Genomic DNA, 111,258 nt, shown 5'->3' with positions numbered 1-111,258 from the left:
CAGATCTAACACGTTGATATTTGAACAAAATATTTTTGCCAGTAGATGGCACAAATCGCTTACAATTGAATCATGCTATGCCTTTCATCAGTACTGGCAATATGAATCTTTATAAGAAAGTTGTGCAAGTGTTACAATTTAAATTCTACGCTTGTCATTGTCAATGGTATAAGACACGATACGGTATTTAAGAAAAGGGACCTGTACAATTACCGGAACAATTCCGTAAATAATACCCTCTAGTTTATACCAGCAGGGGGTCATACTGTTCAAATGTATTAGTTTAAACTAACACTTACATATAATAGTGACATCATCGTGCATGACGCCAAATGTAAATATAGATTGGGTTTTTAGTACAAAAATGTGTGACATCATTGCATGACGTCATATAATTATGTAAATATAGATTGGGTTTTTATTATAAAAATGTTTCGTTCATATTTGTATTCTTGAGATCACCTACGACTATGGAGGGTGAAGGGAATCAAAACAGACCATGTCGGTTTTTCAAAACTATCACTTAAGTATCATCGTGAACGTAAGTCAATTGTATCTGCATCCCCCGATAATGTCCCTAATGGGCCTAATCACGCTGATAATGTAGTTCAAGAAAGCTCGGTTAGCAACCTATGTGGCGCTGTTACACCCCTGATACTACACCCCCGGGTAGTAGCGTCAATATTGGTAATAATAATTCTGAATCCAAAGCGAAAAAGTGCCGGGGAAAACGTAAAACAATAAACCAAAAACCTTGTGAATTTAAGCCAAGAGGGGGGACAGCAGGTCACGAGTAGGTACGATAGCGAAGATGAATTTACTTCTCCCGCTAAAAAAACTCGAAGAGGTAGGAATGTATCGCGATCTAGTAGTAGTAGTATAGTAGTAGTAGTAGTAGTAGTAGAAGACTTCGAACTTTTCTGACCGTTACGAGAAAAAAAGACGAAAAATAAACAAAAGCTCGCTAAAGGCAAACGTGCACGTAGCGAAAGTCGAAAGACACAAAAAGCGTTTAGGGAAAAAAATTAAAAGACAAATGGACGATGAAATAAACCAATACCTGGCTGACCTTGACGACAAAATTGACTTACCGAGTATAGGGGTAGTATAGACTACCCAAGATGGGTTATGACTCAGTATAATTTAGCATTTAGATATATTCCTGATCCTGAAAAGCTAGAGCACATCAGAAGCTTTTCAGAAATACTTGACATAACAACAGAACTCTTCATCAGGGGTTTGGAGCGTTCGATTGACGAGGCTGGGGTGACGGACAATGACCGCATTGGGATAATTCTCCGAAACCCTACCTTAGACCGTATAACTAGCATACGATTTATGAGACTAAATGACCTGGACATCGAACGGGATATACTTTCCACATTTGAACAGGTGATCCAATCCAATGAGACGTTGGTGTTTGTAGATACACTTGAAATCGACATTGTCGTGGCCAGACCTCTGCGTCAAATAGATGGACGTTATTTACGGCGCACAATGATGTCTCTCTCACGTTGGCTAAAAAAAGGATCCATCGTGACCATTGAAAATAAGGATGACAACATATGTTTTGCCAGAGCGTTAGCGGTGACAAAGGGGTTTGCCGACTATAAAAACGGCAAGATTGATTTCAAATTGTATGATAATATGAGACACGCTAACCGTGAACAGTATTGGCAGGCAAGAAAGTTACATCTTGATACCAAAGTGAGTATGGAAAATGGTTGTGGGGGAAAAAGAATGGAAAATATTCCAAAAATTCCTTACCAAAGAACACCCTGGTCAATATGGTATAAATATATGGTCCCTGGCCTCACCCATAAAAATGCATTTATTCGGGGGATATGCTAGCACAAAATCAACTTCACGTGTTACACTATGATGACCATTATGCGGCCATTAATTCCATAACGGGTTTCTTATGTAGACCATATTACTGCTCAAAATGCAGGGTGGCGAAAGCAGACATCAATGCTTTAATATTTGCGTTCGATGTCGTAAAGGTTCTTGCACACCCGTAGGTTTATCTAGCTTCATTGAATGTAAGAAATGTAACAGGGAGTTCCATTCTTTAGAATGTTACAACAACCACATGAGCCATAGCAAAAAGAATAAGAAGAGATTACCAACGATGTGTAAAAACTACAAAAGATGTTTGGAATGCGGTAAAAGCGCTTATTCTGATACCCCTGACGGAGTTGGTCTCACCAAACATGAATGTGGTGGTATTAATTGCTTCAGTTGCCATGGTATCTTTTCTAAGGATCTGTTTGTAAAGACAATCCCGATCGCAGGAGCTTTTGACCTGACAATGACGAAGGTCCACAAACAGACGTAAATGACGATGTCCTAAAGGATGCCGTTTTGGGATTTGATGAGATTTAGTCGAGAAAAGTGAAAAAGAAACATGAAGTTTCTGGTTCTTTTTTTTACTTTGAAAGCATGTTCGTAAACAATGAACACGTACCCAACCTGTGCGTAGCTCTGTGGTGATGCGAGCAATGTCTCAAAGCCTAGCTAAAGAGTAGCTAGGGATGAGTCCTATGTCGTGATTGACCATAAAGTGGCTGATGAAAAAAACCCCAAGATATCAAGTATCCAAAAGATAAATGCCGATGTTCCTTGAAAAGATAAAAAATAAATGCCGATGTTCAAAAACACGTCAAAAGGTATTTTCCGGTGCAAACACCAAAACGGATTTCTGCGAGTGGCTTTTTTCGGATCATCACCAAGACACTATTGTCATCAGTCACAATGGAAAAGAGCTGAAAAGCGTATGACAATATTTTCTGTCTAGAGTACCTCTTAAAAAAGGAGATTTTACCCGAGGTGATCTTTACAGGAAGTAAGGTCATGTCAATCGCTCTTCCATCTATGAGGTTCAAAATCATAGACTCCATAAACTTTCTCACTATGCCTCTTGCCTAATATCCTACCACTTTTGGTCTGGTAGAAAGAACTTTGTAAAGGATATTTCCCATACTTTTTCAACACCCCTACCTCGTTTGGAGTTGTACAACTATTGGACCAGTTAGGTGACCGTGTCCTTTACTTTGACAGTGTTATCTTCCGGACGAACGATGACCTTGAAAGTCAAGATCCTCCTCTGGGAGACTATCTTGGGGATCTGACTCTGACGATTACATTTCTGAATTTATTAGTTGTGGAAGCAAACATTATGCGTATAAATTAAAAAATAGCGGAATCACTAGCTGTAAAGTAAGGGGGTTTACGTTGAATTGGAAAGCGTCACAACAAATCAATTTTGATTCTATGAAGGCTTTGGTTATGGGAGAGGGTCCTCAGGAAATTGTTGTTCGCGAAGAAAGTCGAATAACCCGCGATATGAACACGCTTACCATTCATAATAAACCCATGGACAAAACGTACAGGAAAGTTTTTAATAAACGAAACATGGGAGAAGGGTTTAAAACACACCCTCATGGATACATAAAGCCTTCCGATTAGGCTTGGCTTCTCAGTCATAATCTAGCCTTCAACGGTGACGTATCGCTCATTCAAATCATGTCCATCTACCGAGAACCTCAGAGGCAATTTACGCCTCTTGAAATGGAAATTCAGAGCAGAGCATCGGGTCCCAAATTTTGGCGTTCTAGGGGATGTCAAGTTCTCTTCGCTATCGTACAATTAGCGTTTTTGACCAGTATTATACTTTTGGGGAAATTTTTAGCATTAGGAAGGGAAAAGGAAGTTGCAAACATCACATCATCCACAGTGATTCATGATTCATCCTTGATAAACAATACAGAGCAAATTGATTTTGACGTTAAGTTTAGCTTTACCCCCATGTGGCAGTTCTGAGGTCATCCTCCGATGGTATTTATCCCACCATACGTGGAATTCCCCTAAACTTAAATCAATAGCAAAATTTAGTATTCTATGCAGATACAATTTTGAATTACGTAAACGTGGTACAAGCGTCTATAAATGGTAAATAATTGCCTCTTCCCTTTCATAACTTGATACACTTTCGATCGTCATGGGCTTGAGACTCCAAGCACCCTTCACTTGCATCGTTGCTGCTTCTACCGGTAGTGGAAAGACTGCATTTGTGAAAAGATTACTTGAAAATGCGGCCACCATGATCAATCCACCACCGACTACCATTGTATGGTGCTACGCTCAGTACCAGAAAGCCTACACTAAACTGAGTCAAAGTAAGCTAAAGTATGCCTCATATTCGATTCATGGAAGGATTATCGGAAGATTTGAACTCTATGTTCGATCCTGATCAAAACAACCTGTTGGTCATCGATGATTCAATGTCAACACAAAGACGTGGTATTCTTCAAGGTGCCGACCCAACAACCCCACCCTAATTACGGCTACCTGCGAGTGTGCTCTCAACATGGTTAAAGGTAATATTACATCCCGCCCTACCATGCAGGACAAACAACAAATTGTTGTTTGCTTTGTGCCGTTCTTGCGCTGAACACAACATGAGAAACGTCAAGGAAGATGAAGAACTAGACTTGATAGACCATTGTCCGCATCAAAACGAGGAGAGGGAATGGATAACCACCTACGCAACCTATGAGTTGGAAAAAGCTGTCGAAAAGGGCTACAAAATCCAGAAGATCCATCAAGTGTGGAATTTTGAGGAAAGATCGCAGAACCTTTTCAAGAAGTACGTATCAAGCTTTCTGCGCTACAAGCAGGACTAAGCCGGCGGATACCCAAAAGAATGCGACACTCCAGCCAAGAAGGAGGCCTACATCGCAGAATACGAAGCACATCAGCCTACGATCTGAAAAGATTCAAGTCAATCCGGGCCAAAATCGTGCTGAATAGTTTTTACGGAAAGTGGGGTCAAAGGTCAAACTTACCCGTTAGATACTACGTAAATTCTATCGGTAGATTCTGATACTACCCTCAAATACCCTGAGTCTGACCGACACAAGTTGTCCACGACTGTAGAGTTATTTCCGATGATTGTATGGAAATATACTGGAATATACTACTCCAAACCCAACGAGTTTGTCCTTCCGGCCAAACACAACAACGTAATCATAGCGGCGTGGACAACTGCCCTAGCACGTTTGGAATTATACCGACTCTTGTGACCGTGTTTTGTACTTTGGCACAGACGGTGTCATCTATTGGACGAACGATGACCTCAAAAGCCAAGATCTTCCTTTTGGAAATTATCTAGTTGACTTGACGAACGAGATTGACGGCGACGATTACATTTCTGAATTTATAAGTTGCGGTACGACTAAAAATTAAACAACAGCGGGATCACTAGCTGTAGGCCTAAAGTGCGCGGGTTTACTGGGCAGCGTCCCACAAAATAAATTTTGATTCAATGAAGTCGTTAGTAATGGGAGAGGGTCCTCAGCAAATTGTTATTCACGATGACAGTCGAATTACCCGTGTCATGAATACGCTCACTATCCACAACAAACCCATGGTTAAATGTACCGAAAGGTTTTTAATAAACGCATCATGGATACATAAAGCCTACCGATTAGGCTTGGCTTCTCAGTCGTAATCTAGCCTTCAACGGTGATGTATCGCTCATTCAAACCATGTCCATATACCGAGACCCTCAGAGGCAATTTACGCCTCTTGAAATGGAAATTCAGAGCAAATGGTCCTAAATTTTGGCGTTCTAGGGGATGTCAAATTCTCTTCGCTATCGTACAATTAGCATTTTTGACCTGTATTGTACTTTTGGGAACATTTTTAGCATTAGGAAGGGAAAAGGAAGTTGCAAACGTCACAACATCAACACTGAGTTATGATTCATCCTTGATGAACAATACAGAGCAAATTAATTTTGACGTTAAGTTTAGCTTTAACCCCAAAAACTCGTCCTGTTTGGAAAAACACGTTGTGCCTTTGGGTAATGAGCTGTACGTTAGCGTGTGTAAGCCCGAAAATAAAATTATGATCGATATCAGATACTTTCTGAGGTCATCCTCCGATGGTATTTATCCCCCATACGTGGAATTCCCCTAAACTTAAATCAATGGCAAAATTTAGTATTCTATCATGTCTATGCAGATACAATTTTGAATTACGTAAACGTGGTACAAGCGTCTATAAATGGTGAATAATTGCCTCTTCCCTCTCATAACTTGATACACTTTTGATGGTCATGGGCTTGAGACTCCAAGCACCCTTTACTTGCATCGTTGCTGCTTCTACCGGTAGTGGAAAGACTGTATTTTGTGAAAAGATTACTTGGAAATGCTACCACCATGATCAATCCACCACCGACTACCATTGTAAGGTGCTACGCTCAGTACCAGAGAACCTACACTGAACTGAGTCAAAGTATGCCTCATATTCAATTCATAGAAGGATTATCGGAAGATTTGAACTCTATGTTCGATCCTAATCAAAACAACCTGTTGGTCATCGATGATTTAATGTCGGAGGCTGGTGACGACGTGCGAGTGGCTACCCTTTCTACCAAAGGATCGCATCACATGAATTTGTCCGTCATCTTTATATCTCAGAACTTGTTTCATCAGGGAAAAGCAGATGAGAATCATGAGCCTGAATTCTCAATGCTTTGTGCTATTTCGTAATCCTCGAGATAGATCGCAGATTCTTCATCTTGCAAAACAAAATGTTTCCTAATAACCCGAAATATCTTCAGGAAAGCTACGTGGATACTACCAGCGAACCGTACTCTTATCTCTTGACCGATCTGAAGCCTCAAACGCCCGATGACTACAGACTAAGGGCCAATATTTTCCCTGGAGAAACACCCATCGTTTACTTTCCGGAGAAGGGGAAAAGACATAAAAATAGCGGTCTTTTATGAACAAACCTTCACTTTGCATCATTTTGCAGACGGTGAAACACAGTAGCGATTATTTCCTGGTTTTGTGCAAATGTAACTTTAAACAAAGACGTGGTATTCTTCAAGGTGCCGACCCACCAACCCCACCCTAATTACAGCTATCTGCAAGTGTGCTCTCAACATGATTGGTAATATAAACTTTACACCGCAGCAAAAACGTCGTCTCTCATCGCATAAAACATTGTACGGTCTTTAGCGGTTAGCGGACAGAACAAAGAGTTTGAAGACTAAGAAGAAGATTATTATTCGGAAAGGAGATTTTGTACCCTTACTTCTTGGCGCGATTGTTCCTACTATCGCTAGTCTCCTGTTCAAGTGAACACAGGGCCGGATTTACCATAGGGCCAGATGGGCCCTGGCCCAGGGCCCCCACATTTTGGGGGCCCCAAAAATTGCCATGTGTAGTGTACATCTTCCATTTTAGAGGAAAAACGTCATATTTTGGGCCAAAATAGGGTACAAAAATTGCCAAATTTTGCGAGCTTCGCGCGCACTGATCTGTTATATAGCAAAATTCAGCTTCAATTTGGGCTAAAATTTAATTTTTTTTTGCGCGAACTTGCCCACTTGAGTGCACATGTCTTCCTCACGGTGCGTTTGGGGGCCTCCAAATTTTGGCCTGGCCCAGGGCCCCCAAAAGGGTAAATCCGGCCCTGAGTGAACATTACTAACAGCGTCAGTGCAACGTCTCGGATGGAACACGCGAGTAACACGTTGTCATTCCAGCGGAGGTCTTAGTAAAGCTCAAAGGGACTGCTCAGAATACCAACACGCAGACTGTGGTAAACACTGTTCATAATTTAGACGGCGAATTGTCGACGCTCATGCAACGGAAGGGTGTGGACGACTATGTATCAGGAAGCATTGGCGAAATACAAACAAAAACGCGAGCCTTTCAAAATTGACATTGTCGAAAATACTCAACCAACTGCGAGACCACTAGGAGAACCTAACTTCCAGCAAGCAGAAGAAGTAGCTGTTCCACTACCGGAAGAAATCTACGATGCCGGGGACATTGCGAATGATGGTGTTTCCAAAACTTCCAAAAAAAGTTATGAAAATGAGAAACTGTAATTATTCCACCTTAATGAAGCATGTAAACAATAATTTATTTACCAAGGGGACATGGTTGTGTTTTGGTAGTAGGGTTGCAGGTGGTGGGTGTGTATCTGTAAGTCGTATCATTATGTATAATATGCATATGATACATTGTATATATTAGAGAAAAAACACAAGAAATAGAAATGAATCAAATAATCATATCTCTGTACATATCACATCTCTGTACATAATTATATTTTATTAAATTGCATTTATAACAAGCTTTTCGTAGTTTGCAGTGTTGTTAATAATTCTCTACATCTAATAATGGGTAAAATATCCCTACACATGCCATAAATGATAAATACAGTATCGTCTGCAAGTTGCGCTAAACGGTCCTGTAATCACACCTTCCATCTTTTACAGCCCCGATTTAAAAGGTCAACAAATGACGAGCTTTGTTTCAAAACCCCTTACATCCACTTTTGGCTGAAATTGAGTTTTTGACATGACATTATAGTGTGGGTAAAAATACACATTTTGGTGGTTGTTTGACCTTCATACCACTTTCCCTTCCGAAGATATCGTATATTTCCCGTTCGAGGAAATGTTAGGGAATTTCCGGAAATCTGAACCTAAAATTAATATAAAATTTTAGGAAAATAATTTCTTAATGTATAATAGTTGCCTTGAATGTTCTTTAACTATTAAAACCAAAAGGAACTATTTTGGGGTCACTATGTTTGAAAAAAAAATCATTGTAATTAACGAAAGCTGTAGCTTCGGAAATGTTCAAAAACATCAATTTCCCGGATTTAATTAAAAATTCATTATTAAAAAAGTAAATGAGATAATTTAATTTTTCTTTTTGATTTTGAAAGCATGGGTCAAGTTACATAAAGTAGTGCAAACAAATGGGCTCAAATTTGATTGTAAAGGTACTTTCTAGAAAAGAGGTACATTTATTTAGTTGCAAAAGCCCTTACACCCACAAAAGGCACGATATAAAAGATATAATAAAATAAATAGGAAGGCTTGAAAATTGTACCAAAACTATTCTTTTAGTTTCTATTCATCAACACTTTATCCGAACCCAAATTGAATTAAATCGAACAAGTAATACTTGCACAATTAAAAAAAGCTGTTTTTCTCAAAACGTCAAAGGTGGATGTAAGGGGTTTTGAAACAAAGCTCTTCAAATACTTTTGATGCTCAGCATTATCCTGTAACATGATGTACCAAAAGCGTTGATCTTATTTTCCATGTCAGTAGATATCACCCAGGACTCACAGCCATAGAGCAATACTGTAACACAAGTGGTTTAACTTTTGTTGTAACAGTGATTGTTGGACTTCTCCACAGATGCACCATGCCCCAGTTTCTAAAATGCATACCATGCAAGCGCCTTCCGTCGGGAGAGGTCACTGGTGCTAGAATCCATCATGGAACCAAGATATTTAAAATCGGTGACATACTTGATGGGTTCGTAAACTTGGATTGGTGGCTGTGGATTGCAGTTGATGGTCATGTACTCGTTTTAGGAACACTGATGATGAGACCCAGGCTTTATGCGGATGTGTTTCAACACCACTGTCAGTCCCCTCTGTAGCCTTCTTCATCAAATAGTCGATGAGAACAATGAATAGGAATTGTTTATTTCATTATCTATTTATATTTATTTATAACATTTGGCACAAGGCCAGACAGATCCAATATTGATTACACAATAATGAAGGATTGCCCTAATTGAGCTAGAACATCCCCCTGTAATACTCCAGTTGTCACTAGGAAGAGATCCGAGATGTTGCCATCTACCAATACGTCGCTTTGTGAATTGGTATACAGTACACGTATTGCCTTTACGATGCTCTCTGGGATACCATAGTGCCGCAAAACAGAAAACTTCATCTTCCTGTTGATTGAATCAAAGGCTTTCTTGAACTCAATGAATGTTATAGTGAGTGAATCAAAGGCTTTCTTGAACTCAATGAATGTTATAGTGAGTGAATCAAAGGCAATCTTGAACTCAATGAATGTTATAGTGAGTGGGAGTTGGTAATTATGTAAAGCCTCCATGATTCTGCGGAGGATATTTGTTTGCTGTGAACAGCTTCTGCCTGGTCTAAATCCGGCCTGGTTACTTCTTATTACAGGATCAACATGGTCCCTAATTTTATTCAGTAGGGTCCTATTATACACCTAAGCTGTAACTGACATCAGTGTGATTCCTCTATAGTTCCCCAGAGATAAACAGTGCAATCTAGTTTGTGGCATTACCTGTGCTGCCCTAGACTGGTGACTCCTATGTAGACGAGACAAAACAATCTCTACGACACAGGCACCATAGCTCCAGCGAAGCCCAAAACTCCGCTGTTTACAACCACTGTAATAAGAAAACTGAACACTTCTTCAACCCTGAGGAAGCCGTTATCCTAGATAAGGAGGAGAAGTGGTTTGAGCGAGCAGTTAGAGAATCCATATGGGAGAGAGTGGAGGAGCCCGCCATTAACAGAAAAGGGGGACTCCGCTTCCAGTGTTGTCACACGCATGGGACCCGGCGTTACGAGACATTCCTCGCCGTCTGACGTCACAACATCTGACGTCATCACAACATCTTCAATCAGATGCCTGATGAAGTCCGATGCTTTCGGACGCAGCGTAGCAAAGTGAGTTGCAAATTTTAGTTCCAGTATTTGATTTAATTTACAAAATAATATTCCTCTATAGTTGTTCACGAGGCTTAGGTCTCCTTTCTTTGGAAGGGGAACAATAACATTGGTAATCCACTGTTCCGGCAGTGTAAGCTTTGTAAAAACTTCTACGCAGAATTTATGGATGATGTCTACCATAACTTCACCACCACCCTGGAGTGCCTGAGTGGTAGTAATCACATAGTCCAGTCCAGCAACTTTGTTTGTTTCCATTGCTTGAATGGCTTTTCTTGTCTCTTCCAGGGTAGGGGGATCACCACAAATAGCTAAGTCTTGATCAGCGGGTGGTGGGAGATCAGATGTTGGTGGTCCATTTCAGCAAAGCACAGAAATAAGTATTTCCACTCACCAAGTAGTTCTTTGTCACTTGAGGGGGCTGTCCCATCACTCTTCTTCACTTTGGGATTTAATCTTTTCTTCTTCCCTGAGATGTCATGGATTATTTTCCATGTGGCGTTGTAATTGCCATTTTCATTTGCTACTTCCAGGTCTTCCATCTGCCTGTGTATAGAGGCAAGTTCGTCAGCTCTGTATGACTCGTTGAGCTGGGTGTTGAACCTTCTCCACACTTTGGCGTAACGTGTTCTAACAAGTAGGTGTGTCTTCTTGGCTGCACCTCTTTCTGATCTCAACTTGAGGGTCTTGACTGTCACCCAGCTTGGCATTCCACAAGGGCTTCATTTTTCAACAACCTTTTATGCGATTTTTTCTACTGCTTTCTCGAACATTTCGTACATGTCAGAAATTGGTGTCTGAAATTGTTGTCACACTGGAGGACCTGGAATCTGTTTGAAAGTTCAATCTGAAAATGGTTCTTAGTAGGAGCATGTCGCAGCTTCTTCCAGTTGTACCTAGGCCTCTTACAAGGTTTACCTTTGGTGGTTCAGAGACTGGTGTGCAATCATATTCGGAGTATTTGGTGGTCGGGATCAAGCTCTACAATTGCGCAGGGAATTTACCCACTTACTGTTGACAAGGATGTGGTCCAGTTGGTGTTTTGAGCCCGTTGGGTGCATCCATGTCCAGAGACGACTTTTGCGTTGAGGAAATCACTAGTCTCTCTCCATTGTCATTTGTTGTGTCATAAAAACAATGAGGACCAAACACAGCTGGATGAGATACATGGCTATCTTGGCCAATTCTGATTTTGAAATCACCAAAGACGAGGTGGATGTTGAGCCTCTTCACCTTTTCAAGATGGTCTTCTAGTGGATTATAGAAACCGCCCTTTTCTCCTTAGGTTGCTTATTCAGTTGCTGGGGGTTCCCGTTAAATGAAGCTGTTAGTATTCTTTGATTGACGGACTGCACACTCTGAAGACATGTGCTCCAACACCTTTCCTAAATATCCCATTCTTGACGTCTGACCATAATTCTTTAGTGGGGGATGATGTAATAAGATGTTGTTCTTGCACACCAACAATGTCGACGCCTGTATCGCTACAACCCATAAATAGTTGGTGGGTTTTTCCTTGTTGGTGTAGCGTACGCACATTGTAGGTGGATACTACAAGTGGTTTGAAGGTAGGTAGACGAGACATATCGGGACCAACAGTCTGTGATGGTGTGCCATGTTCCCGCTGGCCCGTCATAGAGTCAGAAGAGGAGGTCTGCCCAGCTACCTTTGATCTAGTATTTGGACATTTGTTTGTAGTTTTTCGTAATCATGCTACTAATATGGATGCTGGTTATTGATATCTTCTGGTCAGCTGGCCTGTGCCTGATACATTCTTTGAGATATTTAACCTACGTATTTTAAGTCATCATTTTTTAGAAGCAGAAAAATCCTTTTATGACAGTATCTGCAGCTGGAGAAGGAGGATTCACGGGACCAAAGCAATCAACCCACTGCCGCCCGCCCCAAGTCGGGGCAGTTGCAGTAGACTATGTTACAGAGCAGAGAATATACTCCAAGAATTAAAGGATCAGTTGAATATAATCAGCAGTTTTGAAAACATTGGATATGATGATAATAGTATTGATAATTGTGCTTGATCTTTCATTACATAACTTGTTCTTAAGTTGTAAACAAAATTCACTCATTACAAATATCAGCTATCACCCACAACTTGGGGGGAGGTGGAAAATGGAAGCTAAAATTTTGATGGGTTTGTGTATGTGATGTGTGTTTGGATCTATACGTCACATTAGTGGGTATAAGATGCACTCAATGTATCCCGGGGGTGAGGAAAGTCATTAATGTAACCGCACAAAAGATGATCTCCCGGTCCTCTCCTCGCATACTAGTATCTGAGGGTCATAATTGAGCTCCCTTACTAGTGCAACGTAATGCATAAATGAATTCTCTATATGTTCTGTCATTCTGTACCATTTAATGATCACGATTAAGACCCCTACCCTCAGAAAAACGAGGGGCCGGGTGGTCATCTTTTGTACGGTTACATTAATGACTTTCCCCACCCCCGGGGATACATTGATGGCATCTTATACCCACTAATGTGACGTATAGACCCACACACACCCCCACATACACAAACCCACCCCAATATGTGACTTGACCTTGACCGTGGTGAAAATCGATATTTTGGCCTCCATTTTCCTCCCTCCCCTCACAATGTGGGTGATGGATGATATTTGTAATGAGTGAATTTTGTCTGCAGCTTAGGGGACAGGTGATGTAACAGGTGATGTGCACAATCAAGCACAATTATCAATAATATTATCATCATAAAAATTATCCAATGTTTTCAAAAATGCTGATTATATTCAACTGATCCTTTAATTCTTTCGAGGAGTGTAGGATGAGAAGGGTAATAAAATATTGAGAAATATCATTCCAGGTATCTATCATTGGGACAGTATAAAGCACAATTAACTGCCTGGGATTGATGTGTGAGTGATATAATAAATATAAATAATTCCACATACACCAACACTTGTTTACAGGTATTGTATCACATTTATTATTTATAGGAAAAACACAATTCCATATCTATTTTTTGTTATCAATTTTATAAGATTTATTTCAAATAATATAATTACATCATGACATATGTTGGTCAAACATCAATCTTGGAGTAGAAGTGTGTTGTTGTATTTGTCACCAGTGGTGCACCACCCACCCTTGATTCCATAACCAGCATATTATTGTGCTGTGATAGAAGCCAAGTTGAACAGAAATTACAATTGTCATTAAATTCATTGATCAAAACTTTCTGGCTCAAACTTCATCCCAACTACAATACAGGGTATACATTACAGACCTTGTATTGTTCACTTGTCTTCCTGAAGGTAGTGATGTCAGTATTTTGTCGCAGTTACTTTGCGTGTGAACAGAGGCACTGCCTTCATCATCACAGGTGTAAAACATGCCAGCTTTTTGCGTCGCAGCACACAATTTAATACTGCGCCCACTGAAGTACGCACTGACATAACTGCCTTGCAGAAGCCAAATAGGCTATAGAAATTATGCATAGGTTCTTTATAGACTGTAACTTTCATGGTACATTGTAACAACCTCTTATTGTGTTAAAATTAATTATGTGGACTTTGTCATTGGGTTGCAAATACTAAATGGATTATAAATTTACATCATAGATGCACACAGAAATTACAATGTGACAAATCAAAGAATGCATTTAACTAATATTTCTACAAATTATGGTAGATAAACTGATGTGGAATGATTTATTGAGCAATTCATTAGGCAAATAAATAAAAGTGGAAAAAAAAGTTACTTTCATCTCAAATTAAAACATTTTCAATTATGAACTGAAAACTGATACTGGCATGTATGAACATGCATATTTTATAAATGTATTAATAGGAGTAAATTAAAAGTACTAAATAAACCATGCTGTTATCAAAACAGGAACAAAATAATAAATATATACATGTATTGTACACTATATTCAACTAAAAGGTAAGGAGTTGGCTCATATACTCTGCTCTCAAAATGATGGACATTATTTGACTTGTACGGGCATGGCGCCATTTATATCTACAATTTCAAATCATTCAGTTTTATAAACTGATGTAATTCACATTAGAAATAATTTCAGATTCTTCTTCAGGTAACATTGCTTTAAATTTTTCACTATTTGTCACACTTCTTTCAAACATTTATTAACCCTAACACCCAAAAATCTTACAAAATCTTACGATGAAAAAATCTGCGCATGCATGAATCCCAGGGTCTGCGATGACGCAATCACCCCAAGTGTTATATCGCAAGACGGAATTGCTGGCGGGCAGCAACAACCCGTGTAGCTACCGGTCCATGATCGTGTGCTTGGCATGCGAGGGGTCAAAGGTTCGAATCCCGGGGGTGCCAAGTCAAAAATTCTTCTTCTCCTAGACTTTTTCGGATCTTCTTTGACTTCCGATCCCAAAAAGCAGGGTCCAGTGTTAGGGTTAATAATTAATTGAGTATTGTTAAGTAACTAACCTTAAAGGCTTATACTATCTTAACTAGATGACAAAATGCATCATGACTGATTGATAATTCATCACTTTTAGAATAACAGCCAGCATTCCAAGAGATCAGTATTAGTGTTACGGTTTTAGGCTAAGAGGCATCAGGGCAAATAGTCCATATTCTTAATCTTTTAAAGTAAAGTGTCTTGCATCATGTCAGCTTTTAAAATGAGGCTCATGCACCTCTGACAACACATATGTTTATCCAGAATAACACCAACAAAATGTTCTTTGTGCAGTGCAAAAAATCAGACAATTGACAGGTGCTAATTGATGCTTTAATGTTATTGCATCAACCTGTCAAAATCAGAGATAACCTTGTCACTGATTAATTTGATAACCAGACAGGTTTGGTTCACCCCAGAAGAACTGCTCTGGTGGGGCTTCCTCTTTAAGTTAAATTTCTATGTGTAATTTAATTAGTCTTGTAAAACAAGTAAATACCGTACTGACTCGAGTATAGTCCCACCCCATTTTTGGGTGAACATTTTTTTTTTACAATTTCTGAAATTTTTCAAAAATTTGGGGGTGGGATACTCGCGTCAGTACGGATAAATGCAAATGCAATATAAAATTACTTCTTAATAAATTATTTTGAAAGCAATCTTTCTGCTGAATACTGAAAAATAAAAATGCCAATTTGATTTTAAACTGAATTCAAAATTCATTAACTACTCTGAAAAATACAAAAATACTGTAAACTGACTAAAATGCACATGTGTTCTTGAAGTTACAAGGCAAAAATAAATCTCACACCGTATGTATGGTGGATGGCTCGAACTCCCAGTAAATCACAACTTTGTTTGAAGTTTAAACACACGCTGTCTGCCTGTTTTGTCTGTACAATATCGCCTGCCTATAAACACTGAAATAACAATGTTTGAATTCATTAAATAAGAGTAGAAACACACTCAGTCACACTGATCACACAATACAAACACATTGTATTCAATCAAAATAAAATTGACATAATAATCCCAATGCTAAGTCTACCATGTAGTAGCAATGTCATTGATACGTACAAGTTGATACTCATCATCAAAATGGCAATGTACATGGGTCATTCAACAAGTCCTGCCACAATTCATATTATTTTCGTAAATGGCTGGCTTTCATTCATATATCACATTTCTGATACTAATCGGAATTATGAATTTGGATCTTGTTACTTTTTACTTTTTACTTATATCTGTGTAAACCTTGATTCGGTATATGCAGGCATTTCAAACCTTTCATGGGGTAGCAATCTTTAGATAACCAAGCAATCTAATTTGAATGTAATTTCAAAGTAGCAAAAAAAAAGAAAAAAAAGGAAAAAGGAAGTGATGTCTTGACTTTTGACTTCACACTTTTCAATGATAACGTACATAGAACACTGCTGAAATACAAAACCTGACTGGGAAGTCATCAGACATTCCAGTTCCCGGAATCCAGTTATATCAGATGCCAAGCTTGGTTATTTGAAATGATGAGTCTTTTGATTATTGCCAACATTTCTTTATATGCTACTTTTCAAAAGCATCAATTTTCATGTTAAAGAATTTCCAACAATGTCCAATACATAAAATCCTGTTTAGTTTCCAAAATTCATCCACAAAAATCTGTAAAAAGTATCAAAACTAGTCTGCCCTAATTTGTAGGTGCCCCACTTCATGTGTTTCACAAAGCACTGAACAATTTATTTTATATTAAAGTTATGAGGCTTGTGCTAGAACTTTTTTGAATGACCCTTGTACCAACTGATAATGAAATCCATATTTCCATTACACAATGACACAAGTTACACTTACAATACTTGTTTAACACTGAACAGGTACAAAAGTTATATGAAAATAACATATATGCTGTTCCAACACAGCTATATATGAACAGCAAAGATACATGTATAATACACAGAGACAATATTGGTCATATTTATGCTCAAAATGGTACAAATGTAATGTCAAGTAGTCTACTTTTGAATATAAAAATGACTACTTTGACTTAAAAAGCATAAATGCAGAAAATTACAACTTTACTCTGAAATACTCCATCATGCATTGACATCTTTCCCATCAATCAATTCTCATAATGATAACATTTTTGTTCAAAGTAACAATAGTTTTTGTATTTTTTAACAGGATAAAATGGTAGTAAAAGAGGATATTCTGGAATCTATATATATTTTACATTTCACATAACTTGTGCTAATTTACATTATATTAAAAAACATTACTTGCTTGAAGGAAATTTGTCAATGTTTCCCCTGGAAATTAATCCTTTCTTTTATTTCAAGTCCAAATACTTTATTTGGATTATAATTGGCAAAATTTATTTGCTTTTTTTTTACTCTAGACACAATAATTAAGTCCTCACTCACGCTGGGGTAAATTCACATATGCACACCAGTTACACATTGCACAATGCGCAACTAGTATAGGTGTTGTGTGCACACACCATTCTGATGATGCTATATCTCAATGTTTGAGTCTTCGCAAATTATAAACCAAACAAAGTATAAACTTGTGCATAGTTACTACACAATACAACATAATCTATATAATTTAAGGCTATCTTTATTTAATAGCTTGTTTCAAAGGGGTTTCAAAGCCTTTCCCAAATTCAAAACCTAATATAGAATGCAGGTGTTTTTTTTCCAGAATTGGCCAGGCAATATGCACACCTAATTTCACTGACATAGTCAAGATAAGTGTTATTGAGATTTACAACTTCTGCTATTTGTACGTCTGACGATGTCAGAAGTGAGATTCTTGTGTGGTAGATTATTTCCCAGCAGGAATAACACGCAAATAGCAGGCAATTTTACTTATGCGCATGGGCTTTAAGACAAACTATTAAATTAAGATGGCTATTAAGGCAGTGGAACAAAATTGTTTCGATGCCTGGTTCATAAACATTATGTCAAAATATACATCAAAACTATGTTGTCATGTTAGCACAAGAAAGTTGCAAAAAAGCTGCCCATGTAAAGCTTGTATCAATTTCTACTGCTTGGGTAAATTGTTCTCTATATAAGTCCCTCCTGGGGCATCACTTTACAAATGATTATCATGAGTTCAATTAACTTGAACACAGAGTGTCAGTAATTGTATCTTTGACAACATTGTTGTGTTTTTTAGATATCATGAGCAACAAATCTTACTGTTTCATATTACTGGATCTAAAAACCACATGAATTTGAATACGTATCAAATTCTATTCATTGGTCAAGCACTACCGTAAAAACTTGATAGTTAGCATATATGCATTTTTATTGAGCACTTTTAAGACATGCAAACATGAAGAGCCCAATCCACAAAAGTGTAAAGGCTATATACGAACAAGTAAACCTGCAAATGTTTGTCTCAATGCCATTAGCTCAGTTGGCAAAGCACCAGACTTTGGTACAATTTCATGTTTTCAAAAGCGCTCGATAGTAAGCACATATGCTAACTATCAAGTTTTTATGGTATACTACATCTATAAATGATTTCAAAAGGGCACCAACTAATCATGAAATTGCAGTTTTGTACATGAGGCAGCTACTTTGTTGTGTTAACATGGCAACGCATCCTACTGACTAGCAGGAATTACATTACACATCTTGGTGGTAGGGTTAATTCTGTACACTTTGTACAATACCAATTAAATAGAAATACAAAACATTTATGACTGAAAAGTGTTAAAATGGCACAAATTAAGCTAGAAGCTTAAAAAAATAGGGGGGGGGGTGCAAGTTGGAATTTTAATGTTCATTGTAGAACATTTCTATTTGCATTGGGAAATGAGTTTCAAATTTAGTTTTGAGTCTTGTGTCCTTCAAACCAAATTTGAAATAGGGAAAAAATTGTAACTTAAACTTTTTAATCCATTGGGACTTAGGATTTTTACCCGTTTAGAATTTACAATCCATCGTAACTCTTAGTGAATCGATTCCATGTCGTAATTTCTTACATAAATACCTTTTTCGTTTGGTATCATGTAACATATTCTTGTATTGTTGGAATGGGTGACATTTCAACTGGGTGTCAGAAAGATGAGCAGTTGTCAAATATAACATGTATTACTATCAAACAAAACCCCTATCGTAAGTTTCCCGAGTCAAAACATGTTGCTACCCTTTATAATAGAGGTCATCAAACTCTTTAATACTGGTGCTGCAGCTCGGTTCTATTGTACCTTACAAAAGGGAAAAATTATGGCATATTTTTGCCAATCAGATGAAATTCCAATATAAACCGAAAAATCACAATTTTATGAATTATTAATACCAGTTTTAGTTACTCATTTCATACCTTTAGTAATAATAACTGCACAACTACAGCAAATTATTGTCACTTATATTGGGTACGTTCCCTTCAGTAAATGCATCAGAGGTCATCATGAGAAGTACCCAACATGGGTATAATCCTTGTGTCGTGATGACATCCCTACTAAAGTTGTTTATTTTTGCATGTTGTACAAAGAATTTTTTTATCGTCATTCACGTGATGCAACATACTATAAGTTGAATGAATTCTCATTGGTACGGGACAAATGGTGATAATATGCAACACACTTCAATTATGCTCTTATTGATATGGGACAAATGGTGATGTTATGCAACACATTTGAATGAAGCTCTTTTTGGTGATGTTATGCAACAAAGCTGAATGAAGCTCTTATTTGTATAGGACAAATGGCAATGTTATGCAACAGTTGAATGAAGCTCTTATTGGTATGGAACAAATGACAAAGTTATGCAACACAGCTGAATAAGCACTTATTGGTACAGGACAAATTGTAATGTTATGTAACAGTTAAATGAAGCTCTTATTGGTATGGGACAAATGGCAAAGTTATGCATCACAGCTGAATAAGCTCTTATTGGTACGGGACAAATTGTAATGTTATGTAACAGTTGAATGAAGCTCTTATTGGTATGGGACAAATGGCAAAGTTATGCAACACAGTTAAATGAAGCTCTTATTGGTACGGGACAAATTGTAATGTTATGCAACACAGCTGATTGAAGCTCTTATTGGTATGGGACAAATGGTGATGGTATGCAACACAGTTTAAGGAAGCTTCAAACATTTGCATAAATCAAGAAACATTTTGATGCCTTGGTTAAATCTTTGCATGACAGCTTTCACCTTTCTATGCACATTCATCTCAATTCAATTTTATAGTGTTAATTAACACAATTGCTTACATTAGGATATACCCATCCAATCCACTAACCAAATTTAATAAATAAAGAGCCAAGATCCAGAACTAAGTATTTCCACTTCAGGGGTGGGTGAAGTCCACAATATTGACCCTTTGCACGGACACAACATCTTGCTCCCAAAATGAGGTTCTCCCTAAAAAGGCAAGATTATAAAAAGTACATTTTTGTTTTCCAAGCTTTTCTAGCAACAAGCCAGAAGCTTTTACAAAGCGTATGTGGTAATTAATCATGCGTAAGAAATACGCACATACATCACACTTTGGGGTAGAACTTTTTAGAAGACCGTGCAAAGAGTCAATATCGTCTCATCTCCATTCCTGAAATTTCTGTCCTCTGTATGTTTCAAAATTATTGGTAGGATAATTTAAACAACATGGCTTTTGCAGGAGCTCCTCACGCTGACATCTCTGAAAGATTTGTATTTTTGAACCTGATGAGGAATGTGTAGGTACTAGAAAATTCTACAATGTCCTGTACTACTTGGCATTTGCTTATTACGGCAGTACACATACCTCCTCTACTAGTTACTACACAATAGGTATCAAACGCCTTTTGTCACTACCTTAGTTTACTTACCTATTTTTATTTAATTTTCATATTATTCATTTTAGTGATTTATTTTAAAGTTTATTGAGTGTGGCATACACATGTTAATTGGCAATCATGCGTAACTTAAATCCACGTCTACAGCTTCATATTGTTTCTCTAAATATTTAAAATTATTTAAGATAAATGTACTACACTCTGTTCTCCTTGAAGTAGGAGGCAGTCCCAGTGCTCCTGGGACAGGCAAACATTAATGCCTTTGACAGAACCAGAAAGTCCTACTTCGAGGCAACCAAAGTATCAAGTCCTAATATCTAGTTACATAATAAATAGGTAATACAAGCAATACAAAGGTAAGGCTATGTATGATTTTATCTTTTGATGAGGTTAAAATGAAAATGGTTTGAATTCATGTCTATCAAAGAAGGCACTTGCATAAATACAACGTGAATCTATGGCAGTTCTGTTTCTCCAAGGCCTTTCATAATACCCACTACAATACACAGAACTCTAATACCCAAGATGTTACTGTTGAGGTGGATAGTGCATTATATCCTCAGGCTTTCGCTTTCGTTTATTTTGAGGAGGGCGCTCTTCTGAGGTACTGGCATCAGATCTTTCCGAGTCCGAGAGTAAGAGAGTGACCCTACCGGTCTGTAGGTGGTATTGATCGTTTGGAAAGTATTTCTGCAATAGCTGGTTGAAATGCTCTTCCACCGCCTTGCCAATTTTACCCATTTCTGACATTTCCTAATAAGAAATCAAAGGAACAGAAGGAACTATATAAATATGACAGCACATTAAAGTTAATGGAACTCTCCATACTTAGGTTGGATTTAATTAATTTTGTATGTACATTGTTACCTGGAAAAAAAATTTGGATCACTGAGCATGCCTTTTTCATCAGATATGCAATGTTCATACACTCCAATATCAAAGCAGCCAATCAGAAAAGCAGTTAGAAATGTATGCTGAGTGCATTGATTGTGTATAATGGCACTCTGTGTACTAAGCGCAATGCTTTCACACAAGTTCACGTCACATAGGATTGATTCATTTTTTCGGGCAGGTTGATGCATTTATATCATACCTCCCTTTTCTGGCCCTCTTTTATACGGATCCCTCTATTATCCCGACATGTGATCTTCATAGAAAAACATGTTTTTAATGCTTAGAGAGCTCAATTTCATGCACTGAAGCATTTAGAAAGACCATAACTATGTTCTGCAATGACACCTGACTAATCTTTCCAAGTTTGTTGCTAGCCAGAATATTTTGAGCACAGGCCAACCTCTCTTATCTGGCCATGGTGGGATCAAACACTGGCCGGAAAAAGTGAACAATCTGTGAATTATAATGTAATTCTGCATTGAATATCTGAAGTGCTAACATTGAGACAGCAAAAAGTTACTCGAAATGGAGAAATAACGCTGAAAGATCAAACCAGACATTCCGGATCAAATGACTCAAACTTAATCAGTGTGTATCCGATCTTGACAAAACAGTCTCAAATAATCAATGCTTTATCTACATAATATCAGATCACTTACCCCATTATAGAGATAACAATTGCTGAACATGAGTCTCATATCAGTAACAAATTCTTCTACATTCTGATAGTGGTTGAAATGCACTGGTTGCAGTTTGGATTTGATTGTCGACAGTTGCATTGGTTGAGATACCACTTTATAGTAATCGGGCACATGCTGCAGGGAGTAGAGAAGACACAAATCAGTCATTATTATTTTTTTCTGAAGAATAAGTACTTTATTTATGGCTCACTTTATGGCAGGCAGTTACTTTAATAATCTGTGTAAATTAAGACTAAAATACAGCAAGTAGGCCCAATACTTGCTCATTTCCAGGCTAGGGGTGAGAACCACAGGATTGGGATAAGCACATATGGTGTAAGCATTCATGGTGAATTAGAAACATGCATCTTTCCATGTGTGATTAAGAGAGTCACCATTAACTAGGTATGAGAATAAGAGGGGGAACTTAACAAAAATGGAACGGAGATTCAAGTACACATACGAACATGCATACAGAAGGAATACACTATCGCAACATCCTCCTATGGCTTAATTCCCTCCTTAATGGCTAAAGCCATGGGGATAAAAATATATAATATGTTGATACGTATATCGTCAGCCTGCTACTCTAATTGCCTAAGTCATTATTTGTCAAGCATGCATTTAAACATATTTATTCACCAATCTTTGCACAAGAACAAATGATGATACAAATGAAAGTGAATAATCCAAAATAATTAGGGTGATTATGTAACTGATGCATGCATGAACAACATTTTGTTCTTTGTTCTCAAAATTACAAAAAATGACTTAGGCAATTAGTGTAGCAGGCTGACGAAATTGTGATTCAAGGACAGATATATGGAGAGGTCTACTTACTGCTTTACTAACAGGTTTGTGGAATGGTACACTCTGGTCAAGACAGAATATCTCTAGCCCTATCTTCTCACATTTCTGTAGAATAAACCAAAACAAGCAGACAACTGTCATTATAATTACATGGTTCTTAATTCAAAATAAAATATCTAGGTCTAGTGCATTCCTACCAGGAAATAATTTCCAATCCTAATGCTAACTTTTCAATTATTATTTCTGATATCACACTGTAGACTATTTGTGTAATATCAAGTGTTGTCCCATTGGCCTGATTGGACCAGGTCATGAATTATCTGATTGGCTGGTTACGATAACTGCATTTTTCTATTGGTCCAACAATATCTCATTCCAGTTCAAAAGCAAACTTAAAAATAGTCATTTGCATAATTACAGGAGAAAGGTTGCGCATCTACACTAATACAGAACCATGTCAGTTTCTAATTTGGTGCAACTTAGCTTGTTTCTGGTGTTCAAATTTTTGTGTTTCCCTATGGGGATTACACAGTTGAGCTTTTTCTGTGGTCCCACCTACCTTGATAGTGTTACTGGTTTACAAACTTGAAATATTTTAAATATTATATTGAATATTACAGAGACATACCTTTCTTTCCACGTTAGTCAAGCCTGAGCTAACTCTTCTCTTCCTTTCATTGCCATTATCAGATGAAGCCTCAGCAGGATCATTCTCAAGATCAACACACATCGTACAACACCATGCATCACTGTCACTAGGAGGAAAAGAAGACAAATTAAAGATTGATTATATTGGTTCAAATATTGATCAAGGTGAGATGGTACATTTATAGCATCTTTAATCTTGATTAAAAATGGATGAAATATGATTTGAAAAAAAAAATGTGTCACACTAGGATTCTGTAAATACAGAATAATTACCATTCGAGTTACATTTGAAGACTGATTATTGTGTTCTATATAACATAATGTAATGATGGAGATCATCCTGTGAGGCTATTTATCTCAGTCATTTTATCTATGGCCTGTTTGATTCAATATTGGTGTATATCTTTCCCACTCTCCCCTCATTTTGTGACATTTATTTCATCAGCGTTCCTGACCTGGGAAAAGTTTAATTAAACAATGTAAGTGAGAATTTTCCCCACTCTCCCTTCCTTTTTTTGAAGTGACATTTATTTCATTAGTGTGTTCCTGACCTGGGAAAATCTTAATTAAACAATGTAAGTGAGAATCTTCCACCACTCTCCCATGATTTTTTTGAAGTGACAATTATTTCATCAGTGTTCCTGACCTTGGAAAAGCTTAATTAAAGCTTTGCAGAGAATGTTATTTTTCCCCAAAGAAGAGAGTTCAGCTTATCAGCAATATGACTAACACATCTTCATGATGACATTCCAATGTAGATGGATTAGATAATTTAAGGGATGAGCCTATAGGAATAACGACCAAACAAAGAAATTCTTGTTTATGCCGTAATATTGTAGTCTTTCAACCCTTTCACAACTTCAGCTGTGTAACTTACAAAAATTCCCGCTAAAAAGTGGTTCTTTTAATTTTAGAAAATACATTAAAAATCGCATTGGACTTTTCGTACTGATCGTATTATAGTGACCACCAGCCTATAATGTTCTAATCACACTATAGACTGGGATTACATGTGACGTCATTGACAGGCAATTGGAATATATTGTTCCTTGTCCGGAAATATGACCACGCAGTCAGGGACCGTGCTTTTAAAACGCCTCGCCAGATCACAATAAGGCCATTGAACTGTGTAGTGGCCATACATTACTCGTTGAAGTATAACGGTAGCACGTTCCTTACCGACTCATTATTAATGTGTGGAAAGGGGTCAGGGACGGTATTCTGATAATTCTAATCCTTTCTTTTGAGGTCAATAGATAAAAGAAAGGCCTTGAACACAGGTGTGGAGTTGTAGATAATATTTAATCATCAAAGCTGCTGGCATAAGAAATTTCGAGGAGGCAGCGCTTATTATTTCTTGTAAACACAATCTAATGTGGTACTCACTACATGTAGAAGGCCGGGCGGGTCTGCAAATTACTGCATGAAGCTAGTAAAGATATAGCTTCATGTTCAGTTTAATCAATTAAAATACTATGGCAGGATATAAAAAAAAATCGTGAGGCATTCTTTCTTGTTATGGACGACAAGTATTAATTTTTATATTATTATGACAAAATCCAGTCCCTTCTCAATTGAATAGGCTCCGAGATTAGACTTTCCTTTCCAAAAATAAATTATATGGCCTAGAGGACATGATATAGGCCTAATCTAAACCCATATTCGGTATCCAGAAACCTTCACAGTCCGGCGGCGTTTGCACTCGCATCGCATTAAACTAGACAAAGTTCGCTAAACTGAGGCCTGCTTCAATTGCCAACCTTTATCGAGGGGCGATTTGAGGTTTCATAGTCATCTATTACCAATACCATTTTTCACCCCGATGTGGCAGTGATGTCCACGCGTTGTGAACAGCTGTTTCGCTCTCGCATCTATGTGGTGTCTTTAAGTGGTGCGTATGTACACCAGCGCCATCAAACTCCAGCGAGTGATGCTGCGCCTAATAAAATTTGTATAATGCCCCCAGCATACTTTCCTGCCGCTTGCCGCTGCGGCAAGCGGCAGAGCGTTTCAACCAATGACAAGCCTTGATTGTGTCCGATTGTCTGCAATGCGTAGCGCCACGCCGCTCATTGCAAGCGGCAGGGTAGTATGAAACCAGCTTAATACTTACGTGACCCCGGATGTGACGTCACTGTCACATCAGGGTGAAATGGTATTGAACAACGCAAACCAGCCAAATTTGTCATAAGTTTGAACAGCCATTAGAAAAACCGTGAATATAGCGTCAGAAAGTCTTACACATCTTAGTATAACCTTGTCGTTAGTGTGATACTGAATGCAGCGCCATATTTGGAATATATTCGTACACGGTGTGAGCAAATAGTTGGTCAAATGTAGGCTAAGTAGGCCTAAATCATGAAAATCGCTTAATCTGAATAATACCAACCAGTAACGGACATTGAGACAACGCTACTTGAGAAGTTTGAGGTAAGTAAAGCTTTTCCTTGTTATAAAAAACAAGGAAAAGGCAGTCATTTTTATCACAACGCGATATTTAAAAAAGTACATTTTGAGAGGGCCTACGCTGGTTCTTTTGATTCTAGTTTAAAATCTGTTCATCACATGCAGTCCGATTTGGTATCTATGGTTTCATCAAAGTCTTGAGAACTAATTTGGATGGTATGTTGGTTAACAAAAACGATACTGTTAAAAATAGCGGTATTTATGCAAGCGACGTATCTATTGTGTAAAATGCATTGAAAATTGTCGGCTTAAGAGGGCATAAATTAAAATCGCGAAGAGTAATAGCAACAATAACTATCTACATTCCAAGCGGAAACGCTTTTCAAAAACATACCACCTTTTTCGGGCAATCGCTGAAACCGATATATGAAATTCCAGGCCATCTGTAAAAAAGTGCGTGAGCAGAAATGACCATGAACTTGGGTCACCGAAACAAGTGTTTATATTGGTGTCAGGCCTTTCATAGTGATACAACAATTAGCCCCCAATAATGGCTTTCATTTGAACCGTTATTTGTTAAACTGCGATTTTTACTTTTTGAGATATCAATGAATGTATCAAAAAACTTTTCGAAAGTCGATTTAAAATGGCCTAACCCGTTAAGGGATCTAAAATGAGCGTTTATTGCGTTTCGACAGTATTTTTTGTGGGACATGAGAGCACCTCAGACCTATCGAATTGCATTCTGAATATGAAGCATGTCTTTCTGATATCAAATAATTTTCATTTTTGAAAATCACAATATAATACAAATTTTATGACAAATTATAAAAATTTGATATTTTTCACATTTTTGATATATAACAGTCCTCGAAGTAAATTATATAAATCTAATGACATATTCTTAAAGTGTATGTAGCAGGGAGGAAAGCGACCTAATTTTTTTTGGTGTTTTGGGAATAAAATCCATATCTTCAATACGAAAGGTCAAAATTTTCAATTGATCGTCGGCTTTTCATCCCACCTACATACACTTTAAGTATAAATCATCAGATTTATAAAGTTTACTTCAAGTACTGTTAAATATCAAAAATATCAATTTTAATGATTTGCCATAAAATGTGTATTAAATTGCGAATTTCAAAAATCAAAATTATTTGATATCAGAAGGACATTCTCCGTATTCAGAATGCAATTTGATATGTCTGATGTGCTCTAATGTCCCACAATAAATACTGTCCAAACGTTCATACCCCAGCCCTTAACACAAGACATTATAATAAATGTGGCCATCCACCACAAATAAGCCCAGAAGTCGGCAAATGTGATTTTGAGCTACAGTGCAAAATATCCAAAAATTTCATATTTTCAGAAAAATTAAGATTTTCACAGATTCAAAATATTTTATACTTCTCTTATACAGCTGCAAAGTTACACATCTATACAAAAACTAAAAATAATTAAAATCAACATTTTATGGAGCTGGTTTCAACAGAAATAACAGCGTTTTGATAACTTTTAAGTTCAGTTTTCTCATTGTTGTGCTCTGCAAAATTTTGTTGAAACGTAACTTAATATCAGGATATCATACAAAATTGGTTGATGTGTCATTTTGAATCTTCAGGTATGATCTTTCCAAATCTGTCAAACTCTCAACTTTACGAAGGGCCAACTTCTGGTCTCGTTTGTGGTGGACTGTCACAAATATTAATAGCTCAACTTACGTTGGAGTAGCAGTTAGCACTGGTATATGGCAGTTCAAGTGATAGACCCTTGGGCAGCTGTCACAGCATAACAGTTCTCCTCCATTATGACAACAGGCACACCAATCTTCATTGGGATCCTGGTTCACAGGCTCGTAGGTATTGTACAGCGCCATCTGGTGTTCACCTTTGCCTCCAGTTTCATTGGTGCCATTTGTCCCTCCAAACTGTAGAGAGTATAAAATTTGAAATTTACATGTCAACATTTGCAGTAATCTTGGAATATGTTCACACTAAGGCGATTAATTTGGTGTACTAGGATACTATGAATTTGAAATATGAGGTAGACTCAGGCCTAGCAACACACATATAGTACCAAATCACCTAACATGAACATGTTAACTATTCGATGGTTCAGAACCCACTGTGACCAGCTCTCACAAAATGAGCATAAAGTTGGCTCATTGCTTTGGTCTTCAAAAATCAATATTTCCTCCACAATGTATTTTGTTTTCTGTTGAATTTTATCCTGATTAATGGACTTTATCTTTGATAGTGCCCTGGCGACTTTATGCTCCTTTTGTGGGAGCAGGTGATTGTGAGTTGAGGCTTTCTGGCTCTCAACCCTCGTATTGCATGTGGCCAGTTTGCATTAGACTTGGCCTAAGTCCTATTAGTATTATATTACATCACACACCAAACTACATTATATTCATGCAAACAAGTCTACAATGTAGAAACCACTTGACATTGAAGAGATATTGTGTGCAGCATTTTTATTGACACTAACATGTAGGTTATTTTGCTGGAAAAAAGTCTAACTCTTCACAAATTATAGCCACATACACATTGCTTTGTTAATGGGTCTTGATGCTTCAATGTTTATCAAGTTCACTACAGAGTATTTTCATCATGTGGCATATGTTCAGGGATATAGCTACGGCGGGCGGCAGAGTCCGGCACTCGGATTTAGGGCCCACCACTAATAAACAATTTAAGCTCTAGCACCCAGTACTCAAGTGTCAAAAATTGCAAAATCATATAGAATTTGGCCCAATTTGGGCAATTTTCAATAGAATTGTCAATTTCACTAAAAATTCCCTGAAATACCACCCGGCACTAAAAATTCTCTAGCTACAACTCTGCATATGTTGTTATGTGATCAGGCCCTTCGTGTAATTTACATCCTGAATTTTTAATTATTACAGACTTGGTTTGTATCTGTGCTTGTGTTCAAGTGTGTGCTGGGGTGAGTGGGGGGTGGGTGTGTGTCAAGGGAATATCTGTAAACAGCACCAGGATGGATTGGTATAGTCAAGAGTTAACACCCTACTCTTTTTGAAACGATGTACAGGCATATGGGTCTCTGTGCACGAAACCAACGGCTTAATGTCCCCTCCGACAGATAGTGTACTTTCACGGTTCGTTTATCCAATTCTAAATGTACCAGAAGAAAGCGGTAGTCTGAATTTAATTAATGCCAATTAATTTAAGACTATTTTCACCCAAGTCAATACCCCAGCAAATCTCATATCTCAACTGCCGAGAATTAAACCCAGGACCTCATGCACCCAAGGAAAGTACCCTAACCATTAGGCTATACTCTCCCTACATGGTATCACAAGATGAAACCATGTAAATGGGGACACACAGCAAACTGCATAGCTGGTGACTACTTGTAAGTGTACATACTTACCACACATGATATTTGGATAGGCAGTGGTTCTTGTTTAGCACTATTAGGATTAGATTTATCCTGAGGCTGTGCTCCCTCACTCTTGGTACTACCACCACCCTCACTGGTTGGTATCGAAGTGGGTCTTTGATGGGGCTCGCTGCAAAAAATAAAAGGTGATTGTGATTCTCTTCTCAAAGTGTGTGTGTGTGTTTTCAAAACAAAATTGAATTCTATAGTCCATATACGTTCCTTGAGGCAGTAATTTAGATATTGTTTTTTATTGCATCTCTAAATGAAGTGATGAGAAGTATAAAGTATATATTTTCAGAGAGGAAACGACGCAAGGAATCCAACTAGCATAATAGATTCCAGCAAAATGAGCAGTTTCTGAGAAAATCTCAACATTTGGTTCAACTTTAATGCCTCAAGGAAGGCATACGGACCAGTCTAGTTTAGGTAATGAACTGGTGAAATAATACTCTGGAACATTCCACATACGATAAAATGCAGCTAACAAAATGAAACATGATTACTTGTATTCAAATATAAACTACATTCTCTTCATCACTTGTTACGATACCTTACAACAAAATCTACCAATTCTTCTTTTCAAAACTCACACTCCCTTGGGCTAAATAACATTCTGTTTTCAAATTTACCTATGAACTGAGCCAGTAGTTTTCTGTCGATCACCCTCTAAACCAGGAATAAGCCGACCTGCCATGCTACAACTTGGCCTCTCATCCATTGGTGTCTTTGGTTCATCTTTCACCTTAATCACCTCTACATCACTTGGTGGGCTTATAATGGGTGGTGAACTGGGAGTAGAACTTCCACTTAAGATGATTTCTCCAGACCCTGTTCTCTGCATCATCATTTGCGGTATACTAGACGGGCGTGGCCCATGCTGACTGGAAGGTGGTATCATATTGGGGTGGGATACCGGACGTACAAGGACCTGATTTGGTGGTGTTGGTGATAACTGAATCATGCCTGAATTAGGCGAACTGGTATATGAGGATGCACGACTCGTGAATGTTGGTCCTCCTTGTGGCCCATTTGTAGGCCTTATCTGAGGACCATTTATATGCCTCAGTACTTGTGTTCCATCCATCTGAGGAGCCGCTTGTAAGTACATTTGTGGACCATTTGCCTGTTGCACATTTCCACTTTCACTATTTTGCCGCCTCATCATCAGCTGATGGAGATTGATTCTCTGTTGCTGTTCTTTAATTATAGCCTGTTGTTGACTAGGGCTCAAATTCTGCATTCCAGATCTCCCTTGAGCCGCAGCGAGTGCCTGCGCAGCTGCTGCAGCAGCAGCCTGCTGACTCGGATTGTTCTTATTTAACGGATCTCGGATGACAAGCATGCCAAGACGTCCTACCAAATTCATCATGTTCTGTTCGTTTCTCAAGAAACGTATGTCAAGGCCTGCTACGGGCTGTCTAGTACACATTGTTCTTAATAACAAAACCAGTTGTTGGACTATGAGTTTACGGCTACAGAGAAGAGCAGAGTCGTTATCTGATGCAGCGGCTTGCTCGGTGAATTTATAGCAATGCTGAATGGTTCGTTCTAGGCGCTCAATTTCCTGCATCTGTTGATCAAAGACTTTACGTCTTGCTTCGCAAGCTGTGGACAATTCTGTTATCAGTCGCTTGCCTCTGTTGTTGATTTCTGTAACCAGTCTGAAAGTAAACAACACATAAATAAAGTTTAATGTGTTTGAACTGGCAATGATGGCATTATTCAATACATTTTTTTTCTCATACTTATTTACATACTGTACAAATTCCACTCTAAGTTCAATTAATAGAGGATGCAATACAACATCACTTGTGACAGACTCATCATCATTTCAATAAAATTCTGTTTTCCAGACAGCCTACATGACGAATTGCACAAAACATGTGGCAGGTATGAATGGTTGTGGAGTCAATCTAGAGACACGTCCCTCTCCCATTTGAGACCCGTCCCCTAATATGGCTGCCATTTCAATTGCTATACCGTTCTGGTTTGTTTATTACATAGGGTCTACACTATAACAATAACTAAAGATTCCTTTGTTCCAAGTGATACTGTACTTTTACAAACAATTCAAAATTTAAAATCTGGAAAATTCTATTCTAACTGACCAGCAGGGAACCAAAGGATGGATCCAAAAGGATACAAGTGCATCACACTAACAAAAGGGTAAATTAAAAGTTAAAAAGAGATGGTCTCTACACTATACATAGAGCTGGTCTCTCTCCCTTGATAAAGAAAAGTTTTGTCTTTTCAAAATGTTTTGTTACACAAAACTTTGTGTATTTATTTGTTTTTTACCCCATTGGATGTTGTGTCACAGTTGTGCTGTTTTTAAAACAAAAATCTAAATTGAAAGATAATGCCTATTTTCCCCTCCTTTTTATGTTTACAGATAAAGACAACTTAGCGAACAGACTGCTCTGTTTCAACTTACTTGTAGACCAGGGTCTTGATTTCCTGCGTGACTTTCTGTTCATTTTTGATCAATTCCAGCTTCTTATCCCTGATATGTTTGCGTGTCTGGATGACATAGCTGTGTTTCTCTTGCAGTTTGTTTAGCAGTACTTTCATTGCAGCCTTCTGTCTTATAGCAGCTTCTGAGATGAATTGATACCTGGTCAAAAACAAAAGAAAACAATCACATAGATGTTATTTGAAGTTTGTGAAGACTACCACTTAGTAGAATTTCACTTGACAATACTTGTCATTACATTTTGATGATATCAAACAAACAAAACAAGTCAGATCTGAGCAAAATTTCTTTTCCATTTCATATTCTTGCCCATCAAGGCTACAGTAATCTGAGAGACATATCAAAATTAGATTTAGGCCCCATATATTCCCTGAAATAGAATGTTTACATGCTACAGAAAATAATGATCACAATAGCCTTTGCAAGTTCCTGTTTTAGTTTCAGTTTTGGTCACATGGTTTCTCATTATCATAACTAAACTCTCTGTGAGAGTTTTTATCAATACTTTTGGCTTTGCCCCTTTATTACTAACAGAAAACTTGGAAGTGTTTTCAGTTTCCTTGTAAATAGTTTTTACATTTTTGTCAGACCACAAACCTAAATTAAATGTTGATGCCAAACTATAATGTAATGTATAAATCCTAATCAGAACATTTTGACTGTGGAAGCTTTATCCAGCTTTCTAAAACTGTAAACTCCAATACCTTGAACAATGAACAATAGAGAAACCAAAACTGAGAACTTGAAAGGCCCAATATAACAAAAATATTGGACACTTCTTTTCATCATACATCAGCTTTTTAGTCACAAACTCATTTTGCTTGATCACATCACATTTCTGATTTGGTCAAGTTCAGGCTGATGGATATACATGTACCCCTGGCTATTTATAATATAAAAAAACCCAGCACATATGCCTAATAATAAATAAGACATGCATGCAATACTTCAGCAAAAATTGTTTTCAATGAATTTGAGAGGAACACATTTCCCCATACACTACAAGCATTATTTGATTTTATTTCTCAAAATCAAATTTCACTGTCAGATTCATTTTCCTATATCTGTAAGTCAACATGAAAACATTTATACAAAGATTTGAAAAAAATCCATATATTTTAAGGTTCAAATGCTATCCATATTTAATAAAGAGCTTGAGCACCTTTACAAATGTGGGCAAAAAATATGCATCCACAAAATAACAGCATATACACTGTTGAATACATGTACACGTACAGTAGTAGCACAAATTTAATAGTACACACAGGGCTAGCAATTGTGCTCAACGTGCCCTTTAAACAAAATGGCATCTTAATCTTATTTCCTTTAATTCTTTCATTCCTTCCTTTCAGTCTGGTTAGCTTCCTTCCTGTTTCACTTTCCTTCCTTCCTGTCAGCCATGGGGGCAACATACAAGTACTAACGAGGCCCCCATGAGACAAAGAGGAAGTCCTACAAGCCATTTCCCGTGAGTGATCTTGTTTCAGTTCACTGTTGAAGGGTGCTTTGGTACAGACTCTACATCCAATATGCTGTATGAGTAGTACGATTTTTGTCACTAAAAACAGATGAAAGTCTACTATTCACACATACTATAGATGTAGTCAATACTTTTCCCAATTTTTCACTTATTTGGGGGGATTAAAAAAAACTCTCCTGTTTGTCTTATGAAACATAGCTCAATCCTAATCCTTAGTTGGACCTATCTGGTAATAATAGTAAAATTTCAATTTTGGTCAATTTTTGGTATGAGGGCAAAAAACATGTATTTTTAGGGTGTTTTTTGTATGATGTGACAATCAAGCTGAAAGACTTGTACAAAGACTAATTCAGTCTATGCACTCTCAAAATTAGCGAACACATTTTTACTCAACAAGATTTTATAAAAATTACAAAATAGTAAGATTGTGAGCTTAGCCTATACTGATTGTGAGCTTAGCCTATACTGAATGCAATACACTTGCATCAACTCTTTGAATTTTGTAACTGCAATTGTAAGAAAACATGCATATATTTTCCCCCAAAAAAATTCCAAATTTTTAGAAAAATTGATTTTAATTGCCAATGTTCCAACTAATGGATTTGGATTGGGCTATATTTAATTTGGCAAAACAGGAGAATATTTTTTAAATCCCAAAAAATGAGTGCTGTACCGGGAGTAGTCATGAACATGACCATCTCCAGATTTTGGTCATCACAATTTCCTTCCTGACTTCCTTCCACCTATAATAGGGTGGTTCTTATTTTACAAAAGTCTGAAATTCCATGCTCCTACCCCTTAGAATGGTTCAGTTGGATGAAAAACTTATTCTGTAAAATTTTCAGGAAGATCGGACAATATTTACTGGTAGCCCAAGAGCCTCCAATATGGTGACCCCTGTCGTGATTATTGGTCATCGGACATTTTTGAGCAATTTTAGGGGAGTATATTTTCAAAATAGAGTGTCTCTTGATATTCAATCTTTCTGAATGCATTAACAGTAACTAGTTTAACATATATATAACAAAGGGTGCCTTGTATTTACTTCCATTGTTGTTTTAAACTCAACCAGATATGGCACTTCGTGCTGCGAATACTCCTAAATACCGGTCCTCGGCCATTTTCAAGCATTTGTAAGGGGGTCTAATATAAACAATAGAGTGTCTCTTGATACTCAATCTTTGTAATTGCATTAACAGTAACTAGTTTAACATGTGTATAACAAAAGATGTCTTGTATTCACTTCCATTGATTTTTTAAACTCAACTAAATATGGTAGTTTGTGCCGTGAGTACTCCTAAATACCTGTCAACAGCCATTTTCGAGCAACTTTTATAAGGAGTTTATTTTCAAAATAGAGTGTCTCTTGATACTGAATCTTTGTAATTCCATTAACAGCAAACAGTAAACATATCTAGATAGCAAAAGATGTCTTATATTCACTTCCATTGTTGTTTTATTCTCAACCAATAATGGTAGTTTGTGCTGTGAGTATTAAAATATGGCCGGTTGTCAGCCATTTTCGAGCAACTATAAGGGGGGCCTATTTTCAAAATAGAGTGCCTCTTGATACTCAATCTTGGTAATTGCATTAACAGCAAATAACTTAACATGTATATAACAAAAGATGTCCTGTATTCACTTTCATTGTTGTTTTATTCTCAACCAGATATGGTAGTTTGTGTATGCTGTGATTTATACATGGTCGTCAGCCATTTTGAACAATTTTATTTAGGCTAGGGGTCTATTTTCAAAATAGAGTGGATCTCTTAATTCTTCAATCTCTTTGTAATTGGCATTAACAGCAACAAGACAGCCTGCAAATGTCTCTATAGGCAACATCTGCCAAGTAAAGTCTCCACCTGTGGTATCTTTCTAGAGCAGCCTTGGTTCTTCTATCCCATCGCTCCAGTGGCCACAAAATGTGAAATGGTAAAATCAATGCAAAATGGGGAGGGTGAGAATGAAACGCACAAGCGCATCAAAGTTGCTGCACGGCTAATTTCAGATAGTCGACTGGAAGACTTTGTCACACAGAATACCAGAAGACTCTTGGAGAAGTTGGGTATTATCAGCTGAAACTTGGACCAGCCGTGATCATGGTGATGACTTTCTTGAGGGGGTGGAACTGGAAATCATTACAAACATTAAGGTGATAACGTTAATGTAGAGCATGGAGTGGCACTGGTGCAGGAGTTCAACACGATAAAGACCATACCAGTTGCAGTTCCTTTTGCAAGTTGTATCTGAGCATCAACACCAGTTTCCTGACAGCCATGAGAAAGTCAACATCCTTTTTATAAATTGCAGCAAATTATAAAATTAACTATTCCCACAGTCTGACAGTCAGCACAGACTATGTTAGTTGGGTGAGAACAATGAATGTGAATACAGAACAGTTTTGTTATGTTTTAAAAACTAGTTCAGTTGCTTTTAATGCAATTGCAAAGATTGAGTATCAATGGATTGGATACTCTATTGGGAAAATCCCCCATAAATTGCTTTAAAATGGCTGACGACCATTAGGAGTACTCACGGCACAAGTTGCCATATCTGGTTGAGTTTAAAACAACATTGGAAGTAAATACATGACAGCCTTTGTTTATAGATATGTTAAACTAGTTACTGTTAAAACAATTACAAAGATTGAGTATCAAGAGACACCCTGTTGGGAAAATAGACCCCCTTGAAAATGGCTGACGACCAGTCCGTATTTAGGTTCTCACGGCACATAACTGCTATTTGGTTGCGTTTAAAACAACAATGCAAGTGATTACAAGACATCTTTTGTTATATATATGTTAAAGTAGTTGGTGTTTAAAATGCAATTACAAAGATTCAGTATCAAGAGACAATCTATTTTGAAAATAAACCCCTTATAAAAGTTGCTCGAAAATGGCTGTTGACCGGTATTTAGGAGTACTCACGGCACAAACTACCATATTTAGTTGAGTTTAAAAAATCAATGGAAGTGAATACAAGATATCTTTTGTTATACACATGTTAAACTAGTTACTGTTAATGCAATTACAAAGATTGGGTATCAAGAGACACTCTATTTTTTATATTAGACCCCCTTACAAATGCTTGAAAATGGCCGAGGACCGGTATTTAGGAGTATTCGCAGCACGAAGTGCCATATCTGGTTGAGTTTAAAACAACAATGGAAGTAAATACAAGGCACCCTTTGTTATATACATGTTAAACAAGTTACTGTTAATGCATTTAGAAAGATTGAATATCAAGAGACACTCTATTTTGAAAATATACTCCCCTAAAATTGCTCAAAAATGTCCGATGACCAATAATCACGACAGGGGTCACCATATTGGAGGCTCTTGGGCTACCAGTAAATATTGTCCGATCTTCCTGAAAATTTTACAGAATAAGTTTTTCATCCAACTGAACCATTCTAAGGGGTAGGAGCATGGAATTTCAGACTTTTGTAAAATAAGAACCACCCTAACCTATAAGGCAGACGACAAAGACAAATTCTCAGTTAATCATGCATTGTTTCCTGCCTTTAAATATTCCTTCAACTGCTCTGAGAAATATTCAAATTTTCATGTTTTTATGTTACCTTTTCTTGGGGGTGACAATATTTTAAACAATTTTTTTTTGTAAAATTTTTTCCCTCAAGAAGATTCAAATCTATGGTCACACTATCTCTGTGAATCAAACATCCCATTGGTTCTTGCGTGTTCTTTTTTTACTGAGAAGGGGAATACAATTTTTACTGTTATGCAATCCTGATTTTCAAAATAAGTCCTCTGATGCACACACATGCTTTTAAAGGGGATACTCTGTGATGCGTCAGTGACATGATGTAAATTGTCTCAAACTCACATAGCCACTTTCTCCCAATGTTTGACAAACATACGTTTGACAAACATACGTTTGACAAACATTTAGTGATCACAAATGTTTGCCAAACGATTACGGGCACTTACGAAAATATTTGATAAACGTTTGTGGTTTGCCAAACATTTGATGAAAACAACTGTGTAGTGCTATGAATTATATTTTTACATACAGGCAAATGGTCAAGAACAAGGGCTATTCCAGTTGAAATACATGCATCCCCTGTGGAAGACATGACCTCAGTTAATCTTCCACACAGGGAGTGTGAATGTCAAATGGGTTTACCTGGATGGGTGACTCCATTCAAAATCTACACTCCCTGTGTGAGAGATAAAGGCCAAGTCTTCCACAGGGGTTGTATGGATTTCAAACACAATACCCCAATACAACCTTCAACAGAACACATTAGGCCAAATAAAAAAAATAAACATGTTTCACGTCCCCTCCCGCTTCCTTTTTTGAGGTTTCCTGAAATATATTTTTATTTTTGAAATTCACTTATAACTTTTCAAAAAATATGTCTAGGAAGTTGGGATGCTTTCTGTAGCCTTGTTAAGATACAAGAAACATTTTAGGAAGGTTTTGTGATCATTAGAGGGGTGTAACTCTCAGAACAACAAATAAAAAGGGCCTCCTCCTTTTTCCAGGCATTATTGTATGCGCTAAAACAGCTCTAATTATGGGTATTTACATCAATTTTGCGATAAAAAATAGAAAATAAAAAGCCCCCTCTTCCTCCTTTTTTTTGAAAACCCGGACGTGAAACATGTTTTATTTTTTACTTGGCCTTACATGATAAAAATGGAAATTTATTATTTGCAACAAGTATAATCATGATTGACCTTTTCTGTAAATCCCATAAGCCTTTATTTGGACCTGATGTTACCATGCCAATGTGCACATTATTAATACACACTTCTCAGCATTGAAATGTGCAGGGGTGTGTGTGTTCATGATGTACACATCGGAGCAACGTATAGGGATCCAAATGCAAAGGCTTATAGGATTTACAGAACACATGGATAACCAAACAAATTTTTTTCCAAACCACACAACTGGTGTACATGTAGGCCAGTGGCAGAGATACGGAACATGTAGGCCTATTATACCACTCATCTTTTTTTCAAACAAAGCACAGAAAATTCTCTTTTATATCACCAGGGTGGATCACACCCACTTTTTTCACCCAAACAGTATTTTCAATGAGATGTTCTCCAAGTGAAAATGTTTGATGTTTCCAAATTAATGACCTTTGATAACTGCCCCCACTGGACAATGTTACACCCGCTGAACGTATTGTCGATCACTATTGCAGTTATGATAAATATGCATCAATAAAAAAATGTGTAACATTTCATTTAATTCCCTTGTTAGAAAAAACAACAAATTGTAACATTGATTATTAATATGACTAACTATACTCAATTCTCTTGTTTCATTTATAGAGGAGATCAATAGAACTTCGGTTCACTTTGTCAATTCTGTTCATTATTTCCAGCACAAATGATTTATTCATCATAAAAAGAGTAAAAAACAAAAAAAAATATTCCCCCTATCCTATTCCCCGATCCCTCATGTTCGCTAAAAAGATTGTGCCCCGAGCCAGCACTCTAATATATACATATCTTACTTGTCACCAATGCGCTATAATTTTTGAGAAAAATACAAAAATAAGCACAAAATTGGACAGGGATGTAGTACCCCCTTAAGATCATTTGAAATCTATTAGCATGATTGCTTCAAAAAAATTCAGTATCACCCTATTTTTGTTGCTCAGAACAGAACCCCAATCATCATCAGTATCACCCTATTTTTGTTGGTCAGAACAGAACCACAATAGTTGTTGTCATCATCATCACCATCTTCATCATCAACATCATCACCATCTTCATCATCATCATCAACATCATCATCATCATCATCAACATCTACACTGTTCATCTTTTAACATGGCACTGTTAATTATTTTAATAATTAAAAGGCCCAGAACCCCAGTATGACAATTATAATTATAATTATTATATTTAATTATACCCCTTCCTTTACGAGTGAAAATTACATTTGGCTTGCTTTTAGGATTTTTGTATTTGGAAGAATTTTTCAATAAATGTTGGTCTTTTGGGGAAGATTTTATCTATTGTGATAAAAGTAACTCAAGACCAGGCATGGTCTTTTTAAAATTGTAGTTTTTGTATGGTGTTATGTCCAGCAGCAACCTTAAGAGCAATAATAGGATTGGCTTGTCCTTGCATGCATTCATGTTGCTCCCATTTTTCTTATTTTCATGTCTTCACATGTTTTGTTCAGACAGGATTTTTTTCTGTAATTACCTGTTCTTGTCTAAGCACGATTCCTGACAGTTTGAATTCAACCTGGATCATCAAATTAGTAGCGTGTGGTTAGGGTCTATGGCTTGAGAAAGTTGAGATATTGTTAAAGGGGCACTTTGTGATCTACAGTTTCATCCACCCACTTTAAAAAAATTAAATTTTTATACCACCCCCAGAAACCTCAGACTAAATTCTGCCCTTTGACAAAGACATCATCCAATTTGTATTTTGTCTGTTGGCAGAGAGAAATGGCAACACAGTGCTTATGGGGCATTGTAATACATGTAATTAAGCGTAACTTGCAAATTACCTACAACTTCCTCGCTGCTTTTTGCTGAAGTGGAAGGAAAGAAGGAAGGAAGGAAGGAAGGAAGGAAGGAAGGAAAGAAGGAAGGAAGAAGATGAAGAGATAAGTTGTTTTCACTGCCTGGGGAATGACCCACTGAACCCTCGGGTGCCAACCAGCAGAACGGGCATACATGTAGCAAGCCATGTGTGTGGCTGAGGTCTGGCCAACGGTTCTGTGCCGATGTAGTTTGTTTGGCATGATTACACAATCGGTCCTCGGATCACATAGGATGCATGGTCTTGTAGTTCTTCTGCATGTAGTTAAGATATTCATGCAACATTTGTAGACAGAGGTGTCCAGCCATGATTAAATGTATCCACTCACTCTGATATTTTCATTTTACCTGGCTGTCATTTCTGGAAAGTGATGTGCAGTTTTTGTGAATATTTTTGCTGAACCATGGAATGGTATCAGCCTATATTAGTGAATGGTTTACTAGCTTACTAACTGACTAACCATTTGGTCTGAAATGGACATATCTCAAAATGCCATGAAGGTGTAACTCCCCGAGTGGTGTCAAATGAAAGAGGAAGGAGTAAAGAATATAATAAAAATATTTCCTAACGTCAGAGGTCATCCAAGGGGTCACAAGGGACAAAAAAGGTCATTTTAACCAAAAATGCTCCAATTGATTTAAATGCAAAGATCCTTATGACATTCCAAACATGTTTAGAATATTTCAATATTCATTTAAGGTCATTAAGGCGTCATAAAGGGGTCAAAGGTCAAGCTTTCAAAAATGCTTCAATTGAGCTGATATTTAAATGCAATGATCTTTATGACATTCTAAACATGTTTAAAATATTTTAAAAATTCATTTAAAATCATTAAGGGGTCAATAAAGGGGTCAAAGGTCAAGTTTACCAAATGGTCCAATTGAGCTGAAATTTAAATGCAATAATCCTTAAGACATTCTAAACATGTTTAAAATATTTTAAAATTCATTTAAGGTCATTAAGGGGTCATAGGTCAAGTTTTCAAAATGCTCCAATTGAACTGAATTTTAAATGCAATGATCCTTATGACATTCTAAACATGTTTAAATATTTTAAAATTCATTTAAGGTCATTACGGGGTCATAGGTCAAGTTTTCAAAATGCTCCAATTGAGCTGAATTTTAAATGCAATGATCCTTATGACATTCTAAACATGTTTAAAATATTTTAAACTTCTTTTAAGGTCATTACGGGGTCATAAAGGGGTCAAAGGTCCAAGTTTTCAAAATGCTCCAATTGAGCTGAAATTTAAATGCAATGATCCTTATGAACACAATATACTGCCGAAGCCCACGGTTCAGCTATGGTGCCGTAACCGCTCTAGTTTTTCTAAAAATGTCTTCGAAAGTAAATTAAGTATAAACTTCATATTTTGTTACGGAGAATACACATATTCTGTATATAATGTATCATTGTACATTAATATCATGATGCAAAATTTGGAGGGAGATGTGTTATTTTCACTTATTTTCAATATTCAATTTTGACCAAAAAAGAAAAGTTAATTTTACATGGTTCAATGTAAATCATGCTTCTGTTTTGATGAGCCTAATATAAATGCAGCATAAGTTCACATAGTCTTGCCTTAATTCTCTCTACTGTTTATGCCTTAAGTCAAGTTTTGAGAAAAAAGGAAAATTAAAGGCGGAAGGACATTGAAAGGAAGGAAGACAAAAATTAAAATGGAAATTGAATGAAGGAAGATGAAAATTAAAATGAAGGAAGAAGAAAAATTAAATTAAAGGAAGGAAGAAAGTTGAAATTAAGTAAGAAAATTAAAATAAAGGAAATAAGAAAATTGACATGCAGGATGATGAAAATTAAAATGAAAAGGAATATGAAATTTAAAATGAAGGAAAGTGATATTTAAAATGAAGGGAGTGACATACTGCTTAGCAGGGCAGCAAGCCAGTGGCTGGTTGATCATGTTGATGTAAAAATCAAAGGATGCCTAAAGACTCGCAGCTGGACTAGACACATTCACAGCGAGTGTAAGAGGAACGTTGTGTCTTTGATTTATGGACAAACCAGACTCAATTCATGAAACTAACCAATTCAAAACTGAGACTAAGGATAGCAACAATGGGGGGAAATAGTAAACGCTATTGTTCCTTAGTGGCAAAATGAAACTGCAACACTACATTTAGCAATAGGCTCGCTATCACCACAAAAGATAGCAAAATTACAATTGTAGGTATCTTCATCACTATTGCCTATTACTTATAGAGCTATTTATTCACTTAGATGAAAGTTTTGTACTATTATTCTAGGTGATTAAACTGTTTCTTCAATGCTTCAATGAGTACAACCACAGACCATGTACAACGCAATGTAATTCATGATACAATGCATAATTGCGCATCAGGCAATGGTTTGGTGCAGTATATATGACAAAGTGTATACTGAGACGTCAGATAAGATATCTTACATTTCCCAGAATGCATGAATTTCTTCCCTGTACTGATGTACTATTCAGTGCAACATGGGTTTATAATAGAGGTTATCCATGTAACTCAGCAGGGGTGGAATTTCGCGGGAGTCTGAGAGTCTACTCTCGCAGAGACTCCCGTAAAATCCTATTGCGAGAGTCCATGTGGACTCTCGCTGGAAATGATTGGATCAGTGAACTTACGTTTAAGTTCAACACGCCTTAAAACTCAAAGCTTGCAAAATATAAAGGAAAAGTCGCCAAAGATGCAATGACATATATGGAAGTGAGAGTATGATGACACATATATTAAAAACTTAACTTTGTTAGTTTATTTGTTAGTTTGTTTGTTTGAATGCATTTTACGTGAGGCCTACATATAATACCTTTTGGACTCCCGCAAGATTGTACAACGAGAATCCATTTACGGGAATCCATGGACTCTCGCAAAACTCTCTTGCGAGAATCCACTTGGACTCCTGTGGCACTTTACGAAATTCCACCCCTGCTCAGTAACTTCTAACAAAAGGCGCTGGTTCCCGTAGTATTCCTCATTCAAACTAATTCAATGCACAACCTCAGAGTTACTTGCATGACTTTGGCGGGCTATTTTGAAACAGTCATGGTTGCACATGCAGGTAATTCTTTTGAAAATCCTAAACAAAGTATAGCAGTCGCTGATAGTATATATCAGCTATAAAACACAGGTAACCTCTATAGTGACAAGAAATACCTCAATTGCAAGATCTGGATGAGCTGTTTTAAATTGAGCTATTTTTGTCACTATCAATTGTATCATTGAATAGCAAATCAGTACAGGAAAGAAATGCATTGTAGGAAGTGTAAGATATATCTCTGCTGAGACTATGTATTTTGAGTTGAGCCAGATATCTGTGGCCAGATGTTTGAACTTATCTTCATCCAGATACGCTGTACACTTAACTCTCAAATTCCTCAAGATATCTGACAAAACAAAATTTTCTATTTCATCTCCTGTATTCCAGTACTTACTCATTCCATAAATGAACAACAGATAATCAAACTGATACATGTATATCGTACAGGCGCTTGTGCCAAATTGGTGATAAAAATGGTGTGATTCAAAACCAAGAATGAAAGTGCTGAGTGTTTGCAGATTGTAAACCACTACAGTTGTTGTATTACGTACATGTATCGAAACAGGAATGAGGAGAAAACAAAACCAGGATATGAGAGATAGCATGAGGTTCTTTTATGCTTGCTGAGTTCTGTCCTTTTCATCTGTGATTCTATTATGCACACAAACTAGTTTTGTTTATCACTGGCACTCACCAACTACATATTGTAGCCTTTCTTTTGAACTATTCTTCGAATTGATACTTACATCAAAGCCATTTTTGTTATAAAGAAGTGTATAAGAAAGCCAATAATGCACAAAGGCTCATAATATCACCCAATCTGTGTAGTACTTACAGTACACAACTCTCAAATGTTCATACATTAAAACACACATCCCACTATAGTAGAAATTTCATTAGAATGAACACGACTGCCAACAGCGTGACGATTGTCCATGTACACACTGTGCGATGAACGTTGCGTGTGCGTAACAGTCTTTAGAACCATGCCAACTCACTTGTGATTGGCTTGTTTTTGGAATTAAAAGTACCCAAGGTTGTGCGTTCGCGTTGTATTTTGATATACAATTTATTGCTGTCGGATCCTGTACAGCTGTTGGCAGCTGTGTTCATGAAAATGAAATTTTCACTATTATAGTAATAGTATGTTTTCTGTACAAACTTTCAATGATGTAAAAATGACTAGATGCAAGCGTTTATAGTCTCCAAATCGGTGTGATGCCTACATATTTTAACTGGGGACCTCTTGGGAACAGGGCACCTTCCCCATTTTTTTACAATGGGCTGCAAATAACATACTTAAAAATGTCAGTGTGAACCCTTTCAGGGATCAGAAAATACATTGATTTTATGCATTTTTTAAGACTCTGAAGTGAACACAAATTACATATTTGCCCGTTGTAGCTACAAAATTGCAATTTTTTTCCAAATATTTAAAAAAATCGACCATGACTGATCCCAGCACTTGGCTCTTGGTCCAGGGACTTTCCAAATCCATGGACAGGACAAAAAAAATCACCAAAAAATGCCACTTTGGCAGCACAGAACGTAATTGCTGGGAAGTTTAAATTACATATTTGTAACATGCCTACCATATACCCTAATATACCCTGGGCCTCAAGGAAGAACAGATGATTAATTGTGTTTTCAACTGATTGAGTGTCCCAGGTTAAAGAAGAAATAAAACAAACAAACAAACAAAAACCCTAATCAAAAGTAATTCATTTTCAACAGCTCATAACAGGCAAGACTCATAACATTGTGTATTGATATAGAAATGGCGTACACACAGCTGGGCGCAGCACCTACGAGAACTGTGCTTTGCGCATTGCATGACTGACGCACACTTTTATGAATTTACGCGGGTGTAAGTTGGGACTTTATTGACTTGCGCAATAACAAAAACCAAAACCAAAACAAGACATCTCACCATACATGCTTGGTTTGAAATAAATTCTGTCTGCAGAGAAATGTTTCCTGGGGTTTAATTTTTATGATTTTAAACAGGCAAATTTCACCAAAAATATTTTAACCTACATGTATGCTTCAATATGTACTGTAGAAGTGGAAATTTTCGCGGTACATTAATTTTCGTGCTCAACACAGCTACCGCAAAAATAAAAACACACAAATATGTTCTTTAATGTATAGGTCTATGAAAGAAAACTCAAAATCACGAAATTAAAAACAAGCAATGTAGTTCAAAATCGACAAAGCGTGAACAATTACATGCATGAAAATTACCACTTTCACAGCAGCTGTTTCAAACTGCTAAATAAAGGAAACCAAAAACAGAACGCTATAGTATTTGGAATGTGAAAATCGTGAAAATAAACCCCACAAAAATAACCTGTTCTACAATGGTCGAAACCAATAATGACCCTCCACCACAGCACAGCACAGAGGTAATTAGCTTTGTGCTTTCAGTTGTTTTGAGGGCTGACATTCACCCTTTTCAGCAACAGCAAAAATTTCTATTCTTTTTCAGCTGGTATGTGTACCAAAGTATTCTAGAATACTTTGCATGTACACTATACAAGAAAATGTGATGGCTATTTATCAATCATGCTATATGCTTTCCAGGTATATAAAGCTTGTACATGTAGCTTGCTTGCTAGATGTGACACACCATCCCTGCCTTTACCAACTCCAGTCCCTGGCGGGCTCAGTTCGCAGCCATGTGCGCTCCACACTTTATCAGACTGTCAGGGTGGGGTTTTTTTTGGCCATAACTATGACACAAAATTGAAAACACACAAAACATATGAAGGTTTAAGTTTGGAAAACTATTTGCAATATTTAAACTGAAAATTGAAATTACAAAGTTCCAAAAATAATAAAAATTTGTGAGAGTGTGAATATTTACTAGGAATTTTATGATTCCCTCATAGGGCTGCATGCAAAATAATGTTCAAGGTGATAAAAGCCAATTTGAAAAATCCATGAAGCCTTTGTTTTTTTGTACAATGTTTGAAATTAAGTTTGGAGGTTTTTTCAGTTATGATATTTTGCAGATCTGTGAAGAAAAAAAAATGAAAACAATGTTTTCCCATTCACTTACTTTCTTGATTTATATGTATAACTGTACACACACGTGCACAAAAAGAAAATCAAAACAACAAAACAAAACAGACACAATCAAAACAAAAATACACACTTACAGCCAATACAAACCATGATAAGAAAATAATTTGCAATATAACCTGTTTTAAATCTAAATGTAAATAAATAAAACATTGAATTTGTTTCACGTGTTGTGCCAAGCATTTTCTTTGTTTTGACACATCACTGCACCACTACACTTCATTGTCCAAAACGTGCATGTACAATGCGATCTAATAGATCACACTGGCAGACAATAACTCTGGTCAGCCAGTCATAATTACCGGGGTACTAATCAATTATTGATGCACCTACATGTGTACCAGTTCCACTTGAGTGAAGGTGGTGTTGAGACATCAACATGCAGTGTCTATGTGGTGATATTTAACGTCCCTTCACTCCAATGGAACTGGTGTGTATAACAAGTAAATAGATATTAATAAACACATTGCATGATCATGGTATACATTGATATATTATAGAATTATTACAAATTTAAAATACAGGGGTGTCCACCTTAATTTTGTTTTTACAGATCACTATAGACTGCATTTTCTAATTACAGCATACATGAACAATGCAAACTTGCAGGGACATGTGGACAACTAAGGTCCTTCTGGTCAGCCATTCATAAATAATGTAGTGTAAGCATCTTTGATGATATCTTTTTTTGCATTTTCCCCTTAAACTTAAAAGCAAAGAAAATAATTGCTAAGAATGTATAACACACACATACATGTAGTAAAGTAAGCTGATTCTGAGAATTAAAAAAAAAATTATAACAGAGTAACCCTCTCATTTTGCACATATTAGTGAAAAAATACCCAATGTTAACTTTAATAACATTGAAGGAAGTTTTGAGGGTTACTTGCAAATTCTTGAATGAAAAAAGACCTTGCAAAAAAGGTCAGTATTACAGTAAACCAAGTAAGCCTATAATTTTATTTCAATTCAAATTGCAGGAAAAACCACTAAGGAAACAGTCAGTTTCTACTTTAAAAGTCATCTCTGAAGGTGTTCGAAAACATTTTCAACATCAAATTTTATTTTTGGGGATAAAGTGACACATCCTTCTAAACTGAAGACTACTACATGTAACTCACTGCAGGTGAACACTCTAAATGTTACAGTACTTTCACTGAGAGGCAATTTTCTCAGTTCTCGCCCACCTTACTCCCACCATCTACCCACATATTTGGCAAAGCTGAAGGGAGTAAAGCCAGTCTGACATACAAACACCCACACACATTATTGCTGTCACAGTAACTCATCCCCAAAGCCAAAGCTCACTCCATACTTACAGAAAGCACATACCTTAGCACACATAGGTTGTACACCATCTCTGTGGATGATTTTTTTGGGGAGCGGCTGTAAGGTATTGTGTGGGCAAGGTGTACATCTTACTACATTTCAACTACAAAGCTGTATTTTATGTAGTCACCCATATCAAGTCTAAAATGTATGACATTTTTGATGATCCCACAATTCAACCAAAATTAATCCACAAAACAGATATTGAAACACACCAACCACAAATTCTTTCAAAATTACAGATAATAATAAACAAGTTAAAATTTAAACATTGTAAAACCAAATGATTTAAAAATGTGTAATAATATATATTAAATTTCATTGATCATTTTATATTGTGATTTATTTGGCATTTTCTAATTCACACAATTTAATAATCATAATACATTTTGATATTCATACCAAACCAACTCTAAAAATAATAGAATATCTGTAAATAAGCAGGTAAATATAAACATGGTTAATCAAAGTCCTTTGACAGACAGACAAAATTAATATTTTTCACATTTCCACAAACTTTACAGGTCATGATAAGGATGTGCCATTAGATTTTTTTTTGGGGGGGGGGCTACACCCACTGAATGAGCAAAATACTTTGTCAATTGTAGACTATCACTTTAAAAAACTGCTTCACCCACCTAAATGATCATTATCTTAAAAACCTAAAATAATTCAATTTCAGGAAAATGTGAGCATTATTTGCAGAATTAATGTCAAGTAATGGCACAATATTTAGCAACCTGGCAGTGGCGTAGCATCATAGGGGCACAGGGGGCATGTGCCCCAAATCCCCCAATCGATTGCAAAATTGATCAAATCCTATAGGAAAATTGCCAAAATATGGCTTGTGCCCCCCATCAGACCTGGTGCCCCCCAATCATGGTTGGTGCCCCCCAATCGGATGACCCACACTACGCCACTGCAACCCGGCAAACAGAGACCTACAAAGTTGTGCATGTTTTACTCACCTGTGTTCTTTGTGTTCCAGTAGTTGACAATCCCTGCATGTCAACTTGTCACATGTTTCACAATATAGCTTCAAAGGCTCTTGCTTGTGAATCCTGCAGAAAAACTTGATATCACTTCGAAGGGCCTCTGGCTGAGCAGCCCCACTATCAGGTGCATCCACCTCTTCTTTGGAACGAATCACATGGTCCTTGGTAACCCTGACACGGTGGTGGGCTTTCACACAGTCCTCACATAACCATTCCTGGCAGTCTTGACACCATGCGGATACCGTGGCGTTGTCGTCGCAATTGGTACATACGGCATTTTCGCTACTGGTGGTTGCTTCTGCAGATACCGGGATTGGCTTGCCCATCATGAAGTTGTTATCGATGATGTCATCAAGATTCCGACACTCTTGACGACAAATGGGGCAGCGCGCAGCTGTAGATAAGGAAAAGATAAAAATCACGAATTTAAGTTACAGAAACACATAGAGTATGAATATTCCAGATTGCCATTGTCAGAAATCTTTCAAAATCACCGACTGCATTATAACGAGGAGACAAGCTCAAGGCCATGTGTAGGTAGTATTTGACAAGCCCAGATACTATCATCACATCATAGATCGCATGAGTCATGATAGTTATATTTGTTTACACACGGCAAGCTTGATTGAGCCATGACCAGTCCAGACAAGCCATGACCAGTCTAGACCAGTCATGACCAATATGTCAGAAATTGCACAATATCCAATTTTGTTACTTAATATTTTCATCTATCATTTAATTTATCAGCTAGAGCACAAATGGTGCAGTAGCTCAGTAGCACATCAAATTTAATTACCGTATTTAAATATTTATTGACTAATTGTAACTCCACTAGATGTCAAACTGCATGGGACATTTCATTTTTGGAATTTGGCTTAGTTTGTGACATATGACCCAATGTGACCAGTAACATCAAAATGGTGGACTTTGCAGCAAACTGTTTTTCAACATACGGATGAATGCATGATAAAAACAATAGAAATTATGACTTAAGGGCTGTGCAATACAATGTATGTAAAATTTCCAGTGTGCCAAAAATTACACCTCCCCCTCTTCACGGTCTGACAAAAATTGCTTTGCCCACTCCCCTTTGGCCTGCTAAAATTCTTGCCCCCCCCCCCAATGTCCCTACCCAAACCTCGAAATAAGCAGATCTCAGGAGCCACACATTAAACAAGGCGGTTCTCGAACCACGAGTCTCGCCTGCTTTCGTGACCGCCTGCTTTTGCGATTACTTTTGGTAGAGGTAAATGAATTTGGCGGTTATCGGCTGGGCACGATTATCTGGCTGATGGTGACTGTACCCACCAAGTTTCATGCCCATGCAACAGTTTTTACTAATTTGACTTCAGATTACCCCTGGTGGACTCGAAATGACCTTCCCAAAATTTGGCTTTAAATGTTGACTGTACCCACCAAGTGTCATGCCCATACGACAGTATTTACTCATTTGACCTCAGATGACCCCTGGTGACCCAGAAATGACCTTCCAAAAATTTGGCTTTAAATGTTGACTGTACCCCAAGTTTCATGCCCATCCGACAGTTTTTACTAATTTGACCTCAGATGACCCCTGGTGACCTCAAAATGACCTTCCAAAAATTTGGCTTTAAATGTTGACTGTACCCCCAAGTTTCATGCCCATCCGACAGTTTTTACTAATTTGACCTCAGATGACCCCTGGTGACCTCAAAATGACCTTCCAAAAATTTGGCTTTAAATGTTGACTGCACCCGCCAAATTTCATGCCCATATGACAGTTTTTACTAATTTGACCTCAGATGACCCCTGGTGACCCCGAAATGACCTTCCAAAAATTTGGCTTTAAATGGCGACTGTACCCACCAAGTTTCATGCCCATACGACAGTTTTTACTAATTTGACCTCAGATGACCCCTGGTGACCTCGAAATGACCTTCCAAAAATTTGGCTTTAAATGTTGACTGTACCCACCAAGTTTCATGCCCATACGACAGTTTTTACTAATTTGACCTCAGATGAACCCTAGATGACCTCAGTGACCTTGACCCACTAACCAATACAAACCGGTTCTGTCTCGGGTCAAGATGCACCCACCCACCAAGTTTGAGGAACGTGCAACCCCTAGTCTACGAGAAAATAGGCGGAAGGCAAACTTTAACCAAAACTTTAACCAAATTTGTCACATCCACACTAATGTTAATTCAATGCATTGAAATCGAATTGAATTGAAATTAATTTAGGGGGATTTTGATTTCAATGCATTGGAATTGAATTGGAATCGAAATGAGTGGACTTGTGCATGAATTGAATTGGATTGGAATTGAAATCATCGTGACCAATGAAGAATTGAATTGGATTGGAATTGAAATCATGTTGAGTGATGAAGAAAGAAGTGGAATTGAAATGAAATTCAGCTTTGATTTCAATTCAGCATTTCAATTCACAAGCAGATGTCTGTGATTCCAGATCATTCCCCCGGTAAAAAGTGCCCTTTCCCCGTTCTTAATTCTGATACACTTCCAGGTCTATTCACACAAAAGACACACATTAAAAATTTAGCATTTCCTAAACATGATAAATAAAAAGAAACAGATCACCATAAACTGGTACAAAACATGAACATATTACAAAACATATTGCAACTAAGTATTCTGGAAAGCTTTCATTTAAAAATGTTAGCATAAAATTGAAGAAAATTAAAAGTATGATATCATTTAAGACTTTTTGGAGATCTTCTTAATCTTTCTTTAGAAGAATATCTACTGTCTCTCTTGTCATGTGGAAAAATTATAGGTTCTATGTTCATAAAGACACTCATATCTTCTAATATGATGCAAATTGATTCTTAGCATTTCCAATGTTTTAAATTGCTTGATTTGATCGATAATGTGAGTATGAGATCCCCCCAACTAATCATAAAGCCCCTATTTTTCCTCAAGCTTCTAATTTTTTGCTTAAAAGTCATTGTACATTTGACAGCTTTTTTCACACTTTTTCAAAAGTACAAGGATTTTGGGTGTAAAATCTTAGGAGCAGAAAACAAGTAGGGGCTATCTATATAGTATCAAAACATTGATTTTCGACATCTTTGAGGTCAGTGTAGGGCAGGGTCCCATTATCGATGTACCATTGACACACCTTAAGTATAGCAAATAGTGTGCAAGGTGGACAAGAAGTTAAGACATTATTAGGAAGTTAGTCACCTAAGAAGTTCCAAAGTTTCATAAAATAGGACCAAGAGGTCAAGGATCACTCGCATTGTTTGAATGTGAAAAGTGAGTTAACATAACAGCTCATAACAATAAAGTATCTTTTGTTGAAATGCTTTTGTGACAAGTAGTGTACTTGGTATTGACTGTTGCTGACTCAAGTGTTATAAAATTTAAAACATGTACTGCAAAAACAGTGTCTAGATATCAAACACTCTTCTAGACACCATCTTGTCCTCATTTTGTAAACATGTCTAAATGCTAACATGTTTAGTAATTTGATGCCTTGTGTTTAGATATTGTGTTTTGATGTTTTGAAGTTTGACATTTGTGTTTAGATTTTACATGTGTTTACACATCAAAGACAAAAAAGTGTTCAATCTCTATAGACACAGTTTTTGCAGTGTGCCTTTGGTCAATTAACACAAACTGCAACTGTATTGGAATTGGAATTGAATTGGAATTGAAATGAATGCTCAGAATTGAATTGAAATTGATTAGCTGTTAATTTCACTGCATTGGATTGGAATTGAAATGAAATGATTTTCAAATTGAAAAATTGAATTGGAATCGAATTGAATTAATTCTAAAGCATGGTGGATTGAATTGGAATTGAATAGAAAGACTCCAGGTGCAGAAAGAATTGAATTTGAATAGAATTGAAATCAATTTTCTGAAGTGAAATAACAATAATCCACACACACACCCCCACACCCCTACACACATACGGAAAAGTGATTATATAGTCTCCTGCCTTATCAGGCGAGACAAAAAGTGGCTCCTGGTCCTGTGATTATCTGGTGAATCAGGAGCCATTTTTTAAAGAGATAGGATTTGAAGAAAAAAAAGTAGAGCCTGGTTCACACGATTTTGGTGTGGACCAGGAGCCAAAATGTTATGACCATTAGGTAAATAGCTCCTGGGTGCCTGCTTATTTTGAGGCTTGTCCCTAGTCCCTACCCCAGGGCTCATAATTATTCCAAAGCACCTTAATGGCATTTGAGTCATACAATCTGAGTGCCTAGCCCACCCTTAATGCAACTGGTCACAATTTTGGTTGAAACATGAAATGCTATCAATAGCTTTTGAAGGTGTGTGCAACCATGTTATACTGATGTAAAATTAATCAATAAGAAACATAATCTTGTGCATGCTGCATAGTGGGTTGTTTAGGTGACAAAGGAGCTACAAGCTGTCCAGAACATATTTAATGCATTTCATAAATCACTAGATTGCTGAAACTTTATTTCTGTATAGACTCTCATACTAGGCCAAAACATGTACGAACATGTTTTACTTCAATTAAATACATGTATGAAATTCTGCCCTCTGTTGATTGCTACTGAGGGAGCTCTTTATAGAACTTACTCCATAATTACCATAATAGTGATGAGTCATAGTCACGATCAGTGTCCGAAATAAAGAAAATATGGAGGTTGTCCTGAGGACAACTAAAGCATGAATTCTGCTTGTCCCCAAAATATATGTCATGTTTTTGAGTGCAAAGAATCCAAATAGTGGTTGTCCAGGGGATAAGTACACTGTACATAGCTCAATATGGTTGTCCCCAGTGATTTTTGGACAAGAGGACAAGAGAATAAGTGCTTATTTCGAACACTGGTCACGATAACAGAACAGTGAACACTATCTACAAACTGTATAATAATCTGTTTTTTAGAATTTGGCTCCATGTACAAAATGTAGTACTCCCCTAGTGCTGCCTGAAACCTTCTTGAGATGAATTCATGAGCACTTGCTGACAGAGAGGAACCTCGTATGAATATGTGGCATGGTGTGTGTGTGTGTGTGCACAGATATTGGAACGTTCCAATATCTGTGTGTAACCACTAATATTGAAGTGATCATGACACAATGATGAAGTGCTGACTGTGTGAGCACTCTCCTTATTCATTTGCCATGTCAAGTCAACGAATGGCTCCTGCACTACTCTCCAGGTTGTAGCTAGCCCAGTTGAGTGCCGGGCTGGTGCAGGGTAATTTTACTATCCAATTAGAGTGCTGGCTCAGGGCATAGACCCTGGATTCTATTTCCAGGGTCTATGCTCAGGGCACAATCTTTTTATCGAACATGAGTGATCGGGGAATAAGGTCTGGGGGTATTACCCCCCTAAAAATATTTTTTGGCTCTCACAAGATGAAACAAGAGCACCAATGGCGCTGTGGCTCTACGCTTTTTTTGTGGGAAAGCAATTGTTCTTGGAGTCGAATGCGCAACAGGTTGGTAGCTGTATGGAAAGGTTGGGTAGGTCGGCCAATTTTTTTAAACCTTCAGTTTGAAAAAATTCCCCACAAATATTCAATACGGTCCTTGAAACTCGATGCGCGGGGTCAATCTTCCTCCGCCGCATTAGTATTTTTTGTCCGCATTACTATTAGTTGCAAAATCTGAAAATAATTCATTATTGTGCAAATTACTACTGAACCAGCAAGAATAATTTGTTCTGCAAAATTTTAAAATCCCTTTTTTAGTATTTTTAGTTTTCAACAACTATAGAAAGCCTTGGCAACTATTAGAATTCATCTAAATTGACCTCAGACGACCCCAAAATGACCTCCCAAAAATTTGGCTCTAAATGGTGACCTCAGATGACCCCGAAATGACCTTCCAAAATTTGACTTCAAATGTTGACTGTACCCACCAAGTTTCATGCCCATACGACAGTTTTAGTAATTTGACCTCAGGTGACCCCTGGCTGACTCTGAAATGAGCTTCCAAAAATTTGACTCTAAATGTTGACTGTACGCACCAAGTTTCATGCACATACAACAGTTTTTAGTAATTTGACCTCAGATGACCCCTGGATGACCCCAAAATACCCTCCCAAAAATTTGGTTCTAAATGTTGACTGTAGTGTACCCACCAAGTTTCATGCCCATACGACAGTTTTTGCTAATTTGACTTCAGATGACCCCTGGATGACCTCTGGTGACCGTGACCCACTAACCAATACAAACTTGTTCTGACGACCCCACAAAATTAGGCTCCAAATGTTGGCCGCACTCCACCAATGCCCATACGACATTTTTAGCAATTTTACCTCAGATGACCCCTGGGTGACACCGGTTGATCCTGAAATGACCTTCCAAAAATTTGACTCCAAATGTTGACTGTACCCACCAAGTTTCATGCCCATATGACAGTTTTTGCTAATTTTACCTCAGATGACCCTGGATGACCTCAGGTGTCCTTGACCCACTAACCAATACAAACTTGTTCTGCCTGGGGTCAAGATGCACCCATCAAGTTCGAGGAACATGCGACCCCACAAAATTTGGCTCCAAATGTTGACTGTATCCAGTTTCATGTTCATATAACAGTTTTTAGTAATATGACCTCAGATGACCCCTGGGTGACCCCAAAATGACCTTCCCAAAATTTTGATTCCAAATGTTGACTGTACCCACCAAGTTTCATGTCCATACGACAGTTTTAGTAATTTGACCTCAGATGACCCCTGATGACCCCAAAATGACCTTCCCAAAATTTGACTCCAAATGTTGACTGTACCCACCAAGTTTCATGCCCATACGACAGTGTTTAGTAATTTGACCTCAGATGACCCCTAGGTGACCCCGGATGACCTCAAAATGACCTTCCCAAAATTTGACTCCAAAGGTTGACTGTACCCACCTAGTTTCATGCCCATACGACAATTTTTAGTATCTTCCCAAAATTTGACTTTAAATGTTGACTGTACCCACCAAGTTTCATGCCCATACAAGTTTTTAGTAATTTGACCTCAGATGACCCCTGGGTGACCCCGGATGACCTTCCCAAAATTTGACTCCAAATGTTGACTGTAACCAGTTTCATGCCCCTACAACAGTTTTTGCAAATTTGACCTCAGATGACCCCTGGATGACCTCAGGTGACCTTGACCCGCTAACCAATACAAACTTATGCTGGGGTCAAGATGCACCTAGTACCAGGGATCTATACGCTCTGCCTATACGATGATTTTGTTTTTGGGTGGATCACCGCATTTTACACATAAAATACACGTAACCCACACACAACGCAATTGAATAACAGACCGGTACTGCACAGTGCCGCTGGTTACCAGTTGTTCTCATTTATGTAATCAGCAATTGGAGCCTACAAAATCTGGTGCATTTATAGTGTACGGTACTAACATGTGATATCGTGAATTGACACAAATTTTACGGTAACAAAATCAGTCATAGGCCTACCCAGAAAGGATAAAATTGAATTGAGAAAATATTGTATGTGACATGGTGTACTAAAGATGCATCCACCCACCAAGTTTGAGGAACATGCTTCCCCTACTATAACTATGCTACTATCTGACTATTGCTAGTCTGAGGTGCTCTGACGAAAACACTCCGATCGCCATGCAATCTAAGTTTTGTAGGCCAGTGGGACAACGGAATCACTACGTGAACGAGCTACTACTACAATAGTCTCTGAGAAAAGAGGCAGACACAGACAAACAAACAGATAGTGAATTAAATAGTGATGATCAGTTGAGTTGTAGCAACTACAAATTTCGAACGTTTGTCAGGGGGTCAAACCCCCACCATTTATATTTCCCCCACACTTTTTTTATCAAAAATTGATCCCCACCCTTATGCAGTGTTTGTGACCAAAGCTTACAGCATTACTTATCAAATTCGGAAGACTGAACATCGTCGGGCGCTATCGCCGTTTCATACAGTCACTTCGGGTCCATTTTAGCACTATCGCGCCATCAATCCATTTCAGAATCCGAATTGATGCAGAATTTATCCTCATCTATCAAACACTCATGATTTTCTTATTCATCTGAAACATCTTTCGAAAAGATACGACTTTAGATTGTTTACACTACAGCATTACTTCATCCAACGCGGAAGACCCAACATCCCCGTTTCACGCACTCCCTTCCGGGTCCATTTTATCATTATCTGCGCCATCAATCCATTTCAGAATCCGAATTGATGCAGAATTTATCCTCATCTATCAACCACTCGTGATTTTCTTATTCATCTGAAACATTTGCGACATATTAAATGTTGGCAAAACTGCATCACTGCAACTGCATCGAAAAGATACGACTTTAGATTGTTTATCATAAACACATGGGCAAATTGTAAAGGGCTGAGATACCTGTGAGATCCTGAATTCATGAAAACGTCAGTCTATACTCTCTACACGGCCGCTGTGGTTCGGATCGCTCCACTTCTAGTGTGAGCGAGCGGGCCAAAGCGGCTGATGTAGAGACTGAAAATTATATTCATTCATAAAACTCACGGCGCGTCGATTCTTCTACGGGTGACGTCGTATGAATTGAAAACATCAGCAAATTAATTTTTGACATTTTCTTTCCAGATTTATGAAGAAAATATGAATGTTTTTCAACAGATCATCAAATTACTTTATTATATTTTTTTTCAATTGGTAGCGTTACCCACACGCTTTATAATTATATATTGCGCTTTTTAGAAACCCACCCTTTATTCCGCAAAATTGTAATTTTTACAGATTTTCAGAATTCCCAACCCACGCTGTAGAAAGCGGTGCCAGACAAACAATGATAATGAATAGCCAGATGTGACCTTCGCTGTCGAGACGTTGTTTTCAGGGTTGTCAAACCCGCGATTTGGTAACCCAATTAGGTGACTTTTGAAGATTTTCCCCGGGACAATTTCCTGCCCCATAGAATGCAAAGGGTAAAGAAAAAAATTGGGCGACTTTTTCGATTATTTGACCTGCGATTCGGGCTGAATTTTTTGGCAACCCTGGTTATTTAGCGTTAATTTAACTAAATTACTACGCCGCTGGTCTCTAAATATTTTGAAGTGTTGTCCCATGGTAACAAAACTCCCGAGAACTCAATAAACAATCTGGACAAAGGAATCATCCAATCACGTTTCTGTCCATGTGAGATCACCGCAAAAATTCATGATAAAAGGTCACTTTCCCAAAGAAAAATAGTGCAATCCGTCAATTCCCGCCATGATCTCACAACTTAAATTACTCAGACCAAAATAATCTCTAGCGCATACAGGGAACCAAGCAAAACGATAGAAATGACTTGTTTCTCATGACGACTTTTGACTTTTCTCACTTCAAAATAAGTACTTTCCCCACCCCAAATTCACTTCTAAAGGAGTGCAATCGATTGCTAAATAACTAAGCAAACCTTGGAACGTAATTTCAAAGCCAAATATCATAAACAAAAGAAACCTTAGCATAAAAAGCAAGAACGCAAGTGGCCAAAATATGTAGCAAAAATACAGTCCTCACTGACTGCAATGACTCAGGCTCACCTAGCTACGCTAAGAGCCAAAAATCATTTAAAATAAATTGTGCCAGGCAGCCACTCACCATAAATATTTTCTACAACCCTGCTACTCACTCAGAATTTCTTTCAATTTTAATGTCACTGAAATGTTATACCTGGAATGCCATTTCTAAACTTACTCAAAAATGGTTGATAAATCTGGAGAATACTGTTAAAAATATGAAGAAAACTGAAATGTTATGTCTGTCTTAAAGATGCAATTCCTTATGGCCGGGAGTAAGTTCTAAGATTTGCTTGCCTCTCTTGATATGATAACTCTGTGCTGTGTCTATAGCTTTAATATTCATTGTAGGGGTTAGTGCATGTGACAGTGAGAGAATCTTTCAAATGAACGATGTTAAACTGCTATGCAAATTGAAATTTGCATATAGACGAAAAAAAATTGACCTTAAAATGAATTTCGATACCGTTTTTCTATTGTAGCAGATTGAATTTTTTCAACATTTGGCATTCATTCTTTGAAATTCTTCAAGCAAGTATTTCTTTTAAATGAAAGAAAATTTCTTCCTTCCATACCAATTGATTCACAGTCTGTTACTGGAAACATGTATTTATTTTAGCTAGAGCTACAAATGAGACAGGTCGCCCCTTTTCTGATGTGCAAATGACTTGTATCATGTAATACAGGAATCCCCTACACTGTATGATATTATGTTTACGAGTCGTAATAACTCAAGGCCAAAATCATATGTTACCCAAATTCACACAATGCACAACAATAACACTGTTTGATTAAGATAACAAAATCTGAATCTTTAATGAAAAGTAATATGATTGGTAACTATTGTACATGAACAAAAAATGCACAATATAATCACTCTCAATTTATTACTTAACAGGCGGTCTTCTTGTTGATTGCAAAGTTTTGTTACAATGTTCTAGACAGCTGATGTACATATCCTTATTTACTTGTCCTGCAATAATCACTCTTCAGCGAAGTCCACTTTACACTTCAAATTGTATATCCTTTGCATTATATAAAATCCTCACACAGATGACAATCTTCTAAAATGATGCTTCTTCCGCCAATCACTTTTGCCAGGACACAGGCGTCTTTCTGCACCGATCCACTTTATTGACAGATGTGTTAACCAGACTCTAGCAAGTTGACAGAAGAATATTGATCCATTGGGAAGAAGGACTCCAAAAAGCACCTTCATGTACTCAAAATCTCCTTTGTTGCTGTATTTTAATAGCACATACATTGTAACTGGCAATGCAAATTGGTTCACATACCTCTTTTTGAAGCACAACATACAACAAACACATAGAGAGCATACAAACTCTCTTCATAAATAACTGCCAAGAGAAAACCCTTACCGGTATTGCTTTCACCTTTTATATTATTATTAAATTAGTAAAACTGGAAATTCCCAAGCTATATATCCCTTCTACTTTGTTACATCCACAGGACTTTCCAACATCATGCAATATAATGTTCACATTGAGACATATGGTGATTTCCAATATCCAAGAATAGACACAATTAGATTTTGTTTTTCTGCCGACAACGGGTTTCCCCAAATTTTGTATGATTACTTGAAAAGGGGATTCCCATCTCTCATGAAATTGTTAACAAATATAAATAATCAAATCAAATTAGTCAGGGCATCACACATTATGCAAGACTCAACAATAGGGAAAGTCCCTTGTTTACAATGACATCATGAAACAGGTTTGTATTTGTTTGGGGATTCCCCAGAGATCTGATATTAATTAGTGCATTACAAGATTGAACATGATGTACTTCCCCCCCCCCCCCCCATACTGGGAAATGTGGGACACTGGTGGGGAATGTAAGGTGGGCACTACTGTCACTGTCAGTGATTTTTGAGTGGGTTTTGAGGTTTAATTAAGGTGGTATTTGAGGCATTTTAGCAGTACTCTATGCATGTTTTTTAAACAGGTTCACTGAGTAGAGCAAAGCACACTTTTCAACATGCCTTTTGTTTGAAGCAGATCAGACATTCTGTTTTCAAAAGACATCAATTTATAGCTTCTTTGTATCTTATTGTTTTTATCATAATCAATAAAGTTAATGCTCTAATAAAATGATCAGAAAAGCTCATTAAAAATTAGCTTGAATCAAGTGACAGAAAGGAGAGAAGTGACTGGGCTGGAGTGTAGTGTATAATTTCCGACGATATAATCAACTTTTGAAAAGTACCCTAAACAAGGATTTTAACCCTTGGCTAAAACAATACCCTAAACAGGTAACACGGGCCTGTTTTCACACCCTAAACAGGGATTTTATTCCTTGCATCAAATTTCATACCCTAAATTTCATTTTCGCGTATTAGCAATTGCAATTTTGCTACCCTTTTCCCAATTTTTCATGTTTTTGACACCTTAAACACAAAACACGCGTATCGTGCCTACCCACGGAAAAATACCCTTTTTACGTGTTTTTATTATAGCGGATGGTGTACAGGCCACATTTTTGTCCTAGGGGCGAGACCTCCTCTTTTCCACCTTTTTTCCAAGGTCCTGCTGTCCGCACTTTCAGCAGTGTACTTTTCTCACCTTGGCTTGGGTTACAATTATCTAACTTTGTTCCCCCCCCAAAAAAAAATCAAATAGCCGACCAATCACACTAGCACACAATTATTCGATGTCCAAATTGCTACAAGCAAAATGCATTTAACAACACATCACGGAACGCGGTCAGACATTGTAATGTGCATGTTTTGCCAAGTCTCAATTTGCGACTCACAAATCATTATATTTTTTCAATAACCTACATTACAATTGCATCTGCTTATTTAAAAAAAATATAACATAACATAACAACAAGTATTTATATGCGCGTTTGCCTAAGGATTCAAGGCGCAAAAGAAAAGAAAACCAAAAAATGTATACAAAAATACAGAAAGCAAATGATAGCATTCTTGATTATAGATGGTAAACCATTCCAAAACTTTGGAGCAGGCACTGAAAAGGCTCTATCCCCAGCACATTTCCTGGTGCGAGGAATGATAAAATTAACACTCTCACTGGACCTACATGTAGTACTCATAGCAATGGAGCTCTTGATTGTGAGACAGTTGGAAATGTACTGAGAGAGCCCATTCAGGGACTTATACACAAGCATGAGTGTATGCCTACATAAGACCTTGAACTTAATTCTCTCATAATAACGATTCTGAATGTACCCATCATGAAGAATCCGATTTATCCCTGCAGAGAAATGCTAGCGTCCAATGTTGACCTCGTGTTAAAGGTCGTGGCTCGTAGAGGTCATCACATTTGTTTTGATGGCTGGCATGTAGCAACCTTTGTTTGGATCACGTTTTTTCGGCCAATCAGAGCGGGCCATTTTGTTTGTTTCGTTGCTCAGGTCGCAAAAGAGGAATCACATCACTATCAGCCTTCATTGGCTTCGGTCAGAAGATTTTAACCCACCCACCATCCCCAATAAATGGGTGCATGTTTGCGTGTTTGCTCAATACTCATCGTGGCACGGGCATTGAAAATCTGCGGTTCAGATGGTGGAGTGATAAATTTGACTTATATATTGAATTATGTCAAAATAATTATATATGTACATGTAATATTATGTTATTTACAGTACGAAAATGAAAGAATAATATAATAATTAAAAATATCCTTTCAATTTTAAAAAATTTTTCTAGGAACTTCTCCTGCAAGCTCGAGAATCTCTCACGGGCTCCAGCCAATTGCATCAAATATTAAATCTTCTAATTAATAATGCTGAAGGCTTCAGCTAATAAATTTTGCTTTTGCTTTTGCTTCCAAAGTATCTCACTTTCAGCTATTTGAGGTAATTTCACAATCCGCTTTTTGCTTATGCTTATATAATTTCCGCTTTCAGCGATTGGCGTAATTCACACCAGCTTGTTTACATTGGCTACAAAGTACTTCACTTCCAGCTTTTTGGGGTAATTCACAATCCAGCTTTTCTGTTTTTGCATAAATATTATGATTGCTTTGCTGAAGCCTTTAGTTTGCTATAATTGATAATACATTACATTTTATTAAAATCAATGTGTATTTCATCATAGATGATCAAAATTATGATTATCTATGATTTCATTAATGCTTGCAAATAAATCTCGACCGTATCCAATGGCTGAGAGTGTGGCAAAAAATTGTTTGGTTGATGTGCTTCCTTGTGTTTCTCTGTCTTGGGGTAAACTGGTAGCCAATGAAGTGCTGTTGCTTGAATTGCATGGGCGAACTCTGGTCGATCTGGTGGATGGAATGAAGAGAGGTGGGCCAGATGGAATGGCCACAAGCCCATTAGATGATACAATAAAGCATGATCACTTTATTATGGGCTTGTCTTTCATGGAGTGTTTTCCATTGAAGATCTTCTAGCATTTTGGTGACACTGTGCCTCTGGTGGTCAGATTTAACGAACTGGGCAGCTCTTCGTTGTACCATGTCTAACCGGGTCACAAGATCCTTCGGATGGGGGTCCCAGACTGATGAAACGTATTCCAGAGTAGGGCGAAGTCCCCCGGCAAACATAGGCATTGTATGCCTGTTCCTTAATCTTGGCTGGAGTGGACACTTCCTGAGATTCCTTTGTAAGAACCCTCTGGTACTGTTTGTCTTCTTACAGATGTTATTGAGGTGAGGTTTCCAGCTTTGATTTTTATGAATGGTAACCCCTAAGCATTTAGCTTCATCATCTGATGTGCAGCTCTTTACCTTCAAAGATGACTTGTTGACTTACGAACCCAGGACAGGAGATGATCGCGCACGCCGACATGGTGGAGCTTCAGTAGGAGTCATTTGTGGGGAACCCGGTGAAGGTCTTCGAAAAATCTAGTAGGATGGCCATCAACCTGTTCTTTATTGTGAAGACCCTCTGCCAGGTCTTGGATGGTAAGCAGAAGCTGAGACTCACACAAATGTCTCTTCCTGAAGCCAAATTGCTTACTTGCAACATCAACGCTGGGGCCAACTCATTAGTTCCTTCCTTCAGAAGGTAGACGGGAATGTTGTCAGGCCCTGAAGCTGTAAATGCTTTAACCTTAACCAGCAGTTTGCATACTCCTTAAACTCTGATGGTGAATTAAGGTACCTCAGGATGAATACTCGGACCCAAATTTGGGAGGTTGGTTGTATCTTTGTTGGTAAAGACGGAGACTAATTGATCATTTAGCATGTTCACCTGGACAGCACTATCGCTTTGCAGGAGACCATCATTCATAAGTGGAGCAATTCCGGAATTCTCACATCTGTTAATATAAGACTAGATTTTTGGAGTTCCCTTGTAAGCCAGGAGACAGTCAGATTGCATAAATTTGCTTTTTCAGATGCTTGTATCTGGAATGGTCGCTTTTGGACTTGGGTCTTCTTAGCTTTCATGAAAGCTCTCTTTTTCCTAATTGCAAGTTGTTTAAGGTGGCTATTGATCCACGGCTGGTTGAAGCAAGTGGTGGTAGACACTTTGGAAGGAAAACAATCTACCAAGGTTTCTTGCATGTTGGTGGAAATTTGATTCCACAAGTTATCAACAGGAGTATCAATTGAGTTAATCATGATAAAGTTGGTAGAAAAATCAGAGAAGTTACTTTTGACTTCGACATGTCGGCTTTTTTCCACAGAAATAGTTTCCTGCGAACTGGTTTCTGGTGCTTAACACCGGATATCAGAGATGATCAGGACTCATCTCGTGATCACTAAGAGCTGGTAGTGGAACACACTTTGCTGATGAGAGCTGGTCTTAGTATTTCTATTTGTTACAAATATATATCCAATATGTTGTTTTGTCTGGTGCAAAAATCCACTATCTGGGTGAGGACCAGTTCTTGAAAAGTTGAAAAGAATTACTCATTTATTGTCAAGTTTATCCTGATGACCGTGGATTGCATCATTAGGCCACGGTATGTCTGGAAGGTTAAGGTTACGGAGGGTGAAAATTCCACTCAACTTGTCTTTTGTTTTTTAATTTTTATTTATGAAGTATATGTATATATTAAACATCTCAGAGATGTAGATTGAAAAAATTGTATCAACAAAGTATTTTTAAATTATTTTTGTGTATCAATATTTGCTCTAGATATCCCACAGCACTAATTCTTTTTTAAAGACAGTTCTTGTTTTAAGGGGACACTACACTAAATCCTTCCGCATTTGGTGTAACTCATGGAAGAAAGAGAAGGTGTGAGGGGCTAGTCCCAAACAGAAATGTTTGGTAGACTCATAACCGGTGCGATCTTACCTTTCCGATGTTGATTAAGATACTTCTTGCATAGATCCCGAGATGCGGAAAAACCAATAGTCATTTTGTCCCACATAAATGAATAAATAACAAAAACCCCGATCCCCGGTGGACTCACCCAAAAGGTGACGTCACACCATATGATCGCCCCTTATCCGACTTGGGATCCCCTACTCGGACCAAACTTGTAGGGGTGGCGGGGTCGGGATAATCAACATCGAAAGGTAAGATCGCACCGGTTATGAGTCTACCAAACATTTCTGTTTGGGACTAGACTCAGTACACCGTCGATCTTACCGTTCCGATGTTGATTAAGATACTTCTTGCATCAACATCTGAAAGATCGATCTAGCAAGTAACCGACGGATGGAGGTACAAGATTGGTCAGCATCTGATCAGGGATCGGGAGCGGTAGCGATGGTTTTCGCGAGGTCAGAAAATATTTTCCCCAACGGTCGGGAAACAAAAAGACCACGCGATCACAGACATAAACCTCCTTACTTAATAAGTTTGGTGGTTAAGAATAGCGACACTGGTTCTTACCATGCTGAGTATTCTGTATAGTCTGAAAACCTGGTACCCGTACACCACCGTATTATGATCGCCCGAACAATGTCCCGGTAAACCTCCCGCCCCGTCTCTGATTACTAACGTAACGGAAGTATCGTAGAGAAGGGCGAAGGTGGCTTCCGGGACACCGCCTGCTAGATCTCCTCAAGGGACAACCGAACGGTATACCCAAGATGATTAGATAGCTCGTGTCGAGTGGGTCGTGGGACGCGAAACCTTCGCGATCCCCCGGACCCCACCAACACCTGGACCAGCCATTGCGACAGCGGCTGGACCGAAAGGCTCTGTACGGGTGATGAATGCGGTCGTGAGTCCCTCGCAAGGCTTGTGTTCGGAAGAAATAGTGCTGCAGCGCCTTATCGGACACCCCAGCCTATCTTTGGCTTCAGCCGAACCTTGCCCAACCCTGGGGATTGGAGAGGGACGAATGTCGGTATGCACGCGCCCGTTCAGTAGTCACGAGAACAGAGCGTCGAAACAGTGTCGCTCCAGTGTTTGTGAACACGGAAGCTAACCTCGAGACCGTGTGCAACTCAGCACCGCCGTCCGAAGCCAACGCCAAACCGGAAAGCCATCTTGAGAGTTACGTATTTAAGCGCCGCTTTTGGACGGAAGGTCAAAGGGTGACCCTTAAAGTAATCTAAGACTGTGTTGGGATCCCTTAGGAGGATCACTTTCCTTTTGGTAGACACTCGTTGAACATACCGCCGAGGCGTAGACTAATAAGGTAACCATCGGCTATGATAGTCGACCGTCTCGAAACCTCGGTGAATGGAGAGGACAGCTGACTTATAGCTGGCCCCAGTGGCCCGCTGAAGTCTTGCTTGGAACTTTTCTGTCAGAAACTCCGAACTAGCAGCACAGAGGCTCTAGCGGGAGAGCTATTTGTCTCATTGCACCAAGCGTAGTATGGAGCCAGACTCTGGCTATACGTGCACGGAGGGTAGACTTCCGTCTAGCCCGGCGATGAGAAAAACAGCTTCTGATGAAAAGTATCCCTCCGCTGCGTGTTCCCTGGTAAGGGCCATGCAGCTAACTGCAGGTGCTCTAGTGATAGACTGGGTACCTCCGCTCCGGGCATCCGGAGTAGATCTGGTACCTCGGGGAGTGCCAGCGGCCTTGCCGCTAGCAGAATGACAATGCAGTCTTCCCACCCGATCTTGGCCACCACCCTCATGAGTAGTGAGATCGGAGGACTGCATAAGCTGTCATCCTCCCCAGTCTATGGACAGAGCGCCCACGGTGAATGCTTGGGGTCCGCGACCCTTGAGCAGTACACCGGCAGTGGATGATTGCGATGAGATGCGAACAGATCTTTCGAGGGGTGGTACATCCCTTGAAGATCGTCTGAGCGACCTGCTGAGCAAGGGACCATTCTGCTGGTCCCGACACCCTTCCTCGTGACAGATTGTGCGCGAGGATGCTGGTGACGCCCGCGATGTGTATCGCTCTCATCGTAATCTGCCTGAACTTGCACCACCCTATCAGGTGTCGTGCATGCAGGCTCAATCGTGGTGGCCCGGAGTCCCCTTGTCTGTTGGGGTAGGCAACCACGGTTGTGTTATCCGTCAGGACAACGGTATGTGATTCCACGATCACCTCCTCGTAAGCGAGGGAGGTTGATGTGAAACTCTGTCTCTATGGCCCCCATAGGCCCGAGACGGAGTCTCGTGGATGTGGACCCCCAGCCCCGCTTTTGACGCTATGGTCGCGTCACCACGTGACATACCGGGGTGCAGGAAACCTGACACCCTGGGTCAAATTGGGCTGATGGGTCCACCACCAGAGTTCCTCTCGCGATCTCCGACAACGGAACCGCGACGGATATTGGGTGACGACTGGGCCTGCAAGCAGGCTAGAAGGTGTAGTTGGGTAAGCCTAACGTAGAAACGGCAGTACAGTACGAGGTCTACCATACTGGCCATTAGGCCTACCACCTTCATCCATGCCACAGCGGGTTTTGCCCGAGACTCGGCCAAGAGTCAGGCACACCGCACCATGTTCGTCACCCGCTCGGGTGAGAGCACCGCGAACCCCTCCGTGAGGGTGATCTGGGCCCCTACAAATAGGGGTGTCTGCGTCGGGACCACGCTGGACTTTTTGGGGTGATCAAAAAAATGCAGGGTCCCGCGCCCTACGGACTATCAACCCCATGAGACCCGTAGTCTTCAGTGGAGTGCGTCCGTATATGAGCCAAACGTCCAGGTAGCAACTGATGTTGACACCCCTGTGCTTCAGGTACGCTGCCACCGCTCTGACCAAGAGTGTTAAACACCCTGGGAGAGATGGACAGGCGGATGGCGGTATCAAAACTGGTAATTTTGATCCTGTACCTAGAAGCGCAGATGCCTCCGATCTTGAGAGGCGATTGGCATATGCAGATAGGCGTCCGAGAGATCTAGCGATGCTGTTCCCATGCCCCTGATGGGGCAGGCTAGCACCGAGGCGAGAGTCCCCATTCTGAACCTCTTGGGCCTGAAGAACGTGTTCAACAGCCTGCGGTTCCGGATGGGGCTCCCGTCGCCGGTCTTCCTTGGAGCCATTGGCTCCAAGATCACCCGTAGAACGGGGGGTAGACCGGGACAATCGCCCGCTTCGTGAGAAGCTGTGTGATCCCTGTCAGTAGTGCCCGACGCTGGGGGCCGTCTGACGGCACTACTGTGGACCTCTGAAATGTGCAGACGAATGTGGGGAGACTGGGTTGCCAGTCTGTAACCCCCACTCACCACTGACCATACCCAGGCGCTCAAAGAGATGGTTTCCCACCTCTGGGTGAAAGCCATAAGCGGTCGAATCCACTGGGAGATCCCCTGTGGACAAACGCTGAGCCCCCAGGAATGCTCTGCCTAGCTTCCCTTGGAAGAGCGCTTTGCTCTTCTTCGGGCTTGCCAGCTGTTCCTGTGCTACCCTTGCGCCTCCCAGAAATGGGTGCTGCAGAGGTAGTGGGCTCGGGTACTGTTGGTGGTGCACGGCCTGCTGAAGTCGGAGCTCCTACCCATGGTAAGGGCAGTTTCCGACCTCTTCAGAGTGCTCCCGTTGGTAGCTTCTTTGCACGGTCCTCCACCGTAGCGCAGAAGCATCCAACGAGAAAAGGACCCTGCCTTTCCATCGCGTTGAGCGATTGGAGTGGCAGGCCCCTCCCCGGGCGCTGAGTGGACACCCTATGGGCTAGGCCCATGGAGCTCTCGTTGAGGCTAGCTGTTAGCACCGCTAATAGGCTCACTCGCATGGAAGAGCTCAGATGTTGTCTGAGCGTGATACGCTTGACGACATCTGGGTCCCTCTCGGATCCCCTCAGGTAGGTCCCGTGGTCCTCCGCGTTACACGCAGAGGAAGCGTGCAAGCACGCGGCGTCATAGCTCTACTGAGCTCGACAGCCCCACGATATCTACCCGTGAGGTTTGCCGGGAATGAGAGTGCAGGCCCCCCTGTGAGGAAGCAGCAGCTGAGCATCCTACTGAAAGGATCCCTGGTCCTCCTCCATGGACTCCCCCTTAGGGGGTGTCCGGAGGAAGATCAGTGCTGTTGCTCCCCTCGCGGGGCAGCGGGGAAGGAGATTGTAGTGATGTCACTACGGACTCAGCTTCCGACTCCTTTCCCTCGCCCACAGTATCCGTATCATGCTCCGATGATGACGGTAACTGAGGACGGGCATCTGAAAGCGGGTAAGGAGGCATAACCACTGTGTGGCTCGCCGACTACCTGCCAGCAGAAGAGGGAGTACTCCCGCAAGACCCTGAGGTATCCGCCATGGCACCACTGGGTCCGCATGCTCTCGCAGCCGTCGTCCTAGCGCTAGCAGCACGGGCCTACCCTGATCAAGATCTGGGTTAGCCCCATGCCGGCTGGCCTGGTCAACAGCTGATGTTGGTACTGCGTGGCCATCGCTGGCGACACTTGCCACGGTGCTAGGCGTGGAAGAAACACCCTGCGGCGGGTACCACGGGCATACCCAGCCGGCAGCTGACCCTGAAAGGATCCGCCACCAGGGTAACCCCATGGTACTGCAGTACCAGCACCGCCTCCCCTTGTTGCCACAGAGACTGTGGCGACTAAAGCGGTGCTGCGGTACCGGTGCGGTATCAGCGTGGGTACCCGTGAGGGTTCCCAACTGTGGACCGCTGTACCCTCGCCACACTGCGTTCCCTGTTTGGGGGATCAAGCTGTGTGCTGGCGTGGTACCGGCGCGGTACTAGCATGGGTACCCGTGAGGGTTCCCGGTTGTGTACCGCTGTATGCGTGGTTCCAGCGTAGGTGCCCGTGAGGGCTCCGGCTGTGTACCACTGTACCCATGCCTCACTGCGTTCCCGCAAGGATCAAGCCCGATGTGTATGGGTACCCGCTATACCGGCTGTCCCTTGGCTAGAGGGAGCTTGCCTAGTACCACGGGTAGCTGAGCGTGCATACCCCGATCAATCACCTCGCCACCTGAATAGGCAGCGTCAATCAATGGAGCTATGCCCTGTTGATTTGACAGTGATCGATCAAGAGAGGGTAATTGACCCATTGACGGTAATGGATCACCCACGCTCCGCTGGCTCTCGAGGACATAAGTGGGTTGTTGATCAGCTAGGCTGTTCAAGCTACTTACTGTACCCTCTAGAGCTTCGCCCAAGGTCGCTGTGTGTGGCGGACCACTCACGGCAGCTATGGGCGGGTGCATAGCGGCTACCACTGAAGTCAAGCCGTAGCTCGTCTTTGTAGCTGCCACCGAATGCACCTGGGTCGCTGTCCCGTGAGAGACTGAGCCCAACCCCTGAATAATCGCCAGCCAGTCCCTGTGGACAGCCAGCAGCTATTCTAGGGCCCAGGGTATCACTCGGCGGTCCCGCCATGGAACGCTGCCGTGTGACAACCCCAGTTGGTTCTGCTAAGACTACACCCACAGCGTTAGCGCGGTATCGTCTCTGCTGAACCCATGCATGCTAGGGTTCAACCCAGGCAAGCCCGGGTACCCTTGCATGCTGCCCGTCGCTGGCTACTACTGTGGCTGTTTGAGCCCGTAGATATGCCTGCAACTGACGGGTGTCCTCCTGCTAAAAACCCGTGAGGATTTTCGCTAGAGGACTGGTATCCTCCTGCTACAAAACCCGCTAGGGTTTTCGCTGGTGGTTACCGCTCTGCTGCCTGCTACTTTGCTCCGACGTATAGTCAGTGCTTTCGCTGGCTGCTGAGCCTTTGACGCGCTTAGCAGTCCCGAAGGAACCGCCTGCTTGTCCGGGGACCGGAGCCCCTTAAGCAGACCTGCCATGACCCATAGGGGCTGTCACAGCAGAATCTACCGTATCGACTGGTATCCTCCTGCTGCAAAACCCGCTAGGGTTTTCGCTGGTGGTTACCGCTCTGCTGCCTGCTACTTTGCTCCGACGTATAGTCAGTGCTTTCGCTGGCTGCTGAGCCTTTGGACGCTGCTTAGCAGTCCCGAAGGAACCGCCTGCTTGTCCGGGGACCGGAGCCCCTTAAGCAGACCTGCCATGACCCATAGGGGCTGTCACAGCAGAATCCACCGTGTCGACCTTACCAGTGCCCTTGGTAGATTTCTTCTTCGTCTTATGGCGATGACGGAGCCTATCCCAATCGTCAAGCTGGAACTCGGAGAGTCCTAAGCAAAAGAAAGACATCTAGAAGATCGTGAGCACTCCCTGTGGGTGAAACAGAGCGGGTGTGGGTCCCGCTCCGTCACCAGGGAAGGGCAAGCCCGACAGGGCCGAGGCGAAGCGAGGAGAAAGGGAGGGGGCACTACCCCCCCAACACGCGACTCAAGCCCAGTAAGCAAACCTGAGCACGGAGGCTGGTCGCTAACGTTAGTGGTAAAGTAAGGACTGGCTAACTTTATTACTAAAATGTCAGGACGGGTCCCTACCAATCCCCACCGTATGAATATCTGATTAACTCGTCTTTATTGGACGGTAATGAAGACATAACGATAGAGTAATCACCCTAACATAGCAACAATAACCTACCGTACATGAAATACAATGTGTATGTACAAACATCTATTGTAACTTACAGGCTGCAATGGTTGTTTTACGTGGGAAACAAAATGAATGGCGTCAACGAAAGCGGCCATTTTGAATTGCTCGTGTGTCCCGTATACAAACGGAGGCACGATATGTAGCTAAGTTTTGGATCGTTTTTGTCACTTTTTCGCCAGAAAATGCCGTCAAAACTATCCTCAGCCGAACAATACCGGTTTGGTTTTACCTAAGGTGTGAAACTACAACCGTATATCTCGCCTTTGGTAGAAATTGATACACAGTGCTATGAACAATCGATAGGCACGTCTGTGTCAGTCGGAGACCAAGGAGGATAAAGGCGATCATATGGTGTGCGTCACCTTTTGGGTGAGTCCACCGGGGGATCGGGGGGGTTTTTGTTATTTATTCATTTATGTGGGACAAAATGACTATTGGTTTTTTCGCATCTCGGGATCGATGCAAGAAGTATCTTAATCAACATCGGAAGCGGTAAGATCGACCGGTGTACTGAGTCTATCATTTTCTTTGGAAGGGGGAATCCCAAATATACATGGGAGGCCCGTGGGTTAGATTTTAAAAGGTATGCCAACATTTCCTGTCATCCTCCCCTGGCCCTGCTCTCGGCCAGCCTAACTTTGCCAATGTGGAAACTTTAAATGGCCTAGATATTATGATGCAGATTTGAATGTTTCTGTAGTGTTTCCTAAGCCTTATAAAGATGCACTGTAAATGTTTGCCAAAAACTGCTCCCCCCTCCCCATTCTACCCTCCCCAGGACTCATAATTATTATGCACCTAGTTACTTTATTGTATTTTCACATGTATTTCAATGGGACATTTATTTAGTGATGTGCCCCTTATAGTGATTATTATTCCAGTGCATGAACTGGCAACCCTATCATTTTCATTTGATTGCTAAAATCACTGAAGCATATGCACAGTGGAGCATGAGTATTCAACCAGCACTATACTAGACAAAATCAATAAAATAAGTACTATCACCTTGGCCCTGGCAACACTAACTAGCATTGTAAACAAGTTAGCACATGGTTTGAACATGATAATAGATAGTGTGGAAGTTTTGGCAGAAATTTGTCAATTTCTGCAAGTTTTGTGAAAATCAATTGATACTTCCCATGCAGTAAGGTTTATCAGTAGTAATACAGGAGCACTGCACCTGGAATATTATGGGATTGTGAATTGATACTGTGAAATAGCAGAAAATGTGAGTACTTGAAACTAAATGTGTGGATATCTCAGAACTCCATTTTGGACCATTTGGCCTGATATGCTGAGATGAAATAAATTATTTTTAATGTTTCCCGTAGCTGATTCATAAAATTTTGATATGCATGTGCACACCGTCATCATCCCTATATCTTCGTGTTAAAAATTGCCGTGGTAGTACGATAAATCCTCACGTTTTTCAACAACTACGCATGGTGATTTTGAGCTATTTTGTTCGAGATAGGCCGTGCGACTCAGGCTATGCATACAATTTGAGATTTTGAGAGCCGCCACACTGTTTCTATTCTATGTTTTACGATTTTCGCATGATCAGTATATGGCTGGCCGTAACCGCCTGGCGTGGAGCTGCTACTGGCGTAGCTTACTTTTTCGCCAGCGGAGCTAAATTGACCAATCATGTTAGATCTTTTCATTACGCGGAGCCAGTTGATGCATCATCGTTCCAGAGAGAGAAAACTCTTGCCAAAATTAATGTTTACTATGTGGATTTTAAATGAATCGAATGTAAATAAACCACAAACAGTTGTACAGGATCAATACCATTGTTTAATTAGTGTATAGTCAATGTTACCTTGCATGCATGTGCCATGTGTGTGGCGTGTTTGTTTGTTTGTCTACTGTGTCAGGCCAGGATCACTGACACCCACGGTACTGATACTGTCATACTATCACGGTGATCATATTGTTGAATGTTGTTGACTTTAAAATAATCATGATGCAGTCATGTCTACAGTAGAATTCACCACGACCTTTGAAGGACTTAAACCCCATTAAAAGCTATTAAACCAAGATAACACTCAATGAAAACAGCTCAACTATGTTACATCAGATCTTCTCTGGTTAAATACACACTGCACTTGTGTCTGTTTTACCTGTGCAATGAACAATGAGCTGGTATTATAGTTTCAGTTGGGTGAATGATTATAAAGCGAACGCAAGGTAACAATACTGTCTGGGCTTTTGTTTACGAAATGAGACAATAGTCTGCTTATTGTTAACCAGCGTTCTTGAAGCATAATGGTTTGCAGACTTAACACGGTTTAGAAATTATTTGTTCATATTTTTTGGTGTTATCTGTCGTTTACATATCCTTCCTAAAACACAAAAGTACCAATATTTCCAAACACCTAAATTAGCTAAAAATTTAGGAAATGTTACAAAACTATATTTTCTAGAATTTCAGAGAATACTTTAAATATTGACTGGTTATTTTTTACACAGTGACGTCATATAGGCAATGGCATAATACTTCTAACATACACTAGGTCACGCGTCAATGGTGAGCGCACTGAGTATTGTGTATAGGAAAAGCGGGCAGTACCGTAACTACAGTATGTATGGCCTACTACTAGTATATAAAGTAAATCCGAACTGGTTTGCTGAAGGTCGAATTCCATGAGGCCACGCCGCGCATAAGATGTACAAATCAGCTCGGCGTACACTGCAGATCGCAGAATTGTGTGCATGGTTTACCACCACTCTGCCTAGCTATATAGTTGTGTACAATACTGTATGAGTTTCTTGTGAGTGCATGTCCATCTTAATAATAAGTCGGTTCGTACTTTTCATAAATTACTTTTTGAATCATAACTATCGTGACCGAGGATATCTTGCAACTCACGTGAAGCTCGTCTGGCAAATTCTTAATGACTAAATTCGCTTCACGTAATGAGTAAGTCGTACTTGATTGGTCAGTTTTACCTCCGAGTAATGAAAAACTCTAACATGATTGGTCAATTTGGCTCCACGGAACAAAAAGTCAGCTACGCGTAGCAGCTCCACGTTGTGGCGGTTGTGGCCTACCATATCAGTATCCCATATGATATTTCTATTGTAAGAAAATTTTATTTGTTGTCACGTAAATCACAGGTTTCGTTTAAATGTACTAACTGGAAATTAAATGTACTAATTAGTGAGGACCGGTATTTTGCTGTGGATATGTTTAACTGCAATTTGCGGGTAAAAATTTGAAATCCTGGGTAAAAATTGTGATCATATTCAACTCTTTGAGAAATAATAATATAAAGGAATGTATGTAAAATCCAGCTGCAATACAATGTACATTATTGACACACTATCACGCTCTTTATCTTCGTCAATAATAGAATAATCGATTTCAATCGAATTGAATGCATGAGTTTGTAGTTGACTACTGAGCGACCTAAGCGATCGATTGCTAGCCAATCAGATAGAACTCCTTTTCTTGCGTTCAGTGAAATACCACTCGCCTGTCGCTCACTACCACTCGCCCGTCGCTCACCAACGGAGTATTAAATTTATATTTATCGTATAGGACGTCGACGGTGTGATGTGTTAGCTGATACTTCAAAGAAATAATGTAGGGAATAATTGTGTCAATATATTGGCACACTAAATTAATATTGTTGTTGCAAAAAAGACAAGATTTACCCCATCATTTTCATTGACATTCTGTGAATATGTAAGCTTACTGTTTTAAATCAGGAGGACCTATCGAAAGAATAAATAGGTACATTATTTCATTGGTTTGTTTGTAACACATATCGAAATCGCAATGAAATCGGACCCTCTCCCCATATTTTCCTGGCCTCTTTCCCAAAAAACCTCATGCTCATGAAATTGAACACAAATTGAAACACTTACAAAGTACATTTGTGTATGAGCTATGACGTTAAAAGTATTACAATAATAATCATTAGAGTGTCAACTTTAAGATGAAGTATGATTTTTAGGCCTGCCATGTTTATTTTTTGAAAAACAAAATATTTTAGGTGGCTACGTGCAGCCAATTTGCCTACACAAAAGTTCAAAATCCTGTATAACCTTAAAATCACTGCTGAGCCACACCATGGCAGAAGGAAATTTGGTAATGATATCACGTATGGCTTGACACAAATTCTGGGCATATGGTAAATCATTTCTCAGTGGTCTGTACGCAGAGATGATCACAAGGGACTGTCGCTGGTTATAACTCAACTTTGGTTGCAACTATTTCAAAATCTGTCTCTAACTTGATTTGGTTGCCAATCCCAACGTAACCATCTGATCTATACGATCTTGGTGAATAGGAGTGTTGTGACCAGGAGGCATTATCTCGCTGCTAAACATACCAGGTTTCAGCCACTTTTCATTTATAATAATAACATCAGGGTGGCTAGAATCAAACGCTTCCCGCTCCCAGAAAGCTTCCTTCTTGGATTTCAAACTTTGAAGGTTGACAGACAGGGTCTACAGTGGTCTACAGATATATACATTTTCCTCCCTGTCAGCCCTCGAATTAACCCACGGCACCGACGGCATATTGCCGTGGGTGCCCACCCCCATTGCCGCAATGCCCTCAAAATATGTCCTTTACCGACGGCAGTCACTTGCCGTGCCCCTAAATGAAGTTGCCGTGGGTGCCCTAGCCAGCCAGCCCTGCCCCTTCATTATAAAATCATTAACAAGTACTGGTTAAATCCCAGCAAAATTGTGGACAATTAAATCGAAAATCTTGAACACGATCGCTATTTTGAGCATCGTAACCCAGCTATCAATCACAGTATACACAATAGTTTGTTGTGAATTAATATTCATTACCCCTACGTATTACATATTCAGCCAATCACATCGGCTTATACATTATCTGGTTACTAGAAATCTGACTTCATTTTCTCGATTGGTCAGAGAAATACCTTCAACGTACTATCGACCAATCAGAAACGCTGTTAGTAACTAAAGCTTCCTCGACCTCGTGTCGATGTCGTGAACAAAATCTGAGCGCTGGGCAAATCAATTGTTCTCTTGATTATCAAACATTGACTTCGCGATGGCGATACCCTTCCGGTATCGTCTTATCTTGCACATGTGAGCCCATCTCTAGATATGTTTTTGCACGAAATAGTTTTTATCCGGCGAATTTGATCAATATTATTACCAAAGTTACAGCTGTTTCATCGCTACATTTCGAGTCAGTTTTGCAGCTCAGAACTAGGGATCGCAAAATTTAAGTAAATTAAACTGTATTATAAAGCAGGTTTTTTAAGCAATCAGGTTAGTTTTAGTGCAAAGTTGTGAGTCGAATTTTACTTTGGTGTCGAATTCAGTGACGGTAATTTGCATCTATTCACTTTTGAAAAATTGCCTTGGTGCCCTTCTCAAATTTTCAACAGTTGCCTTGATGCCCTTTTGAAATATTACAAATTGCCGTGCTGCCTTGCCTTTTCAGTGAAAATCCACGGCAATTATCAACTTGCCCTAAAAAAGTTGCCGTGCCCCTTCAGATCCTTAATTCGAGGGCTGCTCCCTGTAGATCTTTTAACGAGGGATGAACGTTACTGGCCAAGGATGATATCACCAAAAATGAGTAAAGTAGGTGACAATCAAACATGATTGGTACATGTACTGAGTGACCTCAAACTGGAATTCATTGGAAAGGATGCAAAAAATACCAAAGTGCTGTTGGCTGGCAAGGCAAGTCTATATCAGTTTTAAAATGGTAAACAAACCTGCTATTTTACATGATATGATCGTAATGATGGAGGATGGTCGCTATTTACATGCATGATTCAGCATGAATGAACTCGCCGCTACTGTAAACAGTAAACACACACACAACCATAAAACAACCCAGTTGAAAAATACTAGGGATGAATGCTGACTTCCTTGGAGAAAATAATCCACTGAGTTAAAGGCTTTGCTGTGTTGGAGACAGGTAGGGTGTTGGACTGACTGCAAATTGCAAAAACACTGACGCCGGTATGGCTACACGATCGTTCACAATCTTGTGCATCATGGTCACTCAGTCTTGATGCTTTCCTGCAGTTTCAGACTGTCCCATTCAAGCTTGGCTAACTTCTACTCAATCTACTGTGTGAATAGTAATCATTGCAGACTAACCTTGCTGCACATCTTTGAACAGCTTCAAGTTTATTGCATAGGTCACCGGTGTACAGATCCCAAACTGTTTCTGAATATGGTCTTACAAAGCTTTTGTAGGCAGTGCATTTCAAGTCAGTAGGACAGGAATGGAAATTCCTTCGGATTACACCTAACACTCTATTGGCTTTGAAAATGGCCAAATTTATGTGGGTATATCCCATTTCAAGTCATGAGAGATAATGATACCATTATGAGTGGGATTAAAGTTCTTTGAGAATTGATTTACCAAGACAATATTGCTGAGTAGATTGAGTCTTAGCATGCGATATTTTTGAACAAAGCACTATTTGTTAACCGGGCCAAGTTGTACATGATCCGCTTAAAAAGCTAGCCCAGAATACACCTGGGTGTGGGATATATATTTTGATATTACACCACACCCCTGCAAATTTGCACTTTTGGGGCTAAAATGGGCAAATATGAGATAAATTTGGTCAGAAACCTATATTCAGGCGTCAACATTGGGGGGATGATTGTATGGAGCATCCCCCTGGCAAAATATTGGGGGGGATAAATCCCCCCATCCCCCCGGGATCTACGCCTATGGTAAACACCTTGATTTGGTATAGCATACAATACGGTAGTGTAAAATTGCAAATTTTTGCATGTTCGCAGGAAATGAATCAAATGTGTACCAACTTTCACTTCAAATAGTATGAAAGTGAAAATTTTTGCACGCTACGTGCCCATATGTCCCAGCAATAAATCTCCCTGGCCATTTTTTTTCTTTACCCCCCTCCCGACAAAGTTTTTCCAACTAGCATTTACACAATGAATAAGCCAAATCGGCATTGGAAGTTTGCAATGCATTGTGTGACAGTTTATGCAGTTTTGGGACATTTGTCCTTTGACCTACATGTATTGGGAAAGTTCAGAAATATTGGTTTTTGTACGTACAACATATCATCTAAAATGTTTTACAATAATTAAAACAAATATAAAAAATATTATTATTTCATAAATTAATTCTTTAAGTATTTTTAATGATAACATTATAAATGACAATAATAAGTAAATTAATAACAATTCATAACCTCATTAATAACTTACGCGATGCGTGCGAATGTTGTAGTCCTCGAGTACAGTCCTCGGCCTCGAGGACTCCTCGAGGACAGGTTTTGAAGTCCTTGGTCCTCGGACATGTAGTCCTTGGCCTCGGACGTGTAATCCTTGGCCTTGGCCTTGGCCTCGGACCCCAAAGTCCTTGGTCCTCGACAACAAGGACCCGACAAGGACAGGCAAAATCATCAAAAATGCAGGCAAATGTTTAAAGAGTGAAAGAGTACAATCTGCTGTTTAGGTATAAATCAAAACTTTTTAGAGAAACATGACAATTAAGGATAGCTTTTTATTGTACCTGATTGAAATACAAAACAGTTTGTCAATATTTTGGTGCACTCTTAACTATCATCTTTGCTCTTTGCAAAAGATGCAAATAGAGGCCAAATATGTGGTTTTATATTAAAATTCCACTCAGCCAATATGATTCCTAAAATAGGAATATCGAATAGACACAAGAGGTTCTTTAGATATTTTAAGAAACTCATTGGGCGCTACTGTAGGACATGTTTTGATTACGGGTAGGCCTAACTGTGATCAAATGAATTCCTTAGCAATTTGCAAAATTGCTAAGGTCTGTTTCTGTCAAGTTCTTTGTTTCTTTCTTTCTTTCTTTCTTTCTTTCTTTCTGTCAATCTTATAATGAGCCACCGTAGCCATATGCTTTGAGCCATGTTGACCAAAGTTGGTCATTAGGACCATTGGGTGGGGGGACAAATGAAACATGATCAACTTCAGGTCAAAGGTCATCCACTTCGGTCAATGGCCAAAAGCGTGATTTCACTAAAAATGTTACTCCTTCCACAAATTACACAGCACGATGATGGCACTTTGGTACATGCATCAGCTATACCCAGTGTCTAAAAGTTAATGTCCAGAATCGGGGTCAAAGGTCATTAAGGGGATACTTCTGGTATATGACCAAATACCCTAAAATGCTGATGCTGTCGCAAATATATATAGTACAACAATGTTACTTGGTCATCAGGACCAATAGCTGGTGGCACAAATGTCACATGACCAACTCAAGGTCAAAGGTCATGGAAAGGTCATTATGGCCAAAAATGTTATTTCCTATTATTTTTACTAAAACTGCTACTCCTTACACGAATTACACAGCAAGATGACGTCACTTGACACATGCATTAGCCTTGAGGTCAAAGGTCATACGAAGGTCATTATGGCTGATGTGATTTTCTGTTCTGTTACTAAAAATTCTAAGTCATTCCACAAATTATAATATAGCATGACATTACTTGCATACATCCATTGGGGTCAAAGGTCATTGGGTCAAAGGTCATTGGGGTCAAAGGTCATGTAGGTATTACTTCCAGTATGTAGCAAAATACCTTAGGAAGTCGCACTATAATAGCGCATGACCAAAGTTGCACAGAAATATTTAGGGGTGGTGCAATAATTATGTGTACCCCGGAAGTGAATTATAGGGGGGCAAAGATTTTTGGCAGGCCAAAGGGGGGCAAGCATTTGTTGGCAGGTCGAAAAAGGGGGGTCGAAAGCAAGCATTTTTGGCACAGATATTTTAGGCACCGTTTCTATATTACGCCCTAAAAAGGCGTAGGGAAAAGCGTTACTGAACACGTTCAAATATGCAAAATTTCCTGCTCGCTGCGCTCGCATTATATGTTAAGACAATTTAAGGTTTTAAATTCGGGTTCCCCAACATCTGGCATGTGTAAGGGGGGCCAAAGATTTTTGCACGTCAAAGGGGGGGGGCAAAGGTTTTTGCACGTCGAAAGGGGCAAAGGTTTTTAGCACGGCCAAAGGGGGGAAAGCAATTTTGGCTTTTGAACTTGCATATGCTATAGGTGAGCTAACAAATTAACCTTGGTCTCTAGCCAAATTCCAAAGTTATAGTGCATTTTAAAAAAGACCTCTCTCAGTAAAATCAGCAATATACTACTGCTTACATCTATCCATGCTATATAGTTGGGCTAATTAGCTATAGGCCTAGTTAATTAGCTATTGCTAAGGTCGCGTATATGTGTATGCGCAATTAGCTCTAGTTTGATCTATTTTGGTTAATCTCATCAGCTACATTTTGCTGCGTTTGATCTTAAGATAGATCAGTGCCCATTTTAGACTGCTTTGTCGCATATTATTATATAACTGTCTAGCTTTTGACATCAAAATGGTAGGTATGCGATCAAACATAAGTGTGTTATATTGTAATCTTCACTACTTGTCTAGATAAGGGAACAGCCCAAAAGTTGAAGTCTTATTTACGAAAGTCCTTCCGTTAGGCTGCTATGTGAACTCAGCCTGATCGAACGAGCGTATTTCGTATAGCGAATACCGTATATCGTATATTTCTATGTGATCGCAGCCTTAGGGAGGGAGGCGGGCCGAAAAGTCAGATTACGTTTGTAAGTCGTTAAAACATCGGTCAAAGTTGATCTTTTTTAAGGATTTAATACAAAATTTCAGTATTTTCTGAAGTAGGCCTACGATATTGAAATTTTACAGTGGTTGCTTCAAAATGATTTTAAATCAATACAGCCTGTCTCAAAAAAAATTGTGCAAGTGAAAAGCGCCCTCTCAGACAATTAGAAAATACAGTTGTGACATAATGCTTACATCAACGTCAAGGGCGTAGTCTTACCTCTCAAATGCCGTTTGCTCTGTTCAATTTGCTTGTTTTAATCTCGAGATATGTTTAGTTAAAAGGCGAAAGGGTAAAATCACAATTGTGCCACTTTTACTAGGGAAGAGGGCTTTACATGTAATAGTTTATCAAGAGTTCCTTCGTGTAATCAAAGGAATGCACCAATTACACAATACAAAATTATTTTGACTGTTTTTAATGTTTTATCATGATGCAGGAATGATGATTCTCTTTTTAAAAGAGATTAAAAGATAAATAAATATTTCACATTCTGCTGTAAAAATTAAATACGTGTGCATGCCAATGATTTTATCATGGTAAATACTGTTCTCTTAGTCACTTTTAAGTCGAAAAGACATGTTAAGAGACAAACAAATATTCCGCAGTCCCACTTATACATGTTATGAAATGAGCGTGTATTACTTGTTGGGAGAGATATTAGACAAAATAATGCCGCAGCGTGCTGATGTTGATCGTCTAATGCATGCGCACCGAAAGGTGGGAGTGCATTAGGCGCATCAACATCAGCTATCATTGATTTACATGTACAGCTCTCTTCCCTAGTAAAAGTGGCACAATTGTGATTTTACCCTTTCGTTGTTAAATAAACATATCTCGAAATTGGAACAAGCAAATTGAACAGAATAAACCGCATTTGAGAGCTAAGACTGCGCCCGTGACGTTGATGTAAGCATTATGTCACAGCGGTATTTTACAATTGCCAAAGAGGGCGCTTTTCACTTGCACAATTTTTTTTGAGACAGGCTGTATAGTGTACAGTATTCGCAACCTGCAACTTGTAAGTTAATTTTGTAAGCAGCTGATTATTTTTCATATGAAAATCCAGCAAGTCCTAATTATTTTTTTTCGTGCTAAAAAGGTACGAAGAAAATATCTTAAAATAAAATAGAATATTTGTGTCTTCCATAAACGTGATCACTAGTATCCTAGCATTTTCGCACCCCATCCACCATAGCGACGGCACTGTATCCTATGAATACAGGTTGGAGTTTTCGATATTTGACACTTGCGTTAGAGGAGAGGTGGAGGGGTTAGCGTTCTAGCGAAAGGACTTTCGTTTATAGGACTTCATCAAACTTTTGGGTTGTTCCCTAAGACTAAGAAACAAATCGATATAATGAACAAGTTGGGTTTTGTTGGTTGAAACTAGGATAAAGAGTCCATTTTAGGCATTTTATTTTATAAAGTTCTATAAATAGGCTTACTGTGCAGCGTTATTTAAAGTGCATATAAAATTGCCTTATGTTGGCGACAATATGACCCCCGATCGGGCGTGGTTTAGTATGGTTCATTATTATGAAAGTCCTTGGTCCTTGGCCTTGGCCTCGGAGACAAAAGTCCTTGGCCTCGGCGGGTTGTCCTTGGCCTCGGACACCATGTCCTTGGCCTTGGCCTTGGCCTCGGATACTAAGTCCTTGGCCTTGGCCTTGGCCTCGGACATGAGGTCCTCGACTACAACACTGCTTGAAGAGTGACGGTGCGATCCAATTATATTTAGTTATTTGTGTAAACGCAAACGCAAATTGAGGTCATTAATATCTCACAATTGACCGCAAAATGCGTAATTGTTCCAATGTCGCATACAATTGACCGGCGTTTGCATGTTGTTGTGCGTCGAACAAACTGCACGCGCGTTGGCTGCCGTATTTGGATTGTATTGCGCGCTACCATATTTGCACATATTGTGATCTACGCACTTTTGTTATTGGTCGTCCTGTTTTAGCCTGATCAACTTCTGGAAAGGGAAGGTGTAAAAATCATCTATTTAATTGTAATAAACTTTTGAGCAAAATTTTGTGTTATTTTGTAAGGTGCAGAGATGGTTAAGGAATAAGGATACTACCTCTTTTCGAGGTTTTGAGCAAAAATTGGGATGAATTTGCCACATTAAGTATCAAATTTGGTCCAGAAATAATCATCGGAAAAATAAAAGTTATACCTCATCTTAAAGGTAAAGTTTATATATTATTATTTTCCCATTGTTATTTTTATAGCCTTTTCACTAGAAGCCTATGACTTGGGTCCTCGCTTTCACCACTCGCTGTTTTATTTTTGGACCATTGACATTATGTTATACTTCACACCGATTTCTCTACCAAATTGTAGGCATGTGTCAAGCATTCCAAAATTACATTCTTGCTATAAAATTTTAATATCTGAGCCTCCGAAATATAATTTACAAGTTCTAGAAAACATAAATTTTCGACTGAAATTTTGAATCTGCCAAACTTAAACTCTCAGGAATTCATAAATTGATTCATTTTTTCCCAAAAATTCAACTTTGCAAGACATCCAGGCATGTTGGTATTCAAGCACATGTAACATTTGACGTAATATTATTGACCAATTTTTCAGAATTGGACATTTTAGATGACGGGGTACTCTGAAATAGGCATTTTGCATAACATGTGTGTTTGCTCTTTTTGGGACAAAAATGTAAATTTGTCGCCAAGTTATTGCACGAAATCAACTAACATGGGACCGTTGATAGTTTCCGTTGGAGCATAATTATTATGCCCAAATGTTTACTTACATTGAGTTTCGCCAAACCAGGTAATTTCCCATTTTAAATATCCTGCCGGTAGGGTGCATCAAACGCCCCTCATGTCAACCATATTTTTTGTACCTAGTGTCAAACTGTGCCACTTAACTAGAAAATCATCCCCTCCAAATTTAAATTCAATCGGAGGTCAGGAAGGGGGTCCACCGTGAGCTTAAAGTTCGGACAGAGGCAACCAATGAAAGTCCGGCCGGCAGCTATTGTATTATATACAGTTAAACATACGATTTTGCGATTTCAATGAGAGAAGACGTGTTTTCACGACTCTGCTAAAACATGTAGCGGATAATAGCAAATCGATGAGCTGATGGGGCTTGCCACTGCGGCTGTTTATCATTAATATTGCATACTACTACTGTACTACTGTCGTTGACTATTTATATTATCAATTATTGTACACTGTTCTTACTAATTTGAAGGAATTGACATTGGAATTTACTAAGTAACTTGACAGTAAGTAAAATGGAAACTAACGAACTTGCCAAGAGTGTTGTTGATGCACTTGTTGTAGCGATCAATTTCGAACAATGTTGAAGTCACTGTTATCAGAATCCTTAGGCGAGAAACTCAAAATCTTAAGTGACAAAATGGATGTAATAAAGGCTGAAACCAATGAAAAGATGGAAGCGATGAAAGCAGACTACAATGAGAAGATTGAGGAGTTGAAAGGAGAATTGCATGCGATGCGCGTGTAGAACACGAGAAGCTTGAAAAATCACATGAAAAGCTGCGAGAGAACTCTAATAAGAACTGTAGCACATCTATAAACAATACTCTACTCAACCACCAAGGTATGAACTATTTAGAACAACAGTCCTTTCTTAATTCCATTCGGATAACAGGCGTGCCGAGTCACCTGTCAAGAAAGACCCAGAGACAGACAAGATCATACCAGAGGGCGTGGTGGAAGTAGTCAAAAACATAGACCAAAAAACGGGAGTAGAGTACGTGAAGAAGATATAGACTATGCCAGGAGATTGCAAAAACCTAAACAACAGCAAAACACAGCAGCCCCGAGACCAATTGAGGTCAAGTTCACAAGAAATGTCATTAGGCAAAAGGTTATCTCATCACGAAAATCACTGAAGGGCACAGGAATTGGAATACATGAAATCCTCACAAAAACAAACCAAACAATATACAATGAGGCCAGAGACATGGCAAAACACGTTGAAAAAGCTAAATCAGTGTGGACATGGAATGGGGTATGCACAATTCTGGTCGAAGACGGGGGCAAGAAAATCAAATACAAAGTTTCAACTGTCGAGGAGATCAGGAAGATAGCTGACAGGCACTTATAATTATGTCTGAATTAGAAATGAAACTTTAACAGAAAAATATCTTATGTATATAGATACTCTTGTTGGTGTATATATTAAATTGTTCAGTAAAAAATCCATTCGTGATTTATGAGGTCTAATTGACTCATAGTATACGTACATACAGAGGTTTCATGTAAAAACTTAAACTATGCTTATGTTAATGTATTTATAATGAGAGAGTGACTTAAAGTTGTACATAGTTCTTTTTTTTCAAATGAACTCTGTACATCATATTATTTTCAGATTGGAAAACTGGCAAGCACGCCATTTTGTTTTCATATTTGAAAAGCAATACAATCATCATGCATGTAGAACTGTATAATAAAATATGTCTCACAAATGTAATTGTTAACTTGATTATATATCGATACATGTTCGATTCGTTAATAATTTGTTGACAAGCTTTGCGCTTATTTCAATAACAGTGATCTACAACTTCGTGAAGCAAAATCAATAGTAGAAGAAGCTCAAGTAACCCGTTAAAAACTTCATACAATTTACTACTTGAATATGTTTAATATAATGGCTGCGGTGGCAACACCTCAAAATCGGCTTAACCTTATCCGCACACTAGCAATCCTCATTATTTCATTTTATATAAACCTTTGATTTTTTAATCTATTTATATTTGTGTATATTTATATATTTTTCTATGTCTGTTTCTAATTTAAATACTCGTGATGTCTGTGTTGTGTGCTCGAAAATAGTAAAAAATGCCACAAAGATATATCATGCCAAATGTGTACGGGATATGTGCACAAAAATGTACAAAACTCAAGCCAAAACAACTAAAATGTCTAAATCCTAAGGAGTGGGTGTGCTCAAAGTGCTCAAACAACACTATTCCTGATTCTGATTTTGAAGAAGATGCAAATGACTTAAACGAGAATCCTCAATTTAATGTTACTGAGGTAGACCTAAAAAATATGATAAAATGGTTTTTAATCCTATACGATTTGATTGTAATTCAACGGAAAAAAGATATAACGATGTAGTAAATGATGATACGGAAAGGAGTCATGAATGCTCATATGTTACCCTGAACATTTTTCCTCAGATTCTAATTCTAGTATTGGCAAATTTAGTTTCCTAAATGTTAATATTAGAAGCCTATCAAAAAATTCGAAAAGCTCAAAGAATGCATTAATATATTGAAAAATGACTTTAGTGTAATTGGGATATCAGAAACTCACCTTAAAGACAAACCAAATGACTTTTATAACATATCTGGGTATAAAGTAGAATATACAAATAGAATTGCAAGAGAGAAAGGTGGCGTATGCATGTATGTATCTGACAAAATTAATTATAAACTACGAAAAGATCTTTGTATTGCAAACTGTAATTACGAATCCTGTTTTATTGAAATTGAATGTAATAATGCTAAGAACATTGTAGTCGGAGTTGTATATAGAGCACATACGTCTATTGATGACTTCATGACAGATATTGAGCCCGTCTTTAAGAAACTGAATACAGAGAAAAAATCAGTTTATATCATGGGAGATTTTAACATTGACCTTTTAAAGGTAGATACCCATAGACCTACTCATGATTATCTTGAACTCATTTATTCCTATTCCTTATTACCTACGATATACAAACCAACACGGATTACTGAAACTACTGCAACAATAATTGATAATATTTTAACCAATGATGAAAATATTATTAAATCCTCCATAATAGTTACCGATATAACTGATCATTTACCAACTGTGTTAACAACTCGTAATACCCAAACTAGTCCATCTAATAATTCTAAAAGAATTTCTTACAAAAGGAATCACACTGACGATAATATTGCAAAATTTAAACAGAGGTTATCAGAAGTTAAGTGGCAGGAAGTTCTTGATAACAACAATGTAGATGATGATTACAATAAGTTCCTAGAAACTTTTGATAAGTTATATAACGAATGCGTACCACTTAAGAAATGCACTAATAATAGAAAGAAGGAACCAATGTCTCCCTGGATCACAAAAGGCCTACTAAAAAGTATCAATAAGAAAAATAAATTATACAAACAATATCTTCACTCCCCAAGTCAAAATGGACTTCAAAAATTTAAAACTTATAAAAATGTATTAAACATGCTTATACGTAAAGCTAAAAGAAAATATTATTTCTTGAAATTCGAACATAGCAAGAATAATATGAAGCAAACATGGAATACAATAAATAATATTCTTGGACGAGGAAAGCAGAAATCTTCCCAGAATAAATTTAAGGATGGTCATGGCAACATATATACAAACTCTGACGATATATCAAATCAATTTAATGATTTTTTTGTAAATGTAGGCCCGGAACTTGCATCCAGTATTCAAGAAAAAAAAAAAAAATATTATGATTACCTTCATGATCCAAGATTTAGTAGCATGTACATGAGCCCAATTGTGGAAATGGATATTATAAAAATTATTGATAAATTTAACCAAAATAAAAGTGCTGGTAATGATAACATAGGAAATTTCATTATAAAAAGAGTAGCTAAGGAAATCGTAAAACCTCTTACAAGCATATTTAATATGTCAATCTCAACAGGTATTGTTCCTGAAAAACTAAAAATAGCTAAGGTTATACCAATATACAAAAAACAAGAAGCTGAAGTCTTCTCCAATTATAGACCAGTGTCACTTTTACCATGTTTTTCAAAGATTTTAGAAAGACTTGTATTTGATAAATGTGTTAACTACATAGATACTCACGAAATCCTTAATGACAAACAATTTGGATTTCGATCCAACCACTCTACCTATATGGCTATATTACAGCTGGTGGATAAAATTAATACAGCAGTGGACAAAAATAAAGCAACTATTGGAATTTTCTTAGACTTATCAAAAGCGTTTGATACAATTGACCACAAAATACTTCTTCATAAATTAGAGCATTATGGATTTCGTGGTGTGGTATTGGAATGGTTTACAAATTATCTAAGTAATAGAAAGCAATATGTATCCTACAACACGTGTGACTCACAACTTAAAGATATTGTATGTGGTGTTCCGCAAGGATCAATATTAGGTCCACTATTTTTTATATTATATGTTAATGATATCACTAGTACCTCTAATATTCTGGATTTTATACTATTTGCTGATGATACCACTATCCTTTACTCGCATGAAAATATTGAGAATCAAACAAATGTCGTGAATGCTGAATTGAAAGAAGTAAGCAATTGGTTTAGAGCAAACAAGTTATCAGTAAATGCAAGCAAAACAAATTATATGTTATTAACAACGCCTCATATGACATCAGTCAAAGTGCAGCAAGATTTAAACATCGTCCTAAACACCACACTATTGGACCGAGTGAAACATACCAAATTTTTAGGTGTCTTAATAGATGAAAACCTCACCTGGAAATGTCATATTGACTGCGTTTCCAAAACTTTGTCGAGAAATATTGGTATCATGAACAAATTAAAACACTTTATTCCTGATCGAATATTATATACCTTATATTGTACTTTTATTTTGCCGTACCTCAATTATGGAATTCTAATCTGGCGAAATACATGTAAACTTTATTTAGATAAACTGACCAAACTCCAAAAATGGGCAATAAGAACAATTTCTAATAGTCATTATAGAAGTCATACCAGACCTTTATTTGCCAAATACAACATTTTAAATATAGAAGATATGTATTCTCTTGAACTTGGTGTATTTATGTACAAGAATTCCATACATGAGTTACCCAATTCATTTAATGAGTATTTTACAAAACGTTCTGACATCCATGACTACCAGACAAGGCGAAATAATGATGTCCAGTTAACAAAAAATAAAAGAGTTTTTTTCCGACCATTCCATTCGAACAAGCGGGCCCATACTTTGGAGCTCTCTAGATAAAAAAATTAAAGACTCACAGTCCATAAAACATATCCGCAAACACCTTAAACAAAAACTTATCTCTAAGTACAATTAGGCCATTCTCGAGCACTGTAATTTGTCATGTCTGTTAGTCATTTTTATTTATTTTTGTTGATTTCATAATCTTTGTTTTTTTTTTCGTAATGGTTAGGCAATTCTCAGGCCTTATTGGCCTTCCTGCCTTTTCCGCCATATTGTGTTTCTTTATTTTTGATGTAGTTGTATATTTTTATATATGGAAATAAATGAATGAATGAATGAATGAATGAATGAATGAATGAATACACACACATTAATAGCTGCCTTTAGTGAAAATTTTTAAAGTACTTCATATCTCAGCCAATACTAAATCAAATGCAAATCCATTTGAACTAAGCAAAAAGGCAGCTATTTTCAGATATATTTGAAGTCATAATAATAGCTGCCATGTGCATATTTCTCTATTTACAGCTGTTTCTGCATGGAAAATGGATCCATCATGCGCTACAAGCTTAAAGTTTATGTATGATAGGTGCCTTTAACTAAATGACAAATCAATCAGGCAGCTATTTAGTTTTCATTACTTTATACTGCACATCAATCACTGTGGCTGCCATATGAATAACAATGTAATAAATTGCTTAATATTTATCAGTCCATATGATATGCTTTCTCAGATTAGGTGTCTGCTTTCTATCTTGCTCCACCACTTGCAAGACATTTGATTATGTTCCTCACTCTGGGCAGTAGCTAGGAAATCTGTATGAGTTTAACGACACTTTCTGCTGCATCATTTACCACATTGACGGCTCTAACATTGCTAAGCGATAGCAGTAAAACTAAGGACTCGGGCCAATCAATTACATTCAAGCAGTCATGTATGTCCAAACTGCTGTATAGTGTCAAAATCTCTCTAATGCAGAATCACATTGAACAGCTTCTGCAAGGCACTGTGACAACTAAGCACCAGCTAAAGATATGTGAAACAATAATCTAAAGTTCCTGCTGGATAACATGCAGTATTGCTTCTGACCCGCCATGGAATGATCTTCAGTTGTACAAGCGCCTCCTGTAGTATGCCGATATCAATTTCGGTGTTGCAACAAGTGCATGCAAACCCACAAAGCCCTGAGCAGACATGGTACATGCATCTCACCGAAGAGATGGCACCGCTTGCTCTCTTCAGTGGAAAGGTACCAGTACAATAGAGACAAGCTTTAGCGAGAAGGCTACTTGAACTTAAAGCTGATGCAGCAGCACTAAAGCCATATATTTGCTTGGCGCAGGCTTTGGAAAGCCAAAGTTCCCTGACCCTGAGAATATCACTTAGTCAACAGTCGTCCTAGCTGATTTTGGTTCACTATGAACATCCTGCAGATCAATGACAAATTCCTAGCAGACAATGTTGACACTTGACCCGAGTCCTCAGTTTATCTGCAATCGCTTAGCAATGTTAGAGCCGTCAATGTAGCTCAATATGGTAAATGATGCAGCAGAACGTGGCGTGAAACTCAGTGCAGATTTCCTAGCTGCTGCCTAGAGTTAGGAACATTATCAAAATGTCTTGCAAGTGGTGGAGCAAGATAAGACACCTAATCTGAGAGAGAGCGTAAACTGAATGATGTTACCTAATTTACCAATATCATATGGACTGATAAGCAACATAGATAAGCACATTTATTACATTGTTATTCATATGGCAGCCACAGTGATGTTCAGTATAAAGTAATGAAAACTAAATAGCTGCCTGATTGATTTGTCATTAAGTAAAAGGCACCTATCATGCAAACTTTAAGCTCTCGGCATGCGATGGACACATTTTCCATGAAAATAGAGAAACGTGCACATGGCAGCTATTATTATGACTTCAAATATGTCTGAAAATAGCTGCCTTTTTGCTTAGTTCAAATAGATTTGCATTTTATTGAGTATTGTCTGAGATATGAGGTACTATAAAAACATTCACTAAAAGCAGCTATTAATATGTATGTATAACTGTATATATAATTCAATAGCTGCCGTCCGAACTTTTACTTGTTGCCTCTGTCCGAACTTTAAGCTCACGGTGGACCCCTTCCGACCTCCGATTGAATTTAAATTTGGAGGGGATGATTTTCTAGTTAAATGGCACAGTTTGACACTAGGTACAAAAAATATGGTTGACATGAGGGGCGTTTGATGCACCCTACCTGCCGGTCATGCCGAAATTGCAATGTTTATGCAGAGATCTTATATTCCAACACGCTTGTGCACTGTGCACTTTACGGCACCACATAGAGCAGGTCATGAATATTAATGAGCAGCGTGTCGGATTTGAGTTATTACCACGGAGCACTACTATAACACGCTATTTTATAATATATAAATCAATCAATCAATCAATCAATCAATCAATAAATAAACGTATAAATACATAAATGAAACGTATTAAAATAACCTCAATCAAGCAGCAGTTAGTTAACAATGATCAATTTATTAACTAAATTTTGTAAATAAAAAGGTTTGGACCACTGTCACCACTCTGAAGTAATTAGTTAAATTGCTTGCCCACCCCCTTACACATGCCAACCACCCTTGGCAAATACTAGCCAATTATTTAAAACTTGAAAATATCTGTGCCAAAAATCTTTGCCCCCGCCCCGGCCTGCCTAAAAATCTTGCCCCCCCCCATAATTTACCACCGCCCGAGCGGTCTGGGCAAAAAATGGGGGTCAACAATAATAATTTTGGGCAAAAATATTTCCGTTGGTATATTTTAATAAAATGGTGGTGCCCCTAACCTGTTAGAACAGGTTAGGGGCACCACCATTTTGTGTCCTTGCTCCAGGCGCCACAACCCCTAGGGTCAACACGAATATGTCAGTGACCGGAGTCAATTTTTATGACCCCATTATCTCGGGCTGAAAATTTTGTATGACCACCACCCCTCCCTCCCTTCCACCCACACAAATTCAATCCATTGTCAAAACTAAGGCTGAAAAACTGATTGAAGAAAGAACGTATGCGAAGCGCACAAAATTGTGTATTATATAAATATAAGATTATGAATGCTGTAAGTTTAAGAACGCGCACATAGCCGCGCAAAAAATGTTTGAGTCAACAGCCCTTAATGATTTTATAACACCCTATTGTATAAAACAATTTATGATCCCCCTATTTTGGCAACAAAATTCTATGACCCCCTTTCGCCCTCCACCCCCCCCCCATCCCCCCACCCCCATTTTACCCTCCCACCAGGGCTCATAATTATAATTATTGCACAGTCCCTACTTTATTCGATTCTGTTGAATGGTCTTTCAATATTAATTACAAGCACCCGGACCCTACATCATCAGTTGAACACAAGGCATACACATGCCTAGTGTTATACTACGCATGACGTCGCCTCATTAATATCAACCTGCGCTACGTAGTTGAACTTTTAGGCACGGCGTACAATAGGACTGGCTGGGAGTCTAATAATGTATGTGGTTGTCGACGAGTATTATGAATGACAGAAACTGTCGGTGAAGGAGACTACATACATCGCTAGCGTCCTTAACAACCATCTACTGTTGTCGAAAATTGTCAAAATTGGACGGTTTCATGATTTTTTTTCATTGTTTTTTTTATTTCACATGATCAATAGTCATATCGCCTTGCTAAAAAAATGAAAATATTTTTTAGACCAATCAAACCAGTATACTAGAGTATGTACCCTTAAAGTGATGGTTAGGAATGAGGTTTAAAATAACTTTGCATCGGTAATATGTCATTGTCGGGCATTGTGAAAAATCTAAACATTTTGCTTTGGACCTCGGAATATCCCTCGGGGTGTCGGGATAGTCCTCGGTTCCAAAGGCAAAATGTTTAGATATTTCACAATGCCCTCCAAATAACCGATGCGCAGTTATTAACCTCCAAATTACGTCCCGATATGTCAGAGGTCAAAGTGTCCCAAAACTGCTCTCAAAAACCGGAAGTTGGAATGGCGATTGGGCTTATTAGTGTGAAAAGCTGAGACAAAATTGGTATTCTTGTCAGGTGATATAAGTGTCCACCAAATAATACATGCCTTCATTTGGCGGTTCATTTTGTAAAATTTTCCAACGACGTCGACTGAGCTGCAGCTGAGGGGCCCATATCTCCCTCGACACCCCCTGCAAGCGCGACCCACTGGCACTGGCACTTCCGGATCATATTTCAGTATTTTCACAAATATTGTGTCCCCGCCGCACAATCAACTTCGGACTCGACTGACGCCTTTCATGAACCCCCACCATGGCCCATGCCCACGCAGCGCAGTGTTCATGGTGTTAGAGAGTGTAGAAAGCGTGCCGGACAACCCGCCGGACTAGTCCGAATAATCAGACCCAGAACAAAATATTAATTTCTGACATGATCGTGTACTGGGTCTGAACTGTTTCCATATGAAATCTTGATGGCAAATTGGACAATAGAAGCACATGGTTCTACGTGACAGCTTTTTAATCCCTATTCAGGTTACGTGAGTCACGCTATTGTGTAGGTATCCTAGGTGAATTCAAATTTGCCATCAAATTGCATCGTTTTATATATCAAATTAAAGCCCTTGAGTAAACTAAGCCAAAACTGAAAACCTTTTTTTCATAGCACTTTCCGTAGCAAAGTTACATCTTGTCAAAGATTGACTTTATCAAAAAGATTCAGCTAGCAAAATTCCCCAAAACGGCATTTCGGGGGTGTTTCTAGATCTTAGTCTCATGGCGATGGCAGCTTTTTTAATGGAACTGCTATCAAAATCCTCTAAAATTCCATGTGCGACTTGATTATCACCATAAAAAATCATATATTTGGGTCAAGTGAAGTATAGAAAACATATTTATGTAGGTTTCCTTCACCCACCTATTCGAAAAAAAAAATTCAAATTTCTATGTAAATATGCATTGTGTTGGGGCCCCGGTCTCGGCGAATTCGCTGACTAGTAAATGTGTTAACTAAGGTTTGCCTAGGTTACCTATATTGTGGACCATCCTTCTGATACCTGAGTGTTTGGACAAGCGGAACGGTTTTTTGTCTACCTCTCTGTTTGTAAACAAACCAGGAGGTCGAAATTGTCCTCCTCGCCGAATACGAAAGTCAGCGTAATAGTACGGCACTGCCGCCGGACAAACCGTCAAACCATGCCCGGTCAAACGGTGACTGAACGGTCTACAATTTCCTTGCTATTACTTTTAAATATAAGCTTATTTAATTTCACAAACCATCAACTATAATGGTTATTTATATAATCTACCAAACAAAAATCTAACTCACTTTTATTTTCGCGGTTGGTAAGGTTGTCCACGCATTGTTTACACACAGTGTGTAGGCATGGCATGAGTTTAGGTTCCCGGCTGGCCAGTTCATTGTTGCACACCCGACAGAAAGGACTGAATAAACCACCTAAATCTTCTGCTGGTTTTTCCTCTTGAACCTGGACGACTTCAGGTTCACTTGCCGGTGGATCTGTGTTTTCTGACGCCATAGTTACCCTTGAAAAAAGGTACAATTTGTTGATTAATTTTGTAGTTTCATCACAATTCAGTCAATTTTACTCATATGTACAAATCCCGTACAATTTGCGCTACGCACTGCCCTCTAGGTCAAATAAAGGTCATTGGCCGAGTGACTATTCTCTAGTCTGTGGCAGAGAATAAGGCCAACAAAAAGAAAGTTTGGTTATCTTTTATTTTATTTCAAAGTTTTAGGGGCCTGAGCTTTCGATCCTAGCAGGATCTTTATCCTAGCAGGATCTTTATCTTTTATTTTAGTTGGAATAAAAAAGGCAAAAAAAAAAGTTTGTCTCAAAGCTCACGAGTCACGAGTGGTTTGAAAACAAATGCGAAATGCATTTTTTTTAAATTCCCGACTTGGTATTTTTATGATATTTTGAGAATTTCCGGAAATTTTTTTTTTTAAATTGATTTTTTGAAATAAAAAAAATTCTGCATTTCTTTTTACAAATATGTGCGCAAGCTTTGAGACAAACCTTTTGTTTTGGCCTAACATAAATAAAAGGGGCTCTCATTTTCTTTGAAGGGGGATCATGAATTATGTTGCCGTTGGTGATTTTTATGACCCCTATTGTGGACCAAAATTTTTTTCATGCTCCCTATCCCAGGTTGATAACAACCTTCACGCACACCGCGTGGACTAAATTCACTAAAAACAAATTTTGATGACTATACAAAACTTTATAACCCCCTCTACAACTTGCTCCATTAGTGCAGTAACAATTACAGGGCTGTCAACTTTTTGGAATTGCTTGGCGTGAGACCGGGTATTCGCTGACTCCAAGGGGGCTGGCATTTTCTTCGGAAGGGGGGGTCCCAAATATGTCGGTGACCGGAGTCAATTTTTTTTATGACCCCCCCCCCCTATCGCGGGCAAATTTTTTTACGACCCCCCTATCGCTGGTCGAAAAATTTTATGACCCCCCCCTTCCAACTACACAGACTCAAGAAAAATTATTCATTGCCGGAACTAAGGCGCGGAGCGCGTCAAAACTTAAAAGTGAAGAAAGTGTGTGGAGCGCGGTAAAATTTTTATTGTAAGTGTAAAGAAGGCGCGCGGAGTGTGTAAAAATTTTGCATAGATTGTACGCACATTTCGACTGCGAAATTAAAGAATGCGCGCGCAGCGCACGAAAATTTTAAGTCACCAGCCCTAAATAATTCTATAACCCCCTATTTTGGGCGTTAAAAAATTATAACCCCCCTATTTTTGGTCTGAAAATTCTATGACCCCCCCAGTATTTTTGGGACCCCCCTTCCGAAGAAAATGCCAGCCCCCCTAGTGAATGTTCATTTTGTACCATGATTATTTGAGCCACGGCGCTTGAGAATGTGAAAAGCGGGGGAGCGGGGGGGGGGGGGTAGGAGTAACAAATTATTCATCCCGATGCGTGAGATTTTACTCATTTTGTGTGAGATTTACTACCTAGGCGTGAGATTATACTAGCTTGGCGTGAGACCGTGAGAAAGTGACCCAATGCGTGAGACTCACGGCCAATGCGTGAGAGTTGACAGCCCTGCAATTAACATGTACGGATTTATTTTCTCTGGGGTGGGGGATGACTATAATAAGCTGGAAGCCACTTAGTGGATAGGGGGCACTCAACTTGAAGTTACGGTATGTGCCTTTCAATAGGCTGCTTTTTTTAAAAGTCGAATATCGAATATACCCGATGAGTATGACCCCTTTTTAAAAACATCATACCCGATACCCCCTTATAGCCTGTGCGACGGCCCTATTAAACCCCATTTTTTCTAGAACTGTATCATCAGAATACCACAAAATAATGTGGAAAATGTATACCGTAACAGGAGTGACAGAGTTTGATTGACACAACATGCATGATAAGTTGATAACAACTAACTCCCCATTCCAAAAAAAAAAAAATACAACACATTTTTTTTTTTTCAATTAAAACATGATTAATTGATTATGTACATGGTGTACTGAAAGCATAGGCCTAATAACTCAAGGCATAAGGCCAAAAAAATTTTGTTTGCTTGCCCATAGATCACTTTCAGAAGTTGGGTCGGTCGATCAGGAAAAGGTTTTTCTTTCTTTTCTTTTTTTCTTTATATATTTTTTTTCCAAGAGCCAAAAGTATAATGTGTTGTTTCTAAAACACGACTAGACATGGAAAAACATGCGCAGGAAATGTTTTTTACAACTTTATAGGCCTAGGCCCAACCTTTTAAAAATCAAAAGAAAGGTCATTTTCGGGAAAATTGTAAAACTTAATTTAAAAGCCTTTTTCGGGAAAAAGAAAGTTCTTTTTTTTTTTTGGAGACCTAAAACTTCTTTGACACCCTCCCCTCCATTTTGCCCAAATTTATGTACTCCCATTGCCATCATTTATCAAAATGATTTATAGTGCCCACTTAGTACCCGCAATGGTACCGTACACATTTTTGCGAGGAAAGTTGTTGTGTAATCTCTTATACAACCTCTCCGTGTTTCGCTCGACATCGCTTCTGCGTAGTCTTTTACGCAGGTTCTTATGTTCCTGAGATAACGTGAAATCATGCTGCAGTTGTCCAGCGTAAAGCAGAGTCTAGTTCTTTTCAGCACCTGCAATCATGGCCGTGAGTATTCGATGCATATTGTTCATAGAAAAATCCAATGAAATCGGTATCATCTCCACATTAATTTATTTTTCTGGTGTATGATTAGAAACTTGGGAAATATGTTAAGAAAGTTGTATCGAAATTTGTCATTACACATCTACGGTCACGCAGGAAATTGAAGTTGAAGCGTAGGTATGATGTGGACAGTAGGTGTAAATCGTGTCAATACGCATTTAAGCCTGTATACGCGATATACGTGTTTTGATGTCACGTAAGAACATCAATAAAACGGCGATCTTTTCTTTTAGACCACCCGAGCTATATAAGGTTAAAATTACGAATTTATCAAATTAAACTTTCGCATCAAGGTTAAACATGTTCTTAGCTATACAAACATACCTTTTATTTCGTCGAACAAGCTTTATTTTGTTCCAAAATCTATGTTTTTATCGCAATTTTTGACGTAAAAGAGCTGAATGCAAAACCGGTGATGCAAACTCCAAAACTTTCGCGTAGCACAGGCGCTTGATGTACGCTCGTTTTGACGGTGATTTACGCTCGCGTATCAAGCGCGTTTGACAGTTTTTTACTGTGTGACGCAATTCTGCATTTATTCAAGATGGCGAATTTATCGAAAAACACGATGTATTTTTATTTACAAAATTACTTCATTTCACAAATTCTTTGCCACTATCCACTGATCTGATCATCTTTTTATGTGACGGAAGTGATGCTGATTTTATAAAGGTATGTTTCCTGCTTTTCCGATAATTTTTAAATTGTTTTTTGAAGCAAAACTTTCCTAGCAAAATGGCCGTTTTCACTTGTTTTCAAAAAGTTGTTTTAACCTTGTTTTTTACCCCATAATTTCCCTCATTTATCGAAGCCCTGCCCTCCTTCCACTACATTAAACCTTGACTTCATTGTGTTTGGCAACTGTTTAACCTTGATGCAAAAGTAAACCTTGATGCAAAAGTAACAATTTAGTCCCTATATAGCGAGGGTGGTCTAAAGGAAAAGATCGCCAATAAAACGCCGGGATATAGGGTCTCTGACAGAGAAGAACGCCACTTGTTTACCACATTTTCAGAGGCTAGAGCGTGTACAACGTAAATAAAAGAAGTGGGGTCATGGGGCCGTGATATTGGCTGATTCAATCGTCAGCAAATCAAATCATTGGCCGATTACTAAATACCAAAGCAGCGTTTGTCGGCGCAGAGCAGCTGAGACTGAGAGCATTAAGCGGCACTCATAAAGGGAATATTTTACAAGGCTTAAAGTCATGAAAGTACTCTGCATAGTCGTATGTCATGTATGTGTGTCGCTCAGGGCGCTCGCGTCAGTCGGAGAGAATATTTGTAGGTAACCCAGGCAAACCTTAGTTAACACATTTGCTAGTCAGCCAAATTCGCTGGCAATGTCAATGCATATTTACATAGAAATTTAAAACAACTGGCCGAAGAAGGAAACGTACATAAATATGTTTTCTGTACTTCACTTGACCCAAATATATGATTTTTTATGGTGATAAGTCGCTCGCACATGGAATTTTAGAGGGATTTGGATAGCAGTTCCATTAAAAAAAGCTGCTATCATAAAGACATAATGAGACGAGACTAAGATCTAGAAACACCCCCGAAATGCCGTTTTGGGGAATTTTGTTAGCTGAAACTTGTTGATGAAAGTCAATCTTTGACAAGATGTAACTTTGCTACGGAAAGTGCTATGAAAAAATGGTTTTCATTTTTGGCTTTGTTTACTCAAGGGCTTTAATTTGATATACATGTATATGAAATGATGCAGTTTGATGGCAAATTTGAATTCACCTAGCATACCTAATATTTGGACACCGTCACCGCCCCTAAAATGTTGTAAGAAAACAATTAGGAGCACATTCAGATATATGCAAAATTTCCTGCTTGCTGTGCTCGCATTAGGCTAATGAAAGTTGACTCCCAGTTTCCCGTTACCCGGCTCCGGTCAGAAAAAAATGCCGATCAAATATTTCATTATTTTCCATTATTTCATTATTTCGTATTTGTCAAGTTTTTAAGAAAAAAAGGATAGTTTTAATGTCATCTTTTACGTCCGACACGTATTTTAAGCACTTTTACGCCGACCCTGACCGGCCCGAATAGTCTTTAAACGCTGGGTTAAACTACGTGGTAAAATGGCGATATCGTAGGGCGCATTTACTGGAGACTAGCAATTCCCTGCATCTAAGTTTCTCCTACCACTAAATGGATAGACCGAACACAAAGAGAGGCAGCCAAGTTCGGGAACCAGCGTATGAACAAATATGAAAGCATTTATAAAGTGCACTATGTAGCGCGATATATATAAAAAAAAAAAAAATAAAAAAAATAAAAAAAATTTGAAGTCAAATTTATTCTGCTTTTCTTACAAATATATGTATTTAATAAAATAATCTTATAAATAAAATGATTTATTTGTCAATTTCTTGCATGGTTGTTTTATAAATATTAACACGTGCACCCTGTGATGATTTTTACCAGCAACCTCCATGTGAACGTTCGAATTGTCAAATTTAGTTTATTTCTGCTTTCAATTTTGTTTATTTGTTCATTTTGACTTTTACTTTCCCCTACTGGTGTTTTTGATAAATATGTTCATTTCTGTGAAGGTGGAGGAGGAGGGCAAGGTCCGACTGCCGCACACCGACACCACCTGGCTAATAATTATTTGGTGCAGAAGGGACACTAAAATGAATACACGGGATCGATACACGTGAATTGCTATGCACGATTTTGATATCAGACGAAAATCTTCTGATACCGGGTTAGAAAATGATGAATATCTCCCGTCATGATTTTTTTCTCAAGAAACCAGATTTGGTCTCATAAACTTGGAAATACGTGTTGAACAGATATGATAGTCGCTAGAATGCGCTTTGAAAATTGGCCGTGCGCTTTGAACTCAAAATTTGACCATTTTATATTGCGTTGGTCCTGTTATGGACTACAGCGTGCAGCGTGTAGTACAGCTGCACTCACTGTAGGCAGTATAAAAGTCGATGACCATTGACCTCAATGGGGTATACAAGCTTAATCACGCACAACCAAGATCGATTACCCGGCTATTGTGAGTAGCCTTAGTTATGTCCCTCGACTAATTATTAGTTTAAAAGAGCTTTAAAGGTTTGAACCAAATGGCTAATCGTGGCTGTGGATTTAACCTACCATGGCGATTCCTGCCATGAAGATATAGGGTCGAAGACACTGTGTGCCGTGGACAATTATTACAACCGACATTGGTCAATCATCAGGCGGATCCAGGACTTTTCAATAGAGGGGGCGCCGAGCCACCGCCACCGCCGCCGCGGCTCGGCGCCCACACAAAGTCAGGCGCCACTCTGCAAAAATACACAGAGTCAGGCGCCGATCTGCACAAAATAGCGGGGGCGCGCGCCGCGTGCGCCCCCCTCTAAATCCGCCACTGATCATTTAATGTTTTATTTGCCGGACTGTCGCCGTCTGATCTCGAGATAGTGAGATGCAGTGTTGGGGAAAGCAAGTTGTCACAGTCCTCCAGGTTCTCCAAAGACTATCATGGACTTCTGGTGCTTTCATATGTTGCACAACCTATAGGTTAATTTGAAGATTCCAAAGAAGATGTGCTAAATTAAAATTTGTTTTGAAGACTAAGTTGGAAAAATATTTGAGTGAAGCATGGTCATTTAATACTATACTTTATTATTTTATTTGGGCCTCAAAACATAGCATTCCGTAATTAACTTTGCACCGATAATGAAAGTTTGAAAATAATGAATAATGAATAATGAAACAGTCACCTACCCAGTCATGAAAAACTATGTAACGGGAAACTGGGGATCAACTTTCATTAGCCTTATATGATAAGACAATTTAAAGTTTTATATACGGGTTCCCAAAAATCTTAACATGTGTAAGGGTGGGCAAAGATTATTTGGCATATCAAAAGGGGGGAAAGGGTTTTTGGTTTTTGGCACATCAAAAAGGGAGGGTCAAAGATTTTTTGGCACAGCCAAAGGGGGGGAGGGCAAGCAATTTTTGGCAGACCATTTTGAGAATCCACCACCCAGGGTACGCATAATTATTGCACAGCCCCTAAATATTAACATTTAATTTGGAGAGTAGTATTCCTGTTTTCTGAGAATATGTTGAAAGTATGATGAATTTTGTATCAAATGTGAATAGAACTGTTAACCCTAACACCCAAAAGTCTTACGATGAAAAAATCTGTGCATGCATGAATGCCAGGGTCTGCGATGACACAATCCCCCTAAGTGTTATATGCGCACGGAATTGCTGGCCAGGCAGCAATAACCCGTGTAGCTACCGGTCCGTGATCGTGTGCTTGGCATGCGAGGGGTCAAAGGTTCGAATCCCGGGGACGGGGGTGCCATGTAAAAAATTCTTCTTCTCCTTGACTTTTTCGGATCTTCTTTGACTTCCGATCCCAAAAAGCAGGGTCCAGTGTTAGGGTTAATACATATACAAGTCATGTACACTACAGTACCTACCGGTAGTATTAATTTTTGTATCTCATTTTTTATTTTGCAACCACTAGATCTCTGATAAGAAACGCAAGAAGACCCGCAAGCTGCGTGGTCATGTGAGCCATGGTCATGGTCGTATTGGGAAACATCGCAAGCATCCTGGTGGTCGTGGTAATGCCGGTGGTCAGCATCATCACAGAATCAACTTTGACAAATAGTAAGTTATGGATCAAAAGGATGTATTCTATGTTTTTGTACAGATGAATGTATTATACCCTCAGTGTTGAAGTGTGGATTACTGTAGAAACATTCTTCTGAAGGGGTATACAGTCCAACCTCTCTTATCCAGACCTCTTTAATATGGATCTCCCTGTTATCCGGCTGTGAAATCTTCATAGGAAAACTTGTTTTTGATGATTTGACACCTTAATTCTATGCTCTGAATGCTTAGAATAATGACAAATACAATCTTTTATGTTGAAACAATATTTTGTTGTCCCAATTTCAGTACTTGGCACAGTCAATGCAGATGTAATTCACTTATCCGAATTTTTCACTTATCCGGACAATGCTTGGTCCCATCTCGGCCAGATAAGATGTTGGCCTGTGATAATCTTGGACCGAGTCCCGATCCAAGGCCAGAAAAAACTTACTGGTTCAGGGACCTCAACATTGTGTAACTTGCAAGAGACTTCATGAAAGTTGTTTTTATTGTACTGATATAGGGCCTACATGTTTGAAAATAAAATTTACGAGTAACTTGTTTTCTTTTCTTTCAGCCATCCTGGTTACTTTGGTAAAGTAGGTATGAGACACTTCCACTTGACCAGACAGAAGTACTTTTGTCCAGCCATCAATTTAGACAAGATATGGTCTTTAGTAACAGAACAGACGAGGGAAAACTATGCTAAGAACACTGAAAAGGCACCTGTTATAGATGTTGTTAGAGCTGTAAGTAATTCATTGTTTGTGAACAGCAAAAATACAGTTAAGGGGGTACTACACCCCTGTAGTGAATTTGTGACTATTTTTGCATTTTTCTCAAAAAATAATAACACACTGGTAACAAACGTTTTGTATATTATTGGGGCAAGGAATCCATTTACTATACTGAAATTTTAGTGACTCAAGGCAAGCGGTTCAGTATATATGATTGGAAATGAGGTACATCCTAGCGGTACCTCTTTTCTTATCATAAATAATGAACCGCTTGTCACGGGTCACTGAAATTCCAGTGTAGTAATTGGATTCCTTGCCCCTATAATATACGTAACTTTTGTTACCGCTGTGTTATTAGTTTTTGAGAAAAATGCAAAAATAGACACAAATTTATTGAGGGGTGTAGTACCCCCTTAAAACAAATGGAATGGTTTTAGGATCAATAACTCTACTCTCATCCGCTCAATGGCACTTGTAAATGGGAATCCAAATGGATTCAGTGCTTGGAAGTGGCTGCGCAAGCAGGGTTGATACCAGGGTTTAGAAAATGCCAAATTAAACGTAGTGAATGTTAATGTTAGGAAATTTTGATAAGACAAAATGCAACAGTGTATTTTTAGGTCATCCGAAGGAAAAGACCTGAAATCCTGGTCTCGCATGATAAGTTCAAATCCAATTGCGACCAAACTTGAGCCAAAGCTAAATTATGGGAACTTTCATGTAATTGTGGCGTTCCAAGGTCACATACTGATGTCAATTGAAGTCAACTTGTAAAATTGGCTGAAATTGAAAAATTGTTTCACAAAAATAGGGAAAAAGTTTTTCACATGAATATTTACTATAGGTGTGGTCTTCACTACCCGTATCTTTGGACGACATATCTCGAACCGCTATCCCTATTTTTGTATTTATTTTACTGACTTCTAATTATTGTGTGCCTTTTTACTATTGCATAACTTGCATTTCAATCAATAAATCAAAGTTCCTAATTGTATCAATCCTGTTGTTCCTTTGTCATTCACAGGGCTACTACAAAGTATTAGGAAAGGGCATTCTCCCTAAGCAACCTGTCATCGTCAAGGCTAAGTTCTTCAGCAAGGCAGCAGAAGATAAGATCAAGAAAGTCGGCGGCTGCTGTGTTTTAGTAGCATAGACAATTGCATTCATTCATGGGGGAATAATAGTTACAAGTCTCATCAAAGGAACTTTTTGTACAGAAGTCATATATCTCGGCTGTATCTCAACTATGTAGCACTTGAAAGACATTCGCTGGAAAACTTCACATGTGTGTACATGTGGAAGTGATCATTGAATTAATGCAAGTCTTTTTGAGAGAAGCTAAACCAGTTTCTTGTCATGTTATACCAAGATAATGTATGAAATAAATACACACTGATGACCACCTACAAATGTGTTATACTTATGTTTTGTGAATTGTATGGTTGGGGCCAGGGTTGGTAATTTGGTAATTGGTATACACGCTGTATCAATATGATTGATACCAATCAATTCTGATGGTTATTGAAAAGCCTGCTTCTTCCAAATGCAACATACATTGTAGTGTCCTCTTGAAATTACCATAATGTATTGTTATGTGACTGTTTATGACATAATGTGAATCCTACAGTGTATGTTGCATTTTGATGTGGCAGTGATGTCCATAACCCCTGGAAACTGATGGTACCAATCATTTTGATACAGCCTGTATATTAAACCCATAAAAATAAGAAAATTGTCACTTGATTGGATGGTCATAACTTGGAGCACAATTAAAAGCAATAAAATCCAGATGAATATTTAAGAGAATTTTGCTAGCTGCAAAATAATATAGCACTTGCTTTTAAAAGAAATTAATGAGTGAATGACATTTAATGCGATTCAAAAAGTTGCAGCATGATTAACTGTAATTTGAATGAGTATTGACCATACAAATCGAAGACTGGTCAGCATGGTTAGTTCACAATCGATGGCACAAGATGAGTGCCTTTGGTTTTGGGTAAATGGCACATGACATTGCGTAATTGGTTTAAAAATTGCAACTTGAAAATCACACCAAACTTGAAATCAACCATAAATTTGATCATTCAGCATGTTCAGATTTGTTTTTACACACATCCTTCATGTAATTTTACACGAGGTTAGGGTTAGGGTTAGTTAAGGATTAGGGTTAGGATTAAGGTTAGGGTTAGTTAAGGATTAGGGTTAGAGTTAGGATTAGCTTACACGAAATAATTACATGAAGGATCGACCTAAATTCTCATGTTTTATTGCTTTTTATGTTCAGAGGTATGAATACCTAAGGCCCTTTGCACTTGATTATTAGTTTCCTGTTTACCGCCCGCGTCCAAAATTGAAAATCTCAAAATAATTATTTTATTTTTATTTTCTCCTTTAAAATAACTTTTCAACTACTTGCCATTTTCTGACTTTAATAATATCAACAATAATGATGAATGAACAAAGAGTACAACTCCACCTTCACTTATTTATAAAATCAAATATTGTTGTGAAATAATTAAATGCCCTCTCTAGTCAAAACGAGTCAATAGTTGCTTGTAATAGTTCAAACTAAATAAAGAAAATAAAAGATAATTAATAATTAAGTCACCTCGTCCCTTTTTCAAAATCTTTAACAGGAAACTAATAATCACAGGCATGAGAATTTTCAGGTAAAAAACTGAATTCAGTTTTTTTATAGTCAAAATTTCCGCAACTTTATTTAATTTCAACCTGTTTTGGGTACTTTTTGCCCAATTTCACGCGCATTTTCAGTTTTTTTTAGGAAAGTGCAGTCTCATGCCTGTAATCAAGTGCGAAGGGCCTAATCAAGTGAGAACTTTTTGGATGTTTTTAGTATAACTTTACAGGGCAATAAAAGATAGCACTTTCTGAAATGGTCGTAATTTACAGCCTCTCTGATCCCAAACTGTTAGAAATCTGACTGATGAAGTAGCGATTTCATGAAATTGGGTGAAAGGGTATCAACCAACAGACAGTACTGTCTATCCTTTTATAGCACACTAACATGAGTGGAACATCTTTGGCTATGCAATTTCGCATCACGTTTGGTGAGGTCAATAACTGTATTGACTGCACTTCCGAAGAAAAGCGCCAAACTTTCCTTATAGGAGCTAAAAGGTGCCCGAAAATTCGACCATGTTAATGACATCATAGCCCACGCCCTCATTTTTTATGGGTAAAAAAAAACCAAATTGCTCCGATCAAGTAAACATATAGCTCAAATTCTTCTCTGGTCATAAGGAATAAAGCAGAGATCTGTGGAAAAAAGTTGATCATCAAGTCGACTTGCTCCAAGTCCTCAGGCTTTCTATAGACTGATGCATTTTCTATCAATTGTTAATTTATATGGCCACACAAATAAAACACCATCCAGCCATGCCTCTGTTCTGCTTAAAAATGATGGGGTATGTCCTTTACCCGGGGGGCACTCACATGTTAAGGTGGTACGGGTATGTGCGGCGGTCAAGGGTCCCTTTTTCAGGCTCTCCGGCAGTTCCTTAAGCCCCACATTTGAATCTAATCCAGTTCTTTGAGCCTCAAACTCTGACAATTGTAGCTCTTTAAGCTCAAATTTGGAAAAAATTTGGAAATTTTTAGCTCAACAGCCTATAATTTGGCCCAAATTTCAGTTCTTCAAGCCCCTATTTTGCCCGAAAATCAGTTCTCAGTTCCCAAAGTTCGGCGCTCCGCGCCACACACCCCTACCAAAATTTAAGTTGAGTGCCCCCCCCCCCCCGGGTCCTTTAAGTGTGATAGTACCCGGTCTCTTGTTGTATACAATGTGCTTGATGCTATTGTAAGCAGCCAGCAGGGATTCCCAGGTCAGATCAGGGAAGTGAAACCCTGGTCAGACCAAAGATACTCAATACATTGAGTATCTTTTGTCAGACCCATGAACCCTCGGGGCCCCTCTGTGGCCAAACCCAGCATGCTCCAGTGCATGGATAGAATGACATGGAAATACTCAGCATTAATCTACAAGCAGATATAGGCCTATATAAACTATAGCACTTATCAGGGTCAATTGGGTTTCATTTTGATAATCTATGGTTTCATGTTCAATTTCAAGCAAAAGTAATATTTTTAAAAAGGAAGAAGGCAGAAGCGTCAAATCATAATGCTGATGTCATTCCCACACCCCGCGTCTAAGATATTCTCGGGTAGGGGCGCTAATTTTGTTTTTTGCCCCGGGCGCTACCAACCCTAGTTACGCTACTGTACGTGGGTCATATTTTCAACATGCTCCGATTTCAGTGTTTCATGATGGACAATTTGAGACCATTTTCATTGAAATCTGAGCATGTTGAAAATTTGACTCCGGTAGAAAAGTTTCAAAACATCTGATGATTGACTCTATTCCTTTATATCCTGAGGAAGGGTTTTAGTTTTATTACAACTTGATCAGAGCAATTACACCTAAAAAGGGATGTGGCCTATGATGTCATTAACAACTCCTAATTTTGGGGCACCTCTTATGAAATTATTCAATTCGCTACTTGCATGGTTCAGCCATTATGCACTAAACATGCTAAGTGCAGGGAGAGCCTCAAACTGGCAGCATAAATGAATGGGAATTGAACCAGTCATATAACGTTCTATGTAAGATTACGTAATTCTTCCTTTCATGTATGCTGCCAGTTTGAGGTTCTCCCCGCACACAGTTAAAGGTCGCCGACATCCATATTGAACCATCATGTAACATCCGAAACCTTGGAATAATTTTTGACTCGAATATGACAATGTGTAAACAAGTTAACAGTCTGGTCTCATCTGGAAACTATCAATTACGCAATATCCGCCGCATATGCCGTTATCTTGACCAGGACACACGTCACCTTGTCGTCCGAGCATTGTTTCTCTCCCGTCTTGATTACGGGAATGCCCTCTTGTTTGGCGCAAACTCACAAGACCTAGTTCGCCTCCAGTCCCTTCAAAACCGAGCGGCAAAACTGATCTTCTATGCATCCAGACTCGATAGTCCATCACCCCTTCTGAAAAAACTGCACTGGTTACGGTCACAAAAGCGTATTCAATTTAAGATATGTCTTCATGTTTACAAATGTCTCAATGACTGTGGTCCTGAATATCTTGCCAACTTACTTGCTCACATAAATGCGTCCTTCAACGGCTCGGTTACACGGTCTGCAACAGACAAGACTCTTCTTGCAATACCATTTAGTAAGAAATGTATAGGTGTACAAGCCTTCTCTGTTGCAGGCCCATCACTTTGGAACTCACTTCCGCAGCATGTAAGAAATGCGGCTCAATTGCAGTTTTCAAAAACTCTTGAAAACTCATTTGTTTTAATCTGAATTTGTATTTTTGCTTTGTATTATATTTCATGTGGTATTATTTGTTGTATTTTGTATGGCGCCTTGATCATAATGGATATTGCGCCTTATAAGAATTTAATGTATGTATGTATGTATAATGGCAGAACCATGCAAGTAGCGAATACACCCCAAGGAAGGTTTATGCCTAATCCCTTGCTTTTATCCAGATGTGCACGTTCATGGTGACAATTAAGCAGTTATTGACTACACTAATTGGCCTATATTAGCTGTTTGAATTAACACATTTTCCAAACACCAAATTTCATTTAATCATCAATATCTCAATCACTCTTTTTTTGCAAGTGGGTGTAGTTATCATATTACAGCTACCAATATTCTACCCATCAAGGGTTGAGAACCAGAAAGCCTGAACTTGCAATGTGTTTCTGGTTCTCAACTCTTGATTCATCAAGTCAATGAATATTGAAATGCTAGATTTCCACACAAAAACAAACTTTGTGTCAAAGTTTATAATTGAATGTATAATGGTTGTCGAAGGGACAGGTCAGTAGGTCAATCAATCGCCAACTATTCATACCTGATACATGTTTTGTCCTGATTCACCAGCAAAGTGGTAACTGGACCATACAACTTTTGGAATTGGTAGTACACGCCATAGACTTTGTACTGCGATCATTTTGATCGTTGTGCAGAACTCGAAAGCGTGATCCAGTTGACATAGTGATAATCGGATTACACGTAACACTTCGCTGGCGAATTGTGGGTAATTTTCCTCTGGAGGATGAGCATGAATATTAGGAATTATGTATGATATCATTATTGCATAGGCTCTATTGGGGTAGTTTAGGGGTGGTGCAATAATTATGTGTACCCCCGGGGGGGGTGAATTCTCAAAAATGGTCTGCCAAAAATCGCTTGCCCCCCCCTTTGGCCGTGCCAAAAACTCCCCGCCCCCCCCTTCGACGTGCCAAAAACCTTTGCCCCCCCTTTTGATGTGCCAAAAAATGTTTGGCCCCCCCACCCCTTACACATGTAAGATTTTGGGGAACCAATTTAAAACCTTAAATTGTCTTAACATATAATGCGGAAAGAAGCGACAGGAAATTTTGCATATTTGAGCGTGTTTGTAACGTTTTCCTTCGCCGTTTTAGGGCGTAATATAGAAACGGTGCCCAAAATATCTGTGCCAAAAATTGCTTGCCCCCCCCCTTTCGACCTGCCAAAAATCACTTGACCCCCCCTTTCGACCTGCCAAAAAATGCTTGCCCCTCCCTTTTGGCCTACCAAAAAATCTTTGCCCCCCCTATAATTCACCCCGGGGTACACATAATTATTGCACCACCCCTTAGTTAGTGGTTTGATTTAAGAGTCCCAGGTATGCCGATGCGACAAATAACCCTTCACTGCCACAGGGGCTGTCATAGGACAATATGTTGCAAAACAAAATATGGCAATAGCATCAAAAGTATAATTGGGACATCCAATTGAAATACCGAGTATTTGGATTGATTCTTGCTACCAAATGCTGCCAAAAATAGGTCTACTTAGGATATTTCGACCATGTGCTGGTCCTTCTCATTTAGTCCGACGAATAGGACCTGGTTTTTTTCTCAGTTACCAACTATCACTGCTCAGGCTCTGATTGATCAAGAAAGATTGACCGCGAAAGTCCAGTGACCGCGCCGCCCGAATTCGGGCGGCGCGTCACTGGACTTTCGCGATCATCTTTCTTGCGCCATAGATATGAGATAGTGGTCATAGTCTGAGGTGAATATTGTCTGGTAAATAAGAAAAAAAGGTCCTACACGTCGGACTATTCTCATTTAGGAAATTAGGTAGCCTTGTTTATCTGACATCCCTGATATGCAACATGGTATATTGTGATTGATTCGTATTCCAAGAATTGTTGGTTACCATACCTGTATGCAATTGCAATGCATCAATATGGACCAGATTTGTTGACTCTACAAAAGGGGTTTTCATGTCTCGAGATCATCAGTATTACTTTATCTCATATATGTGACTCCTCGCCACAACTGAGCCCGGATGTCGCCAGTGCCACTATTGAGATATGCTCCATCGAACTTAACAATAAACAATAGGAAAGAAAGGATTTATTGACTGTTTTATTGATTTTTCACTACTTAAATGTCAAGTACTATAGACATGATATACATCATTTTAAAGCTAATTTCAAGCAGAATATTTTGGTTGAATATCTCAAAAATGATGATTGGCGACATCTGGGCTCAGTTGTGGCGAGGAGTCACATATATATTTGGTACAATAACCGAATAGGGTGCAACTACTAGCCCTTAGTCCAGTCCTCGTTTATGGAGTTTAAGATTAGGGTTGGGGTGGGGCAGTCTTGTAATAAGACTAGTAGAGTTGTACCCTATTCAGCAATCGATCCATATATTTTAACAAAACAATAGGAGACAGAGAAAACAGTTGAATCGGACCTCTTCCCATATCCCTGTCCCGTCATATCCGGATGGCGTCCCTTAAATTTAGTAGCCTCTGAGCACTATTGGGATTAGCCTAGCTTTGGCCGAATGTTATAAATAAAATAAATAAAACTTCAATTTACAAAAACCTTGAAAAGTAAAAAATAAAATAGTAAAATTCAAGCAAGTTTGGATTGTATTAGCAGCAAGTTACCAGCAACCATATTTTATTAGAATCTCTTTGCACATTTGTATTTAAAAATAACATAACACTTTGATAATCACTTTGGTATTAGTAGTTTACAAATTTACATTTTTTCTTCCAATTGCAAAAAAAAAATCAAGCAGTTTCAATACACAGAATGACATTAACTGGAACACCCATTGACCTATGATAAGTGAACATCAGATAGTGAATTAATTTTATGAAGCAAGAAAAACAAAAGGTGAAATTTTCCCGAATTAATTTACATTATTGCTTTAAAGGATAGTCTGTGTACATATTAGTCATGGTATAATATAAGCCACACATATATGTGAGGCCAAAAATTATATTTCATTTTAAAAGCAAAAGGACTGACATGTACAATCATGCAAATTGTGCCCAAAAATGTCATGAGAAACAGACATGTTGAATTTTGCAAATATTAAAGAAACATTCTTTGTTGAAAGCCTTTCTTTATAATTGTTTTAAAATAACATGCAAAATCAAGTGCTGCATGAATTATCTTTTGTTGCAAAAATAAAACCAATAAAAAAACTTGGCTACACATGCCTGCAAATGGCAAACCAGCTATACAATTCGCTGTCGTAGTGTGACGTCAATATCAATTGTAGCATGGTCAACTGGTTCACGCTATGTGTTCAGAACCACAATCAATATGATCACAACACAAAGTCAATGGTGTGCTAACAAGTTTCCAAACCAAGCATGAACCAGTAATTACAAATGTATGACATATTCACTATGATGGCTAATTGATTTATTTTTCTGTGGTTAACTAATACCATATAACAAGTTAAGGTCCTTCCCACTTCACTTTGGCAAGGCACATTTGAACCCATAAAAGTCCCTATAAATTTTATTCCTGTTATTATAACACCCTCCCCAATCCCCATGTAAACCTACATGATCATATACGCAGACAATTTGTATTTTGCATTACCAGTACCATCCATCACAAATTAGTAAAAAAAAAGTTTCCCAAATTTCAGAAAAAATGTATAATGTATAACATTCTAAAGAAAAAATTCTAAAATTTGTGACCCAATCAAGCAAATGATAAATGAGCTATTCCTGTCTAAACCCATACACCCCCTATGGAAGATATAACCTTAATCTTCCACAAAAGGGAATGGGAATTTCAAATGGGGTTACCTGAATGGATGACTCCATTTAAAATCTACACTCCCTATGTGGGAGATTAAGTCATGTGTTCGATAGGGGATGTATGGACTTCAACTGCAATAGCCCAATGCTAGTTGAGTTGTGAGCTGATTTACCATTCAAATCCATATGCTCTTTATTATTTTTAAACAATACTTGAAATTTTAAAATAATTTGCCGACGAAAAGTTCATC

General features: G+C 38.7%; 2 protein-coding genes across 2 annotated transcripts; one reads left to right on the top strand and one right to left on the bottom strand.

Moving 5' to 3' along the window:
* Positions 1–14,788: 14,788 nt before the first annotated feature.
* On the bottom strand, positions 14,789–93,967 carry LOC140155112 (E3 ubiquitin-protein ligase TRIM33-like). The gene is made up of 10 exons (XM_072177815.1): positions 93,675–93,967; positions 48,522–48,942; positions 32,041–32,220; positions 30,236–31,267; positions 29,595–29,733; positions 27,920–28,125; positions 23,770–23,896; positions 23,172–23,246; positions 22,311–22,466; positions 14,789–21,510 (listed from the first exon to the last, which is right to left on the bottom strand). The coding sequence occupies exons 1-10, from the start codon at positions 93,883–93,885 to the stop codon at positions 21,286–21,288; spliced, it is 2,772 nt and encodes a 923-aa protein (XP_072033916.1). The 5' UTR covers positions 93,886–93,967; the 3' UTR covers positions 14,789–21,285.
* Positions 93,968–96,359: 2,392 nt separating this feature from the next.
* LOC140155111 (large ribosomal subunit protein uL15-like) lies at positions 96,360–103,325 on the top strand. The gene is made up of 4 exons (XM_072177814.1): positions 96,360–96,496; positions 101,048–101,193; positions 101,756–101,927; positions 102,940–103,325. The coding sequence occupies exons 1-4, from the start codon at positions 96,491–96,493 to the stop codon at positions 103,066–103,068; spliced, it is 453 nt and encodes a 150-aa protein (XP_072033915.1). The 5' UTR covers positions 96,360–96,490; the 3' UTR covers positions 103,069–103,325.
* Positions 103,326–111,258: the final 7,933 nt, after the last annotated feature.

This window comes from Amphiura filiformis, chromosome 6 (genome assembly GCF_039555335.1).
Source record: "Amphiura filiformis chromosome 6, Afil_fr2py, whole genome shotgun sequence".
Classification (NCBI taxonomy): domain Eukaryota; kingdom Metazoa; phylum Echinodermata; class Ophiuroidea; order Amphilepidida; family Amphiuridae; genus Amphiura; species Amphiura filiformis.
Note: the sequence above shows the minus strand (reverse complement) of the source record. Positions and strands in the feature narration are given on the sequence as shown.

Bases quoted from the DNA above. Each gene is read 5' to 3' on its own strand.
- LOC140155111 (XM_072177814.1), top strand. The intron at 101,194-101,755 runs GTAAGTTATGGA...CTTTTCTTTCAG, and splicing joins AGAATCAACTTTGACAAATA to CCATCCTGGTTACTTTGGTA. The intron at 101,928-102,939 runs GTAAGTAATTCA...TGTCATTCACAG, and splicing joins TTATAGATGTTGTTAGAGCT to GGCTACTACAAAGTATTAGG.
- LOC140155112 (XM_072177815.1), bottom strand. From the start codon at position 93,885: ATGGCGTCAGAAAACACAGATCCACCGGCAAGTGAACCTGAAGTCGTC. The intron at 48,943-93,674 runs GTGAGTTAGATT...CCTTATCTACAG, and splicing joins TACCAACCGCGAAAATAAAA to CTGCGCGCTGCCCCATTTGT. The intron at 29,734-30,235 runs GTAAATTTGAAA...TATTTTTTGCAG, and splicing joins ACTACTGGCTCAGTTCATAG to CGAGCCCCATCAAAGACCCA.